Source organism: Photinus pyralis, unplaced genomic scaffold, assembly GCF_008802855.1.
Source record: "Photinus pyralis isolate 1611_PpyrPB1 unplaced genomic scaffold, Ppyr1.3 Ppyr1.4_LG1, whole genome shotgun sequence".
Lineage (NCBI taxonomy): Eukaryota > Metazoa > Arthropoda > Insecta > Coleoptera > Lampyridae > Photinus > Photinus pyralis.
Genome location: NW_022170249.1, coordinates 10,009,503 through 10,153,681, shown reverse-complemented (window position 1 = coordinate 10,153,681; position 144,179 = coordinate 10,009,503). Strand labels below are relative to the sequence as shown.

General features: G+C 37.3%; 4 protein-coding genes and 1 long non-coding RNA gene across 5 annotated transcripts in view; 2 read left to right on the top strand and 3 right to left on the bottom strand.

The window, feature by feature from the left end:
- LOC116160347 overlaps nucleotides 1–40,069 on the top strand; it is a 180,265-nt gene extending 140,196 nt beyond the window's left edge. Inside the window, exon 4 of the long non-coding RNA XR_004143189.1 lies at nucleotides 39,949–40,069. This is a non-coding gene — a long non-coding RNA (uncharacterized LOC116160347). The remainder of the gene's footprint in view (nucleotides 1–39,948) is intronic.
- Nucleotides 40,070–46,718: 6,649 nt separating this feature from the next.
- On the bottom strand, nucleotides 46,719–127,478 carry LOC116175634 (membralin). Its single transcript, XM_031493861.1, has 8 exons — nucleotides 126,290–127,478; nucleotides 125,998–126,241; nucleotides 125,858–125,948; nucleotides 116,183–116,240; nucleotides 110,773–110,856; nucleotides 85,574–85,706; nucleotides 55,643–55,742; nucleotides 46,719–47,339 (listed from the first exon to the last, which is right to left on the bottom strand). Exons 1-8 carry the CDS (start codon nucleotides 127,068–127,070, stop codon nucleotides 46,872–46,874), a joined length of 1,959 nt encoding a protein of 652 aa, XP_031349721.1. The 5' UTR covers nucleotides 127,071–127,478; the 3' UTR covers nucleotides 46,719–46,871.
- Nucleotides 127,479–128,675: 1,197 nt separating this feature from the next.
- LOC116158972 (peroxisomal membrane protein 11B) lies at nucleotides 128,676–129,653 on the bottom strand. The gene is made up of 2 exons (XM_031471852.1): nucleotides 129,356–129,653; nucleotides 128,676–129,310 (listed from the first exon to the last, which is right to left on the bottom strand). Exons 1-2 carry the CDS (start codon nucleotides 129,519–129,521, stop codon nucleotides 128,784–128,786), a joined length of 693 nt encoding a protein of 230 aa, XP_031327712.1. The 5' UTR covers nucleotides 129,522–129,653; the 3' UTR covers nucleotides 128,676–128,783.
- A 212-nt stretch (nucleotides 129,654–129,865) lies between these two features.
- On the bottom strand, nucleotides 129,866–130,965 carry LOC116158971 (ankyrin repeat family A protein 2-like). Its single transcript, XM_031471851.1, has 3 exons — nucleotides 130,375–130,965; nucleotides 130,181–130,328; nucleotides 129,866–130,130 (listed from the first exon to the last, which is right to left on the bottom strand). Exons 1-3 carry the CDS (start codon nucleotides 130,906–130,908, stop codon nucleotides 130,081–130,083), a joined length of 732 nt encoding a protein of 243 aa, XP_031327711.1. The 5' UTR covers nucleotides 130,909–130,965; the 3' UTR covers nucleotides 129,866–130,080.
- Nucleotides 130,966–134,966: 4,001 nt separating this feature from the next.
- On the top strand, nucleotides 134,967–136,867 carry LOC116159933. Its single transcript, XM_031473033.1, has 4 exons — nucleotides 134,967–135,244; nucleotides 135,567–135,780; nucleotides 135,838–136,191; nucleotides 136,242–136,867. Exons 1-3 carry the CDS (start codon nucleotides 135,083–135,085, stop codon nucleotides 136,158–136,160), a joined length of 699 nt encoding a protein of 232 aa, XP_031328893.1. The 5' UTR covers nucleotides 134,967–135,082; the 3' UTR covers nucleotides 136,161–136,191; nucleotides 136,242–136,867.
- Nucleotides 136,868–144,179: the final 7,312 nt, after the last annotated feature.

Genomic DNA, 144,179 nt, shown 5'->3' with positions numbered 1-144,179 from the left:
ACACAACGAAAAAAATTCAAATAAATCCCTAAGCAATTGAAAAGTATGTGAAAATTTGAGGGTTTAGTAATAAGCAGAAGTTTTGCATCAGTTAATTTTCCGGGAAATGTTGGAATTTGCAAGCGTATATTTCCCTTGAAGGAAATTATAGTCCTCCAACCAACAATGTCTAAGAGTTTTTGATAGTCTTCAGAAAGTCACAATCACAATCACAATTGTAATTTAAGTTATAGGTCAAAAATAGTTTCTCAGGTGTTCAGTTGTACGTATGTACCCCTTATATTCAAATGAATTTTTACCTATGTACATTCTTGTATAAAATCGGGCGTAAACAAATACAACTGTCGAAATACACTTAATTTGGAGGTATGCTTTTTTGCACTAATGTAATTATTAATTAGTGACTCCCACGAAGCAGTCGAAGATAGATGGCATTGTGTAAAATTGCTGCCAAAATTGCCAAAGACATGTGTGCGAGTGACAAAACCTTTTCAGACTGTAATAATTCATTCATTACTAATGCCAAAGCTCGCTCGTAACTCAATGACTGCTACGAGAGATGTAATCACATTAGCATTGTAAAGTCACCTTCTGTACGTGTTTTTGACTGTATTTTTTAAATATAACCATATTTGTCGTTATAAAGGATCAAATCGCTTTCGTTGAAATTCACCGGCATTTTTCGCATTTGCATGTAGAGCGAAGCAACGAGCTGCTTGCAGTGTTCACAGTTATTTCAAACCTTGTGCTCTTTTAAGAGAGAAAGACATATGAAATTAAGGGGACCATTGGCCCTGCAGCTTGCTTTTCATATAAACTCTACTGTGACATTTATTTGAAAAGCGCACTAATATTGAAAAGAAATCACAATCTTTAGAAGAAAATTAATTCATCAAGCACCAAACCATGGGCTGGACTGTGTTTGCGAATCACAAATCGAACTACTGACAGGCGGTAGATTTTCTCCTGGAATTCATATTGTCACTTGAGAGGAAAAACTCCAAATGGGGTTCCTTGTGGATACATATTTCGACAGTAAACTGACCAATCAAGAAATTTCTTCTTACGGAACTGGCCTTGTATTAGGTTTGCTAGCATACTTACCTTGATTGTGTTTTCCAAAGTTCTTCATTCAGTAGCGTAAAGACGTTGTCAAGCAAAACCAGTTGAAGTACTAATTTGCTGTATCTGACAGCTACTTTCCATGGAAAAAAATGAATTCACATATCAGATTATCTACCAGACAAGTTTAACTGACACATGAAAGACCACCCTAGTCACCCTTTTCGAGAAATGTCGGGCAACTCCATTAAGTATCGTAGTAATTAATCTTGTAGCGGGAGCCGGCTAGGCTGTTTAAATGCGGTGGGTCCTTTTCGGTTTTTCTACGGGGCTATAGATTAGATAAAAATAGTAGTTCGTGATTGGTTGAAAGACACTGCAGGCATCCCCATATGACTTAACGGATAGACTTAGTATAACAAACTTGTGTCTACAACTTTTACGTTTTTTCGGTGGAGATGTTAGCATTTTGCTATCCTTAACAGCTTTCGAAATTGTACTAACGGTAGAAATGTTTAGTCTTAAAACTAATGCAATGCGCTAAAATGAATAATCAAGGTTACAACTACATATTTCAGTTTCTGGTGACCAAAACATGACGGCTATACATTTTTTGGGCTAAAATGTATTAGAAATCGTCTTTTTTGGTAGATTTGCGACATTTTTGCCTTTGCTAAAAGTAATGGCTTTAGCGTTACATGTTTCTCGAATTGATGGCTCTATTTCTGTCTCAAGCCGCCTCAATTTTGCTGTATTTCTATCTCCGACCACCTCAATTTTGCTCTAACTTCTTCTTCTAAAAGAACAGAATTCGAAAATTAGCTTTCGTTCGCGAAACGTTAAATGTTAAAATGTGGAGGGGTGGACAATAGACGCATGTGAAACCGTCGCGCAGTTTTCACAGAATATACAGACTGAGTTTTTTTCGGATATTAAGTTTGAGGGTTTCTGAAACTTTGAATTAACTGGAGAAGGAATTGCAGTTTAACGAGCCGAATTTAATCCGCCTGTAGAGGGTTCGAAGTAAAGCGGGCAATATCGCTCACTTTCTCATTATTTTAGTTACGCAGTCGATTATTATTAACAGGGATGCGAACATATGATGTAAGTTAACGCATCCTCCATCAAAAATTCAAAACAAAGGGAAAATGCAAAGCGGACTTTCGACACGCTAGTTAGATGTGATTACATGTTAGCATCTTTTTTAGAATCCGTAAGAAAAAGCCATTGAACCTCATAATGATGATGGTCCTCCAAAAGACTGTAACCTCCTTTGGAGATAGATGCAGATGAATAAAGAATATGTGAAGGCTTTATCTGCAAATGCGACAGTAGCTTCGGATCTAGGGGAAAACAATTAAAGTAACCCCTTTGGTATACACTAAACACTCAAAATTCAAATTAATTCACACCAATTCAAAGTAGTTTCCGTAAATTCATGTCAATTCACCTTAATTCAAGTTAATTCGCGTAAAATTAATTCACGCCAATCCAAATTAATTTACTTTAATTCAAATTAATTCACGTTAATTCAAATTAATTCACGTAAATTCAAATTCATTCACTTTAATTCAAATTAATTCACTTTAACTCAAATTAATTCACTTTAATTCAAATTAATTAACGTTAATTCAAATTAATTCACGTTAACAGAAATTATTTGAGGTGAATTCAAATTATTTCACGTTAATTCAAATTAATTCAGCCTAATGCAAATGATTCCAAATGATAATTCAAATTATTTCACTTTAATTAAAATTAATTCACGTTAATTTACATTAATTCTCGTGAATTCTAATTAATTCACGTTAATTCAAGTTACAGGGGTGTACACCAAAAATTTAAAGTTGTTTTCCCCTAGTTTCGGATTCATTTATTCTTTGACACTTACGGAAAAAATTCCTTTCACGCCCCAAGAAGCATTGACTGTATCCGTGCAAAAAGGTTCTACGAAAACTCCTACCAAGATGGGCAAATCTGAATTGTTCGAGCAACTGCTCTCCTCTCACTCCTGCCAACTTCGACTGGAAATAATCGCTAGCGTAGCTTGCGAAACTTCAGGTTTTTTGGGCTGCGTCCCCTAGACCAATCAAAGAAACTCTGGTAGCGCGATGCCCAAATGGCAAGGGTAGAGAATACAGTGAATTAATGCTGAGATGTACTGCAATACTCTGGACTGGATAAGTGGATAATGCTTGCCCCCACGTAGCCCGTAAAACTGAGCCGAAATTGAGGAACTTCAAGAGAAGAAGCACTTGAAAGGCTGCCGTTTCACGGCCACGGTCATCCCGGCGATTCCCATCCCGGCACCGATTTCCCGGACCATTTACCTCCCGGCTTCGGTTATCCCGGCTATCTAAACCCGGCGATGGGCAATCCCGGCTTCGGTCGTCCCAGAAATTTGAACTCTGCGATCGGGGGGTTGGAAAACATTTAATACGAGAGGTAAAGATATATGAAGTAAATTCGATGTTTATTATATTGAAACAATTCGCCGGAATTAAGTTTTCTTATTTGTTAGTGTATAGAGTGTGATTTTTCCTTTCTAGTTATAATACAATCTGAATAAGGACTATAGTTTCAAATTGCAATTATGCCATTTATATGTTAGGTAAAGTTTTCTGGTATGTACCTGCGTAGGTAAACGGTAAAACAGAATTTAAAAAAAAATGCGTCCTTTGCACCGTTCGCAATTGTGCAAACAAGACGGCTTATTTGAGCTTCCTTGCATATTTCAACCATAACAACCACTAACAAAAATAATAGTCTCCGGGTATAAATCTCCGGGATGACCAATGCCGGAATGGGTTGTCGCCGCCAAAACGGTGCCGGGGTGTACGTCGCCGGGATTTACATCGCTCAAGATTCAATTCTTCTCGATTCCATCTGATGTATCGTAAGTTCTTCTTAAACCCCCTTCAAAATTTTTCTTATGCTTTCCTTATTTTGCTCATAAGCCGCTCCCAAAGAAGGGATCAAAGTTATGATTTTCCGGAGCATTTGAACGTCTTCCAAGCCTTTTTTCACCACTTTCGGCATTGTTTTAGATCTTATGCTATAGTATCTTTTTTAACACTTTCTAGACCTTTTCCACAGCGTTCCACTAGAAGTCTTTCCAAACTAGAAAGTCTAAGCATTTTCCACAGTATTCTAAAACATGCGACGGCAATTCCGTAGGAATAAACGTTACATCTAGTGCATTGTTTCCCTGATAAACTTGGTTTTTAACAACTCTATTAGGATCACAAGAACGTGAATGGAAATTGTAAATATAACATGGGTAATTGTTAAACGCCTTCTATTTTACTATTATTCTCGTGATACCAATTTTTCTTGTAAGGGACGTTGTTGTGACCAAATCAGTTTTACCGCATTCTGTCATCTTGATATAAATTTTCATAAAAAAATAGGCCGATTGCGATTGGAACCACAAGAATGCAAGGTTCTTAATCCAAACTGTATCCTAAGATAAATTTCGTTTCAAAATTGATTATATATATGAGACTAAGAACGCCAAAAAGGTGTAATAAGGAAAATCATCGAAATAGCCAGAAACCTTCTATGGTATTATGTTTTCTTTATGCAATTTTTTTTAGCAAAAATTTCTGTGTGAACAACAAAGATAAACAGGAAAAGTAAACTGAAAAATAGTATATTGAAAGACAAGTGTTACAATGCGACCTATTGTAATACGAGTATCTTATGGCACGAGTGGCGACGCGAAGCGTAGGCACGAGTGTCCGCAATATAGGAGTATTACAATAAAGCATTGTAACACGCGTTTTTCATATTATTCTTTCTATTTCGGTGCTTTAATTTAATTAAAAAAATCATTATCAGAAACTATAGGGAACATTAGAACTAACATGTTTTATGTTGGGAACACTTTTTATGCCGTTAAGTTTTAGGTTGGCAGCGTAGTAATACTGACATTTTGCAGTTCAAACATGGAAGTACCTACTTGTACTAACTCAATGTACTAACTAGTAACTGCCAACTTAAGAGATGAGTTACCAAAAAAAAACGACTCTAATCACTGTCTTTGTACAACTGTTTTCGGCCGAAAACAGTTGTACAAAATCATCATTGTGACACCGAAATAGAAAAAATTAATTTTAAACACTATCTGCAAATAAAAACTCGCAATGTTTCTCCTATAATGGCACTATGCCCAAAATTCCCTTCCAAAAATTACTGTATCAGGAGCGCAAACAGTGCCAGAAGATATAACATTAAAAAAATTCTCAGAGACCTCTTCCATCGCTCTATATTTTCTTAGCCCAACTATTTGACAGAACTGCCTGAGCTCCTTCCGCAGTTTTTTTTGGGTACTCTAATTTTCTTCTAATAATTTCTAATAATGGTTTTCCCAGAGCATTCGGTAAGCTTGTCGGTTTATTTAGGTGCTTTCATGAAATTTCCAGCACTTTCCATACCATTTTTAGAGTAATGTAGATCTGACGGCTCTGTAACGTGACTGACAAACTCTGGAAAGAGTTTATGAAGTTCGGATGCTCTTGAAAGTTTCCGCAGCGCTTTAGAAAGCGTTCCAGCTATTTCCTACGGTCAGAATGGGATATAAGTCTTCGTTCCTGGACTATTAGATTTGATTAAGTTTAATTTATTATCAATACTTTGAATATTCAAACGGAGTGTATTTCTCTAGCTTTGTAGTACATTGGCTGCGTCGCAGAGGGGGGATGGCGTATTACGAGACGCATAGTTCGGTTTAGTTGTTTTTTCTATTGCGGATATTTACGCTTTTGGTAACTACACTATTCCGTGTTTTCTCCATGTAATTAACTTAGCTGGTCTAAAAGTGTTCATTATTGTTATAAAATTTTAGGTCTGATTATATCATAATTTCATATGATTAGAGGTCACTCTACAAAAGGATGTTTCTTTTAGATCACGATCCGTGAAATACAGAGTTGGGATTATTAAAAGTTTGCAATACTTTAATAATTAATAAAGTGCTATCCTAGTACATTCCCTCGAAATTAAATAAAAATCACGCTACAAGAGTAGAGAATGGGAGGAAAAGTCCTAGTCATTATATCGGGATAGAGCTTGTGTTTAAACCAAATGCCCATAAACTACATTAAACCGAAATATTCGGTCCTAATGCAATTATGCAGTTTAAAGCATGGATTACAAATATCTGTCATTTGAAATGAGTTTTATGCCCTGAAATAAACATGGAATATAATAATTGGAAAGGAAACTCGCGCGGAATTCCGGATATGCGGCCGTTGCTACGCGACACTGCTCTCATTATAGCCGAGACTGTCCGGACGAACTCCGGAACCCAGAGCCCTTGTGGCATACTCAGACCAAATCGTCCGGCATTAATCAAAATTCGCATTAATTGTCAAGGTCGTCGGATTGGGCAACACAACAAAGGAAAGGGAGGAATTTTTCACAAAGTAAAAAATATTACGCGATTTACATTTTTGTATTTTAGTCAAAATCAAGTTGGAAAAAGGGCTTGATAATCGTATTTGATATTCAAGAAGGAAATCTACTGCGTTATTTCAGTTCATCCGTTAGAATGAATTATTAAGAAATCTTGCAGAGTACCGTTATTTATTATTCATAAGCTTAAAATGTTTTTGTTCTCCTTTGAAATGCACTCTGCAGTTATGCCGTTACGCAATATTTCCTTTAGGTATCAGGCCTTTTTTTATGGCGACGGAGGTAACAATCGATAATTAAGAGATGGCAATATATTTTAAAGTGTATTGCAGAATAATCCAATTGGAAATTGACCAAGTTTCTCTTTGTACAATAGGCACCCAGGCTGCTAATTGTATTTTGAATAGGTGACAAATGTTGGGCGACACTTGATGAATATGAAATTCGGACAATGCTAGTTTAATTTAGGCTTCCCCGTCGCGTGGCTGTGTATAATTATGCGAGTCTTTCTGTAAAACCAATTATGACATGCAAAATCGATACAGTTGGGAGATGAGCGTGCTCCACTGTCGATTTCTTCTTGTTTCTGTATACAACAGCAAATAAACTGTTGAATAACAAGTGACTCTGGACCATATTACGTACCGATATTAATTTAGTGCATTTGTTCCCGTAATTGCGGCTATATACACTTGGTGTTGACAAATTAGTCATGCTGTAAGATATATTCGCGAGTTACGTGAGCGTTCACCACAAACTGGCAAATGTATGAGGCGCTGCAAGATAAAAAAGCTCAAATTAGTGTTAGAGAAGTTTTAATTAATTGTAATTATTCTTATTTTTTTCCGTTTTAGACTTACTTTTTTACGAGGAGTATAAAAAGCGGGTAGGTAAATAGTCGTAAAGTCAAAATTTATTTCGTTCCCAAGTAGATTGTAATATTCATAACGCTTTGCGCAGCACTGGAGTAGAAAGGAAGGCTCTTGATCTCTTTGATGACTGCTAATTCATCCTGACTGGATCGGATTACTCGCTACGATCCTTCGCTATTCCCTGTTTACTAATAAACCAGCGTCGTTCATTTCAAGCAACATTCACCTAAACGTCATTAATTTTCATTGCGAGAACGAAAAAATATGGTGAGAAGTACAACCGTTACTGTAGCAATCGCATCACTGATTGTAACAAATTAGTTTAGCGCCGTTTTAACTTTAAAGATACGGTTAATTAATATCAAATTGGATTCTAGGTACACCCCTCGAATATTTAAGTAGCTATTTACGTATCCGGTTATGAAGAAGGGACGATTTTGTTTAATGAGAATTATCATCTACTCAGGTTAGGTGTGGGGTGGTTCTGTATCATTTTTGAGGTATTCAACCCGCATGTAAAGTGCAACATTGAAAACAATGAAAAGAATCTCATCTCTATTGTTTCAAATTAATTAATTTCCTACGAATTGGAATTTTTCGGAGTCAAGCGCTACTTGAAGGTTGACGTATTTAGGCTACCCCACTTTTTGCATTCTAAAACTCTAATTTATTATTAAAACCCTCATTTAGTAAATGGCTCCTAATTTAAAGTTACATACAATATACACTGTATCCAACTGATACTCCATGATTAATATTAACCTTCCTAATCCCGGGTGGGGGGTGCGCGCACTCCACGTTGCAAATTTTTGTTGATATATATTTCGTTCCTCTTAGTCAAGATTCAAAGCATTCCTTTACATTGTTCTTCGTTGTGTTTGGCACAAGATGTAAACAGAAAAAATGGCAATTCTTTTTGTAGCTAAGTTGGCACAACTGTTCTCTATCACGCGAAGTTTTTAGCGTCACTTTTCATTTAGTTTGTTTATAGTACCCGATTTGTTAATAAACCTCAAACTTGTTTCGCGATTTTTAAAATAGATAAAAATATCCACCAAAGAATCTGTCTGTAAAATTATTCATTGCAAATGGAATTTAGTGTGCCGAAGGACTGAAAATGTTGCAAAAGACCTTACGGTGAATCGACTGTATCAAAAATACGTGCGCGTGCATTCAAGAGTACGAGAATTAGGGGAAGATTTTAACATTTGCCTTTTATGCCTCTATGAGACGACGTCCAGGTGAAGTGAATAGTTTTCTCGGTCTGCTGAAGCTGCTGAAAACGAGCTTGTACACTAAGTGAGAGTAGGCAGCTGGTACGGCCTTAGTCCAAGACTGTAAATATCTGCCTTTAATGTAGAAAGTTAAATCGTCTGTATATTGCCGTGTGCACTGGTCCGTAGGCCAGAAAGGCTGTACACAAAACACCTAAACAAAACCCTAGCTAACCCTTCTTCCGAAAATCAAAATTATAACAACCAATCATACACAGTTAGCAACAGAAAATACTCCCTCAACTTACGTTAAAACACCAAAATAATAGAGGTAGAATAATGTTATTAAACAAATTCTTATCAAACATTAAGAGATTAATCCAAACTTAATTTCTAGGAAAATTAAAAAAAATCTCTTTAACTACACAGAAATGGCGATAAAGCACATCCATCTGTCAATTAAATTAAGGATTTACAATTGATAACAGATAAAAGCTAACAAAATTCTCAGAAATTTCTACGTTAAATAAGGCAGGCAGTATTGAATGGGGGTACTGCGGTCTCCGATTCTGGTAGTCGTTTGTTGGGTGATAATGGAAGTACTGGTGATCTCCCAGTGTAAAAAGATGTCTATCGACAGCGGTATGCAGTGGATTTTTACATTGGCTGGCTATATGCCCCTCTTAATGACATTGGAAACATTTAAGCTCATAAAAATTCAAAAAGATTCGATGGTTTATATCTTCGTGCTTAAGAATAACCGAGGGTGGTAAGTCAAATTCAGACTGATGTACATAAACTTGTCTTGTATTATACTGATTCGTTAAATTGTTCAAATCTTTATTTGACTATTAAAATTTCCTGTTTCTTTAAACTCATCTGATTTTTTACATACTTGTAATTATTCGAATTTTCGAAACCTTCGCTTTGTTCGAGTTTTTCTGATTTTATTTCTTCGAATTCTTTTAATTTTTCCCTTTGGATTCTTCAACACTGGTTTCTTCGGCGCCCTTAAAATTTTTCAAAAGCTTAATTTTTTGAATTTTTCAAAATCTCAAAATTGTAGAACCATTCGATGCTTTAGCTTCTTCTCATGCTCAGAATTCTTCTGATGCCTTAGTTTCTTTAAATTCCAACATACCAGGCATTTTTGAAATTCGCCCAACTGGATTCATAGTCTATAGATTCCATAGAACCTACAGAGTCTGAATAATATACAGAATTTATTGACTCTGTAGATCTGAGTCTACATGACCTACAAAAGCTGCTGTACTTACCAAACCCACATAACTACACAATGTACAAAATGTACTGAAATTAAGGTACGGTTGCGCTGGAGCCGTTGGCGGCCGCCGTTTCCGTGGTTTCCTTGCTGACCAATTTTTTGTAATAGCGTATTGTTTATTTGGATTTTGTTGGACACCCCTGCGCATATTTTAAGACAGATTTTCTATTTAATTGTAAAACGTGAAATTGTCTGATAAAATGCAGGCACATCTGGTCGTTTACGACAAGAGTTTTTGTTATCAGACGAGATTTAATTAAATAACATGTTGTTTTTATTGCCATTAGAAAAGATAAAGGGAGATGCAGGTGTTCAATGAAATGCACTTTAGTTCGGCGTAAGTGGGGCGTGTGGTATCGAGACTGGCGTTATCAAGGTTATTGGCGTTTTATCTGTGAAAACTGGAAGAAGGTGATTTATTTAATTATGAAACCGGTGTTTCGTTAAATACTGCAAGTAAGCTGGTTCGCGACGGTTGGAAAGCGTACGTTTCTTTACGCTATTTTTATTGGGGCGTTCCGGCCTTTATGATTGATTGAAGACGCAGTTCGTCATTTTCATAATACTTCTGTACAGAATAAAGTTAACTGAAGTAAAGGAAGCAGTTTTACTGCACCGTGAGGCCTTCTGTCAAGGTTCCCTTCATTTACTGTACCGTCTGAATTTCATTAATCGAGTTAATGCTGTTTCATCGCAGGCGGCGATTGGAATGCTAAAAATACAGCATGGGGTGCTAGACTTACCACCTCTAAAGGAAGAAACCTTTTACATGCCCTTACAAATCAGAACTGCAACTTCTTAACAACTGGCGAGCCGTCTTATTGGCCATCCGATCCCAACAAGGTACCTGATTTATTGGACTTCTTTATCTTAAAAAGTGTGTCGCTTAATCATATCCAAATTGAATCCAACTTTGATCTTTCTTCAGATCATACACCGGTCCTAGCAACCCTCTGCTCACATAATATGCAAAAAATTACTGCCCCAGTACTCGCATCAAAAAATACTCAGTGGGATAGCTTTCGCACATATATAGAAGAAAATGCTGTCCTAAGCATAAGCATTAAAAATTCGGACGAATTTGATGATGCAGTTCAGGACTTTACAACACTGATTCAACAAGCTGCATGGCGGGCCACGCCGGCACCAGCAGAAGAAACCAAACAAACGTATAACCTCCCATTATACATCAGAGAACTCATAACTGAAAAACGAAGAGCAAGAGGTAGATGGCATAGAACACGAAATAATGAGGATAGAACATCGTACAACAGATTGAAAAGAAAATTGCACAACACGCTCAAGAACGAAAAAAATTCGGCTTTCGAACAATATATAACTTCCCTATCTAGGGACGATCACTCAATCTGGCAAGCCACTAAAAAGTTTAAACGACCACAAACAACTATACCGCCTATCAGAAAACCGGACAGAACCTGGGGGCGTAGTGACAGTGAAAAATCTGAAGTGTTTGCAGCTTATCTTGAACAAGTGTTTACCCCGCCTCCTCCTAGATTCTGATAGTGACATAGAAAATTTTCTTGAAGTTCCTTGCCAAATGTCCTTACCTATTAAACCATTCTCACCAAAAGAAGTTAAACTAGAAATTAATAATCTAAATGTTCGCAAAGCTCCTGGATTTGATCTTATTACAGGCGATATACTAAAACAACTTCCCAGGAAAGGAGTGTTATTTCTAACGACTATATACAACAGTATGCTACGTTTATCGTATTTCCCCCTGTTGTGGAAACACGCTCAAATAATTATGGTGCCAAAACCAGAAAAGCCAATTCATGAAGTAAGCTCTTATCGTCCAATCAGCTTGCTTCCAACAACATCGAAACTATTTGAAAAGCTGCTCCTCAAGAGAATCAATTCTGACATAGACCTTACCACCATTATTCCCGATTACCAGTTTGGATTCAGGAAGCATCATTCCGTGATAGAGCAAACACACAGGATAGTGAACAACATATCAATAAGTATGGAAGAAAAATCTTTTTGCACGGCAGCATTTCTCGACTTGAAACAGGCCTTCGACAAGGTGTGGTACTCCGGTCTCCTATATAAGCTAAAGAGCGCTCTCCCCAGCACTTACTACTTATTGCTTAAATCATATATCACAGAGAGGCACTTCCAAATTAAACATAACAATGCGTACTCAGAACATTATCTAGTACGAGCCGGTGTCCCGCAAGGAAGTGTTCTGGGTCCCCTTCTTTATTTGATATACACCTCAGACATGCCCACTACACAAGGAACCAGCATTGCTATGTACGCTGATGATACAGCCCTGTTAGCAATAAACATTGACCCTGCTCAAGCATCACACAACTTACAACTCCATCTGAACCTTTACGAGGAATGGGCCACAACATGGAAAATTTCTATCAACCACACTAAATCAGTACAAGTAACGTTCACCAATAAGAAGTCTGAGTGCCCGCAAGTGTCAATAAACAACGTCCCAATTCCAGTGCACACCGAGGTGAGATATCTCGGATTACATTTAGACTCAAAGCTCACATGGCAACATCATATTAAAACTAAAAGAAAGCAAATAGATCTTAAACCCAAGAAAATGGCATGGCTCATGGGTCGTAATTCAAAATTAACAGTAAACAACAAACTGTTGTTATATAAGACTATTATAAAACCCATTTGGACATTTGGCATTCAATTGTGGGGTTGCGCCAAACCATCCAATACAAAAATTATACAAAGAATTCAATCAAAAGTTCTCCGTACAGTAGTCAATGCGCCCTGGTATGTGTCTAACCTAACTCTGCATAATGACCTAAATATTCCGTTTGTCGTCTGAGAAATACACAGGTTATCAACCCTCTACAACGTGAGGCTGCAAACTCATGGAAACAGCCTAATACAAGAAATAAGTCATCCACCGAACATAATCCGCAGACTGAAGAGACAATGGCCATCTGATCTTCAAAATCCATGAAAATACCGAAATCACTCTCCGCCGTCTATTGGTACTTTAAGAGCTTCAACGCTGGTTGACTCTCTCCACAAGCGATAATCATACATCTGTTTTACTTATTGCTCTTCATAGTATAGAGTAGATTGTAAATTTGCTGAATAATAAAAAAAAAAAAATGCTGTTTGTCACCAAGATTTGTGTCCCAAAGAAAAGTGAAGTTCAGAAGCTATCAGCGTTTGCGTGCGTGCGCTTTGGTTATCGCAAACCATCAAACGACCATATTATTAGGATTATTAAAAGAGAAAAAGTAACTTTAAGATTTTCTTATTTCTTTTGTCAACCGTCTGCGTGTGGGATAATTTGTCCAAACAAGTTTCTTTCAAGACTTTTGTTTAACCTTCTTTTCATGTGTTTCGGAATAAAATTTTGACGTGTACAAGAAGGAATTATAAAAATTCTACGTTTCAAGTTATTTGAGCTAACTAGACAGGTGTTTTGTGGGTGGTGTAGTTCACCACCTACCATTGCACACAGCAACATATTATGAACTCATTTCATAATGCATCGGGAAGCCTTCTTCTCCAAATGTCTAGCCACTGATATAAATATTGGTATAATGTGCTAAGATTATCACATTTTTTCAACGTGAACTGCTGCAGACACAATTTACTTCAAAACTTGTTTATAATTTTAAGGGGTTCATTTAGGAATCACATACGGCGACTGCTTAGCTTTATAAACTTCAGAAAAGTCTAAAAATGTTATTAGTTGCTTAAACCACGAGACCAAAAATATTACTTTAGGGCATTTGAACACCATAGAATAAAGTTAAGATAGTTCCGTGATGTACTGTAGATCTTCCAACAATTACGGTTCGTATTTTACGTCCAAATGTCTGTCGCACCGATTTTAGCCAACGAACAGTTACAGGCGTCTTTTAATTGGATAATGCCATTAGCGGGTCGTGTTACCTACCCTTGCAAATCAATTTCTGGGATCGCCATTCATGTGTTAATCACGAAAAGCAAACGCTGCTCCGGTATCTTGTAAAGCAAAAAAGAGACATTAATTAATAGCGTATCGCTCTGTTCTTGTGAATCCATAAGGGAAAACTCACTACGAAAAAATCGACTTATCGAATATCCAAATCGTTTCACCTAAATAATGGTCGAGACATGGCGCTTGTGGCACACTTGTAATTTGTTAAATTCCCCAGGGCTGTTACCGTAACTGTATTGTTTCAATAACGCACTTGCCACGCGACACCGTCACCCTTAATACAGTCTACCATATTACATTATCTCTCTCCTGCCACAACCGAATACAGCAACCCTACAACTATTCTAGTTCCTGGCATCGTTTGGCTTGTTATTTTAGATATCGAGTTCTACTCCATTTTTCGTAAAATGTATAACATTCTGCATTTCTCATGTTCGTTATTTCCTCCTAGAGATTTGCTTAATAAATCATTTTCGACAGTTGAAAATGTACTACTAAGGTCTCTTCTATTTAGGTTGATTGGCGGGTATTATTTTACCAAAATCAACGTGGTTCTAAGGGTTACGTTCACGAACCATAATTTTCAATTAAACGGTTAATTAACGTAGATGGCTTTATTGAGATTCCTACCTAATTCGATATTAATCGTACTTTGATGTAAACTGCAACAGTGTAAAGAGTGTGGCGTTTGTCAAACTCTGAAGTGAATTCTGCCCTTTTGACAAAATGTGCAGCCAGCTTGAGAACATCGTAAACGCCTCGGGTCATTCCTACACAACAAACCCTTCTGCCACCTGTCAGCAAATGTTCGCTAATTAATCTAACTGACATTTTGTGGAATTCTCAAAGCGAATTATCATACCGTGCTCGTTATTGTTGAACAGTTATACGCCGCTTTAACATTTGATATTTACATCTCTATAATTTAGATGGAACTGGTAAACAAGAGGAACTTTATGGAGATTCCCACCGCTGATGTAATCGAAATTATAGTAACTTGGTTGGTCACGTGTATTCTTGGGTAATTAACACATATTGAGGGATGTTATTGCTTGAGAATACACGTAGCTGACAAGTGACATCGACTGCGGCGCAAAGATTAGCAAGAAAGAAACAAATTTTATCAGTAAATATATGTGTTTTAACTGTAACGTATTGTAAAATTTAGGCTAAGTAATAAATTATGTACATATACATGTGTAAGCGTTTTGCGTGACCTATCAGCTCTAATAAACGCGACTGATAATAGCATTTCATTACCCATATTAATTACTTTATTTATTGCGGCGTTTGTAAGTGAATTTCGTAATTAAAATGTGTAACTTGCAGCCGTTTTGGTGAGATGTGTTTTAACTCTATACCGTGTTTCATGTTTGGCCGGATTTGTGACAAGACATTGGTTTGGAGAAAAGTAGTTAAGGCGAAGTGGCAGCAGGGAGGTCAGTTAGTGATAAGTAGGGTGAATAGCAATAGTAATTTGTTATTGTATCGATTGTGCCAGGTGGCCAAGTAATGGTGTACTGTTATATCTCAAAAAGAGACATGAGCTTTCGTTTGGTTAAAAAATTTTTACGAACATGGAAAGTTCGCCCCCCAAGAAAAGTAGCCCCCAGGTAAATTCGCCATCTAATAGTCACTCCTACATCCAGATGAAAACTCGTTTTTTAAATAACTTCTAGGCATAGCCGGTCTCAAATTGTTCATTTGACGTATTACGAAGAGTGGCTTGACAGTATACAGAATTTCCCTCCTGCATAATCCCCCCTCCCCCTCCCCCTCTCAACAATATCTTGATTCCAGATAATTTGTCCTTGATATATCCACTCTTGAAAAATTCGCACCGTAAAATAGACCTACAAGGTTTGGATTGTGGATTGCGATAGGAGGGTTGACAGAGGCCACGCGTATTTAGGCCTCAAATTCGGGACCATTGTACTACCTCCCCGATTAGAGTTGTCCGACCCCTTGACGTCACTCAAGCCATCCCACACGTGAGGTGAATCTAAGGATACTGGAAAGGGAAGCGACTCTAATCGTAGCCATGTCCGTATACAGGATACCCCCAACATGAATTGTCTCAGTTGGACTAGAGCGGGACATTCACAAGGTATATGGTGTGCCGTTTCGTCGTCTATGTAATATCTTCTACAAGATGGTGATTACACCAAATTGTGTTTCTTTAATTGTCAGTTTTAGTTTGGGTGTCTTGGGTTATTAATCTGTTTACAGTTGCAACTGTAAGTGAACCATAAAACACCTTCGGCTTTCTTCCATTGCAGTATGCCCTATCGCCCATGTGAGATCAAGGGTGCTGCCACTTGCTCTAGTGCGTAGTGCAATTCGGAAACCAACCTAGAGGTAACTTTACAGTGACCAAATGCCCTACTGTCACTGATGGAGATTCTAATAGTTTTGATCTTTATGTTATCCTCAAGAACTTTTTTTGCACTGAGCGTTAGTCCTGCCAACTCTGATTGGAACACAGTAGGAAGTTTGCTTAGTGGTTGGATGATACAAAAGTTCAGTTTTTTGGAGTAAATACCACTGCGGGTTCCTTCCATTGTTCTAGATCCATCCGTGAAGATGAATATGCCTGGTTGGGATGCCACATCATCAAAAAAGATTGGATAGTTTTTCCCTAATATAAGTTGAGGAGGGAGTGAGTCTGATCGCCCTTCTAAAAGAGGCAATCGCTTAGTCGCCTCGCCCAGCATTCGAGAGTGACCCACCTCAGTACGTCTGTGATTCAACAATCCCTGATTCTTTAGACGCAAGGATACCAGAGTAGCCTGTTGCCTCACGTGGAGATCTAGTGGATGCAGCTGATCCTTTAAATAGATCGGGATTGATATGATAAGGCTCTGCTGTCCTTTTATTGCTCCCTATATCACTCACGTTGTAAATGAATGTCTCGTAAAAAGTACATTCCCCTATTCCTGGAAAGCTGCTCAAGTAATTCCGATCCCTAAACATAGTAATCCTCAAACCTTCTGTGATCTGAGACCCATTAGCATTCTCCCAACTTTGTCCAAAATATTGGAAAAAATTATGAAAATCCAAATTTCGGGTCACGTCTACAAATTTAAACTGATTTCACAGTTCCAATCTGGGTTCCGGAAAAACTATAGTTACAACCTTTCACAGATGACATTATTCGAGCAACTGACGCAGGCCTGCTGACCGTTTTGGTAATGTTGGATTTCTCCAAAGCTTTCGACACCATTGATCATCAATTACTAAACTCCATTCTATTTCATTTTGGGTTTCATCAATCAGCAGTACAACTTGTTACGTCTTATCTCCAAGATAGAAAGCAATGTGTAGTAGTTAACAAAACTAGGTCCGATTGGGAAAATATTTATTACGGAGTTCCTCAAGGGTCCATCTTAGGCCCACTTTTATATGTAATTTACTCTAACAGCATTTGCAAGGTTTTGGAGAAGTGCAAGTACCTTTTATATGCAGATGACACTCAGATTTATTATTCTTTTCCACCTGAGTTAGTTGATTCCGCAGTAGAAATTATAAATAAAGAACTCCACATGATATCTGATGCTGCTGCTAGACACAACCTACATTTGAACTGTAATAAAACAACAATGATGTTGTTTGGTCGTAAGCTCGTCAGAAGTAGAGTTATGTCATCAGTGAGGATTTTTCTGTTCTCAAGCGATTGTACCCTAGTAGACATTTATTAACAGTCGAAACTAAAATTCGCCTTTTCGACAGCCTCATCTTATCTCACTTTAACTTTGGGGATGTAGTATACGGTGAGTGCATTGATTCAAGGACTTCATATCGAATACAAAAAATTCAAAATTCTTGTTTAAGGTTTATTTATGGAGTCAGTTGTAATCAGCATATATCACACAAAGTAAAAGAAGCAGGTTGGCTTAATATGTCGCAAAGGAGGTATTATACCATAAAATTATTACACCTCAAGTACCACCATATCTAGCTGAAAGGTTGCAATTTCGAACTAGTGTGCACAACTTAAATCCAAGGCATAGGGGTTTATTAACTACACCTATGCACACTACTGCCTTTTTCCAACGATCGTTCTCTTATAATGTTTGTAAAGTGTAAACTCCCTTCCACACCCCATCAAAATCTCCTCAATAGTTACCTTTAGAGCACATGTGAAAGCACTACTACAGCAGGGTTTTGTGTAAATACTATCTTCACTCTTTTATATAACTACATTCATAGACTCCCCATTTTGTTTGTTTAAGATTGCGCATCATCATCGTCTTAATAGTAAGTATTTAAAAATGTCAAGTTATACTTTGTATGGGGGCTACATGGAAGAACAGTGTTTTGTGCGCTGAATGTAGTCCCTTTCCCCGAGGTTAGTTTTTTTTTTTAATATATTTTTCTATTGTTATTTATACAAACTTAAGGGGAATAAAAGCATTATTATTATTAGATTGACGAAGGTTTGACATCGCTGTCTCTTTTCGTTCTGGAGTTAGACGAGAGGAACAGACGGACATAGCAACAAAACCTACACCATAATAAATAAAAGGGACCTAGGTGCCTGGAGCAAATTAAAGAGAAAATCACCGGCGCAAACATGTTAGGTTTTTCTTCTTATTTTGGAGGTTTTGAAAACAATGTAAAATTTCCTAAATTTTGATTCATCACTTATTAATGATATTTCCCAAAGGCGGTACGAAGTTCGCCGAGTATGCTAGTATTCCATAAAGCTCAGAGTTACGTAATTTCTAACTGAAAATAAGTTCCAACTCAGTGGATTTTCACCGGACATTTTGATTTTCACAAAATAAGATCACCCTCTACTAATTTCCAGATGGGTGCCTAACTATGATGTTGGATTAACACAAAATAAAATCCACCCAACGGTAATTTACAGGTGGTTGACTTCTCACTATTGTGGTAGACAGCTGTTCCGTGACGCAAACCTTTTTACGCATCTAATCAGATTGCTTGGCGCTCATAAATCAACTCAACGATACTCTGCGAATCCCACGCACGCAGCAGCCCCAATAAGCACGATTGAACACCAAGCAAAGTCTTTCCGGTAACCCGACATAATTCCGCCGACAACTCTTGGCGCCTTAGAGTATCAAACACATTAAAAAACGCCCTTTTTATATTATATACTGAGATGTCTGATTTCAAATTTCAAACGACCAGTACCGTTGGCTTATATACAGACACAGTTCAAACGACAAAGTACCGTTGGCATGTATAGGGACACCATTCGAAAGTATTTGCACGTGAAACAAAGGGGGTTACTGTAATTATTTTCGATGTTAACATTAGTCTGCACAGGAAGGAAATGGTGTGTTGAATTAGCTTTGCCAAGTTAGCTGTTCATGCAGGTTCATTTTGTGTTTGAAGTCACTTTGCTTATTGAGTTAACTTCAATTTGTGCCATTGTCCATTTGCAAAAAGGTAATGTACTTAATTGTAATTGGAATGACTTATATTGTAAATTATGTCGCCTTCAGCTATTTGTAATTCACAATAAAGTGATTCTTGAATTTGGTGATATTTGCTTTCAATGTAAATGTTAATCCTATTTTGATGTGTTTGAGATTGGCCAGTTATTAATTTCCATTTGTTTGTTTAAACTCATTTGGATTAATTAGTGACTCAATTGTTTGTGCCTTTTTTTTAGGTAGATGCCGAAGTGATAACAATACCTAACGGCATTCATCTGGAAATACAACTTTAGTCTGACGTTACCGTATCCAGGACCTTCAGATACATTCCGGATTGGAGGAGATCCGGATAATTAACCATGCATTTTATGTACTTTTTGTAGGAGACATAAGAACGAAAACCCCTAAATGTACTTTTCAAGCATACCCCCGGAAACCTACAGATTCGGGTCCGAAAAAGCATTGGTAGCGTGGACATGGGCCCCCAAAAAAGAAAGAAAAGAAATATATCTATTCTTGTTCGCTATCCCCCTTCAAAGTTGGTCATAGAACGCACTTTTTGCCTGTGCCTCGACGAGGGATCCCCTTAAAGGACGGCACAATTCCCACCCTAAATTGCTTCGTGGGTCTGGTCCCTATCGCGCACACCTGATGGGTACGGTGAATTTTTTCTCGCGCCCATTTCGAAAATTTTATCTCACCGGACAGTAAATAATTACAACTAAAAAATTGCCTGTATCTAGCACACCTACGCATGCGCGATTCTGCCCTTTTATGACTATGCATATGTGTACTTCATTTGGTTCCAATCGGTTCAGCCGTTTACCCGGAAATGAGAGTACAGGTGGGCCGATAGTGGAGGGAGGTCATTTTTTACCACAATGCAATACCTCCCTTACTAACGTCCGGGTGATAAAACACTTAAATGCACCGAGTATACATTTGGAAAGTGATGAAGAGGTGAACCATCAACTGTAGCAACGTCCCACATTCGAAGTCAGAACAATATTACCGTTCTTCTCTAGACAATAGTTCAAAAAATTGTCCTTCCTCCTAATTATTCACATTTACCGGTCATTACGAGTACGCAGTAGCAGTTAATAGTTAGTTACATAACAGTCAGGAAAATGACACATTACTGGCGAGAAAATATTAAACTTGCTTACTTGCCGAGTTTTGCTTCGTTTTCTAGATACAGAGTGTAAAAGATTTTTAAAAAAATCGGTTTTTTATCAATTATTCAAAAACCTTTTAGCCGATTTAAATAAAATTTTGTAGGCTTATTTGTCCTCATAAGGACCTTCCTTTCGTGGGAAAAGAATAAATAAAAACCGACTTAAAAAAAAACTTTCCCACCCTGTAAAACGAAGCAAGTTACGACATACGATTATATGAAAAAAAAATCATTTTTTGGCTGGTAAATAATCCCTTAAAATCTTTGCACGCAATCTTGAATCGCCCTGTATATTATTCGTGGATGTATGTCAGCATCTTTTAACGCCTTACATGCTGCGACCACGTTCCTACAAGACGTGCTCTTTCGATGACTTATGGCAACGTGAATGGATCCCACATGACCGAACCTCTTTCCACTTTAACCGTGTCTTGTAGATCACCGCGGCCGTACTTTCCCTAATAGATGAATTGGAAGAGGCGAGTGCCTAGATATCTTACACCGTTATCTTTTTTTGTGGGGGTACCTCAAAAATGCAGTCTACACTGGAGACGCAGTTACAGCACCCCTTACTGGAGAAATAAAAGCTAACTCCAACATACTCAAACGCAACAACTTCTACAAAATTCTTCCTCACCCCCGTTTAAAGGTGTGTCAACGTGGAATGTAGGAATTCTTTTTTACAACATTGAAAAGGCAGTACGGAATATTCTATTCAAAGATCCTTCTTTACCTTTGTGGTTCTCGAGAAAAAATTAAAAAAGAAATGCAATTTTGGGGACTTTTAAAGGTAAAACATTTGCGATTCTATAATTGACATGCGGAGCTATTCGACAGAGGGTGTTACAAACACTAGTTACACCACTCATTAACTGCCAATGAATTTGTAGCCAGCACTACTTCGGTATCAACGGTAACGTTTAATGAACTTAAAACGCCTTTAATGTTCACTGTAGCTTACACAATGTAATCGTTATTGAGCATTCTAATTAAATGATGCTGCGTAGCGAGCGTCGGCCCGGCTTTTGTTGTAAATAGTAATTAAATCTAGTATTAAAGACGTCGCAAAATAAAACTCAAATGTATGCATATTATGTTTCCGTGAACCTCAAATTTAATAAACGAAGCGAACCGAAAAAAGAGGCGAAAAATATACGAGAGAATTCAGCGACAAAGGTTATTAAAAAGGAATTTTTGTGATCCTACCAATTAGAGTTTCATATATGATAATATCGGCCGTTATGTCAAAGAAACAGTTCGCAATAGTCATTGCGCCTCTTTTATACGTCAGAATAAGTTACTTTGGTGGCATTTTCCGTATAATAATTGCGTTTGGTCGGAGATCCTTTGGCAACCTGCTAGGTACCATTCGAAGGAATTTATTTGAAGTCTTATTGACAACAAATTATATCTACCGCGGATATTAATGACGTATAGGAAGACATTATTCACGAAAGCTAATGATTGCTCACAAACGCGAAGATTTAACACATTCTATAAGTTATAAATTTCCTTTTTGTTTAAAGAAATGACCTTTGTGGTAATACAATAAGTCATTTTCGCTCCGGTGTATCCGTATGCTGACAAATCGGTAGCGGCGCGTTAAAATCCGGCCCGTTTAATTTTCCAAGCTATTGAGATTGTTAGCCAAACGCCTGTTGCAGAATTCTTTTTAGACAAAATCGTAAATACAACTGCGGCCTTCCCCGTCATTCCTAAATGAATTTATTTTGTTCAAAACGTTTTCCGGAAAATTTAATTTTCCAGTAATTAATAAACAAAAGCCATTTAAAAAGTAGGTAGGTATCGCGTATTTTTTTTGAGTTAAAAGGACGAAAGTGCTGGTCCCATTTAGATATTTCACCTCGATATAAATACATTCATTCATAACATAATATTCACCCGCATTGTGTTACATTCTGTTCTTCCTCTACGAAACCAGATTATTTACGTAACGAAAACTCGAATTTATTAAATTTATCATTGGTGTTAGTGACTCTAGAAACAATGTTATGAACACAAATGAAATGAACAAATGAACACAAATGAACTCGTGATCAAAATAATAATTAAATTTCAGGCAAAATATTCGACTGTTAGCGTGTTTTTTATTTATCTATTTATTATTTATTACCCCTCTCTTGTTCTGGGCCCTTAACAGGCTTGCACCCAATTACAGAGTGACTCGCATAATGCTTTTTTAGAGGTACCTCTGCAGAAGGGCTTAAGGTGTTTTATACTACTCCGGTATTTATCTTAAGAATTAGGAAAACTGCAGGAAAACCTAATTCGGAGTAGCCGGCAGAATGCTCGAAACTATTCCAAGGTAATTCCCATCTCTGCCACAGATGAAAAATTCACCTCAACCCCGGTTCGAACACCCGACCTCCGGATTTATAGCCCTCACAAAGTTTATGACACGTGCCACTAATTTCGCTCGTCCATAAATGAGTGCATAGGAAGTGGTATTTATTGAATTGGTGCCAAGGAGTAGAATGGGCAAAATGAAAAAGAAATTTGAAAAAGTTCTGTGACTGTGCTAGAACAATCGAATTTTCTTGTATATTTCATACAAAAAGTAAAAATGTCTCGTTTGCGTTTTCGTTCTCAATCAGTATTTATAGATAATTGTCGATAAATTTTAATAATGAAATTAAAAAAATCCTTCAATTTTTCCATGAGACCCTTTTCTGTAGATCTGCGTTTGAATTGACACGAGTAGCACACCGATACCTCGCCCCACCCTTTATGTGGCGTCACAAGGTCTTGACCTTGGGTTACACTACGGTCATGGCCTTGGAATATCCCCGGCTGCGCCACACGAGCATGATCCAAGGCCTTGCATTCTGAAGCAAGGACATGGCCTTGACTGTCCCAGGTCGTGGCTTTGGGCATTGATCCAAGGCCGTGACTTTGGGATTTCCCTGGTTTCGTAATAAAAGTCGTGGCCTTCGGATTTCCCCGACAAAAAAAGGCATGACCATGATAAAGGATATTTCCCGGTTGCGTAGCTAAGGAGTGGACTTTGCTTGTTGGTATTATTGTCATCTATGAGATGAGTGCGAACAAAGCAAAAGCGTTCAAAAAATCAAATAAGATGAGAGAAAGATGCAAGAGTTAAGCTACTCTTAAAAAAATATGTTTCTAATTTTACAAAGGGGAAAAGCAACAGCGTCTAAAGCAAAGCAATAAATAAAGAGGTTCTGTACTTACATTAATATAACGTTATCTTTGGTTATGGTATTGTACGTTGACCTCGGGTTTTTCCCAACGGAGTCACGAAGTCATGTCCTTGGGATTTCTCCAAGGTCATCGTCCAGGGTTTTCCAAGGCCATGGTCTTGGATTCTCCGTCGTACATAAATTACCGTAGAATGGGTCCTCATAACACATTAAAACTTATTCAAAACGAATGGAAATAGGAAATTGTATGGAGCGTATTATATCTAATGAAAATATACACATTTCGAAATATTAACCGTCTTTTACTCATTTGCAAAACTGCTTTAGGTTGATTTGCATATTGCAGGAGTAGCGTCTAGTCTAGTTTAATATCGTTTGTAGTACGTAAAATGGAAAATCAATTTCAGTACTGTTATCGGAGCGGGTCCTTCACGATGTCTTATTTCTTCGTTAATTTTTAAAAAATATACCTACAGGGTGCGATACTAGCCCGATTAAGGTAAATAGTTTATTGCAAGAAATGTACAGCAGTTTTTTAAGACACAACAAATACACTTCTACACGACCCACAATCCGAACGGTAAAGCCTCTGTGATCGAGAGATTTAATAGAACGCTGAAAACACGGATGTGGCGATACTTTACGTATTCTAATTCATATGGATACGTCAATGTATTTCAGGATTATTTATTAGCCTATAACTACTCGTATCAGTCGAGGATAAAAATGGCGACATTAAATGTGAATGAGAAAAATATTCTGCAGGTAATAAAGGTTTAGACATGGAACGCAATACCAAATGCGGTGTAGGGAAAGTATCACTTTGAAACAGGTTACAAGTCCAATTGGAGCCAAGAAGTCTTTCGTATAAGACGGTGACCGCCTGTTTATATTTTAGTTGATTTAAAAGTTTACGAAGTGGAGAGTACATTTCACGAGGAAGAAATTCAACCAGTCACTATTGACGAGGATACAGTACTCACGAATCGTTGACGAAAAGGGAGAATTAGTGGAGTGGCGTGGATACACTGAAAAGAAAAGTCGATCTATTGAATCAACGGCGTGGAGATTAAATTGAACGATCGAGAGATTCATTCAGCTTAATTGCTGACGCATGCTCCAAGATCATTGCCTTGGGGAAATCCCGGGGCCGTGGTCATGGAAAATTTCAGAGTCATGACCTTGGGAAATTCCAGGGACCATGATCTTGGAAATCCGGGAGCAATGATCTTTGGAAATACCGGGGTTATGACCTTGGGAAATCCCAAGACCATGCGACGGTAAATGACTTTGTGACGTAATCGGGAAAATCCTCAGTAGCATCGAAACAACGTGTTTAAAGCGTGACAAGCATACGGGTGCCACCTGTATGTGGTGGGCATGGTGTCATTATTTTTTTGTAATTTTTTTCTGCAATTTTCTCCGTTATATCTTCGAACAGCGATAAGACCAAGTACGCTAATTAAATTTCGTCCGATAACCAAACACCTTGTCGCAAACGACCAGATGTGCCTACATTTTAACACACAATTTCACGGTTTAGAATTAAATAAGCAAATCTAAATAAACAGTGTACAAAACTGATAGACTTTCAACAAACAAAAATAATACGCAATTAAATGGTAAACAACTCTAAAAAGAAAAATAACACTGAGACAAATTCAAATGACACGCAAGAACTCTTTTTTTCTGTTTTTTTTTGCTGTTTAGACCGAAATAACGTAGTACTACACTGCCGCCTCGGGTCATGTTATTTATGGCTCTGCGGTACCAATTTTAAATGTTTTTTTTACAAAATAAGTTATACATCAAATGAAAATGAGAATATCTCTTAACAAAATATTTAAAAAAATCGCGAACATTCAATAACTCCCTAAAAAACAATTATTGCTCGGTTTTTCACGAAGTTTAAACGGATATAACTAGGTTATTTTTTTTTATTTCCATTTTTGGTTCCATTTTAACCTAATATAAATAGCAAAACGCATAGCGAGCAACAGAGCTGTGTAGCGTCTATGACAGTGTATATCTCGTCCGCGCGTTTTTAATAGTTACAAATAGTTTAAAGTTAATAATTTGCGGTCGAGTGACTACAGTTTGGGGGCAAAAGTCGGATAAGCGAATTCATTGTGGAATGTGCAAGTTTTTTTCGATATTCAAAGTGTAATTAATACACCACGTGGAAATTAGTCAATTAGTACATAGTGTGTTAATGTAATCAAGCAGTTTATTAAAATTACAAATAATAAATAATATGCAACGTGGAAATTACTAATTATTAATGAGTCTTGGGGTCCTTTACTCTTTCTTTATTTTTTTATATTTAGAGCGTTGGCAGGCGGTTCCACCTGGTACACTCGAACGCTGCATGAGCCTCGTCGTCCACTCCGCAGCCGGCGCAAGAGTTTTTTTTATTTTATTTTATTGTATTTTCTTGTTTCTGTATTTTATAGTGGGTGTCCCTTTTGTTTTATCTTCTTGCGGTTTACGGAACGGTCTCGGAAACCACGGGTATTCAAACGGCGAATCGGAACGCTCCAGGTTCATGCTGGGAAATGGCGGCGGTACTGAATATCTAAAACAAAATTAGGGCACACGGAAACGGTAGCGATTTACCAAAGCGAGAACGGAAGCACACCTCAGCTAACGGTATATACTAGCTACGCGAAAAGGGAACATGGAAATCAAAACCCCTCTGTAGCTAACGGAATGAAAATATCAAGTGCTGACCTGGTAATTAAACGGTACGAGCGCTCGCGATATACCGCTCGAGCACTTTTAGGAGTGCAAGCGGTTTCGCTTTGTAAAACAACTCGATGCTCGCGAGCAATTTTGAAACAATTCGAGCGTTCGTGCTCGACCGGATTAGAACGCTCGACCCAGCTCTGTCCCTGACATTCTGAAGTTCTGGGACTAGTTTTGAGATCTAAGTTAACTAAGCACCCTTGTAATGACACAATATAATCAAACGAAGTTTGCTGCAACACAATTAATTAACTACGGTTAATTATTCTTACTTAATTGGGCGGATTAAAATTTCCAAATTCGATAGCCCAGTAATGCCCATTGTTACCTGGAATTTCGGGTCAATCGCAAATGGTCTGCGATAATAAAATAAACTGCACGGCCTTGCAGCTTTAATGCTCGCTTTCGTTTAACATTGGAAAACTGAAATCGGCTAATACCTAAATAACGGAGCTGAAATCCTAAAATATCAATTTTCCCCTACTTCCCTACGTCGAGGGCTGTCAAATGCTACAAAAGTAATTTACATATCTCCACAGGAACAATTAGAAACTTCACAATTATGTTCGGCAGTTGGTTTTCCTTATAAGCTGATTTAAACACAACGTTGTAAATCAAAGGGATTACTTTTACCTTCTCCTAGTAATAAACGATATAGGGCCAGAACTACAGTTTCTCGTAAGAAAGCGCTCGTTTGAGTTCGTCAAGTACCGGGTGTTCATAATCTGGTAGTTTCAATTAATGTATGGTGCGTTCTAATATAATTCCTGTACGAAAACGGGTGCTTCGTTACAAAGTAGTTGTCAATCAAGCGCGTAGACACTTCTTGATCTTGCGGCTGTCTTAGGATGACTTTCGTGGGGACGGATTTACAGTCGTTTCCCACGGCCAGTGAGGTCAAGACGGCTACCTTCCAGAGCCTCCACGTTCCGGCTTATGCGTTTTTTTTTACTAGGGAATGTCTTTCGTGCCTTATACGAAACCAAAGTGTCAGAGTCACATTCAATAGGGCGAAGTTCAGATTTATGACTAGGAAGTTTCATAATCTGCTCTTCCACTTAACCCTAATACTTAACAATAATTTTTATTGAAAGAAAAAATACGTCCCGAGTACAAAATTGAATTTATATTAATTAATTTAATATGAATAAGTTGGTTGTTTAACTGATTAGTGGCGTGCCATTTGTAATAAATGGCAATAATAATTTATAGATGAAGAAAAGAGGAAGTTAATTAATAAAAAAAAGAGAAAAATATCAAGATAGATAAAAAAAAATAAACGAAATTTTACTTTATTTTTTTTTTATTTTCATAAATAGTTTTAGTAAGGCGATGTCTGAAAGTCAGTTCTAAGTGTTTTTACACATTCAGGCAGTGAGTTATATAAATTACTAACGGTATATGAGAATGACTTTTTAAACAAATGCGATTTATGGATTGGAGGTGCGATAAAACTTTTCTTTCTAATATTTACATTGTGAATATCATATCTAAATTTAATTTTGTCAAAAAGGTAATTCGGTTTCTTAGTAGTTATAATTTTGTGAAATAGAACTGATGAATGTGTTTCTTAATACCAGATTTGTGGCAGTTTCTTTCACAAACAGAGCCGAGTCTGCCACCTTAACACCCACATCCTGTTTAATTAAGTTTCTGACTTTACGTTGCCCAAATACCATGACTATGGATTTCTCTGCATTAATTTTTAAACAGTGCTTTTCAGAAACATTTACAAGAGCATCGATGTCAGAATTAATTAATTTATTAGCTAAAACCACATTATCAGGTTGAAAATCTATTTGAAGTTGTGTATCATCGGCATATAAGTGATACATGCAATGCTTAACATATTTTCTGAAGTTGCACGTGTACAACGAATATAGTAATGGGCCTAGATTAGATCCTTGGGGCAAGGAAGTAGATCTCTCTCCATTTAAAATTTTCTTTTGAAAACGGTTAGTGAGGTAAGATTGCATAAGTTCCACTGCCGTGGACACTAAAACCAATAAATCGCAAGGTACTAAACAACATTTGGTGAGAAATTGTGTCGAATGCTTTAGAATAGTCTAACATAACCAAAATCGATGTTCTATTATTCTTTTTACAAATCAAAACAAAGGACCTCTTCTATTCTTGAGGGTTTTTGCCTGTGTAAAATTTCGTCCATTACTTGCTTGAGCACTTCGGGCCCTAGACCCTTTTTGCGTGATAGTCTTCTCGTGGCACTCTCTATCTCCGACTCTTCGATGATTGGATGGTCACTGCTGGGTTCTTCGTACCCATCCCCGCTACGTTGTGACTACGGGAACAGCTCCTACAACCACCGGCTTCCTTTTCCCTAGTTTTCTGGCGACTATTTTAAATGCCACACCTTGCTGCAGCTTCGAACGCAACTCTTTTTTTATCCTCAAATAAATTCTCCATATGTTTTTTATACTGTCGTGTAATCATCATAGAAATACCAGAATGCATGGTTTTTTGGTGGGGAATTTGATGTGGAGGCATTTGATTTCTGTTTTTTAGTGGTGTAATTATCTTAATTATCAGAAATATTTTGTACCTATTTTTATTCGATGTCCCAATAAAGGTGGGCTATATAAACTGTTCGTGACATTCTACATAGATTCTGCCATGTAACCCATAATGTAATGTAAGTAATGTTCAGGTTTACTATTAAACCAAAGACTGATAGAGTGAAAGGTAGGAACTGTTATAATCGTTAAGTCAATAACTCGAAAGTGGCAACACGACTACTTCAATCCGAAAGTGGAAACGAATACGCAGTAAAAAATATATTTAACTTAACTAGGATGAGGGTGGAAATATCGTAACAATTCTTTGGAGTGTTTATAAGCGAAAACGTAGGAGCGAAGTCAATTATTTGTTAAAGGCGTATAGAAAAGATGACGACATGAGGGGTGACGTTGCATGATCCATCATCAGTCGGTTATCGGTCTGCCGTAAACCAGAGATGAAGTGAAGCAACGCTAACGCTACTGCATCAATCACTTCACATTATAGAGTTTTACGAACAGTTTGTGCCCTTTGGCTGCATTAATTATCCCAACACGAAATTGTTGCTGAAGAATTACCTATACCTATACATGTGGTATCGGTATCAGGTGTTGATAGCGGCCTCTTGCAATTTATAAGTTACAGAGCGGTTCTACTGAATGGATCGGAGAAAGCGAATAAAAAGGGACGAGCGAGAGCAACTAGATCAAGCAGTGGTGTGTAAGTGGGCACGTAATGAAATGCGGACCGGATCAATATCCCGAAGCGGCTGATTAAATGACACTGTTAACCGGATATTGCCATCCGAATTGACACTGCTTCGTCAATCGGAGTCTCACACGCACCACGTCAACGTGACTCTGCACTCTATTCACGATTAAGCTCACTAATTTCCTTTGATTAGCGATTTGTTGGGAATATTAGCTTACTTACGATCTCTGTAATGAATATTTAGCACCCCGCCGAGAAAACCTCCCGCTCCTTTAAGACTTACATAATTCTACTTATCACATTCGTGCATCACCATTCTTCAACATAAGCCGAGGAGAGTAAATTTTGAAATATTCCCTTTTGTAATCCCAGCAACATTGCACTTTTACTATGAAAGGGGATAAGGTGCAGCATTAAACACGCCAGCCAACCTTTCAGGAAAACCTCTAAGTTATTACGGCGTGTCATTTGACTTCATTTTATATGAATGAAATTTACACTTTAACATCATACAAAATACATAAACCCCAAATAAGCAGCTAATAGTTGTCAGGTGCGCGTTTATTTTCAATCTAAAGTCTGTTAGAGAGATTTTCACGGCGCTTAAGTTGTATGATGTCGCTGTCGGGACTTCATTTGAGCAATTTCGAGTTTATACAGAAACGAAATCTCACACCAGAGCTACGTTAAAGAAAAACTTAATCTCAATCTTTACCAGGCAATGTAATTTTCGCCATCCTCCGATGAGCAAGTTTCATTATCCGGCTATCTATTACCTAGTTCGACTTCAAGGAGATAGATGCTCAAAGGATTCTACAAACTGTAAAACTAAAATGCTTCGTGACTACTCTCTATGTCTGTCATAATCATATATCATCACTAAATCTATCATAAATTTCGACTTAACTACGACTAGAGCTGCTGTAAATTATATTTAAACCATGCACTTGAAGTTCGTTTATGTACCTAATACATTTTTTCTGGTGGCCTTTTTGAGTAGGATCAACTTGACTCGTGGACCTAACCTGATCTGCGGACGCAAATCACGCTCTAAAGTAGAGCACGCAAGTTACCATCCAAAAAGCAAGAATTCGATACATTACGATTCTAGCAGTTTTGCTAACAGGGAGGGAATTTGGAATTTTATTATTCCGTGTTTGTGTTGGATTTCTGTAGTTGTCAAATTTGCCTGAAGAATACTTCTTTAAAATATTGTCACAAATTAATCTTGAAATTATAAACGAAAATAAAGAAGATATTTGTATTGTGCGTAGGTGCTGCAATTAGAGCCTAAAAGAGCTATTTATATTATTATCCCTGAAATTCGATCGAATGCTAAAGAGCAAAGTTAACTTTCATGTATAAAGGTAAACTAATTAAAGAAGTAAGCAGAGGCAGGCGAATATACAAAAGAAATATATTAATTACAATTTGGCCGTATCGGAAGCCATTGTTACAAACGTTAGCTTGCGGAGTATTGACGAAAATAAAATATCTTACCTTAGAACTCTAGCCAAATCCTTACTAAGCTCAGAAGGGTGCTGTGGGCATATCTGCAATCAAGCACAAAAACAAAAACAGAGGTCTTGACAGCACGACACAAGGTTAGTAAAAAGAGTTGGTTGCCTCGTAATGAAACACACGGAAATTAATGTGAAAATTACAAAAGTGCGGTTTATTCTTAACACAACAGGAAAATGGTACAAAATTAAGACTTAACTACTTACATTACTTATCCGGGAATTGTAATCCAAATAAAAGGTATCCTTACACAGTTCACAAAAACAATTTTCAATGAACACACTTTATATTAACGACCTCGAGTAATCGCAGCAGCTTCTCTTCGGATAGACAAGGATGTTAAAATAAAAAAAAAACTTCAAAGTTGACAACACACTTGGGGCGTCGACAAACACCTCTCCTTTTCTTGTTACCGTCCTATTTATGGCGAAACGCTTCTTTCGAAAATCAAAATTATAACAACCAATCATACACAGTTGACAACAAAGACTATTCCCTCAACGTACGTTAATAGACCAAAAAATAGAGGTCGAATAATTATTATAAATCAATTTGTTATCAGACATCAAGAGATAAATCTAAACTTAAATTCTAGGAAAAAATAAAATTTTATCTCTCTTAACTACACAGAAAAAACGATAAATCACATCCATCTGTCCATTAAATTAAGCATTTACAATTGGTAAAGACCCAACAATTCCCAGAAATTCCATGTTAAAGAAAATAAAAATGTAAACAAAAACAACCTTGACCGCTTTTTCGTATGACACAATAATACTCGTGCCGTTACATAAACACTCGGTAAGAAAACAATAATTCAAAAGACACTAAAGAGCAAAGCGAAATTTTATTATTTAGTATTATTGAAAGTATCGATACCTTTTGAATTATACCAGCTCTGGGTATATTCCAAATGTTTCTAGACAATAACGGGGATATTGATGTCCGGCGTATAAACAGGCAACAGTATACTATTTAGTAGTTTTATTTTATTTATTTTGCATTTATTTTTGAATGGGCGGAGTTTCAGCCAAGGCTGCTCTACCAACCCAACCCACTATACATTTACAAATATCCATGCCCGAACCCGGATTCGAATCAGGGACCCTTAGCACAGTCTTCCTAGGTATAAAATCAGTTGTGTCATAAGTTTAAGGATAAGCTTGGCTCCTACCTGCCAAATGCTGCTAGTTACACGAGGTGGTGACAACCGCGTTATAAATAACTGTAGTATTTAAGTGCTATTGAACGCATATACAGTGCTATCCAATAAGAAGTAGACATAGCATAGGGATTTATGTGTATGGCTTTTCTCTATGTCTACGTTTATATGACAAAATCTCTTCTGAAGGGCGCCTAATTTTATGCAATCAAAATAACTTTTTAAAACAAATAAAGATCTAACCATAATTTGAATATTGTTGATTTGGCTTCCGTATTTTTATTTTCGTTCGTGTACGATGTATTATTCAACTGAAGAAGAAGTTGATAGTGCCGGAAGCCGTTTAAGGAGCGTAAAAGATTTGTTGGCTATTAAGTATTCAAACTAATTAATATGATAGCCAGATGTTTACTTGTTTTAAAAAGATATTGTGGTTGCATAAAATTTGACGCCCTTCAGAAGAGATTTTGTCTTTTAAAAGCATAGGGAAAAACAATACATGCTATGTCTACTTCCTAATAAATGTCACTACTTTATAAGCAAATGGTTCAATTTCCGTTAGCTAGTCCTGGGATTTCAGATATCAAAAACCATTACCCTGTACTACAATCTAAGTTCTACGTAAATTCTGCATAGGGTCTTTTAGTGCATTTTTAAGATTTAAAAACGGGCTATTGCTGCGATTTGTCGATCCAGATCTATTTCAGCCGTAGAAATCTTCACTGGGGGTGCGTTGGTGTAGTATCGACCTATAAAAAATTCCGTCACTACGTGGGAAAGCTTAATAGAACAACTACGTTATACCTTTGACCTTAATGACTATAATTCGAACCTATGGGATAAAATACGAAACCTGACATAGCATCCTATGGACAAGGTCGTAATTTTTATCTGCGGAATCTAAAACTTGCTCAGTCGTTTATCAAAACTAGCCTGTGTATACTGCTATAGATGTGGGACTACTGCTGTGACGATGAATATTTGCCGAAAATGTCGGGGAAACGGAATACGCTTCTCGTCTCTTCCGAACAAGACGATCTCTTAATTAAAATCCCCACCTCTCAGACTCCCACTCGTTACATTTCAACTAGGCAAAAATTCGAAATTGCAATGAAAGTTCTTCCTGAAAATTTTTACACGGTATAGTGACGGAAAACGTCTTGTTTCACTGACTGCCCGTAATTTAGTGTGAACACGCTCTTTTACCGTCGTGGAAACTGACAGCAGCAGAAGCCTCGTTTACTCGTTGTTTCCAGTATTTTAACGAAACACCCCTTCCAATATCAAATAAACTCCTTGAACATTTTTTTAAATAACTCGTCAATCACAATTAAACGCGACCATATCTTGGTAAAACACCTCTCTCAACATCGATAAGATCACGTGCGTTAATTAAATTTCACCTTATAATAAAGTTCTTCAGCGCAACGGACCACATGTAACCTTACTTTTCACAATCAATAGCAATAAAATAATACTATTATGACACCTTATCTAAATTGAATAATTTACAAAAGCGATAAAATTAAACGAAAAATTAAGCATCTAACAAATTTCTAAGAGGAAAAACAAACACCGAAATACAAATTCAAATCAAACAAACAACTCTGAGCTTATTCATAAAAAATCCACCGTGTTTGCACTTAATAAAATTGAAGTCGTTTCATATACAGGATGCTCTCTGTCATCATTTTTGGTGTTTAGATGGAAATAGCGTCTACAAGACGCTGTTTATATAACAGTACATCTATATATTGTATCTAGGAAATATTAACTAATAATACTATTACCTATTTATGCATCGGGAATCAATGTTCATTACACTGGCTAGTCACTCATAAGGTACCTAGTGCGAGTATAAATGTTAAAGGCACCAGAGAACTAGTTATGTAATAAAGACAAGTACTTACTTTTTCTCCAAGATATTCTATCTTCAGTTAAGAGAGTACTATTTCATTAAATAAAATATTGTATTTGATTAAAAAAAACTCTTTATGATGCATGTGTCCTTTACTTGCTCCATTGCACTGAATGTTTTCATAAATCGGGTTCAGGTGTACACATGTGTGGACATCGTGTTTAAAACTGAACCATCGTTTGATCTTTATTTGATTTCATTATAGTTATGGTAAAATTTCCTGCAGGGATTGCATTTCTTCAAATTGTGTTTAAAAAAGCAAATATTATAAAGAACGTAAACATATTCAGGGTGAATTCCACGTCTTTTCCTACCGACATATCCTCCTTTGTATTGGCGACAATGTGAAATGCAAAACGACACTTATAATCCACATTCCCGAACTGTCCAAATGTCGCGAAAGTTGCGCACGTTCCGATTTACTTTCACATATCAAAGGCCGCTGAAGTATCGGAAACGCGGTTAAAATCATATCCACTATATAAACTGAAAGGTATTTTCATACTTCGCATTCGTTCCGTTCGAGTTATTCATAGCCGAAGCAATTACGGAAACTGAGCATTTGTTTTAATTTGCACTTTGAGATTTGCTCAGGGAGTTTACTGTAAAAACTTGAACGGCTAAGAAAACCCAGTCCAAATTGCACAGTAACCAGAGGCGCTCCTTTGTAATTCATGGGATTTCTTGCTTTATTTGTCATTCGCCCCGCTATCCTCCAACATCTGCCGTCTCTTACGCGCCTTCGCTGGGTCCCATCCCGAATCCTTATCTGGAAGCAGCAGCGCATTTAATCTCTCTCTGCTCCATTTGTCTCAATCCCAGGAACAATGTATTATTTAAAGATGTGCCGCGCCATTTGGAAATTCAGTTTACTTTGCTTGTGGAGTGTTAAACGACGTAAAGTTTTCCTCCGACTCTACTTTTAGTTTCGCTTCGCAACGAAAATATTAGTACAACGTGCGAAAGTTTCACTCACATGCAGCCCATATACCTACCTTATTATCGAATCATATCTTGTACCATTTCGGAAGATCGTAAGGTAGAGAAAAACCGGCGTTAAAAATGCACGGAAATCTGATTAATACGAAACAACAAATCAAATAATTTAAGGGCGAAAAGTCAAAGAAAAGCGTGTAATATTGAATTGGCCCGCTGTATGTAAGAAGCGAGGCCCTTTGACGATAACACGGGGACCGAGATTAAAGCAATATTGTACTGCAGTGTCTTTTCTGATCCGCAAGGTGACGCAGATTAGTAAAGGACGATCATTCCCTTTCTAATTTCTAATCTCAGTAGTTCGGAAAATCAAAAGCGAGAGTCTGCCACTGTGTTATACGTACACCTCACTTGTTAACACCATTAATTGCGAAATGTAATTGCTTTCGGGAAATTGGCGCTACTAATATTTTCCATAATAGACGCCAGGGACGAGGCTCTTATTCGACATTTCAAGGGGACGGTATTATTTGAACACAATGAAGAGGTGTTTCCGGGATCGGAGGCCGGCTTCCGGTTACCAAGATCAATTACAAGATTGATTTGTTTGCGTTGCCATTACAAAATGAGTTTCCTCGGCAATATATCAGGCCACGGGAAGTCATTCTTATTTGTTTTACGTATTTTCGTAAATTCGAGTACTTTCACTCTGTTTTTCGGGAGGGGTTCTTGCATTCGTATATCCACTCAGAAAAATTTCAATTTTTGGATCTTCCATAGAACAATACCATATTAAATAGTGGGATTAATTAGCAATTCTCACCAGAATGTATTCTGCTGAGGAGCGATCTTTAACTTACTTTATTAAATACTGTGCGATCAAAAATGAGTTGCTGTCGAGTCACCTTTGGAACTTTTGTTTACATGGGAAATCGTATTTAACTTGAACTTCCAAAGGCGACTCGATAGCAACTCATTTTTGATCGCCCGTTATCACTGCGCCATTCGGCTTTCTTTAAAAGCGGATTCCCTATACCTATACCCTCCGCCGTTTTGTTGTAAATGAATGTACAAAGGATACTCCCAAGAAATAAATATGGATAGGAGGTACCAATCAACGATCGGTAACCAACCAACTAACTTGAACCATTGACGGTTCGGCATCGAGGTTTCAATTGTTTTTCGATATTCATTTGTTTTCTAAAATAAAAACAATAGAATCTTGCTTAATTATGGGAAAAACAACTTCCATATAGATCAAATTTATTTGTATACTGAATATTTACCCAGATATATACAATCTTTCATGCATAATGGGCACCCTGTATAAGAAAAAGGTAGATCTCGGATAATCATTTTTTGAACGAAGTACTTTTGTTCTTTTGAAAATCATTTTCTTGATGTAGGTAAAACATATTTCAGTATTTTTATTGTTGCTTATTTATGGCGGTTGTATGCTACAGATCAAAAGTTATTTGAAAAATCTGATCGGTTCATCTGCGACAGTCTTACTTCAATCTATTGTCGAGGCAGTACATTTAGTATTTTCTAAAATCAACACAGTACAACCGTTTTTCGATCTATTTTCGAAGCAATACACTTTTTTTCTTTGAAAATTGCTTACAAAGCGCTGTATGGGTCGATCTAGGACAACCTTTTTCAAAGAGTTTGCTCTTCTGAAAATGGACTTTCTTCCTGTAAAACTTATTGCAGTATTTTAATGGTTGATTATTAGTAGGTATACAAGGTTGGACCAGTTGAAGGTCGCTCGCCGCCTGGTGGTGCCATTGGAAAGTACGTCTAGGTAACATACCACGCGGCGGTGACCAGAGTTGGACTGGGTCACTGGGTCACTGGGTCAACTGGGTCACCTGGGTCACTAAATTAAACTGGGTCACTGGGTCACGTCATACTCTTTTCAGTTAGACCCAGTGACCCAGTTTGACCCAGTGACCCAACTTGACCCAGTTTGACCCAGTGACCCAGTGACCCAGTTTGACCCAGCGACGCAATTTCACCCGGGGACCCAATTCGACCCAGTCACCTAGTTTGATTGAATAACGCAGTTAAGTCAGTGCCCTCGGTTCAAGTGTACAGATTATGCAATAAATGAAATGCTGGTTTGTTGAAAATAATACTCGATTGCTTGACAACTGCCATTTCTGTGATGTTTGCTTTAATACTGCCGTAAAAAACCTTCCATGTCCCGAATTGTATTAGAATAAGTTATTTCTTTGCTTCAGGGCTTTCCAGTTTGCTTACAGGTGTTCATTCTCATTTAATTTTTTTCTACTAGTTAGCTTAATCCAAATAAATCTTTTCTCTAAATACTTTCATTGACTACTTGACTACAAACTATAAACAAATGCATTTGATTTTTTTAGGTATTAGTTCTCTTGAATGAAATTGGGCTACGTGCTTGTTGCCGAATATTATTGAGGAAGTTTTTTTTAAATTAAAAGTTACTTGAAATTGTTTTGGATGATAAACTAACAATAATTTAATTACTGGGCTACCGGGTCAGGACGGGTCACTGAGTAAAGCTGGGTCAGGATGGGTCACTGGGTCAAGCTGGGTCACCGGGTCAAGCTGGGTCACCGGGTCAAACTGGGTCAAGCTGGGTCACCGGGTCAAGCTGGGTCACTGGGTCAAGCTGGGTCACCGGGTCAAACTAGGTCAAGCTGGGTCACCGGGTCAAGCTGGGTCACCGGGTCAAACTGGGTCACCGGGTCAACTGGGTCACCGGGTCACTGGGTCACCGGGTCAGTAAACTAACTGGGTCACCGGGTCACTCTATGCTTGACCCAGTCCAACTCTGGCGGTGACCTTGGGAAGTAGGTCAAGATATAGCTAAAAGGGCATTTGTTGGGCTATCAAATTAAATTTGCAGTCATTAATTAACCCCATTGTGTCAAGTTATATTTTATAGGTATCCAAAGTCAATGACCCTATGTTGTGGCGTAAATTACATTTTCAAGGTCATACAAGTTCATGACTACTTTTTTTGCGGTGTCAAATTACATTATCGAGGTCATACAAGGTCAATGACCTCGTTTTTGTGCTGTCTGTTTCGTGCAGATCAAAATCTATTAGAACAAAACTGGTTGAACTAATGCAGCCATTTTTTGAAGACAGTACGCTTTGCTACTTTGAAAATCGTTGGTTTTGCTGTATTAATTATGTATAATTAATAACGTATAATTTATTAATGTATTTTGACCGTTTATTATTTTTCATCTAATACAGGGTGGTGCAGAGAAACGGGAGATTACCATAATAAATCAATAATCAATTAACCACCTTTGAATATTGTAAAATCTGCTTGTTTTGAATTCTACATGCCAAAATTTCTGTTTCTCAACTCAAGCCCCTTTTAACATTAGTTTTTTGCCATAACTTAGTCACTTTTTGTCTTTCTGTTCTACAGATAACTAGGGAACATAATCTTTTGAAAAAGTCTATTCCCAGTCTACCTGAAACAATTTTTCCTTCTATCTATTTTCGAAACCCTTTTAGAAATCGGTTTCCTTGCCACAGCTTTTGCTGCTGCTTTAAATTCCCTTGAATAAAAGTCAAAGCGTCCTAGAAAAAATGGATTCAATCTACTTGCGAGGAAATGCTATACACTTGATTTTTTCATAATCACTTTCCTTGTTATAGGTTTTGATGCACCACTTTGTAATGTTCGCTGTTATTTAAATTCTTACGCCATCCAGGTATTTTCTTTGTACTCCATTAGTTTAAAGACGTAAGGTAGTTTTGTGGTAGAGTTCTTTTTCCCAGTTCATTATTTTCGCCGTTAGGTTTCTTTTACAATAGCTCTTTGTTTCGCCGTCGGAGGTCGTGCAGATGTTTTCCGTGGTACTTCTAATTCTATCCCTTTTTTTTCTTTCTGCTTACGCATTCGCCATACTTCTTCCTCTTCGGAAATGATCCTGCCTTCATGTTGATTACATGCAAATTTTTCTCTTGGTACTTTTACTGACTTCCTGTCTTACCTATAAAGAGATTATTGTTTTGGCTATCGCCATGTGTCTTTGGAGTGGCTTCTCTGTCTTTTAAAGTCTGTGGCCGTGCTTGTTTGGGGCGTTTTGCGGATTTGTGTTTGCATATAAGCAGTACGAGGTATGTTAGATGATTGCTCGGCATTTTTCTTAACATGTCTTTTAAGGTCTAACTAAGCGAAGCAACTATACGAGCACCTGACCAGTGTCAGCCGATAGAATTGCTTAATTTATGTGCCGCGCTATTCACTACCCCTCTTGTTTGTTTGTTTGTTTGTGTTGTTGTCTATTATAGAGCTCAACAAGGTCGTTGCGACCTGTAGTGCGAAGGGTAACATATTTTCGACGACTTTTTGATGTGGTTGATTGCATACTGGTTTTTGATGCGGTCCGGTTGTTATTATTCATTCGTTTTAGATTCACTTAACGATTATAGTTCCGTTGTTTTCTGGGGAAGTCTGTTTGGATATTAATACTTTCTCTACGTATTGAACCCCTTTTTACAAAAAAATTAATTTAAATTTTAATGTTGACATTGCAGATCTATATATTACAGTGTTCCTATTTGTAATATTTTTGAAATCATTTATTAAATCACCCTCGATTGTGACGTCAATTATTGTTTATGTTCTATCCCTATCAATTATTTTATTTCTTTAGCTTAGACCAAAACAAGGATCTCTTAGTCGGACTTGTTTCCCCTTTTTGGTAAGTATTCTCTCATCCCTTTTGAAAGTGACTAAAGACTTCAAAAGGTACTAATGAAAAATGTTTGCGAAGAAATACATTTACCAATAAATTCCTGTTTCCAATTATGCACAACTAAATATCTGCCCATGATTTGTATTTTCAACTATTGCAACTAACAATATTTTCTTTTTCTAGGAAGGCGTCATCTTCATGGTTTTTCGATCACTGCGTCCATTGTTACCACGTTTCAACACACTGTCTTCTAATTCAAATGTAATGGAATAGAAAATGTCGCTTAGTTTGTAATATTATAGATTGACAAATAAATAGTGTAACGCTTATTTATTTATAATACAATAGAACTAATAAATTACAGCGAAGCTTGTGAAAGCAAGTCGAATCCAAACGTTAACAGGAATTAACACGTAAATTAGCGAATTTTCCAATTTCTTCACTTTCTAAAAGCAACACCTCCATTTAACCGACTTCCTATCTTTTACGGTTTACGAGATCCTAACGGCCATCCCCAAATTTGGGACACTGTACAGGTGTGTATAGAAATAAATTAACATTATATTTAGCGTATCTCATTAATTTATTATAAGACGCCACCCTTCTACCAAGTGCCAACGGTTTTTTGTATGGCGGATCAGCGGGTAGGAGGCCAGGGTCTTTAGGGGGAGAAAGACGGATCAGGTTTAAGGAAGGAACCAACGGTATATAGGATACCGAAAGATGGGCAACCCCAGAAGAGTGTACCATTTTAAAGGTCATTATGGACGTCCTCGGCCATGCTGGAAAAGCACTCCTAAAATGAAATGCTCCCGAGTAAAATGCCCACATTCGGACTTCCGAGTAAGCATAATCCCAGGAGTTTCATGTGAGAGGAGAGTTCACGGAAAGAAGGTAAGGAACACTTCACATCTAACGCTATAGGTACACCGAACAGAAAAAGGAAACTAGAAAATAGAGTGAGCGAAATAAAGAGATTCAAAACGACTTACTATTATAGCTCGTTCGCAGAAAATGGAAAATTAGTAATTCTGAGGGAGGAAGGAAGGAATAAGTTAAGCAATTTAATTTGGAAAAGAAATAGTGAAGGGCTTGGAAAAGCACTTACCAAGTTCAAGCGTGAAGGAAGCATGGTGCAACATCACGGAAGTAATAAATCCCTAAAGAGCATCTAAAAAATCGGCAGAGCATCTCGGTGTGACCCTACGGGGTCACTGGATTTGACCCATTTTCAATTGGCTTGTTACATGTGGCATATAAGTCTACTGTGCAAAGTTTCAACCGAAAGGTTTAAGCGTTTGGCAGGGACAGAGAAGCGTGACCTCACGGAGTCATTGGATTTGACCCATTTTCAATAGGCTTATTACATGTGGCATATAGGTCAACTGTGCAAAGTTTGAACCAAATCGGTGCAAGTGTTTGACAGTTATCGTGTTCACGGACAGGCGGACAGAGGGACACCATCGAGTCCCCTATAAAGCTTGCATGGCTTTGCTCTGCCGCTTAATAAATGCTTTGAAAGAAGTGGTGGAAAGAGAACGAAAGCGAGAGGGTAAGAAAGAAAGGATGCCGGCATAAATTGTGGATAAGATTGATGAAAGAAGAAGATGGAGAATTAGTAATTCTGAGGGAGGAAGGAATAAGTATAAGCAATTTAATAATCAAATAAGAAGGGAATCTGATAAGGCCAACAGTGCTTAGAGAAGGAAGATGGAAGGAAATGGATAATGATACCCAAGGTAGTATTGAACAAATTAATGTACAATACGGCAAAGGCTTACAAGAAAAAATCAAAACCCATTACAATTAGTAAAAAAGGAATAAACAACACGGTGAAATATCAAGTATAGGAGGAGAATATAATGAGTCGAATAAGGGGCAGCAAGATGTGTTAGGGGTGGAGAATGAGTCGACGTGCATGGAGGACAATAAAGAACCAGAGACTATGATGTGTGAAGTGGAAAGAGCAATTAATGATCTCAAAGATAAGAAAGCGATTGGCCGTGATGGCATTCCTGCAGAGGCACTGAGGGCATTACACCAATGTGCTATAGCCATGTAGAAAGGGACGAGGGACAAACGACGCCATTTGTTGTCTACAATGATACAGGAAAGGATGATGAACGTCAATAGAAATGTTTATGTATGCTTCATAGATTGGTAGAAAGCGTTTTGCAGTCAACTAGGTAGTATTGTAGGAAGCACTGAGAAACATGGAAGACTGGAGAGATAGAAAACTGTTGAGACAGCTGTATAAAAACAAGAAAGTGGCCGTCAGAGTTAATTGGGAAAAAAAGGTACTTAGAAAAGTAAAGTGGACAGATAGACTGAAGGATGAGGATGTTTAGAGAAGAGGGGCCGAGGAAAGAAGTTTTTTTAAGATCAACGCGAAGACGGAAAGGAGTCTGGATAAGCCATATTTTAAGCCGCGACTGTTTGATGAGAGGAAAGATCATTAACAATCAAGGCACATTTTATAATAAATAATGTTACCACTTTTACACTGCTTTAAAAAAAGGAGAATCGAACTTAGTCAACTCGAAGTAGCTACCGTGGCCCCAAATGATGGATGGAAATCCACACTTGCTCGATTTGGCGGTATCTTAACACAGCAAGCTACTGGTTTGTCCAATACTCAAGTGTTAACGATACTGTTTTGGTACAAATAAGATATCCTAGAAAGGAACTAAAATGGGGAAATCAAACATAATTATGTTGATACGATTAACCTCGCTTACCCCAATGACTGACTTCCCATATTAAATACAATAGAGTATAGATGATATATTAAGCAACTTCGAATTTGCCGAGAACATGTGATATAAACCAACCTGGAAATAATGAAAAATATTCTAAACAACGGAAATATGAAAAATATGCTTACCTAGATTAAGGTTGGCACAACCCATTCACGTTAAGACGTTTAGATAAATAATTGCGGCAATTTTAACTTGATGCCTCATGAATTTCATAAGATTTCAATGTCTTTCGTAAAATAAGCCTACGCAAATGTGGATTGCTAATGGCTGGACCATTGTTTCGACTCTACTAAGCTGCATGGTTGCGAAAACACGTGTATATTTCGAGTTGACCACTGGGGCACAGGTAAGCCCATATAAGTAGGGTTGCCTACCCATACAGGCAACCATTATCTACCAAGAAAGTAAAGATCGATAAATATAGCATGCTACTACCTTATGATCCAACCATTTATACTAAAAGAAGTTATTTCGGTTTGAAAAATGCGCTTTATCTGCACAAGAGTTGTGAACAATTCATACTTGTTTTGGTTTCTTCCAATAAACGCTCCCTCCATGTCTATTTCTTAAGACTGTCTAGAATGTTTTCTATTTCGGAAGTGAATGTGAATGAAATGTAGAAAACATGTTGCCTTGGTTTATCTAACCAAATTTACTTTGATTTCCTTCGCTTAGTTCAATAATTATACCATTCAAATTTAATTTAATTTAAATTGATTGATGTTGATTACCAGAATATTAAAAAAGACATACGATCCAATTAAAAAACTTGATTTATTTGATTTTTTCTATCAACACCAAGCTGCTCTCAAGTTCAAGTTCATTCTCAATTTTGTTATTTCCTCATTTTCACGGGAAAACTTATTATGGAATAGGTATACTGAAAAATGTTGTAAAGGGAAACGTTCCACACCGATTTTTCCCGCAACTGGCAGAAACTTTTTTTTACCCAGATGGTCAAATAAATTCTTGTAGATTTTGACCTGCAGGATCCAACACGACTTTGTTTCTACCTGTAGTTTTCTGCCATTCTGAGATTCACTGGATAAATCCAGTCGAATTTGATCATTGTTTGTCTTTTCAGATGTCTTTTTTTCTTATTTAATTAAAGTGTGTACTCTTAAATTGCTTGCTTAAAAGTTGCTTAAAAATTGCTTAAATCAACTATCACATTGCCCCTAGCTTTTTATATTCTTGGCACATTGCGATATACACAAAAATATGACAATATTCATTAAAATTAATCAAGTGCTCAACATAAAACCAATTTAATGGACTTAACTGGGGAAACAAGTAAATGTCATCTTCTCGATATGATCAATTTTCCCATCCAGTAAAAAATACATGACAACGAAAGTATTGACGCAAACATGACAAACGTATAGTTAGCAGAGATTTGTCAGTAAAAGGTACGGAATTTCTTTGTACACATAAATAAGCGGTCTGTTTTATTAGGCAGAAGAGGAGGGTAAAAAGCAAGCAACTGTTCACTCTCCTACAAAACAGAAAACAAAGCAGCACCGAAAATTAAATATATACAAGTATAAACTTTGAAGATGACGCAAGGCATCGTAGTTGTTGGCCGCAGGAAATCGTTGCTATGGATACTTAACAGGGTGCTGCTGCTTTCTCTGGTATATCTATATAGATACTATCCAGGTGAGTCTGGTATCTATATCTGCAGCCGAGCCCGTAAGGCCTATCCGGTGGATTGTTGATGAAATTCTGCTCTTGATAACGATACTCTTTAAGCTTCTCTGAAGTTAATTAGCGAATTTTATTTCTTTTTTTTTTGCCCGAACTGAATGAACACCGCGCCGAATGGCGAAAGCTCACCGTTATATGAGACGACTTTTACGTTTAATTGGTTGGACAATGCATTTAATTTAATATATTTTTAAAAGCTAAATATTCGAAAACAATTTAATGAACGTTTTCAAGGCATAATGAAGACACGAGAATGTATTCGGTTTAGCTTGCTCTTACGGTAATTAATTTATTGTTTGCGAGCTTTCTTTAAATTTAACTCGACATTTCTCCAAATGTTTGTCAGGCCCACGTTGAAATATAAATTGTTGCTTGCTACGATGTGATCAAATTGCAAAGCTGCACCAATTCAACATATAACTGCACAATTTATGCAATGTCGATACGCCTCGTTCGATTTCATTCGATTGACGTACCACTTTTACACTTCTCAGTAGTTTCCCTATTTCTCTTATAATAGCGAAGCTTTTTGTATGCGTTCATCTTTCCTGTACGCTCACTATCATTTGAAATTTGCCAGCTAGCAATCGTAGCAACAAAAAGGAAAAGCTCCTAACAAATCCTACTCGCGTGGGTAAATTAAATGACATTCGGATTTAGAAATTTAAAGCTGTGCGCAATACTAGAACTTTGAAATATTGTTACACGCTTTTAATTTGCACTAGGGACTTACAATAATTCTCATGACACTTACGAAGAAACATTCAAACATTCATAACACATAGATATTGCTATGTTTATTACGTCTGGCGGGATGAAATGTTCGGACATCATAAATAAGATGGGCAAGGGCGGTCTCCTTTTTGTGTAATTAACATTCATAATTAAATTTTGTATTTGTCGTTGGTGTATGTAACAGCATGGAAATTATTGTCATACGAGAAAGCGGTCAAGGTTGTTTTTGTTTATCTTTTTATTTTATTTAACGTAGAAATTTCCGAGAATTTTGTATTGGTTTTTATCTGTTATCAATTGTAAATGCTTAAGGTAGATGTGATTTATCGCCTTTTATGTGTAGTTAAAAGAGATGAATTTTTATTTTTCCTAGTATTTAAAGTAATTAATGTCTGATTTGTTTAGTAAAATTATTCGACCTTTATTATTTTTGATCTATTAACGTAAGTTTAGGGATTTGTTGTTATAATTTTGATTTTCGGAAGAAGGGTTTCGCTTTAAATAACACGTGAAGAGGAAGAACATGGCTTTTTGCCTTAGTCAACGCAGAACCACGTCTCTGAAAAATCAGTTTTTAGCCAATCAGGGCAGTATTACGTGTAGTTGAAGTTCTAAGTCAGTTTTTTGCTACGTGCAGCATCGAACTACGTTTCGTTGAAGTCATGGCCGGCTAGTTTTCATCTGAAGTCACGGCCAGTATTGAAAGTTTGGTCTAATGTGACCTGGAAGAAGTTTCGTGTGTGAAACCGGAAACCGAATTCGCGGCTAATTATTTGTCTACTGTCTGACTCTAATAAGGTGCTGCAAGGAGAGGTGTTTGTCGGCGCCCCATAAGTTGTCAACGTGACTCAGAGTTTTTTTTTATTGGAACGTCCTTGTCTACCCGAAAAGAAGATGCTGCGATTACCCGGTCGTTATAGTGTAATTATTTAATGGAGTGTTTAATTGAAAATTGTTTTTGTGTTTTGTGTAAGGATACCGTTCATTTGGTACAATTCCCGGACATAGTAATAGTAATTAAGTCTTAATTTTAGTTTTTTTTTTGTAATGTTTGTTTGTGTGTGTGTACCATTTTCCTTGTGTGTGTTATGATTAAATCGCACTTTTGTAATTTTCACATTAATTTTTGTGTGAATGAATGAATCTAACGACTTCAGTTCTAATTTACCTGTGTTTTCATTGGATGTTTGCCCAAGGTCCATTTTAATTATTAAAAATTTTGAAGTTCAGTTTGGAGTTCACGGTATTTGGTCTAACCCACTATCTGTTAGAACTTAACAGGTTAACTGAGAGCAGAGTTGAATCTCTTCTCTGTGCTGGGGAGAAGTTTTGTACCGTCAGAATAAATGAAGGTAAAGAGCTAGCTAGGTTTTTGTTTTGGTGTTTTGTGTACGGGCTTTCTGGTCTACGGACCAGTGCACACAGCAGTATTTATTAAAATTACCAATAGTGTGATACAGTCTGCATATATGAAGTTAATTCTTAACCCGAGAAAACTGAAACAAAACTACATTCCCTGTAGTCCTTTTCTCTAATTCTTTATCCGTTAGTGAATACTGTTGGTGGTATAAAACCGCCATTTTGTTTATCATCAATCAAGAATAGTTTAAAACGTGACATTTTATCACGTAATTTCAAGAACTTAATAAGACTTATGACTTACCCTAGCTAGATAATTAACGTTTCCGACTCCAACCATCGCCTGTGGATGAACACTGCAAAAATTAATACACATCTATCAAAGAACTGGAGTAATGTTATTTCTCTTTATTTTTTTCTAGCACTGTTTTCAATCATTACCTACACCCACCTATTAAAAATTAATTTACATCAATGTAATAAATGTCAAAACAAAAATCTAAGCATAATATTCTACACGGGGTTGTAATGTTGGGGTATTGTCGGTTATTGTTGATTGGTGGGCTCATCCGAGCCGCTTGGTGGACGAGGATGAGGTGTTTCAGATGTTTGACTTGCGGCTGCTGCTGTTGGTACACCAGGAGGAGTTTGGGCGGCAGCCGAAAGAACTGCTGCTGGTATTGTCTGGCTCGTTTGACTTGACGTAGTTGGTTGAGCTGTAGTGCCCACAGTTGATGTTGGGGTGGTAGATGTGGACGTGGCGACGTTCGTCACTTCAGTTGTAGCGGTCGTAGGGTTGGTAGTGGTCGTGGTTTGGGTGGTCGCTGTTGATCGTAAAGTGGACAAAAATTGAGTGATCCGTGTTGTTAAAGGATTTATTGCCGCGATTCCCTGAGGAATAGACCTTATAGTGGTAACCTCGCGTTGTGTATTTCTTAAAATGAACTCTTGAAAGTGGGCTTGCTGGAGTATTACCGGCAATTCGTAGTGGTGAAAGAAGTATAACATGGAGTGCTGAAACAAATTCAGAATTGTATATTCTGTTGGGCTTAGGGTAGAAAAAAAAACATAATGGGCCACATTTGTGTCCTTTCTTATTGTTTAGGTCCAGCATCGAATGCGCTAATGCTTTTCCAACGCTCGTGTACTTTTGAATAGCCTCTAACACAATTAAGAATTTCTCGAAAATCTTCCGAGAGCGAATTTATCAAGAAGAAGTGGTATAGTTTCGGAGCCTTTGTGATTCAGACAGACAGACAGACATCAAGAGCGCAAAAATGCACTTTTTATTTATTGAAAGTGAACGTGCGCTAAAGAATAAATCATCCAAATTTCACCTTTGCTTACACGAATTACCTTATTTGAATTTTACTGTAATAATAGTTTGTAATTCCTGCCCAGACTATCCCAAATGACAAAAATAAACCTAATTTCTTTCCGTACTAACAGTACTTCGACTTGAGATGTATTACACCGCTAATTACCCCATGGTTACTTCGACTTGAGCTCTACCACGGCTCAAAGCGAGATGAGATTTGCGCTATTTTCGAACCAACTAACTCAGTGAAAATTGGCAATTTTCAAGCTACGTAGCTCCCTTTGCCACGGAAAATCCGGAACAAATGTTACCTACCCGGTAGCTCACTGCTGGTGGACGATGGTCGAGGGCTGCTACAACCGCTGCTGTAGGGCGCCACAAGTTTGAAAGGGAAATTCCTCTCAAACTTGAAAGAGGATACACAAAACAAGATAGGAAAATTATAAGATTTATTAAGCACACAAGACGAAGGAATAAAATTAAATAATTAAAGGTATGATTTTGTTTTCAAATAATAATTGGGTGTTATGGGAATTATGCTTATTACGAATAATAACCGACGGCAACAAGATCAGAACTACTGGCTTTGCATACGTATAAACCAGCGGGTTGAATGACCTGTGAAAATAAAGGGAGGTTTAAGCAGGCTGCCGTTGGAAGATCTTCCTTACTTGGACCTTGCCAGGTAAGACACAATATAGTAATTAAGGTGAAAGCATAGATCTTGTTTTTGTCTCACAAATATTGTAAATAAGGTAGTTGCAATACACCGCCACAAATTAATTTGAACTAACAAGTTCTGTTAAATATTGACTACTGTCAAATCTCAAAACAAATTACATTGTACATGCCTCATGGCTTTTTCTTTATTAATACCAAACTAATTGATGAATGATATAAATGAAAAAAAACCGTATGAGTGCTTAAGGAAGAGGACTAAGTGGGTAAGACAAGATGGAGGATTATGGGAAGGACTAGGATGGGTGAGTAAACTTCGGGTTATAGGGAAGGTCTAACCTTGGTTTTTCAGCAGCCGGTGGAAGTAATGGTCCTCAGGTGGTATCGGCCCAGAATGGAACAGTCGACTTAATATCACTCGGCCTCGATGGACGTTGGAATGCCCTGAAGTTCACGGTGGAGGGAACGATTGACGAACACGGGAAATCAAGATGACGAGACACAAAGAGCTTCGGTGAGTCCGATACACAATCCAAGTTGTATTTGAATTTCAATCCACTAGGTAGATATGTAGAAACGTAGAAAATTAGAAATGTCGAAACGTAGAAATGGCTGCAAAGATTAATTCCTAAGATCGAGCAAGAATATAATAAACTGGTTTACCTCTAAAGATCTTGAACGAGTCGAAGTGTAAAATCCATGTGGTCGAATAATCCGCCCAAGTGCGAAAATGAACGCTGGTCCAATAATAGCAGAACCCAAATTGCCAACTAATAATTCCAGCTTCAAAAGGAGCCTTTATTCTTAAATAATCCTCATGATGAGTTGGATAAATTTTAGTTAAGAATACAGCTAACCACACTTCAATCTTGCACGAGAGTTGCAACAGGAAGAGAAGAAGACTTTCACTTTTCCTGGGGAAATGTATAAAAGCGGGGATTCCCTTAATCAATCTCAGGTGACCAAATATTTAAACTTTAAAGATTCCCAACTTTGAATTGCAGGACAAGGAGAAAACATACATAGAAGGGGATAAGCAGTGATAACAATTTTAATGTGACAATGCAATGAAATATGCTGTTACGGAGTGAAAATTAAGCGCAAGGAAAATTAGAACGTTAAAGCCTGAAATACAATCTCAAAAAAACTACTGAATTCTTAACCAAATAAGCAATTTATACGGTTTCGAAAAAAACCGTCACACCTTATCAACGACCGGATATGATTCAGCTAGGCCGTACCTTATTTCTCATTCATTTTACCTTACCTCGCGGCTCCTCAAACTTTCACACACAAATCATTCGACAGGCTGTATCCAGGAACGTTAGCCCACAAATAATCGAAAAATTTAAAAAAAATCAAATTAAATAATACCTCCTATTACAGTGCTTCCCAAACATCCTAAAATTAAATTCAAGTTTCCCCCCGCATTTCTGTGGCGGCTCATGGAAGACCTTAACGACCTCGAACAATCCTGGACTCCACTCCTTACATTCCTAAATGACCTCCATATTGATGATGAAAACCTTTCCATTTTCAGGTATAAAATCCATTCAGAATTCACAGGAAACAAGAGCCTTCGCAACTCATCCACACAACCACAAAATGCGACAGTAATGCAAATAATATCGCACGCTGCTCCTATTGGTCGAAATGAGATCGAACTTGGAGTAGGTGAGGGGGAGATGCTAAAGTTTGCTTCGAAACCGGTTTCAGTGCTCTCCAAGCTATGCAAGCAGCAGGACGTCAGTTATTGTAAACCTCTGCGATCGCGCCAGAAAAAAAATGGAATCGACAATCGAGCTGTGCTAAAACTGAAAAATCTCTTGAGGAGACTAACAAAATGATTCGTGATCGCTGTTCGGTTCTACTCTCAAATTTCGATGTCATTGAAGGCCTTTAAGAAGGGCGGGAGAAAGGTTCACAACGAATATCGATATGGGCGACCGTAAACCAACAAAAACGACAACAATGTGGCTCATGTTCAACAAATGTTGGACACTGACCGTGGATTGTGTATCACGATGGTTGCCAATGAATTAAATTTGTTGTTTATTGTTGTGTTTCGCGTTCCTGAGGATTTAGCGATCATGAAATTGCAAGTGAACTGTTGTAACGTATTGAAATTATTATTTGGAAAACGTAATTACTGATGGTGAAACCTGGGTTTGTGAATACAACCCAGAAACAAAACGCCAAAGCTCTGAGTGGAACACCACCCAAGCACCCAATCCTAAATAAGGCAAGAATGAGCAAATTAAAAGTGAAAACAATGCTCATTGTATTTTTCGACAGTAAAGGAGTGGTCCATAAAGGGTTTGTTCCTCAAGGACAGACAGTTATAGCCGCCTACTAGGTGGATGTACTGGAAAGACTCCGCAAAGGGGTCTTGAGGACGAGAAAAGACATCTCTGCTACCTAGTAACTTCATCACGACAACACGCCTTGCCACAGCGCGTGTGATGTCGCCCCAGAATTATTCTTTTTGTTCCCTCGGATTAAGGCAGCCCTAAAAATAGTTTGTCCATAGAAGAGATCCAATCCACCGTGACGAAGTCCTTGCGAGACGTCCCCCGAAGACGCCTGCTAGAGCGCGTACCGAAGAATTTTTAGTGTCTGTTCAAATCTGTTCATAAATGACTTTTAAAATAATTGCATTACTTTCCAAACGCATCCGGTAGTTAAAAACATTTACTGAACCACCCTGACTGAAGAATACAAAAGACATCTTTGGAATTGCCAGCTTGGTAACGCCATGAAATGCTGTAACGCATTTCAAAAATGTTCGTAACCAGGTTTATCACAAGACCGGTCTTTTGTTACCAGATAATAAAGAAATCGCTGCTCCTATAGGAAACACATTCTACCCACCTCGGGACGTTGCAAGTAGATTTCTCTTAAACTTCCAAATCGGAACTTGATTTCTACGACAATACCTCGAAACATCAAAGCATGCCCTTTGCGTTCCAGAGGGCTATAAATTCCGCGAAAGTGCATTGTCGTGGTCTCACTTGCATCAGATTCTCCGCATCTGGATGTTACTCGGGCTAGTTCTGTCCCGTGTATGGAGCCAAGCGATTTATGTGCACTACCACTGGTTTTCCTCGTGGTAGTTGTCCGTATCCGATATATTAAGTCGTTCATTCACGACTGTATACGGTCCTTCTCAATCTCTTTGTAATTTTGGGGATAGCTCGCGATTCATCTGGGGATGATACAACCTAAAGTCACTAGATATAGAAAGTACCGCAATCATCCGCCATTTTTGGGCAAATTTGCTGCTAACTTAAAAAAATTGACAAATAAAATCTGAATAGCTGTAATTTTTTATAACCTAACTTCATAGTACTGTCATGTTTTATAAAAATATATACAGATATCTCCAAACAGGTGGAACAATCCCTAATATTAAAGTTACTAGAATCTGGTAACTTCCGCCATTTTTGGGCAAAAATCATGCGTTCTCTCTCTAACACACGAGCCCAATGGATTGTGGTACTTTCTATATTTAGTGACTTTAATACAACCATTCCAAATATTCAGCTTGATAACCACCAGTTTGGGCGTCGTACTGCACTTTCATTATATCGCTTGCCAACTGCATATTATGGCGTACTTTATAATGGATAGCACTCAATTTCTGGTGCAGGTTTTCCACGTACTCGTTCCCCACAGTTTCTTCCTCGCCGAGTATTGTACTAAATTTCAAATCACAACACGGAAGCTGGGCTCTCTCCTGTAGTTTCCTGCACTGCAGATCGGTTCGCCAGCAGAAACAAATGCAGATATTCCCAATCACGCTGGTGGTCGAACACAACTTTTGACAAGTACTTCTCTATTGTCCTATTCATGCGTTCTGCCATTCCGTTTCACTGTGAATGTAGAACAGTGGTTCTGGTCTTGCGAATACCCAATAGTTGAGACAGGTTTTGGAACAGCACCGACTCAAAATTTCGTCCCCGATTAGAGTGTAGTTCCAGGAGTACTGCAAATCTGCAAAAAAGTTCTTTTACCAAAACGTCCGTCACGGTTGTCGCTTTTTGATTTGGTAGCGCATATGTTTCTGTCCATTTGCTGAAATAGTCCATGGCCACCAGGATGTAGTTATTTCCAGAATCTGTCTCCGGGAAAGAGACTGCGATAACAATGGCTATTCATTCAAATAGACTACCCACTTTGTATTGCCTCATCGGTACCTTCTTCTTTCCTACTGCTCCGTTGCTTGGGGCACAAACTGCGTGTTTTCTGCACTATTCCTTCACATGTTTGCAATTCATCCAGTAGAATCGTTCTCCGTAACCAGGGTTTTCGTTACCCCTAGATCTACCGTCAGGCATATGTCGTAATACTTCACAGATCTGCAAAAATCCCCATCATCCCATGTAAAATCTATTGTTCCTCTATTCTATTGGTCAACGGCTTGGTAATATCGGCAAATCCACGAACAAATCGCCGGTAGTACCTGCACAGGCCCAAGAAACTCTGTATTTCGTGTGTATCTTTTGCCATTTTTGTACTGCACGAACTGTGTCGAGATTCACTGTTACTCCATTCTCCGAAATCAGGTGACCAAGATATTTCACTTCTTTGTATTGAAGGTTAGCATCGCGCAACCTTATAAACACGTCTTCGAGGTTGTTATGGTGTTCTTCGAACGTTCGACCAATCACGATTCCGTCGCCCAAATACATAAGGCACGTTTTCCAGGATAAACCTCTCAAGACCTGTTCCATTAATCGTTCAAACGACGCTGGGGCGTTACACAAACCAAAGGGCATGACCGTAAATCGCCATAAAAACCCGACCCTATGCTAAAGGCTGTCTTCTGGTGATGATCAGGATCCAGACCAAATTGTCAGTAGTAGCTTTTGACTAGCCATATCTGTTCTTACCACAGTCCGAGCACCAAAGTCCTCGTTGTTTTGTTCGATGCTGCTCTATTAATCTTTTCACTATTTCTTCTAGATTCTCGTTCTTTTCTTCTGTAGCAATGGTGTGCACACGAGCATTACTCCGAGACGTTTTCTTTGCAACATCAAACTCCAGGGTATGCGACAAAGCCTTGCCCAAGTTCTTCTTCGCCCAAGTTTCAAAGCTTGTTGGCTTGTCGTGTTTCGAACACCATCGATGAACGTCTGCACCCCCAGCTGCTGTATAATGCTTTCTGGAGCCATAGGATACGCCAATCGTATTAACCAGGCTATATCGGCTTGGATTTCTTCCAAAGTTTTACCTGATTTTTGCGTCCGGTTCTTTAATTCGGCGGAATACACCGGAACCCTCTCAAGTACGAGGATCACGGCGATTTTTCATCGAATGTCGGTGGCTCAACTCGAACTTTCCTAGTATTAGTATTTTCACACGGTTCGGAGGCTTCTTTGTGAGAGGATTGTGGGACAGCAACTAGATATCTTGTATTATCATTGGGGACCCAACACCTTTTTCGCGTTCTTCGGTCAATAACGTAAAATCTTTTTATAGTTAATCGTATTTAGCTTTCATTTCATTTTCTACCGTATCATTTTGGACACTGTATCTCATCTTGAATCAAACCCCTTATTTCTTGTTGACCAGATTCGATTTTAGGTTGATCGGATTTCATTTCTTGCATTAATTGCATCAATTGTTCCATTTTTCTGGTCACTACTCGCATAAACTTTCACTAATTGTTCACTTAAGAATGACCCCACACCTGATACCAGTGTAGCGTAAATTTAATTATGTGAAGTATTTGTTTACAATGAATTAATAATAAATTTACTACAGCCTTAAAATCGATTAATCTATAATCACAATTTATAACAAGAACGCATCGATGTTAAAACCCCGAGTGTCTAGAACAAAATACGTCATATGTCCCGGAAAGATTATGTCACATCCAGCTTCTTTATCGCCAATAACTAATCTTTCATGGTGCCTCGATATCTATAGAGATTTCTTGAAAATTCGCTACAACAACGTTTAACTGTTTTTAGACACTTGATAGATCGACACCCTCGTCGACACCTTAATGTGGTTCCAAAATGTGCATTAATTTACTCAAATCAGATCAGATCAGATCAAAGCAAGCTAAAAATACCTTCTCGGATACGTTGTTACGACCGACGGTCTTAAAAATTGGATGCAGAGTTGTATTGCATTGCGACTTGTGCCTCCATAGTAGAGCTAGTGACAGTAATTAAATAAGGAAATGTGTTACCATATTTTACATACGGAAATTAGTTACCGAAAGAGGAAACTGTAATCCGTAGAAATGGCCATTACTGTTGACCACGGAAATATCGTACGATGGAATATTCATACGTGTGGCGGTGTCAGAATATCATTTCGAGAAAATGTCAAGTGTCTCAACACTATTGTATATATAAAGAAATATAGTCAAGATGGCTGTCGTCGTCGTTCTCAGTGCGTCTACTCTATTTTTTGTTCATTTATACAGAAAATTGCAAATCTCGACATTTCCATTTCTAAGAACATAGAGCCCGTTGTATATCGGCCCAGCTTAGTATTAGTAAACTCGCGAAACTTAGTGCCGCTTAAAAAATTCGCCAATATTGATAAAGGGCGATTGTGCCACCCGCAGTGCGTTTATTATTTACAAAACCTGAGTCTGACAACTGCTTGGCATTGTCACGTTTTAAATAGCTACATAATCGAACACGCTGAAATGCCGCTATATTAAAATGACACAATATTATAGAGGAATGGCAATGCTCACCTTATCGAATTATTAGGTCTTTGCGCCCTTTTTAATATAGCGTTAGGTTTCCGAGCGAATGCTCAAAAATAAAACTTTCTATTCAAATCTGAACTATTTGTGATGAAGAGGCCGAAATAAATATGAAAGTGCAACGAATCGCATGACATGCGGAAGAAATTAAACTGGCAAATAAATAAGAGGTTGTCGCGGTCCGCTGACCGGAAATAGTCCCACGAGAGCTTCTGAAAGCTCCAACTCTAATATCACTACGATCCCTACTTTTCAAGAGACGCGCCCGCAACAATGCATTTTATGTAAGAAAAGGAAAAAAAAATCTCTTATAATTTAAGCTGAAAGCTCTCCCACTTTTCCGAATGAGCCGGACGCAAACAATACGAAGTGTAAATTTTAACATATCCAATTATTTTGGAAGACGCTAAATCCCAGACGTTTGAAATTAAGGAACGGCGAAGGGGGTTGCGAAAAGCGCAGCCCTTATGTCCCGAGAGCCCCGCACAACGCTAACCCAATCTCTTCGACGTGTGGAAACTATTAAAAAAATCATGTTTTCTAAGTAGCGTGCCCCAGATATTGGGGGTGATAATAAGGTTAATCACTTACCTGTATAAAAAGCCACGAAGTCACAAGCGCCAAACTACTGTACTGTCCATTGAAGCGGTAATGGTAGGCGTAAAAAGTGAAGTGGTATAGAAAGAAGAATCTGAAACCAAAACAAATTGTCAGCCAATCAAAATTAACAATGCATTTAATTTCATCGATTCGCAAAACTTTAATGCGCACGTTTAAACGTGAGGCTTTGTGTTACATGCATTTAACTTAGCTACCGTATTAGCACACCACATCTCCAAAAGTAATACACGATCTCGATTACCTACAGGGTCATCCGGTATGTGTTTGAAATACTTGTAAGGTTAAATATGGTTGTTAATTTACAATGAATACAATTTCGGTCATGTTTTTCGAATTTGAGTCCAATGTGTTTTGTATCAGATTTATTGATGCTCAATTTTTTTTAAATATTCGCCTTGTATCTTGATTTTATTTCATTGTTCATTTAGAAAGATTAGGGACATTTTAAAATAATTTGTTGTTAAAGTTATCTCATTTAAATCCGGTTGTTGCGATAAGAAATTTGTTATCATTGCGTTGTCGCTTCTTGTTTTGGTGTTCGGCAGTTTTTTCGTATTTAAGTGTAAACAGTCCGCCTTGTCAGTTGTAAAGGTTTGTAGAAGGAAGTTAGTTGAATGCTCTAAGACATTTTTATTACGAGATTTAAATTAAAGAAGTAAAGTTGACGAAGAAGTTAGTCGGAGTGTTGTATTTATCGAGCAGTTATCGCATAAGGAAGCCTTTCTTCGCGTACCAATGAAACGGAATTTTTTCCACCATCAAATAGCCAATTGTACATCTGTAATTACAACGAACCCAATGTTCATCTAAGTCAAGATTCAAGTGCAGTTCCGAAGTATCATCTTTTATCCACATCATCGTGGGCTTTACCAATAGTTTTGGTTTAAAAAGCAGATAATTCCTACGGATTCTGCCTAGACTTCTAGGGCCCTAATTCCTATGAACTCAAGAAAAAGGGCCCAGTAGGGTAAATGCAATAACTGAGCGGCGAGATGCCTATCCTCTACCTTACGTGACGGACATACTAGATAAATTGCGAGACACCCAATTTTTTCATCTTTAGATATTAAATCTGCTGAATCCCAGTGCGCGACTAACCAGGTGGGAAGAAAAACTTTGTGCCGGATACACTATCGAGGTCAGATCGACCCCATTTCCCCTAGTGCTTCCATTGCGCTTCGTTACTTTTCCTGCAGTTATAAGATTTCTTGAAGAGAACGTATTTTTATTATTTAGGGTGCCGCGAGGGAATTTCGTGCTCTGCGCAGTAAATATGGAGTCAAAATATCTTACACAGCGCTTATCATCTTCTTAAATTTCAGAAAATTAACGTATTTGGGACAATTACCTTCAAAAAGCAGCTTGTGCAATCCACACTCCCAAACATGAAGCCATCACCCTTATTTCATAAATGTTGGTAGGGAAATTAGTATAGATGGGGGTTGGGAGCCTCAGAAAACCGACCGTGATGAGAACATAGAAATAATTAGGGATATAAAAAATATAAAGATTAGATCTGATGCTTTTCAATCTTTATATTAAAACGTTCAAGATAAATTAAAAACTTCTTATGATAATGGAGAAAGGATATAATCTACGTCGCAGAGAAGTCCCATACTTTGTAGGTTTGGAGAATAAATCATGTGTTATCGGATGCGGATAAGTATGTCAGCCAATCTAGCTCCAAAATATGTAGGGCCGTTAAAAATGAATATTTTGTTTTAATGAAATAACTTTGTAGAGCCCTTTTTAGTTTTAATAATATTCACAGTAGAGGTCAGCATTAAGCAATAGTTTTGGTTATTTTTCCTAAAACGAAAGAATTTAATCTGAGAGTCGAGTTCATGACCAGCTGAAGAGAAGGTTACACATGTTTTGGTTGAAAATATTTTGGTCAGTAAAAATTCACATAGATCACTCCTAGGCCATCGAGCGTGGTATTTTTCTCAACAAAATTAGTGCATAAATATTGATAATGACATCTTTTCGGTGCCTAGGTTTGAAGTACGAATTCTTGCGACTTTAAACTGACAGATAAAATCCTAAATTTTTTACTAACATTTTTAGTTGCCCTATACACCGTGTGACCAAAGAAGCAGGTAGATCAGTCCACAAAATGTCTAATGAAAATAGAGTTTTTGGTCAAATCCTTTTTATTTAAATGTGACGAAGAAAATACGCAAGATATGATTGTGAGTTCATTATTCGGAATGATCTACCACAACAAACTAAAATGAAAAAATTAGTTTGGTGTTTTATAGCGATTCACCCGCTAGAGTAAGTGTTCTTCGTCCTAAAGAGGTTATGAAATCTTTGTAATTATGCAGATGGACGATAACCAAGGGAGAGTATAATTACATATACATATAACCATTTTTTTAATAATTATAATTCATGCCGATTTAGTAGATGAGAGTCAAAACTTCGACATGTGTAATAAATGCCGAACATAGTAAATACAGAAGCGTGGATTATTGCACAATAAATTTTAGGGAAATATTTTTATGTGTTTTAAAACGCGAAAGAATGCAAATGATAAGTTTTCATCCAAATGGGAGTAAAATGTACCGATCCTGACCGGGTACATACAGAAGCGAATGGAAGGAATTTTTTAATAATTCGGCTGAAAATATTTGCCATCATTTACTTTTTATCACTTCTCGTCTATTTAAAATCTACACGGGAACACATTCAGTAAAAATAATTTATTCACCCAATAATTGACAGACATGGTAAAAGAGGATGTTCGTTTACTTTCAGGATTCACACTGTACATCAATATCAATCACAAAACTAACGATTATTTTATAATACATAGCAAAGGATGAACAGGTACAAATTGAGAAATTTCATTCATGTATGTCGAAACAACCTAACGATCTTTACGACAACTGCTTAAAATTGCCTCGAGGGACCGATATTCATTGACAGTAAATCTCTTCAAATATTGAAATAATACGAGAAAGGTTTGGAAAGAGAAGTGACATACAAAAATTTATCGGCCCACTTATGTTATTTATTTAAATTCTCAGCGTAACTTTAGAGAACATATAAAGAACATTAGAAGGAAAGGATCCTTATCAACGTAAGTAGGAAATAGACGGGGGTCGCCTCCCGCCGATAGGTAAACTGCACCCCACTTGTCTTTACGCTGTGTTACACGGTATTTCAATTACCAGTCGCAGAGTGCCATAATAAACATTTTAACGGCGATGATCAATACAACATTAACCGCGATCGAGCTCAAACTGGAACACGGAGCACAATTTGATTGTGTTTTTTTAAATTGCGCGATGCACCGGATTTCGTCGATTGTATGAGAACGAAACGCTAAATTCGGCTTATGTAGGGAGCAACGGCGCGTTTGTGATTTTTATTTATTCCATAGATGTAGCAAAAATGTAAAGAATAAGATGTGCCAGGATTACGGACGGTGCTTTGAGTGTAGCTCGGACAATAGCTGGCGAGTCTGCCGTTGAGGAAAGCAGGAGATATTTAAATCGTGAAGAGCTCGTGACAATGGAATACATATTTTTCTACTTTTCCGAAACGAACTCGGATCTTATGAAATTGAGACGCGGCATTTCCGACTTTGAAGTTCAACTAGTCGTGTACATATACATTATTTCCTTTAAAGAAGACACGTTTTGCATCCTTATTTGAGTCAACAATGGGAATTATTGAGGATTTTCTGCAATGTAGAGCTTTTGATTTTTATGCAAATTTAAAAGTAGATTTATGAATGTAATAATAAGAAAAGCGGTGGCGTTTGTAGGCAATAGTTACGTGTAGTGACTGAAATATAGCAATTAAAAATTACAAACTTGTCAATGGGATTGTGGAAGGAAATTAGGGCGCGGTTAAACCATCAGAACAGGATCCATGTCGCAGCATTGCACCCTATTTTATTTACGTCCGTTTAAGCGTGTATGAGAGCATAGAAGAGTTGCTCAGTTTATGTAAAAGATTAGAAATTACAGTGTTGGAACTGCTCCTAAGAAGGCCATAATTTTAATAGATGTACGGACCCATGGCGGAAATTTTGTTACCGTTGCGGGGAAGGAAACGTAACAAAGTACGTCTGCCGAAAATGTTCGGGAAAGGAAAGGGCAGGACAAGATCTTTGCACAAATTTAACTTTAGGGATAGATTTTTGCAAAGAAATGGACTTAGACGGTGAGCGTTAGAGGGGATTGTAAACCAATATTTTCCGGACATGCAATAAAAATTAGGACGCGCGAAAGGGGTGTTCCACAAGACTCATACCGGAGATCATTCGCATATAAAGCAAAGATATCATCCACTGTCACCATACATGCAAGAAGTGATGAATGGCGAATTCAATTAGGAGTCGTTGAGCCGTCAAAATCACCCTGGTCATCACATGTAGTTTCGGTCAAAAAATTAAACGTCGAAACGCGTTTTTTTCTGGATTTTCGACAAGTATCTGAAATTACAAAAAAAGATGCCTATCCCATACCACACATCTCGAGATGTTTGATATTAGATAGACTACGCGACATTGTCCTCTCTAGACCTTAACAACGCGTATTGGCAAGTCCCTTTGGAGGAGACTAGTAAAGAAAAACAGCATTTATAGTGCCCGGTAGAGGTCTCTACTATTTTACAATAATGCCTTTCGGGTTGCACAATTCTCCCGCAACATGGGAACGGTTAATAGATGTCTTAATGTGTCTGTCTTAATTTTGGAGTAAGTAATGTCCTTATATTACGCAACCCGCAGAATATGTATTCACTGTCAAATTTTGTGTAATAGTCACATATAAATGATGAATTTTCTTCTATTATTAACACAAACTAAACCACTACGACCATTCTATGACAATGGCAATCCAGCACTGTTCATTCACTTTTTTTACGAATGTTTTAATTGTAAACACTACACTGTAAGAATGGAAAATTCTTCCGTTAGATGTCGCCTCCTGTCGCCCCATCCTTTGGAATTACATTCCCTTTCAATTTCCCACTTGTTTGTGCTTCTCCTTGTCCATGTAAAAATTTGATTTTGATTGTGACCCGGAACCGCGGATTTTCCTGAGACTTCTTACCAAAACCTAGATATTAATCCAGATCCGATCATTAATTCACCCCTTATTCCAAACCCGACCTTTGATTCAATATTCTTCAGAAACTCGTTTACTATTATTATTTTTATTCGCCAGATAGATTTCCGTTGTATTTCACCAGACCTGTTAATTTTTACCTTACTTGCCGAAATATTCAACTACCTCCGGGTTATTTGAACTAATTGGAAGATTCCTTTTAACGGTTGATAGCCCCCTTGCCGACCTTAATGGGAAACCAGAAGGGCATCCATTTTAAGTAAAAATCTCCGAAATGTATCTACCTATTCACCGTTGTAAATAATTGACTGAATTACAGCTAATTAATCGATACAGGCCCTAAGGCAATCACTCGCTGCCCATTCACATCACCAGGGGGAAATAAAACACGTGATGGGTTTCTTTTATTGTTTTGACACCAATTTTCGATTTGTTAAATTTACAACCGTGTTGGTGGGGGCCGTTCCGTTTCAGAACTTTCATTCGGCGCATACTTAAGTATAAATCAGGTGGGAGAGCGGCATTCTCACTAAAATTTTCGAAGAGATTCTATGCCGGTCGAGCGCTACTTTTTTCGATGGGTATTGATTTTTTAACCGAACCACCGCTGGTGCGAATTTATATATTTTAAACTCAAAAGAGGTAATAGAAACCTCTATACTGGAAGTTTGTGGGGAATCGTTTCCTCACAACCGTGTCGTAATTTTTTAATTTTTTAATTAAAGTTAAAACAAACGTGAGTGACTTCAAAATTTGCTACCAGCTGCCAGCAGACGCAACTTAATAATACGTGGCTGGTTTATGCAGAAATAGAACTTAATTGCTTGAAAGAGACGATCAGACGGTTGTTATAATTTGCAAACGTTTTGGTGCATATTGGGATTAAGGAGTTCGCGTTTAAATAAATTGTTACTACGAAAACGTTTGGGCCCAAGGTGCAAAACATTTCGTTGCGCTAGATCTGCCGTGGAAAGCTACGTAAACAAAAGAAGAAATTAATCTGGCAATTGGAACATATTCCAACGCATCGATAAAAGTAAGGTCCTTTGAAGTTTTATATTGCATAAAAATAGAAATGGACCGTTTTTGAAGCATGTGATGGGAGCGTGGGTGACGTTTAAGCTGGAAGGCGAATTCGAGATGACCTTAAGAGAAAACATAAAGAGGAGCTCAAGCAAAACAGAGGAACTGGAAATGAACTTTAGGGAGGAGGAATTTGAGGCAAACCTGACACGAACTTGAAATGAACTCGACACACTCGCGAAGTTGGCAGAAACCACATAACCCGACAACTGCGCACATGCTAGTTCGTTAGTGGGTTAGTTCCCGTGTTCGGGCATGAATGTAAATGTATAGGGGGTTGGGTTAGCTTGACTGAAACAACGCCCACTTAAAAATAACGACCCAAAAATAAATCAATTTTGGTTTTATGAATGGGATATGAAATCATTCTCCGAGATCCAATGTACTAGGACATTTGGAATACAACTACTTGCCAAGAAAGCAATTAAAAATATAATATCCTGAAAGCAAATGTTTTCGATTTAAAAGTATCGTTTGATACTATCTAAAAGGTATTGTAACATATGCATATTTAATAATTAATATCTTTGAGATATATTTATATATTATGTTAAATTATTTTTCTAAATCTTTACCGTCGCCATTTAAACATAAAATGGCATTCCAACATCCATTTAAACCAAAACGCTTTAGACATGTATTAAATTTGTACGTCACTTTTCGAACGTAAACAATATGTTTGTGGTTCACTTCCTTAGTATTATTGTTTTCTTTCAGTCTTTTTTGTTTTGAATGAGAAGAGTAAATAAATATCGGGTATATCTGGAGGAAGCACGCACAAATAAAATGTGTATTAAATCAACATTCTGTTCTGTTGTGTTGCCGTGATATATGTATGTACATAATGAGGCAATTGTTATAATGTGTACATTTGCTGTTAATTGAACACAAATTATGAGAGACTATAATTGATAGGAAATTTTAATTAACTTTGAAGCATTTTTTTGCGCATTCGTTATAATATCTAATACTTGAAAATGTGAAACCAGGGCAATGACCAAATAGGGATCAATGCTGCTAATTACGGTGGGCAAACCCCCATACCCCTTTGTCAATGTTATATAAAAGCCCTCCGACTAGCAGGCCGAAACACATATTTACAAAACAAACAAATTATAATAACCGTGCGCAAACAAGCAGTAGCGACGGATCAGAGATCCGAATTAAGCCCCATTGAGCCCTCATTAGCTAATGATAGATGACGCACTGTTCGCGCAAATTACACACTTGGCGGTATATAAGAGAAGCACGTCGACGGCGCCATGATGCCGCCATCACACGGCGACGCCGGCATATGATCATTTGCAATTTACTACATAGCAATCAAGATTCTACATTTATGATGATGTACATTTGATAATATAAATACGTGACCAATCCTACGGACGTTCCTCCGAAAGAAAAACGATTCAGGGGAAATAAACAAGAACCCTTCCAAAGTATACTCAAAATCTGTTGCTATATGTATACATGAGTTTGTTATAATTAACATATTTTTTAAATTCAATTTTGCTTTAAAATTTGAATAATTTACGTAACCCTTTTTTAAAGGGAGTTCGTTGTTACTCGTACATAACCACACTTCATTAATGATTGAGTTTAACATCCTTTTATCCTGTTAAAATTCCCATAGGTATAACAGAATAACAGAAATTGGTTTGATTAACTCTATCGTACAGTCTTAGACGCGGAACGCATTCGCACAACTACTCTGTAGGATCGATAGAAAATGTATGGTCATCCGACTAGGAGAGAAAGAATTTGAAGGAGGATAACTTGTATTAGAGTACGGCATAGGCTATATGCATAGTCAGTGGTGGTAGGTTTTCTATAGAGATATTTATTTATTATCCCTCTCTTGTTCTGGGCCCTCAACAGATCTCTGTACAGATGAAAAATTTATCTCAACCCAGATTCGAACACCCGACCTCCGGATTTATAGCCCAACGCTCTACCATTGAACCACAAAGTGGGAGACCTTAGCGTAACCGTAACTCATAGCTGGATGGAAATAAGGGCATTACTTAGATTTTTGGGACTTTGTTTCTTTCTTTTTACAGCTAGTATTCTGTATAGAATGTTGTTTGATGACCGACATTTATTTTTTCTAGCGCTTTTTTATAAATCGGTCAAGCTATGGGTAGTGAATTCACAAAACCAGATGTCAGTTGGTACATGCTCTTCAAAAGACACAAACCACCTAACCCGAGCTACCCACCTTCAGCGGCGCACAACTGGGTGATCCCGCCGGATTCTTCACGGTGCTAGAAGAACTGGCCCTAAACTCGGACCCGAAGGAGCAACTCATCACTGTAACGGGACAACTTAAAGGCGAGGCGGCAGAATGGTAGACTATCCACTAAACCTACTCCCCCGACTATGCGACCCTGAAACAAACCTTCGTGAAAAAGTACGACAACGCGCGACCCTAAACGTGAAATTCTTAGCCAAAGAGCACAACGAGCTACTTATTTCCACCGTGACTGTCCAGTACGTCTGGCCGGCCAGGGAAACGGGCCAGCGGGCGCAACCTCCAGCCGACAATCCAATTAATCCGTTCTGGACCCAACGTCTTTTTGATTGACTTCAAGTTGTAACGTCCCGTTGTTTTGTTGAATGTACTCTTGGTATGGGTGATTTACTGAATGCACTCTTAACGTGTTAGGAGTAGTTGGCATCATTGGTATTGAGAAAAAGATCACTTTCACTTTTGTCGTTAAATTAACGAAAGATATTGATCTGAATTGAAAAATTTCAATTATCACGCTGCAATTGTATAAATGTAATTATGCAAGCGTCTTTACGCGAATGAGGAAGGCCTGTATCCTCTTGAGGTAGTTATTTTCATAGAATTCCTCTTTGTTAACACGTTTCTTTTTAGGTTATGCCATGTTTTAATTTAATTACCTATCTTTGTTTTAGCTATATCGCAATCCGAAACCCATTTATGAATGGGGTACGTAAATTTGAATTAATTGAAATTGAGTCTGATTGATTGATTGAGCATTGTAGTTTTTAGATGTATCTGCCCAGAGTTACTAATTTATGTACTGTCTTGGCAATTAAATATCTTTTGTATAGATGTAGATTCTTTGCCAAGACAAAGGTGTTTTATACCCACTAGTGCCCCAGGAATCACAAAGCTTGTATTTTTATTTTATTTTTAGTTTATTAATCAAACCTCGTTGGTTGATTCACACATTTCCGCTGGCTAGCCGTAGCAAATTCCCTTTCCCTTCTCGAGGTTTTCTGCAAAGTCCGGCTACAGGCCCTAGTGGGATTCGTAAGGAAGTTCGCGTTTCCACATCCACCACCTGCGCCTAACAATGGAAAGATTGCAGCAAAAAAGGATATCCCTGGAAAAATTCGTTTCGGGGTACGGACCATCCAATACCTCGAGCACGTCATTTCATCCGACCTCGGGCCGACGCAGGAAGCCACCGTCCGCCCTCGACATCCGAGAAAACCTTGGGAAGTAATATCCCGCGATATTATCCTATGCATCCTAGTAGTAACTAATCCATTGAATATGGATGATTAGTAAGTGTTTAAAATGCAAAATTCACAATTCCTCCCCCTCCTCACCCGCCACCATATTGGAACAACCGAAAAAAACCAACCGACACATTCTTCAGATTTTCGCTTCTGTCTTCGTTTAGGTGCATTTTAGTACAGAAAAGTTCTATTCAATGTTGTAAAGAATTAAATACTCTATAATTTACGTTTGTAAATTTTGTACCTGTACCCTGCAACAAAAAAAATAAGAAAAATCGCATTTTGCGGAAATGTATCAAACTTCTAAAACTTTAGAACGAAGTGGGGGGTAAACAACAGTTAAAAACAACGACACAATAATAGTGTACGTGAGCATTAATAAGAAACAGAAATGTTGGGATATAATAATTATGTTTCATCTGTAATAAGGGTCTAGAAGGTGCCGACAATGGGACTTTCCGTAAAGCAGCTAAAAAAAATGACAAAAAGACACCATCTACAAATCTTAGCGGGGAAAGACGGTATACGAGTTTATAGCGCATGTCAAAAAATTTTGCAACCACAGCCAGCTCTGAAAAGACCTCTGTCCATATGGTCCAGATGCACGCAGTAAGGGACGCGTTTTTGAATGCTGCCCAGAAATGTGGAGACTGAACATTTTGGAACGGATTTCTTCTGACTTGGGCCTCGTTGCAGATGCACAATAGCATCTTTTTTATCAGAGGAAGTTATATTTCCATGCCTTCAAAGTATAAGAAAGGTGTATGCCGTGCATCCCACAATGGAGACGGCGGCGGCGATGGAAGATATTTATTCATTCCTTACGAATACTGCAGAATGTCAATTTTCACTCGATAAATTGAAGAGTGGCATCAAAGATGAGCATCAGATCGATTCAAGAACATTAAATCCCGTCTACAGGATAAGGTTGGGGAAGATATCCTTATTATCGACACTCCCAAAGAAACGATTTGTTTCAAAAATACAGGATATAAAATACTCACTGACAACTTGTACAGTACAATGAAATCCTCTGATCGCGAAGGAGAGAAATGGAGAGTACAAACAGACATTTAGAAGACATTAGATCTCAGATGTACAATATCACCGAATACCCGCCAACTGACGAATTTTTGAATGATGTTAAACAGTAATTCCATAAACTTTGCTCACTCTCTATACAACAGTTATAACAAAGAACAAGAAGGTTTGAAAAATTTCCGCAAATTTTCTATATTTTTTTAAAAATGCACATCGCCGTACTATCAGTCCTAGATACAACATTTAAAAGCGTAAATTATAGGAAATTTAATTCTCCATAACATTTAGTAGAACTATTTTCTACGTAAAAGAACCGACAAGAAAATGTAATCGAAAATCTGAAGAAAGTTGAAATGTTGTACGGTTTTTTCAATATGAAAGTGGGCGCGGAGGGAGAGGAATTGTGCATTTTGCATTTTAAGCACTTACTAATCATCCTAGACAACATAAAAATTGAAACCCACCGGACAAATTGTAAGGCAATCCCCCTTTTTTTGTCTCTATTTACTGGACTAAACGGATCTGTACAGTATGAGGGTGGAAGCGTTCGTTCGACGTCGTAAATGTACTGAAACGAGAAGTTTTCGGACGATACGGGTTCCTCTGTTATTTAGGATCACGCATTAAGGTCCTGGAGGTGTTATCACTGGACAGTCCACATATTTCACTTTCAGCCCAACCCGGTGGAGAGAAGAAACCAGAAAATCAAGAAAATTAGATTAGAAGAAACTGTGATTACTGAAGGTACATATCCACGATCTCCGTCCGGCGCCTAACCTCCACCGCAACCAGCATCCGGCGCCACAAGCTCAACCACCGGAACCGGAACCACGTCACCGCTATCTATCCAGGACACTGGAGCGGGGCAAGTAATCCTACCCGGCTGAAACGGGTCGTCTGGCTCTAGTCCATCATTTCCCGTGTTCACGGTCCCCCTCGACCAGCGTATCACGGTGCCAACGCATCCTTGCGTATTTTTGTATACAAGGTCATCCCTGACGAGCGTCGGTTAGAAAGATAAATCTTTGAAAATGAAACTAGATAAGTCCCTTAAGAGTTTTGGCACATGATCAATTGAACTGAAATATTTTCAAGATGGCGCCACTTCCGCAAATACCGAAAGTAGCCATCAACTTTGTAATTTTAAATAGGGACCCCCTATTTTTTCTACATTTTTTTGAGACAACGATACCCCATAGTTGACCCTTTATTTTAATTTCATAATATGAAAAGTCACATGAGAAGACAAAACCACACAATGAAGAAGCGTTAAAAAAAATCACGATATATTTAATAAAGTTTTAATTTACGAATGTAATGAAGAAACTCAACAATTGAAAAGATATCAAGTAAAAGTAACAAAAGTATCGAAAATCTACATTTGACGTTTAAAATGTGTTTAAATTTGGATCTGGATCATTAAACGACCATGTTATTTGATGGCGCACTTCACGTGTTACTTCCGGATTTCTATCAGACCAAAAAAGAGAATTATGGCGATTGTATAAACCATTTTCAGTGAATTTGACCTCGTCAGAGCAAATCCATCACTTAAAAATGTAATTTGTTCTTGAATTATTACTAACATCATCCACTCACAAAATTGAATTCTGAGTTCGTGATCGCCATTGTAAAGGTAATGCACTTTTTTAAACAAATATGGGTGCCATTTATGCTTTTTGAGTATCCTTTGTGCACTCGTGTCTGATATGTCAATTTCTCTTTGAAAATCAGCGACGCAGTTGGATTTGCAGCAAAAAAACAGCCAGTAGGTACAGTTGTTTCTTGTTCTTCAGAGTCTACCACAGGCTTTCTTTTTTGTATTTTTGTTTGAAACATATAGCGTTATTCCTGCAATTTTGTGGTAATTTGCGAATTATAGCCTCTGTGAGTCGCACGTTATCAGGTTATCTTTCGGAAAAAAGAGGGCAAGTCCTGGCCGCTATTCGACTACATTCACCGTGTATTAATGTTAAATTCAAAAAATCTTCATTAGTGTAACCCAAACGAGCCATTATTGACGAGAAAAAAAAGCGAAGCGAAAATTTGACGTTTAAACGTTATCATAATAAAACCAAAAGAATAACATCAAGTTAACAAAAATTGCGACAAAAAGTATTATATATCTCCGAACCGTTTGAAGCAGCCTTTGACATTTGTGTGTCGGAGCAAGGAAAACAACAGTAAAGAAAAAAGTGGGTGGCGCCATTTAAAGAATGGAGTTATGGAAATTTAAAAATTTAGAGCTTTTAAAAAGTGACGTAGTCTAACTTCTTTAGACAGTTACGGATACAATAAGAAAATTCGATCTTTACTAAATAAAGCCGTGAAAATTGTTTTGCAATATCTCTTAGCGTTTTCAAATAATAAATTTCTAAAATAACCCCTACAAATTTTTGACATAAAAACTTGAATATCGACGAAGTCCTTGGAGCAAAAGGTCAACTATCGTTGTACTCCAATTTCGACGTGTAGAAAAAATAGGGGGTCCCTATTTAAAATAACTAAGTTGATAGCCACTTCCGCTGCGCCATCTTGAAAATATTTTAGTTCAATTCATCATGTATCATGTATTAAGGGACTTATCAGTTTAGTTTCATTTTCAAAGGTTCTCCATATCTTTCTAACTTACGCTCTTTGTTATTATTATTATTATGGTCGGTGTTTCTTGTGAGAGCTCAGGTCTAGCCTGGTTAACTAATCGCACGGATTAAAATCAAGTAACGATTAGTGTCTGTGTCTGGTGAAGTTATGTAGGGTCCTTAAAAAAAAAAAAAAAATCACACGTACATTGGACATCTAGGGATAATGTAATTCGTACTTACCAACATACCTATTGATGGGCACAATAGCCAACGCTATCAGGATTATTATTATTATTATTATGGTCGGTGTATCTTGTGAGAACTCAGGTCTAGCCTGGTTAACTAATCGCACGGATTAAAATCAAGTAACGATTAGTGTCTGTGTCTGTGTCTGGTGAAGTTATGTAGGGTTATTGGAAATCTACGGATAGTATGTAATTCATACTTACCAACATAGCTATTAATGGCCACAATAGTCAACGCTATCAGGAAAGAAGAAAACAAAACAAAAATATCATTATAATAATTCCTGTAATTTTATTAAATAGAGTTTATTGTGTAAGTGTTTCTTTGGCTTTGCGTTGGGGTTGAATACGAGTGGGTTGTGATAACGTGGTGTGTTTATGTGAAGAAGGAGTTTTGTGTTTTTTAATTGTATTTATGGTGTTTCTTTGTTCCTGAGGTCGTATTTGTGAGGTTGTTTGGGTTTTTGGTGGAGATATTGTAGTATTTTGTGAGCCTGTGGTGCTGTTAAGGTTTTTGCGCTTCGGTTGTATACGAGTGGGTTGTGACAATGTGGTGTGTTTCTGTGAAGAAGGAGTTATGTGTTTTTTAAGTGTGCTAGGACGTGTAACTTTATTGGGTAGACCTGTCTTTTGTAGTGCAAGTTGCGTTACTTGTATTTGTGGTGTTTCTTTGTTCTTGAGGTTGTATTTGTGTGGTTGCTTGGGTTTTTGGTGGAGATATTACAGTATGTTGTGAGCGTGTAGTTCTGTTAAGGTTTTCGCGTTTCGGTTGAATACGAGTAGGTTGTGATAACGTGGTGTGTTTATGTGAAGAAGGAGTTTTGTGTTTTTTAACTGTGCTAGGACGTGTAACTTTATTGGGTGGACCTGTCTTTGTAGTGCGTGTTGCGTTACTTGTATTTATGGTATTTCTTTGTTCTTGAGGCTGTATTTGTGTGGTTGCTTGGGTTTTTGGTGGAGATATTGCAGTATTTTGTGAGCTAGTAGTGCTGTCAAGGTTTTTGCGTTTGGGTTGTTTCTGAGAAGAAGGAGTATTGCGTTTTTTAACTGTGCTAGGACGTGTAACTTTATTGGGTGGACCTGTCTTTGTAGTGCAAATTGCGTTACTTGTATTTATGGTGTTTCTTTGTTCTAGAGGTTGTATTTGTGTTGTTGCTTGGATTATTGGTGGAGACATTACGGTATTTTGTGAGCCTCTAGTGCTGTTAAGGTTGCTGCGTTCGGGTTGTGATAACGTGGTGTGTTTCTGAGAAGAAAGAGTATTGTGTTTTTTAGCTGTGCTAGGCCGTGTAACTTTATTGGGTGAGGGCGTCTTTGTAGTGCATGTTGCGTTACTTGTATTTATTTCGTTTGTTTGTTCAGGAAGTTGTGTTNCAAATAGTTATTTATGCAATGAGTGTATAAATGAGGCGTTTTATTGGTGAGTGAGATGTTTAGTCCACGAGCGCAGCGAGTGGACTAAATTCGAACGAACCAATAATCGCCGATATATACATGAATTGCATACAACGTTTTTTCGTCGACTTCACTGGGGTAGGTAATTTTAAATTCAACTACAAGAAATTACAAACGAAATTATGAGCTCCGACGATTTTTCACTAAATTACAGCTATTGTTGCTATAGTAATGTGTTGTTTTATGCTGTACCGTCAGTCCTCGTAATCGCAGTGGAAGATTATGTTGCTTGCTCTGCTGCGGAGGCGATTTTAACATTATATCCACTCAAATCAAAAGAAACTTATTGGAACGGTTTCGATCAGTTCGGCAATTGATGGAATACAATGAATTTGAAAGGAGATATTTCCGAAAATGTCACGTTGACATTTTACCTTGAAAAGGTATGTGAAATTAGAATGTAATTAATTTTTTTGCAACTGTACTAAAGTACGTGTATTAACAGTGAAAGATATGGAAATGTTCATCCCTGTGGTCGACGTACTCAATGTTGAAGGTAAAGTAACTGAATACCTTAACAATACCTTATTCGAGGAGCTACACATACATACATCAGGATATGCTTTGCTGATATCGTTTGGCGACCATACTGGCTGCTGATCTCACTACATTAAAACCGAGATTAAAATGGTTAGGTGGATGGAAGTTCTCAGCTGTTGCCGAAAGTGAATTGTTTATATAATTGTCATTTCCCTTTTAAAGTAGTTAGAGCGCGTTCGGCTGAAGTCAAGTGATGTACTCGGCCTACCTATTACTTACGGTAAACGTCCCCAAAAAAATGATGTTATGAAGGAAACATAATTAGAAATACGGTATGAGTGGTATTTTGTACCTCAGCACAATGCAAACGTCTTACATGATTTTTAAAAAGGTATATACAGTAGTCAACTTGACTAGTCTCCCTACTTTTCGACCCTGTTTCAAACCTTTGCACACTAAATGTTGACGACACACCGCGACTAAATATTCACAGTGTAAGCGGTAAATCCTAAACGAATATATTTATTTTTAATCAAAACGTATGCGAGACGTATGTAAAAGCCGGGAAACTAAATAATTTGGCGTTTTACGTGAAGTCGGTGTAGTGGATTTGGTTTTTCGATGTTGGCGCCAGAGATCCCCAGCCGCTATCTTGATCTCGATCCGATCAGTGTGTCAACAAGACGTGTGCAGGCCTTTATAAATATCGCTGGTTTTGATGTTCTTTCTGAAAGACACCATGCCTTTTGTGAAGAAAAGTGCTCAGCAGAAGAAGGAAAAGATGGTCCTAGCTCAGTTATTTACTAGACCTAGTGGAAAAGTCATCAGATTTAAACGCGTGCTGCATAGCGTGCCGCCGCGTCAGAGCAGACGCCGCTCCGGCGGTAAATATCTTCCTTATTTCATCATGAACATGTACTTTTCCGTGCATATTTAGATTCGTCACAAAATTTCGCTTCTAATGAGACCCATCTCATTTAAGTCTTGATACAAAAACCTTCGCTAGCTCAGAAAAACTTAATGTTTCATTTATTAAAAATCATTTTAGCGATTTATTTTAGACGTCTGCTGTTGATGTACTGTCGAAACCTGTACCAACCCACAGGACCATTTTAATTAATAAACGAGTATGGGAGTATTTATCAGCATGGATGTAAACTTTAATTGTCTAGATTGAAAAAATTAGTTCTTTCTAAAATCTTTTCAGTATGGAAATCCGATTGGTGGCGCAAAAATTAATTAACGTTTAGCTAACGCAATACCGTGAAATTAATTCCATATTCAACAATGCGTTGTAATTATGGCATGTATAGGTGCGTCGTATACTATTGGCAATATCGTTTGATCTCGTCTATATAGAGATGCTATTTGATTTATTTGCAATATTCACATATTCACCAAAATTAAATTTAACAACCAATTTATCTTCTGGCGTCATGTAAACACTAATGCATAAGGTAATCCGATCGCCATTTTTACCATAGTTTTGTATAGCTTTGTATCAGTTACACAAAGCAAAATGAGTAAACAAAAGAACTGCGTTGTTCATATAAACACATTAGAGAATTAGTATCATCAATAGATCAATACTCGACCACATTAAAAGGTGCTTTCTTTTCCTGTCAATGATCCACTACCTTTACCTCTAAAGAATAAATGTCAGGAAAAATGATGCGGCGGCGGCAGCGTAGGTTTCCCCGGGCAAGTATGTTACAATAATTAGCTTGGGACTTATTTTCGGTTAGCAACCCCACAGACATAATTATCTTTGTTTGGAAGACCATAAAGAAACTACACTAACTAATTTTCTTTTCGGTTCAACATTAAATTATGCTTTGATTTGAGTTTGTTATGTCGCACTCACTTTAAGATGATGCTCAAAATATTGGGAAAAGCTTAAAACCACACGTCCATTCCATTCTCAGGAAACAAGAAATAAAAGTTCTGTGAAAGCAATAATCCGTTCCAAATATAGAATTATTTATTTATTTTTTAAACGCAACATCCAGATTTCACAGGCGTCCAAAAATGATATTATTCAAAACGAATTGTAATTCGAGTGACAAAGCACTTATCAGTACCTATACTGTTTGAGTACTTTCTGTTCATATACAGTGTGTACCATGATACCAATGGATACCTTAAAATGGGTGGTTTGCATTACAATAAACATTGACGATTGATGCACAACTTTTCTGTTAATGCTAATTCCATTTAATTTTATGTCAATCAAACTGGATTGTGACAAATTGCAACGACCGAATGGCACACGGTGTAATTAAAGTGTGCAATTCGATCTTTAAAAGTGCCTTCTACCTCCGAAATCAAGTAACGAAATTTGTTAACAAATTCCCGTCAACAGCAACGTTGTAAATGATGATACGCGAGAGAACGTAATCAAAATTCTATTAAAAGTTTGAGTGGCGCCGTTAAGTTGGTACGACGACGGGTGCATCTGAATGTAGGTCCTACGGGAAATGTTCGGTAATTTTCATTTCCCGCCGCTCTTTGTTTTTAAATCTCCTCGATAATTGGTTTAGAACGTTTGTTCTTTAAACTTTACTTTGATTAAAACGCGCAGCTTTAAGAAATTTGACGGCACGGTAGATTTGCATTTTGAAATCCTTGCGTGACGTCGACGTTTTTTTTTACCAGGAAGTCTTATCTCGAGTGTACATTATTCTGAATTTACTGGTCATCTTAGTAACAATCGAGTGAGCTTGAGGCTCATTGTTTGTGTCTCAGATCGCTGCTCTTCAATCAGTAAGGGAATTCATCCTGGAAGTGAACAAACCGCCCTTATCGTATTTTACCCACTCTTAGCCTTACGTTTCATTTATAGAATTCAGCCATGAGAGAAATTTTCGGTCAATAATAGAATAATGAATGATGATGTCGAATGCAAATAGTATATTGGGCTATTTGCATAATAAACGATTGATGTTACATAATCGTTCCGCCAGAGCAAGAGTTGTAAATAGTTGTACCACGTGATCACCTCACGTGGCGTAAAACGTGAAAGTCCCTATCGATCGAAAGTACAGACGGTGGATTTACATACGCGATTGTTTCAGTTTCGCCCAAATTGCGCTCGAAATGAATACATTTCTGTTAGTTCAATTAAGGGTCGTTCACACAATGCGTCTATGACAAAATATTACAAGAAGGAATTAAAATTAAATCTGTTGTGCGTGAGTTCGTTGAAGACAACATTGGGGGTTTAAATAAACACGCTCCGGAGTAACCCCATCGCTACGCAAACAGTTTGTTTCATTAGGTGGAGATGATCTGTAGGTTATAGTGTTTATGAGCAAACACGGACTGGCGATGTCACGTCTTCTCCGGCGAGACCTGGTTGGCTGTCGTGCAATATAATAATTGCAGCTTTGTTAACACATAAATTAGTACAACCTCCAATCCGTCCGTTCGTTAGGGCTTACTACATACGTTATTTCCTATCCATCGCGCAATCGTTGTCCGAAAGGAGGTAAACAAGCGCTCGTATTTCTAATTCCATTTTAGACAGCTTCGTGTAATCCTAAACCGAAATATAAGAATAAAATCACGTATTGGGTCAGAGAGATAATCATATAAGATCGACAATACCGTAGCCAAGGAACATCTCAGTTTCCATATGATTTTTAATTAAAATGTTATTGTACACCATTCCCAAAACAAGTGGAGCCTGTTTTACTACCAACATGATCGACAACAGGCTGTAAACAATAGTCGCAAGGAAATAGTGTGCGGGACTTTGGACGACTAGTTCGGTAAGAATTGATCAAACAATTATAAATTGTGCACAACTCTTGTGCAGATAAAGTGCATTTTTTAAACCGAAATAGCTTAGTAAATGGTTGGGTTATAAGGCGAAGAGGCCCTTTACACACAAACATTTAAAGACCGCCTGGCACACATCAAAATCCTCCGACAAACCGTTTTCGGGATATTCTGACATCATCAATGCATATATTTCTTCCAGACGTCCCAATCGCGAGTACGCTCATCCGACAATCCGTTCTGCAGATATAAGGGTCGAGGATGAGGGCTATGGTTGGTAGAAATTAGTTCCTTCCGTCGAGACCTTTCATTAGAGTACCATGAAAGATTTATCCAGTTCCACTCCCTCCCCTCTCTCCCTCCATCGCTTCTTTTCATAAGAGGACAGAAAGAAGGACAGTTGTTGGTAGTAAACGGTTCCTTTCGTTGAGACCGTTAATTAGAATACCATGAAAGATATAATGAATTTCTACCCACAACCCCCCCCCCCCCTCACCTCAGGCGCCGTCTCCCACTGATCTCGAAAGAGTCGCGCGATAGTTTGTACAAATCAGAAGGGTAGAACGTGTGTTTACCCTCCCTCCCCCCCAATTTTCAAAAGTTTAACTTAGTACCACTAAAGGCATGCGTACACAAAATCTGAGGCCAATTGGTTGTTGCATGTAAAAGACATGCACGATTTACATTAAAAAACAGCATCTCAGGAAATAATTCATGGGGTGCTACGGGGGTTCCTTCTCTTCTCAGGCTGCTCAATCGATAAAAATAAATGCTCCGGCTAACTCAAATCGGTGGGCTTTTAACTCTTTTGAAACTGCGTAACAAACCTTAACCTGCCGCCTACCAGTCTCCTGCCTCAACTCCTACTCCTCTCTTTCCTTCCCCTCGTTCTTCGTTAAAGACATAGGCACATTGGAACCAAATAGATAATATATTGAAATGATATTAGAGATACAAACAAATTACAGGGATCTAGCAGTTCTTCTCTCCTCCTTGTAAAAACACTAGCTTAACAATGACAACTAAACTAAATAAAAAATCCTACCAGGTGAGACTAATTTACTCAAGGGGTGGCCATCCTTTACAGTTTGAAAATTTCAACAACAGGTCATCGGTTTTTACTCCAGCGTGGGCTGGGACTTATTTAAATAAACACAAAAATTTATCCTACTCTTTGGTAATCGTTGGACTTTAATAAACAATCAAATCAAAATTTTTTTGCTATAGCTTCATTACCAAAATGTGGGATTTTACAGAACGTTACAAATTTAATTAGACTAACCTTTACAACATTTGTACAGCCGATCTTGTGAACTGCTCTTTCCTCTGGTACAGGGTGGATGTGATGAAAGCTGACACTTAGGTCTCTGTGACTTCCTAGGGGGTGGCTTGAAATTAACGCACGGAAACAAAATCCACGGTGCCTATCCTTCCTCGGAACGAAAGCAAAGTTTAGTGTTTAAACTGAAGCTTAGTCCAGGAAATCCTTCGCGTGGCGAGTGGGAGACGGCTAGTTGCCAAAGTTTCTACACAGCAGGTGTATTTAATTTAAACAGTGACCCCTACTATTTCCTTCCACCGGCTCTTAGAGTTTATTAACTTTGATCGCCTGCGGGAGACGGATTTTTGAGTTAGCGGCACGGCAGAACACAAATTTTTATGATCACTATCCGACGGTAAACCGCGATTTGTTCTTGGGTGGTTCGACGTATTATTTCACCAGCTCTTCTTGGGGCAAATATCTCTCCAAAACGCAGCGCTCCTTCGACAAATGACCGTACGGCACTAGTAGGAAATTCCACCTGGGGCGGATCCCGAATATCGGCGCCTTGAGGACTAGGGCAGCACTTTGAATTATATATCCTCGAGAAATCACAACGTATCCTAACGCGATTCACTGCATCCAAAGTAAACTGGGGTAAAGCTCAAGGGTTCACCAAAATATCACCTGATCGGAACCTGGGTCTTCGTTGCCAAAAAATCAACGCGAAAAGAAAATAACACTTCGAAACGGGTGCAAAAAGCACGCAACTGCGAACAACCGAAATAAACCGGTGGCTCAAAACGCTAAGTGTACCAAAACGATCGCTCAAGGTACGTGTTGACCGCTTGACGTACTAACCGCGAGTCTTCAAAACGCGATCACTCAAGGTACGTGTTGACCCCTTGACGTACTAACCGCGAGTCTTTCCAAAAAACGATCACTCAAGGTACGTGTTCACCGCTTGACGTGCTACCCGCGAGTCTCTCCAAAACGCGATCACTCAAAGTACGTGTTGACCGCTTGACGTGCTAACCGCGAGTCTCTTCAAAAACGCGATCACTCAAAGTACGTGTTTACCGCTTGACGTACTAACCGCGAGTCTTTTCAAAACGATCCCCTTCTTCAGAATTGAAATGAAAAAAACCACACCCAAATTACCATAAAACAAAAATGGCTCCCGCTAGAAATTCTCCCATTGGTTTAGATAAATAAATCGTCGTCAACCTCCAGGAACTGCTGAATAAACTGATCTCACGGTTTTCTGCTGACGAATTTAAAACCCCTTATCTCTTGATGGCTCGGTGCTATATCCGCTCCTATTCTCGGTCTAGACGGCGCCTTGGGTGATAAACGAACGACAAAAAACTCGCATTACTCATGATGACGTCAATCAACTTTGCACTCTTCCCACGACGAAATTAAATCTGAGCGAAATTAAATCTATCGGACCATAGTCTTGAGCGAACCGAAATGCCCAAACACAAAATTTCTAACCGAAACAAATAATGAAATATACAGGGTGACCTTCACTATCATGACAAGAAATTTCGAATTTTTTAATGAAATTTGGCGCGAAATAAAACCACTCGTTACAGGGGGGCCCCCCCTTTAAGACAGCGAAATTTGATGGCCGTCTGGCACACCTTCAAGGTATAGGATACCTACTGGTTGTTTCCATTGTTACGGTACTAGGACTTCAAATATTTATATTCCTAAGGCTCAGACAAGCATTGGAGCATCGTCCTTTTATATACAAGCGGCCAAATTGTGGAACAAGCTGCCAGAAGATGTTAGACACACCAGGTCCTGTAATGGTTTCGATCGCAAGTGTTTTTGTTTGTTGCAGGACTCGGAACTTGTTTTTTTGATGTTTAATGTGTAAATGTATACGTAGAGAGCTATTATGTTTTCGTTTTTCTTGTTATACTGTTTTACTTACTTTTTACTTTTGTTTTGTTATATTTACTTTGTATTTCATAATATTGTTAACTTGTTTTGTTATATCTGATGCGACCAAGTTTGTAGAGCGGGGATACTAATGGCCTTATGGCTTCTCATATCCCTTAATAAATTTATATTATTATTATTTTTATTACTGCAAAAAATTCCAGGACTCTAGAACCATTCCCCTAGAAGTAGTTCAAAACGGAAGAAGTGGTCCGGACGGACGGACGGCCAAAACGCAAACAACTGCACTTTTTTATTAATGTTTAAAAAATGCGCTAAAAAAGGGGAAATAGGGAAACTTTATAAACGTTGTCATACATTTAGAAAATGATATTTGCGGAATAATTAATTCAATTGGTCTTCAAATGGTAGCGAAAGCTTGCAAATCAGTGTTAAAAGGTCTCAAAAATGTACTAAAAAATGAAAATCATTGAAACAGCTTGGTTATTTGCACTATTTTGGCTACGGTGCATTAAGAACTTTTGTAGAGAATTTAATAAGCAAACAGTCTCATTTTTGTTATTATCCGAAAAATGCGATGTTGTTTTGTTTTTCGTGCTCCGCGTCCCATATATTTTTTGTCTCTATTTGACTAAAATGCCACTACTTTTGTTTTCAACGTGCGTGGGGAGCCACCGTTGCTTCACCCACACTTTATCCAACTGTACCGTGGATAGTTTGTGAACTAGCCAAATAGTCTGGTTAATTTACATAATATTCTTGTGGTTTGTACTTTGGCGATAAATCTTGTATACTTTATAGACTACAAAGTAACCAAGATTCGTAGCTATTTTAGTGTAACGATGATTTCCCATTAAAATAACCATAAATTTGGATAGTTTACAGACTATCCACCTAGTCTATAAACTAGCCAAGTAAACACTGCCGTAACCTATACAAAAAATATAGATTGTGATACATTAATTAGGATAAAAGAATGCACAAAATTGACGTTAACATATACAGGGTGTGCATTTAAGAAATACAAACTTTGGGTCAAATCTCAGAAACAATAACCCATATTTTATATTACTACGCCACTAGATTCTACGTAAAAATTTTGAAAAATATACATTCCTGTAGGTCCTGATACATTAATCAGGAAAAATAATGCAAAAAATTGACGTTAACATGTACAGGGTGTTGCATTTAAGAAATACAAAGTTTGGGTCAAATTTCAGAAAAAATGACCCATATTTTTTATTACTACGCCACTGGATTCTACGTAAAAATTTTGAAAAATATACATACCTATAGATCGTGATACATTAATCACGAAAAATAATGCAAAAAATTGACGTTAACATGTACAGGGTGTTGCATTTAAGAAATACAAAGTTTGGGTCAAATTTCAGAAAAAATGACCCATATTTTTTATTACTACGCCACTGGATTCTACGTAAAAATTTTGAAAAATATACATACCTATAGATCGTGATACATTAATCACGAAAAATAATGCAAAAAATTGACGTTAACATGTACAGGGTGTTGCATTTAAGAAATACAAAGTTTGGGTCAAATTTCAGAAAAAATGACCCATATTTTTTATTACTACGCCACTGGATTCTACGTAAAAATTTTGAAAAATATACATACCTATAGATCGTGATACATTAATCACGAAAAATAATGCAAAAAATTGACGTTAACATGTACAGGGTGTTGCATTTAAGAAATACAAAGTTTGGGTCAAATTTCGGAAACGATGACCCAACTTTTTTTTACTAGGCCACTGGATTTTTTTGCTGAGCATTGATGCATACAATACTTCTGCAGTGACTTCCGAGGTTAATATTTAAAATATTCACACTCGCTTGGCAATAAACTTTAAAAATTATTAGAAAATCCAACTAACACTCTGTTAAAGAAACCTACCGGAGCGAGGGAAGCGAATTGTCCGAATATTATACTATGCAAATAAAGTGAAGTTTTGTATGCATGTTAAAAAAAATTCATTTAATAAGACATTAAAGCTGTACGCGGTTAGAGTAAATAGACCAGCAAGAAGCGTGCTACGTGACGCGAACTGAAGAACGTGGGTGTTGGCCTGCATCAAGTGGGACCCGGAACGACTCCCATATGCATCATTCTTTTCAAAACTGAGGTGTGGGATTAGATCAACAAGTTCATTTCAAATTGCAGTGAAATCAAATGAACTCGAAGCGAGAGCGATACGGAGATAAATAAGTCAGAAAGCCAAAAAAGCCAAGACTAAAAGGGGGATGAGTATGGTGGGTAGGAAACGTGTATAAATCAACTTTTTCGACAGCACAAATTTTAGTATTCACGATATTCGACCAACTCAATTAATTACAATCCATCACGCCGTATATGGGCCATCTATGTTTAAATTCCCAAAAATATGCAGAAATGGGAGAGTGAAAATAGCATTCTCCCCGGTTCCTTCAATTGAGTAGAACACTGACACATTTCCAGCTACACGTATAATTCAAAAAGAATTGTTGAGGTCACAAAGAAAAGCCGAAGCGTTTCATTTTGACAAATACTGAACATTCGTTGTTCCGGTGATTCTCACCCCACTAAATGATTGCAGTACTAATTCGAGGTTAGAGGTGCATTAAATCCATTACGTAGATTATCATGATTAAGCGGTAGCGAACAAATGTGAATATTAAAACGGTAGTCCTCCATTAAAATAAACTTCATTTTTCTAATGCATACAACATAAATATCTGTCTTGTCGCTTTATTACGAAAGTTTTATCGTGTAAGTGGTTGTATTCGTCATATTATTAGGATTGTGTGTATTAAGAAATAAATAATGGAGGGTATTTGGGGAATGAGGGGGCCGTCTTGAAATGAACGAAATACAATAAGTCAGGGATGTTTACGTACTAAGTTAACATGGGATATATATGTTGACGGGTTCTTAAGAAAGCAATCAACTTCAGCGCCGTGGGCAACGATCAATCTGCGACGTACCCACACAGAATATTTTGACCATACCTTATGAACAAAAATCTATAAATGTTACTAATCAATACAACAAAAGTCGGCGCTGGTAGCTTTATTAATATTTGTGGATAGGCAATCAGGTAAATAACTCTTTTTCTAGACCCATTTACTCAACGCTAAAATTATCTCATGTTAATTTATAGGCATTCTCGTAGAATTTATTATTTCTATACAGGGTGTTTTTTTGGAAGTTTTAGTTAAACGTTTCTGGGAAAGTGAAATAGGTAAGTTTTTGAAAATGTGTACTTAGGAATTACTCTGAAGGCCGAATCGATATAAAATATTTTCAAAATGGTCACACTTCCGGAAATACCGGAAGTAGCTAGTACCTTTGTTATTTTAAATTGCACCCCCATTTTTTGATTATACGTGAAATCTCAGTTCTTTTGGTACCCACATGTCGATATCTGCCATTTATGGTTTTTAAGTTATTTTGACTTTAAGAAAAAAAATGGCGGATGCAGACGATACCTTGATAATTGCTTACTCGAAAACGGTTCTAGTTATGGTAACCCATTTTTACCAGTGAGAGAAAGAATACGACTTTTTTTAGGGTACTTAAAAAAAGTTAAGTTGCGTACGACCGCACCTATGGAGATTCAAATTTAAAAAAAACTTTAAAGACTAAAAACTCAGTTTTTTTTAATGAAATGACCATTTTCTTACTATTGCATTAGATTAGATAGAGTATCGAAATTGTCATATTTATTTCAGAGGGTTTTAAAACAATTTGATCCTATTTTCATTTCATATAAGTTTGTGTTTCCTTTTTTATTAATTAATTATTTAGATTAGAATCAATGATATTAAATGATTTGTTTAAAATCTGATTCGCATATAATCATGGCCAACTACTCAACAGAAAATGCGAAAAAAATGGTATCAATTCAATGAAATGGGAATAACTCAGAAACTGTTAAGGTGGCATTTACATTGAAAAATTGAAAATTTGTTTCCACAATAACTGCCTTCTGGGTACAAATTTTTGGTTGAAATAACATTCATTCAAATGTATAATGTTTCGACATTTGCATGAAACAAACATTATTTAGCTAATTCCCGCACTTTCGCCGTTATTTAGGAAATAAGTTGTTAAAAAACTCCCATATAATGCATATAGATGTTTCATTTTTATCACACACTGATAATAATATGTTATCATCGGTCGTTAACAGAAGTTTATTTTTTTACCTCGAAACAAAGTTATTGAGGAAATCGCAAGGCAACTTTTGCACTTTTTGTAAACGCCACCTTTAAGATATCTATAGGAACATGTAATATCAAAATATGCCTATTTCGATTCTCTATCTAATGAAATAGTAAGAAAATTGTCATTTCATTTAAAAAAACTGAGTTTGTAGTCTTTGAAGTTTTTTAAATTTCAATCTACATAGGTGCGGTCGTACGCAACTTAACTTTTTTTAAGTACACTAAAAGAAATCCTACTATTCTTTCTCTATGCACTGGTAAAAATGGGCTACCATAACTAGAACCGTTTTCGAATAATCAATAACCAAGATATCGTCCGCAACCGCTATTTTCTTCGTTAAAGTCAAAATAACTTAAAAACCATCCATGGTTTCAAAAGATCTGACATTTCACGTAGAATAAAAAAATGCAATTAAAAATAGGGGTTGCCATTTAAAATAACGAAGTCAGAGTAACTCCTAAGTACAAATTTTCAAAAACCTGCCTATTTCACTTTCCCAGAAACGTTTATCTAAAGCTCGCAAAACATTCTAATATATTGGTGGGCGAAATGGAGTAAGAGGCGTAGTGGTAGGTCAAAACTTAAAAATCACAAAACTTATATCCTATATACGAGGGCGTTTTTTTCTAAATTATCTACCTGTGGTAATTAGGTCACGCTAACCAAGTTCTTGGCTAACAAATAACTGCTAGTGTTCGAAGCTTCGGTATGTTTGCTTAGCTGTTAGAGGGTGTAATTAAGCAACCATGTAGTGAGTACTTCTGTACCGCTTCACATCATTGGGCGGTTTTAGCAGTATTTTTTGTTTCAAAGAATGACTCCTTACGACAGAGCAGAAACTGACGAGCAAAGAAATTTGTTAGGGGCATTGGAACGCTTTAGCGAACGATATATTTCGTGTATTTTACGTAAGTGTTTTACTAGAGCCCCTCCAACAAAACAGAAATCAGAAATCACAAAAAAAAATCAAACACCCAGTCTTCGTCTGGAACATTGAGGGACCACGATTCATGGTGAGGTTTATGGAAACACGACCAAACAGTGAGCTGTTTCGCGAAAATAGCCGAGGCCACAAAACTCGCCATGTTCAAGTGATATCGTAAACTACATAGAATTACCGCCATCCACCAGACTGGCCAGATTTAGCACCATGCGATTCCATCTTGTTCAAACATCTAAAAAAATTCCTCGGAGGCCGCACATTTGCCTCCGAATAATCTGAAAAGCGCAGGGGTGTCGTTTTTGACGTTGACATTGATTTAAACACTAAGGGAATGATTCAGAAACAAATGCTATTGTTTCATAAATCTAACGACAAATAAATTTGACGCTGAATACTTTTTTAATATTTTTAGATCTGTAAACTAAAAAAAATAACTCGTAGCAGGCCAGTAAGCGAAGTAAAAAAACCTAGACATTTTTTCAAAACGCAAAATCTACATTATGTCCCTTTTTGACAAAACCTATAAAGAATATATTGTTTAAATTAGGTTTCAGATAGGTTGAGTAATCATTGATAGGTGCTTTCGAATATTAATTCAGAATTTCAACCCTTAGAAATCAACCCCTGGTTTAATTAAAGAGTATACCCTCACAAAATTAATAATCTATCACAGCGTTTTGACTAAAAATGTCATTGCTTAAAATATTAATGATTTATTTATTTATTTATTTATTTATTGTCCCTCTCTTGTTCTGGACCCTCAACAGATTACAGGATGACCCGCATAATGTTTTTTTCGGAAAAAATGATTGGTTTTTTCATCATAACTCCTATGTAGTTTTTATGACAGAAAGAGATCACATACGCTCATTACGTTTGGCATCTTGATTTTAATGTCGGTCAGGAAAGCTTAATACAGTTTGTTGTTGTTATTTTGTGTTATTTAGTGCAGGTAGTAATCTTTGCATTAGTTTATGATTTATTTGTGTTTTCTATGCAACATTTGACATGTTTTTATAATTTTCCATCTTTGTTTTTTACAATGACTTGATTCAACCTAGATGCAGAATCACGTATTTGACACCGTTAACATTTTGTTTGAAATTGTTTTTGGTGTAATGTTTGCTTATGTTTATGTTTTGGTTGCATGGTCTTGACCAGAAGTAATATTCATATACAATTTAATCATGTGGAAGTTATCGAATTGTTTGATATGTGTATCGACGCCGAGGTGTTATTTGTAAACTAAAATTCCGTGAATAAGGCAGTCACTAGGGTGGCAAAAACTGTAACCAAATGACTTACGACACCTAATGCTATGATTGACCTCCTCTCTCAACTATAGGATCGGATACAGCGGACGAGGGGCGAGTTACCTACCTCGGGGGGCGAGGTTCAGCTACTAAAAACTCTTCGGTTTAGAATCTATGTGTGAGAAATGAGTTACAATTCACCGATTTCCACATATTTTGATGTAACATTGAATTTTCCCTAGAAGGCCATGTAATTTTCCATCTTCCTCTTAACAGAAGGATTTTCTTGCACTAAAGATGAATCACATCCTGTGTCATCCATTTCTTAGAATTTTTGCTACCTACTTAGGTATCCTAAACTTGTTTTTCACTTTGACTGTAATCAACTGGATATCAAAGATCAAGATTGTTGAATATTTGCACTTCACATTGTATAAATAATAAATAATTAAACGCCCAAATTTATTCCTTAATCCTGCCTTAATCCTTACAACAACGTCCCAGACTGACATTGTTTACACAACAGTATAATTAACTGTAATTAGTTGAAGGGGTTACAGATAATAACCGCCGATTAAGTCCAGATTACATCTGTTACATGCGCTCTTAAAAAATTGAAGTTTGACACCTTCCGATGTCGGGGAAAGGCGTAACTAATTAAAAACAGTTTAATTTGTTTGAACGTATCGAAGATATAAGCGTACGAAACGGAAATACCTACTCGAAATGAACGCGGTATAAAATAGGTCTTTTTTCGCTTTGGATTTTCGTAAGGCATGAACATGAATTTTGAAATAGGCGTTTTCACTTTTTCCCTGAAACTATTTCGACACCAAAAATCTGTTGTTGCGCACGTTCATAAAATGTGTTGCGAATACTCGTAATTGCAGGCCGAGGCAAAGTCGAGGCCTGCAAACTTACTTACACTGACTTTATAAACTTGTGATGCAAATAGCTTATCACTACCTTCATAAACACAGAACAACGTTAAAAGATGAACGAACGAAAACCCAAAGTACAGCAAATGTCTCATTTAAGTGATACCAAAAAAAACTCACCTGAGCCAGTAACGTTTGGTGATTGAAGTATGGCAGCAAATGGCGTCGTACTGATCGGCAATCCATACAATTAAAATTATATAGAAGGCGGTGGTGGTATCGTTGAAAAACTCCGACATGATGGCCTCCATTCCTGCAACGAAGAGCACACATGGATATTAATTGCCGTTTTAATTTACACAAAGCGCGAATAATAAAAAGGACCGTTTTCGGAATTGTTAGAATAATTAGCAAACAAAAATTATGTGGGAGATAAATTACTCGTCTCGAGTTGAAAGACGAAGGAGCGGTTGTGTAAACGCAATAACGAGGAAAACCGCGCGCGTTCGCTAAGTATTCAGTCGAATATTAATGATACTGACTCAAACTTACTGTAGAGAATCAGATCGAATTGAAAAGACGCAATTAATTTAAACTGAGGAAAAATTAATAAAATCAATCAACGTAAATGTGGAACTGTTGTGGGAAAGTCAAAGGGTATATTTTTCAACAAACAGGAAACCATACAAACAATGGCCCAGTTACCCGCACACGCCCTTTTGACAACACGCTGCCATTTCACGAAGCACCAAAGTTCTTTCATACCCAGCTTTGCATAAACGAACCAATTACAAACTGTATTCCTGAAAAATATGCAAAATACCGAAGAGAAGACCTATACGTTTGATATTCCAATAAAAAGCCGATATAAATGAATAGCTCACAACAAACGCGAACACACGGGACCTTTTTTCTTGTGTTACAATTGCTGCCATTAAAGGAACTCAAAAACCTTACTCAATATCTAAAATAAATTTTTTCGTGCTTTTGATATTCTTTTCATGTATACAAATGGAAACCTAACATCACTTCCTAACAAAGCTTTCGCTAAAATGGAAATAAAGCGTGTTTATCAAGGATAATAGAGCAAATTTATTTTCCCGTTCCACTTATAATAGTATTTCTGTTAAAGAAGTTAAGACCAAGTACTTATATACTTCATAAACGAACGTACCTACTTTATAAGCGACTACTTTACATTTTAAAGTTGGAAGCGCGCATAAAAAATTAATAAATTTGTGCACACGTCCGCAAAATGTAAAATAAAAGTAATCCCTTTTCAGACATTAAGAAACGAATAAGTGAGCCTCCAGCGTACCTTCTTGAATTGGAATACAAAGCATGAGGAGAATTAAAGCTGACTGCACCAACTGTTAGATGGAAAATTGAAACCGCTTCTATTAAATATCGACATTTCATACAGTACTAAAATAATTGCAATGCAAGAGAATAACTAACTTTGAAACGCTTTGTATAAACCACATCGAAAAAAGTCGAGATGGACGGTCCAATGCGAAAAATTACTATTACCGAAAGTGCAATCATTTTTTCGTTTGGGGTAATAATCATTTTCAGCAATCGGCCTCATGATGGATGCGACCATCCGTCATCGAGTTCGACATCTCTAGCTTTTACAATGATCGCTATTAGAGTTACGCTGTTGGTTAATTAATCAGTAATATCATTCTCGCTTATGTTGATTTTAACGTATCCTATTAATTAACTATTGTGCTCTGTTTTGTAGGATTACAATTGCAATTTAATATCTGTCATTACTTCGATTTTTCACTGCCATACATGCACGGCAATAATAAGCTCTTGTTTCACATCGTGACTATTAATATTGTGCTATTGGCCTTTGTAGGCTTAATCTAAAATATAAATGTATCGGCACTGTATGGGGTTTAATTTAAAAAGCATTTTCTCCTCTCACTACGAACTCCATTGCAAAAGTTACTCTGTCTCCATCTGTTTATACAGTGTTGTAAAAAAGTGGATGGTACAAGCCAAAACAAGTACATTCCTAATAAGGGTAAGTGTTTCCTTCTATCCCTAAACATTGCTCTTCTAAACTCGCCTTTTTCACTGAAAATTATACGCGAAATCGGAATAAAAACTGAACGTTTCAAAAAGAGGATACTGTATAAAAAACACACAAATTGCATTACAAGCTGAAGGGTAGATACCTACATTTTTAAATCATGACAATGTTACCAATTAATCAAACATCAAATATCTACTTAGGGGAGCACTGAAGGAACCCATCGGGCGGCTGGCGAATAGGGGAGCGCCCACATAAACACCTGAATGATCGTAAACTGACCCGTGTTTCGGTGTGGGTAGTAAAGATTATAATGCGCTCGTCGGAGCTGAAACCCGCACTGGTAGCGACGACCTCCCAAGTCAAGGTTAGCAACTCTGCAGATGCCTGTGTGGCACTGGAATGCAATGTCGATAACGGTGCTCCTCGGATACCTCCGCGTGATAGCTCCATTCGTTTGAATGGGGTGGCAGCCAAGTCCAGGACAAGCGGCACTGCCCAGGTCTTGGATACCTTTCCGCACTACTAGTGGGAATTGTATAGACGATTTCAAACTCGGTTCCAGCGCAGGGTCTTATTCAAAGACCTGGTGATGGACCAGCTCCTATTCGCAAGAATAGGACTGGCGCAGAGAAGGTGATGGCCAAGGACCAAGCGTCTCAGATCGGAGAGAAGTTCTCCAGGGTCTGACTCAAAGCAATCTGAACAAATCCGTATGGACAAGCCGCTACGGCGGGGCTCAGGGCAACCGGGGTGCAGGGTGCCGAATGCGAAAACCGCTAGACCTTCGACGGGTTGGAGCGAGGCCTAGGATACTTAAGTATCGTAGGGTTGGAGAGAACCATCTATGTATCTGACCCTGGGATGACGCGTCTCGGAAAGTGCAGAGGCACGTCCCAAAAGTAACCAAAGTGATGGATGACACGACCGCTATCTTGAAGCGCCTCCAGAGGCAAAACCCTGCTTTCAAGACGAGTCTATCGAGGACATTCTTCCGAACGGAGGGGCCTGGTAGTCCTCTTCGTATTTGGTGCCCATGAGGCATCCTATCGGGCAATAGCGCGTTTGATTCGTGTGGTGGTTCTTGGCTCCGATCAGGGTTGGAACCGCCGGCATGACTGAGGAGGGGAAACAGTACACAATTGATGGACGAAGTAACCAGAGCAATTGGTAGCACAGTACAGCTGCTTAATACGTCGGAAACTTTCTGTAAAGCAGACAGTGGCGCACGCCTCTTACAAGAACCTTGGGTTTGCAGAGGACGCGTAAGAAGTCAGGCGAAGGAGTCTTTTTACTATAAGAGGGACCACCAACCCTAGGACTTTGTATTTATATCGATAAACGAATCGAGTCTTATTTAATGACCGATTTCTGTTTCAGGGAACACGTAGTTCTGCAGCTCAAAGATGGCAAAGAACGGTGCAGGCGCTTCGTGATTTGTTCAGGCTATGTCCCGTACGACTCAGAAGAGCCTCCCCCTACCAAGGATCTGGCCGAGTTGATAGAGTACTGTCGAAATGGTGGGCTCTCTCTTGTAGTTGGCTGTGATGCAAGGCATACCATGTTGCGTGGCGCAGCAAGGACACGAACTCGAGGTATGGCCATCTACTGGAGTCCTTGCAAACAACTAATTTGAATTTTTTTAATCCGGGAGCAGCCCTCACCTTCTACACAGCGCAAAGGCAGGAGGTTATCGATCTGACGTTGGGCCTTTTCAATAGCGCACATGATCAAGAATTGGAGAGTGCCTGTAGGTTTCGAAATCCCGATCCAGTGACAGGGACTGCTATGTATGTGGTGAAACTGTCAGAACGGTGAGATGGGCGACCTTTGCTCTGTCGAAAAGCATGGCAGGTGAAAGAGGCTGCTGCCATAACACCGTCATATGAAAAAGTTCGTAAGGAGGTTCGCAGGTTCTTTAATAGGGCCATGCGAACTAAGCTGCGGGTGGACTGGCACGATCTCAAGTTCGCTCAGCGCAGGTATAAGAACCATATTCGAAGATCTAAACGAGGATCTTGGAGTACCCTCTGTGCCAACATAGAGGCTCTTCCTGAAGTACAAAGTTTCGAAACCGGTGTCGTCCAAACACTTCTCGTTCGTGGTGGTGAAACGTCGAGCGAACGCTTCCACCTACATGTAGATATCCGTTACTACCAGGATGAATTTGTTCCTCATTGTGGATTCGACATACCGGGCCATAATGTCGACGGATTTTATTTCCCAAGGTTCTGCTTGGCTCGGCGGACAGTGGCTTTTTGTATAGGCCCGCCATTTGTGGTTGTGCACCCCTTAACACCTGACACGTAATCCCAGACGTGGTTGCCTATCTCTGTCCAGTGATGGCGCAGGTCGTTCTTTAGGCGTCTGGATGACCGACAGTGACTGTGTCGTCGGGAAATTGCATGACGTCCTCGTACATTTCCCGCGGCACTACCAGAAGTGGGCCTTGGGGGCTTCGTTGATAAAGGTGGTTGTTGCGTATGATGTAGGTACTGTTCTTGTGATCGTGTCTGTGTGGGTGTTGCAGGACCCTCCTGACTAATTCGCTTCCATGCGTTCAGCAGCTGTTGGACCGATGGGTTCTTTTCCCAGAGTTGCCCGAAGTCTGCTGCTACAGTCGCTCTGTTTTAGTTCAATAGCGACAATTCCAAATTGTTAGGCGCAAGTGGCGGGTGTGGTGCTCCCAATCGTCGGATTAGAGAACGATATCGTTTAGGTAGAGTAATACGAAATCCTGTCAGGAGCTGTGTCATTAATTTTTGGAAAATCGGCGGGGCATTTCTTTCGGAGCCAGTGTTTGGTTTAGCGTTGCAGAAACGGAATTTAGGGCCGTTACGAGAAGGAGGATGTCCGTAGGGTGGAGTGTTGTCTCCACCGTTGTGGTGCATGGTGTTAGATGGGCTTATCCGCATCGTGAACGAAGACGGAGCCTCCACCCCATTTACTAAAATGTGTTCTCTGATAGAAAAGGCGATATTTTAAGAAAAATAAGAACCATCTCAAATTTTAAAGAGTATTGACTCTTATTTACCCTTTATCCCTTGTCCTTGAGGCAAGAAGAGGATTATTAGCCGACGAGCAGCCGAAGTATATTAATATAATTACACAATAAGAATCACCCCCAGTTTAATTAACCAGAAGAAGTAAGTGAAGGAGTAAATTTGTAACATTCCGTTACAAACGCGAGATGGGATGCCAAGTGATTTTACTTACGAGTCTAGAAGAGTTTTTGTAACATGGAGAATAGAGGTAGTTAAAGGAACATATAGATTAAGTTGAAAAAGGAAGTGGCCATGGAGAGGTCAAGTTCTTCCGTTCAACGTAACATCAGTAGGTTCTCAAAGTTCGATGCTCGAGGGCAATGGGTTTGATGATGAGATATGGGAACAGACACGGGATGAAAGGAATCCATAGTTTGAACCTCAGGAACGTTGTTTGGTGTTCAAATGGAGTCATTCCCTACTGAGTATTAACTTTGGAAGACGAAAAGGAGATTCCAGTCAAAAGTCATCAAGGCGCCATGAAAGATTAGCCATCGGTGATAAACAACGAAGATGGAAGTGACGTACGCGACCGCTCGGGATCACTCGACCCTTACAATAGCGTTGAAGAGACAAACTTCAAGAAAACTCTTCTTGAGTTGGATAAGGACAAAATCTCTCGTACTGGGACTATGGAAAGATCTAATAGTCATTTATTGCTCCAGTCAGTCCCCACAAGGCTGACAGCTGGGAACGGCTTGTTGAAACCGTGAAAAGAGCACTTTGGTTCTTCATAAAGTGGCTCCAAAGGAGGAAGGACTGAAAACCGTAATGGTGGAAGTGGAGCACTCTGTTAACAGTCGCCCTCTTACGCATCGGATGATCATGGAGATTTGTAGTGCATCACATCAAATCACTTGCAATGAACTCATAGTTTGTTGTGTGATCGACGTAACAAATCTTTAGGGAGGGTAGTGTAAGTGTTCCCTGGAAAAGATAGGTAAGGGTAGTGAACGTTCAAGGTTCTAGTGGACTATACCGTCGCCTAGTTGGGAAACTTTGTAAGCTTGAGCTTCCAGGAAATGTGGAAGCAGGGTAGTATCGACATGAACTATTTTGGGTTTTGAAATATGGTTTCAAAACCAAAGGGGAGGGGTTATCTAGTGGAAAAGCTATTATTTATGAAATAGTTGGTTGTCATTAGAAAAAAGAGTTGCTACGTAATTTTATATTAGAGAAAATTAATTAATTGGCGTTTTAAAGAATTGTATCTATTGTCCTGAGCATCTCTCAGCTGCCCCTGACATATTCACTGATTAATACAAACACATTACAAAAAGGACTAGTTAACCTATATTTAAACTATAAAGAAAGTAAATATAGGTAGATGATATACCCTCGTATACCATCAATTTTTCATAATTATAGAACACCTTTGTTGAATCATTTCACGGAGTAATGAAACGTCCCTTTTAGCTCTTTGTAAATTTTATCTCGTACAATTTTTTAATTGTCACAGCGTCTGTCAACAAAGAAAAGAGGGGGGAACAAAAGCGGAATTGTTCTTTTTAAATAATCCACTATTTAAATTGTAACTGAGCGTGTCTCGCAATAGCATCGCTGCTCTTTGGGCATTGATTTGTGAGAGAGCGAGAGGAGGCACAGTGCGACTATTTATTAGCATGTAATTACATTATAGAGAGAATAATGTGACACATGTTTTGGATTGAAAGAAGTTGAAGATGTCAGCATAGCAGGGCCGCAAACTGCATTACCTCCTCTAAAAAGGATTTTATTCCCCATGAGACTTCAACAATTTCTTCTGCCTCTAGTTTCATGATCAGACTGCCACTGTGTGAATGTATTTTTAATTTTATCTCATTTTGCCACTTTATATCATGAATATCAAATAGCTTTCGTATTTTCATTTTGGGGCACAAAGAAACAATATCGTTCACTAACCGCATTTTCTAGTTCAAATGACTTCTGTTAAAATCGAAAAGTCGGCTGCTTTATCAATCAGATATCCTGAGGATACAAATAACTGGATTTCGAGTTCCCTCCGAGTTGGATGAAGTTGATGAAAAATAACACCGAAATCGATTTCAGCTTATTTACACACAGTTAATTAGGTATTAAGGTCTTGTTTTTTTTTTATTCAAAGCCTCGCCCAGATCTAAAAAGTTCACGACACGTCTGTAATCCCAAATTTAAGATTTAATTAAATGAAACACAATAATCCCAAATAACGATTGGGAAAAAATAAGAAGGCGAACGAACAGACCGTTGGAGTAAACTCGAATAATCCGCAAGGCTAGAATTTCAAATTAAAAACTGCACTCAGCGTCAAACCGAAGTGCAAAGTAATTTTTATTTTCATGAAAAAATGAGGAAACATTTACAACTCGCCCGATGTTAATTTGTGGATTACTGCAATAATTGTCTGACACACAGTGAAAGGATATGGATACCTAGTCACCTAAAAACGCTAATTTTATTTGCATGTCCTCCTCCTAATTTCGAAATGGGAAAAAGTGTAATAAATGCAAATTTAATTACGACGAAAAAGACATAACGAATTATATCAAATGAAAAATACTCTATAATTCCTACTCTTGTGTTATATTTTAATACAGTTAACTAATTTTGTAGTATCAGTTACATAAAAAGAGGCGACAATCCCACTAAAAAGCATTTCATGATGGAATAACGAACTCGAGGAACGAATGAAGGAAAGGCTCAAGTGCATGACAAGAGATAATTAGTTTTCTCATTGGACAGCAACCGGTGAAAAGTCAAACAAGCTTGCGAGCAAACGACTGTGAGCATTCTGCCACGGGTATTAAATGTCTCGCTCTATCTTCATCCCTTAAACAAGGCAGTTCTCTTAAATTTTGCTTTTATTAGCTCTTTATAAATAAAAGTAACGTTAGAGAGAGGGGGAAATTAGGTTCTGGAAGAATTGGACAATTAGATTATATGATTGCCGTAATTTTATGCAAAAGCGGAGCAGGTACATCGTATTTATGGCCCAAAGTGAATTTGTATCTCGTGATAAAGTATGAATATGTATCAGTCTCGAACGAAAATCTTAAAATGTTGGCAAATTATATATCAGATGTCTAACTTTTTGACGTTTTACTTTATTTTCATGTACGTAGAGAATTTACTTATGTATTAGTGATGAAAGTAAACTCGAACAAATTATTTTATGTATTTGACTTGACATGCATTAGGAATGCATGGAATGAATCAGATCAAATTGTTTTCGCATTTCATATTTTCATAGGTTTTGTTTGCTTCACCCCTGATTTAAAGAATTTCGTAACTTGCTTTCAGTTATTTCTCCAGTTATCTAATCCGAATTTAAACGAATACCTCTTCGAATTGACTACTTCGCATTTCCGGTTCCAAAGCTAAGTGTGATGGGTAGGCTTAACGTTTATCTTGAGATTTTGCATTCTATGTACTACAACATATAATTATTTGAGGTAAAAGGCCACTGAAAGATGCCTAATTAATAATTATAAATAGTCTCATTATGAGATTTTAATATATTTTCCTGAGGATTTACCCAACTAAAGTTTTTAATTGGTAGTCCAGTTACTTGTATAGATAGATTATACATATCTACATCGTAGTTTTCCCGATATATACAGGGTGTTACATGACCGCATGTAAAAAAAATTGGGTGGTAGAGGGGATCAAGACAAGCACTTTTCCGAATAAATCGAGGGTCCAACGTGTGTCGTTTGGGAACCACCCCCAAAGAAGTAGTGAAATTTGGATTTCTTCTTTAATTTTTTTCCCAGCAACCGTAAGAGTTACAAAGATGGGTGGTACGCCTTTAAATAGGTTTTCGTTTTTTCAAAATTCCTACCACGAAAGGGCGCACCCCTACTTGGGGGTGCGAAAAAAATTCTGATTTCGACGAAAGTTGGTATCTGGGGGGTTTTTGAACATGAAAATGACGAATTTGGAATTAGTTTTTGAAAATTCGAAAAAAAGTTCCATTGCTATTCTTGGCCGGACAACGAAAATGGAGAGAATTCCACGCAATTTGTTGTGTACATAATTGATGAGTTAACGAACAAACAGTTTTTTAAAATCACTTTTCAAACAAACGTTATACTCATTTGAAGATTGAAGATGTTAATAAGTGGTAATATTAAAATTTTAAATTCAAGTCCGAAACAATCAAAAATGACTCACTTCAATAGTTTTCTAGATTTCCGTACAGCCTCCCCCACCATGCACACCGGCAGATTAACATAGCTCCAATATCAGAAACACATGGGGGATATAGACTATCAATATCTGACGCGCTCGAGTATTTTCTTGTGTAGGCGTCTCCCACCGGTGCGATAGGATGAAGATCATATCACTCGTCAAACTTCTTTAAGGGCAGAATCCGTATTGTATATAAATACAGGGTGACACTTTTAAAACTTTCAATGGGCGATATCGTTTTTTATATTAGAGGTATCACAAAATGCCCAAAAGAAGGAACCAACTTCAACCTCGTACCCCCCGCCACCCCCATGCCTAAATTTTGAATTGTGACGTATCACTTGTGAGGCATCATTGGAAAGCTCTTAAAAAATGCTTTTCAGAAATACCATACACTGGTACATTTAAACTGCCCATTCACAATTTATGTAATAAAAATGAGTAATTTGAGTATTTGATGAATTTGTCAGTGTTTGAAATAAAAAAAAATTTCTTAGATCTAGTGATGCTTTGGAAAAACAATGACAGCAATTTTTAATAAATAATAATTTTCTATTGCTCTATTTGTTGATCGGTTATTATTATTTTAGTCTCGTTTTTAGTATTTCTTGGCAAGAAAATTACAAATTTTGAATTTAACTAAAGATTTCATAATGGTGTACACGTTAGCCGAAAGAGTTGAAATTATTTTCATCTATGGTTCTGAAGCGCGATCTGCATTTAGAACACCAGCTTTTTGCCCGACACCCAGAACGACGTGTCAGTCACACTTATGTTGCAATGTTAGTGACTAAATTTGAAGAAACTGGGTCAGTGGAAAATAAGAAAAGAGACGGACCAAGAATAATGGATGAAGCTACTCAGATTGAAGTTTTAGGTCATTTTGGTGCAAACCCAACATCATCTATTCGAAAAGCAGCGACTATGACCGGACTTTCGCGAGAAACTGTACGACGAACTCTTAAGGTGCACAAATTCTACCCTTATAAGATGCAGATTGTACAGGAACTAACCGAAGACGACTCCGATCGAAGAATCCAATTTTGTGAAATAATGACCGAGAATATTCAAAATAATCCGGAACTGGTGAAAAACATTTGTTTTAGTGATGAATGTACATTCTTTGTAAATGGAAATGTGAACAAACATAACTGCCGGTATTGGGACGATAAAAATTCTCATCTTTTTCGCGAGGGGCATACTCAACGGCCCCAAAAAATTAACCTGGGCAGGTATCTTAGGTGATAGCATTATTGGTCCTCTGTTTATCGAAGGAAATTTAACTGGAGATACTTACCTAAACATGCTACAAAATACCGTCGAGCCTCTCATCACTCATGAAATAGAGAATCAAATAAATCCAATTGACGGAAACATGAATTTGATTGAAGATTTCATACATTTTCAACAAGATGGGGCTCCTCCTCATTACTCTATGGCTGTTCGTGAATTTTTAGATGAGAAATTTCCGGGACAGTGGATAGGACGAAGAGGTCCTATAGAATGGCCAGCACGATCTCCAGATCTGACACCATTGGATTTCTTTCTTTGGGGTCATTTAAAATCGGTTGTGTACAAAACTGAACCAGCTTCCATAAATGATCTTCGCTACCGGATAGTCAGGGAGTGCCGTTCACTTTCCAGGGAAGTGTTTAAAAATGTTAGAAATGAATTTGAAAACCGTTTGTGGTATTGTTTAGAACAAAACGGTGAACATTTTGAACATTTTATTAAATAAAAGTTGTTTATTTGCGGAGTTCAAATTTTAGTGTAATAAATTGTGAATGGGCAGTTTAAATGTACCAGTGTATGGTATTTCTGAAAAGCATTTTTTAAGAGCTTTCCAATGATGTATCACAAGTGATACGTCACAATTCAAAATTTAGGCATGGGGGTGGCGGGGGGTACGAGGTTGAAGTTGGTTCCTTCTTTATATGACCATTTTGGTTCCCCCTCGATTCTACCGAAACGGTTTTGGCCATTTTGTGATACCTCTAATATAAAAAACGATATCGCCCATTGAAAGTTTTAAAAGTGTCACCCTGTATAAAAATACACATTACTTTATTTACACGGCGTTTAAAACTACTCCCGAGTCGTCCAACCTTGGAAAAAACTGAATCACCCTATATCTCTGATTCAAGGAAATGGAAATTCGTTTAAACTAAAACTTTATTGTCAGAATAGCTGCCCGCTCGAACGCTAATCACAAAATATCCCTACTTTTTCCAATATGATAAAACTACCCACAAAATGTTGCTAATTAGTTCATTCGGCCATCTTTAATCGTTAGTTAATCTGATTTTATTTAGAACCTAATGATTTAAAATATTGAAACCGGTTTCGTAATGGGAACATCAATTTGAAAACAAAATTACGTACAAAGAAACTCGTTTAACGCCCACGAAAAAAAGTTTCAAAATGCCACGTAAGATTCATCTTCAGTACTACCCAAAAAATTGACATTCATTTATTGACCGTCTGATAGATAAAACTTAAAAAAAATTAATTTAACATTCAACAAAAGAAGGGTCAAAATTCCCACGTTTAAGATTGATCTTTAGTACCCATTCATTTAGCGACGGTCCGAGGGGGTGAAATCCGCTCCTTACTTACTCTTAAAATAATTAGATGATTATAACGAATCCCGCAATCTTCCTCAATTTTTTGTATTTTAACTGTTGTTACCAAATTATTTTTCAATTTCGCATTTCATTTCAATATAACGAAATTTACAACTGTACCGCTTTATACGGAAAGTGAACTAAAGTAAGCCTAGTGATAAGCAAGCGATAAGCGATTGGGGAAAACGTGCGCTGTTGTCGCGATGTCTTTGGTCTTTAGAATTGAGTTCCGTTCATACCCAGCCGCAATGCCGGAATGCAGGTTTACTATTGGTGATTAGGGCACGTTGGTCGAGGTAGTTGGGTTCCGTTTTGATTGCAGTGCAGCCGAGCTTACGTAAATACGACCGAGATGAGAATTGCCGCTCAACTTCGACCGCAAGAACGCCAATCATAATCACATTTTGAGCTTAATCTTAACCGTAATAGTGTGAGGATATTCATTATGTTTCGTTTTTCGCAAAAAGTTAGTGGATTCGTGGCGGATTTAAAATCAATATAATCACGATCGTTTTCAACGTAATCGTTTGCGCAAACACCGTAAATCGCGGGACAATTATCCAGCGTCCAGAGGTCGGAATAAAGTAGGGCCATAGTTAATTAAGTTTGTGGATCACTGTGCGGAAATATACGTGACGCATCCTTTGTGGATATTAAAATCGCGATAAAGACAATTCCTTTTTGTTAACGCGCCGAACTGCAATTGTTGTATTATCTTCAACTAAAATAATAATAACGAAAAAACGAAAAAAGGAGAATGGATTTGAATTGAAAAGGTAAATTTTGACGAACGATCAGTGACCTCATTTCGAAACGATTGAAGCGGCAAATAAAACCGCGTTATACACGGCTCGCGTTAAAGGCAAATAGATCGCGGTTAATAAAATTGGCCATCTGTGTTTTTGAGTCACTGGTTTCCGTGTGCGTCATGACCGGTTAATGGCGTGGGAAAATTACAGGCGACAGTCTGACAAGCGATAATACAATCTTAGTGCCCAAAACAGATAAATCAGGATGATGCAGAATGATTTCATGCGGATTTCGTGTAAGGCGCTGAATTGGAAATATTAAACGACCGTGGGTTTTTGTTGGACGCCCTATATACGCATTTAAAATTGAGGTATAGAAACGATTCCGATTCGTTCATAATTAAAGATTGCCGCCTTAACTAATTAGCACCATTTTCTGCGTGCTACAGAATTAAAAAAAGAGAGGTAGGGATTAGTCCAGGAACAACTATTAGGGCATTCGGTTTTTAACTACGGAAACGTCATGTAAGCGATCCGGAGTAAAAATGTTATCAGGCATTTTTAAGTGTTACTTTTACGCGAGTGGACACTGTGAAGTACCTGAAACAAATCAATTTCGGTCCGATTTAACTTAAACCAAAAAGATATCTAGTTAACCGAGTTGCTAAGTGTCATAAAACCGTGTTAAACGTGTACGGAAATTCATTAGTGGTGAAGGAATAACTTAATCATACGTGTTGATGGAAGTAATGACGAAAGGATTATCATGAACGTTAAACGGCAATAAACTTGTTCGGGAAAACCAGCGGCTGTTACACGTCGTATTTAGAACTCGAAAAATTACGAGCGGACGATTCCGATAAACCAATAAAAAATTAGGGTCACAGTTTTGAATCCTTCAAAATTATTCCCTCTCCCTCTCTCCTTCTCTCCCCCCTCTATGTACACAGTAATTCAAAAATTCATATTCAGATACCATGTCAATACGCTTTTATTGGTACAGCATCGACGTACCCCAACCCGTAGGCGGTATATTTACCACGTACGCGGATGACACCCCCATCCGATACACGGCTCCAAGCATGGATAGGCGACAAGGAAGTTTCAGCGTGCCTTAGGAAAAGTCACAAGTCGCGCGAATGTACACGTAAACGAAAAAGTCTCCCTTTAAAAAGGACTAAACTGGAGGACCTGTCCGCGTGAAAAGCAGAGTGCGTGGACTGTTCCATGGAGCAGATCCCCTCCAACGTGATATGCAAGTGAAAAAAGATCTACTTGTTAAGTTTCCAAAATTGGCATAATCGGCATGGGACGTTTCACATTATTCACTTGGCGTCCAACGTGGAGCAAATACTAACACTATAATGTTTATTTCGGTGCCCAACGTGGGGTGTATCAGTATTTCGCGGAAGGAAAGCTTTAAAGTCACCTTACCAATGAAGGATTAATTCTCGCTTTATAAGTAATTAAGTGTACATTCACACTGTGTTGCAACAAGCACCCTGTATTGTGATCAATTAGAAATTACCTATACGGAAGCCTCTACAGTCGTTGCTCACGTCTATATCCGGAAGGAGTATTTCGAAAATTTATAATAAAAGCGTTTCAAATTCAGTACTTAGTCTTATCGTATTCTACGCGACGTGCGTACTTATATAACTGTGAAGGAAATCGTTGATGGCTAAAAAGTATCGTAAAAAGACGTGGGCAAATAATAAAAAGCCCACTTTAAAGTGAAGTAAAGAATATAGTTAACAAAGAAATGCTTTAAAAATATTTAACTATCTAAATTTATTGTTAGGTAAATAATAATTCTGCAACACTTATTACATATTTAATTAGCCGTTCTTCAAATATTTATAGAAACTAAATTAAATCTCTGGATATATTCCCTTTATAAAGAGCATGAGGTCGTATTCGTTTCGCCGTTAAAATTTTATTCAAGTTTGTAATTAAATAAGTTTTGTTTATGTTCGGAATTGTTTATGTATCATTTGCGTTAGATATCATAAAACCACATCTTTCTTATTATAACGATTCATGTCGCGTCGACTTTGATTTTTATTGCAACGAGTACAACCTAGCGCTAGCGGCTGTTTTTATTTTTTCAAAATACACCACAGAATGATGACCATTGTTATACCGGGTGAATCATTAGAACTGATGTCAGTTTGAATTTCGCGCGTACAATTCTAGTGTTTTTTACGGGATAGAATTGGCGATGATATATTTTTAGTTATTTTACTAATTCTTATTAGTCACCAGTGCCGTCGTTATTTCGTTAATTTGTTGTTGTTTTTAATTTACTTTTCCAATCTGTATTATCAAACAGTTCTTTCCAAAACTACGTTGTAAATTCAAGAATTTGTTAAAGTAAGTAATTAAATAACGGTTAAATTAGACTAATGTGCATTTGTAGGTTAAAAATCCCCTTCTTGAGGATCCTCCAGTCCTGTCGAGAGCAGTTTATGGAAGGAAGAGTGTCCCGATCTTATTATTTCTTATAAAGCATTTGCCAATCATAAGAAACGAATCGTTGATCGATTTGAAAACAAGAATTGCATTTGCAAAGAAGAAAAAACAGGTTATCCATTACTACGAAACGATGAAGTGGTCGAAGACAAAGAATGGAAGCGAGTTCCAGAAAATCAATCCGTCAGTTAAGTGCCCAAGCTGGTAAGTGGTACACGTAGAATGAATATTATACCTACTAATTTTATTTTCGAATTACAGGAGTGTCTTATGCAACATGCCAACGAATTTTGCATAAAGATCTACGAATACATACACCCGTACCGGGTTTCTGTTCTACTGCAACTGCCACGCTCTTGATTATGAGAATCGACGTAATTATTGTGATTGATTTAATAACAACGATTATAAAAATAAATTATTACTCCTTGGAGAGTGATTGTACATACACCACTGGAATTAGGCAAATGATAATCTATTATTACCAACCTTTAAAAATTTTTGTTTTGCGGGAAATTCAAACTGTCATCAGTTCTAATGAATCACCCGGTACAAGACGCCTTACGTTAAAAATTAAAATCGATTTACAAAAAGCGCATTTCCACTTGCATTCATTTCCCATTTGTAAGATGCAACTTCTGTTAAAATCGTAAAAATCCGGCCACAGATATGAAAGATAAGCGTTGCATATGTGCAATCCATTTTTAACGTGCTACTTTAATTTCAGTTTTCCTAAATAAGAAAGTTGGCACTGCGCATGCCCAAACCTAAATTTTGAAACTAACGTTAGATTTTCCTTTATTCCAAGCGCATATGTATCAATTTGCGTTTAAATGCTTTCATAAATAAAAAAGTTGGCACTGCGCATGCGCAAAACCAAATTTTGAAACTGGCGTTAGATTTTCATTTATTCAAAGTGCCTATGTATCAAATTTCATTTAAATACTTTTATAAATAAAAAAGTTTGCAATTCGGTTTCTAAATGGTCGGGGCACTGTGAATTTTGAATCGATTCGACACAACTTTTGGCATTGCGTATTATATGGCTGAAGCTATGCCCATACTGAATTTTATGCAATTCAGTTCATAACTAACGGAGATGTAAAAGCGATCGGACATCTCCTTAAGCAAAGTTATATCATTCACACGGACAGATAGAGGGACAGGCACACAAAGGAACAGACGGACAGAGCAACAGACAGACAGACCAACAGACAGACGACAGACAGCAATACAAAATTATAAACGATCTCTAGGATGGTTAATAAACGGCAAAAGTGTAAAATTATGGAACATGTAAAAAACGGTTTTATGTTTTTTTTACCAATAACTTTTTTAGCAATAAACGCAAGAAAAATTCCTTCCTTGATGCAAGCCTCAACACCATAACGAACCAAATAGCGAAAAAAGTAGAACTATATCTCTTAAGATAAACAACTAGTAGCGTCTCAACGAACGAGCGGACAGACAAAGTGGCCATTTTTAGCGCATTTTTATTTTTATTTTTGTAGAAATGCGCTAAAAAATAAACTGCTATCCATGATAATAGATTTTCCTCTACTGGACCTTTCAAAAAATGCCAATAATACGCCTCATTTATTACACATTTACACAACCCTATTATACTTGATTATACAATTTAATTTGAATCATAAGCTTCTTTAATAGTTGAATTAAAAAGTTATGACACAATCACTCGTCCAACACGAACTAAACTGAAATTAATTTTAATTAATTACTTAGGGATGTTGAAGGCTATGCCAGTGGAATGCGAGTAGGCAGTTAAGTACTCCTAACTCGCAGGTGGTACGTCGGGCTTAGGGCCAGTACTCATGCCTGTAGTAAGTGGTTCTGGTACGGTGTTGTGTAAAGTCTTCCTTATCTTTTTAATGCATGGGAGAATACTATTCTCGGTGGAAGAGATTGCACAGGGTGGTATATGGGGACCTGGACCTGAGAAGATCCTCTGATGCCCTCGTTAATCCAGCTACTACGTGTAGCACGTTTGACTGTTGCTGAGTAACATGATTGTTTTAACAATCGTTGCCATAGATTTTAAGTTCGACTTAACTTTAAGCAAGGCAATTTTGTTGGTGCAACTGGGCATTAGACCCTAATTATATACAATCTCGAGATTCACATTTAATCTATACATAGCAACCCCTCAACACTGAAAATAATGACAAAACATCCTATATATGAAAACCATTTCAATCTATTAAAGTAAATCGGGGGGATTATTTTCGAATAAGCACAGAGTTGGTTTATTTCATTTGAGTTTGTATTTCTGTAGTTTTATTTTTCCATTTAGAATTTTTGTAATTGCGCATTCTTTATTTAGATTTGTGCGATTTGTGTAAAACGTGAAATTGCGTGTTAAAATGTAGGCACATCTAGTCATTTGCCAGGAATGTAAAAACGTTATTTGATGGTGATTCTTAATAATGAAAAAGTAAAATGTCAACGCAACCCCTATTTGATAAATGTGGCAAGTTGACTGGTCAAGTATGCGCGATTGTGCACAGATGGGTACGAGGGCCTTAAGTGTCAATATCTAAAAACTGGACTGTCGGAGATAGGTACTTACAAAGGGGTAAATATAGAATGCTGCTACTTTTTTACCCAATTACTTACTAAGCTATTTCAGTTTTTAAAAAATACACTTTATCTGCACAAGAGTTGTGCACATATGCCAGAGTAGAGTTTTTAAGTTTATAAATGCCACTTTTGTTGACAAAGTAAACTATGGAATACTACATGTACTTTTATTTCATAAACATTACTATTTACAATGTCTGGATCATAAAACCATAAAAACCTGGCGTATACAAGATCATATCTGGATCGTGCGGTGTTTTAGGTGCCAAAAATTCGGCCATAACCCTTCGTACTGCCGTAGTGAACTTCAATGTGGTTACTGCGCAGGTAGTCATCACAGCAAGGCCTGCCCGAAACTCCAACAGGTACCCTCCTGCGCAAATTGCATGAGGCTACGACATAAGGGAGATGTTACCCTGATTCCGCTCAGACCATCCTAGATCCGATTCCCGATGTTAACGTCCTATGTGTGTTTGGCTCTTAAATGTTATTATTGGCGCCGAAGCAGAAGCCAAAGTCAAACCGTGTCATTTCGGTTAGAGGGTTTTTAAGTTTCTTTGCTTTATTTATTTTGCCTCCTCCGTAGTAGCGAAGTAATTTATGTTGAGTTTAGTAACAAATTACGTTTCGTGTCTTCAATTATCTAGAGATATTTTTTTCTTATTAATAACAATTTAGTTTTACTTTCTAACCTTTTCTACACCAAACGAAAATCGCGATCCTATTCCTACTTTCTTGGATCTTTGGCTCCGATATAAACCGATAAACCGTAAGTTTACTCTATTTGCCATTGTCCGCACAGCCTCGAAGTTTACAATGTATTTCTTATGGCAATAATTCCATGGCCGTGTCGATGGTGACTATACGAGACAATAAACGAACGAATTTGGTTTCAATCATAATCAGCCATGTAATTATTGCCATAAGAAATACATTGTAAACTTCAAGGCAGAAATGCAAGGTTTATTCCCAAATGAAATACAAAGTTGGTTTTGTGACTTTTTTTTCTCTATCGAGTGACTTAAAAATCCAATATGGCGTCCATTTGAAATAAGGAAGTAGATGTCAATATCTCGAAAACCACCATTTAAAAATTTTTTGTCTGCGTCCATTGAATTTATCCCATCGAATGTTGCAACTTTTAATGGAAACGATAGCTCTCTTTTTTTAAAATATCGCATCGAAATATCCAACATCATCATAAAAAACTACACAACTTTGCTAATTTAACCGAATCTGTAAGTATAAAAATAACAGCTAGAACATCTGCCAATCCTACAAACCCTGTAAACGATATCTTTAACATCACTCGCACAACCCATCCTGCTAATCTTAGACGCCCCTACTCAATCTCAAAAATTGTGCAGGATCTTCAAGAAGACATTGACCTATCAAAAACAATAGTTCAAGAAACAGTTACACCCCCATGGACCAGAAATCTTCCCTTCATCAATACCGATCTATGCAAATATAAAAAGGCAGAAATTCCTAATTCAGTACTTAAACTTCCTCAATCTGATAAGTCACTTAAACTCGGACCGTATCCTATATACTGATGGGTCCAAAGTAGATGAAGATGTTAGCTGCTCAGTCACCACAGAAAAGACGACTATCGCGAGGTATAGACTTCCAAGTTTTTGCAGTATACATACTGGGGAACTCTATGGAATTCTCATGGCCATCAAAACACTCAAGGATAAAAGCCAGAAGGTCATCATATGCACAGACTCCCTAGCATCAATCCAGTCTGTAGAGAATGTATATACAGAAAATCCGCTAGCTGAGCGTATTCAAGATGAATGCAGTATCCTTCATGCCAGAAATATAAATATAACCATTGTATGGACACCATCCCATGTTGGAATCAGAGGCAACGAAAAAGCGGATCAAGCTGCGAAAGAGACCTTTACACTCAATCTACCAAGAGAAAAGATACAGCTTAAGAATGACCTCAAAAATCTTTTCAAGGAAAAAGTAGTTACAAACTGGCAGAATATTTGGAGTCAAGCAAAGACGAAACTTTCAAGTATAAGACCCGACGTGCCCAGTTATGACCTACCTAATATGAGCAGAAGGGACACCATGATAATTCGCAGGTTACGGATGGGGCACACCAGATTAACACATGGCCATCTAATGGAAGCTAAAGATCCACCCGCATGTGAGCATTGCAACACAGTCCTGACAGTAAAGCACATCCTTATAGACTGCCCAGAATACGTGGACATTAGAAAACGGCACGACCTAAAACCAGAGCTTAGAGAAGTTCTAACAAATAGTTTCCAGAACGTTATCAATTTCCTTAAAGATGCTAATCTGTATAATTACATATTGTAACGTGATTTATAAAATTCGGGTTCGATTTATATCAATATTTATTAAACAAAACTAAAACACTATAAAAACCGTACAATTTATATCGATTATTTATATCACACACACTTCGCAATTTATATTTCCGCGCTCGATCTCGTTCGGTAGTAAAACTGCTGCGATGTTCGGTCCGCAACCATTTATACACGCAAGCAATGTAAGTCCCGAACATCCGCGTACATTCTCGAATATTCCTACACAAATCCCACTATCGCGCGCGTAGAAAATTCCAGAGCGCCAAAGGCGACGTCATGTCTGGAGCATTTCCGTTACAATATAGTCTAATGTAAAATGTAAATTTTTCCTCAATTTTCCTTTTCTGTTAATTTTTGTGTTTTGTATATATCACTTACTGTTCTAAATTAATTACTTATAACATGTGCCAATGGCCTATGGTTGTCGAGGCACTCAAACCAAACTAAAAAAAAAAAATGATACTCATGCTATCCTACTCAATTTAAGAGACCCTGTATATTCAAAACTGTATAGTAATTTTGTGTTAAATTGGTCCCTTCCTTGATGCATTTATTGTTAAATGTTTAGAGTGGATTGTAATTGAAAAGGGGTTAATCTCCAAAATGCTAATTAAGGAATAAACCTAATTATTTCCTATCATGTCTTTAATTTGCCTCTGTGCTACTTGAAAATACCTAATAAACGAATAATATTTTAACTCAAAATCGTACAATACACAACGTAAGAAGTGAGTCTATGAAAAGGTGGGTGTTATATTAGGCAGTACATTACCACACTATGTTTTCCGTCAAAAATTAACTACCTACGTGCGTGTCCTCAGAATTATTTCTGAATCTCAATCCCAATCTGGGATTTTTCCTTGTTACGGTTTTAGTCCAGAGAAAATCCAATTTCGCTAGTCTCCATATTATAATCGAAAGATGGCCTGTACATAAATAAAAATCAAAGATCGAATTGACTGTAAGCGTTTCAAACGAATGTTATTACGAGAAATAGTTTCTCTTTACTTCCGTCCCTAATGGCTTCATAAAATGTAAAAATTTAATTACAGTTACATAACCGTTTGCAGTTGTTTCAGAAATGTGTTTATTAAACTAGTCGTAAAATTAGGAAACCACTTTTATTACCAATAATCTGGAAATGAACTGTATTTTCAACAGCAACAAGTTAATACAGGAAAAGCAACTGGTAGACGTAGAGCAACAGGCGTCGAGCGATCCGGTCGATCAACAAGTAGAAACTTTTGGCGTCGACGGCGCCGCCTTGGCCTTATGCCAACTACTAGTTGCTAATTCTCTGGTCGCTTTTGAATCAGAACACTTTACGGCATATTTATTTCGCTTATATATTTCTTTTTATTTCGCGCAATAGTAAAGTGATATTTAATCTATCTCAATTTCTACAGTAATGTACTTCTAGAGGCGATTAAAGCATTCTCGGCGAAGCAATTTAAACTAGAGGATTTGATTATTAACAGTCAATGAAGCGAACATCACAGTTCAAATGAACTTCGAAACTCATTAGATTAGTAACTTAATTGAGTTAACCGCAATCTGTTGCTGCGATTACTAAATGACTAATCACCTGGCAGAAATTTTTTAAAAAGTAGCAGTGTTTCTGTACCAGAAGGTGCTAACGTTCTTCAGAATTTTACGAAAATTGTGGAAGGCCTGAACACAAAGCTTTCGCGAGCATGCGTTCTTAATCCATTCTACCATCTCCAAATATATATTTGAATCCGAGTGTCAAAAAATCTCTTATTTTACGGTCAAAGTAGAAGTTTTGTACTGGATGTTTAAATGGCGCAGATACTGCAACGTTGTCAACTAGCACAACTTTCCACATCATGGGATCAAAAAAACAAAACAACTGTTTTTTACGACTAAATATAATTACGGGACACCCTGTATATAACAATGTTTTAATTTATATAAATGAATCTGGTAGATTATTTACGAAATAAGCGTTGAATTATTGTATTTGGATTTGTCTCAATGTAACTGCGTATTATTTTCTTGTTTAAATTTGGTCGCTTTTGTAAAATGTTTATTTAGATTTGTGTATTTAATTGTAAAACGTGTTAAAATGTAGAGATCTGGTCGTTTGCGATAAAGAATCTTATCAGACGAAATTTATTTAACGTACGTGTTCTTATCGCTGTTAAGAGATACGGTATTTGGAAGAACTGCGCCTTTTTCCGGCGTAAGTGGGGACGTGCAACGCGTTCTTTCAAAGCTGGCGTTATCAAGTCCGTTGTAAGGAGTATATTTGATGGTGAAAGATGCGTTTATTTAAAGCCGGCCCGTGTGGCGCAGTTCAGTTAAAGCTGAACTGTGGTGCTAAGGGTCCCTGGTTCGAATCCGGGTTCGGGCATAGATATTTGTAAATGTATAGTGGGTTGGGTTGGTAGAGCAACCTTGGCTGAAACCCCGCCCACCCAAAAATAAAGGCAAACTAAAATAAAAAATTATATATCCATGCCCGAACCCGGATTCGAACCAGGGACCCTTCCAAAACGTTTATATATTTTTTATGTTCTTAGTTGCCTTTATTTTTGAGTGGGCGAGGTTTCAGCCAAGGCTGCTCTACCAACCCAACCCCGTATTTTTTTTAATGGGGTCATCCCGCCTTCATTTTTTATTTCTGATCCACAAAGTACATTAAAAATAAAAAGACCCGTGTGTCCTCAATTTGAAACGCTTCAGACTAAATACGTCACAAACCTACAACCAATCACGTAGAACAGAGCTGGCAACCTTACGCGAGGGTCTGACGTTTGTCACATTTGACGTTTTGAGAGGGATGTTTAACTGCATCTATCACGAAAGTGACAAGTGCCTGTGACAGATGACGCAAGTTATAAATGCCATTCTCCTGCAATATTGCCAAGTCGTTATGTCGTCTGAATGGTTCTAGGAGCTGATTGGTCGGGCTTATTACGTCACAGAGCCCGCCACAATCATATCGTTTTGAATAAACCTTTAAAACCCCACATGTTCATTATTTTTTTTGCTAATCAGCCTCTATTTTTAAATAAACTTTTACTGTCCAAAAAAATGATTTAGGTTTCAGGTACACGCTTATTAAATTAGAACTGCGGAATTCAACTATACTGTAAACCCCCATTGTTTCATGTGTTTCGGTCATTGCCAATCAAATTGTGTGCTTATTCGAATCCATTGCGCGATCCAGATAGTCTTGTTCGTGTCAATTCGCGCCCAAGATTTATTTCAGATGTGAATCAAAATTTGTGTGATAAATTTTTGGAATTTTCAGAAGTTGATCGAGGTCAACCAGTCTCTCACATTGAGAAGTGTTAAGACAGTATTACGATGAAAAGCTCTGTAAATCCCTTTATTTAAATGTAAATTAGTTTTGTTGGTAGAATTATTTCATAGTTCGTTATTATGCCGTTAGAGGTCACCCGAATGTAATTTTCTTTATTTTGTCCTCTCCTCTTGATCTTCTTTTCGTTCTGCGTGCGCACTACTACAAAATTGATTCTTGCTTCGATCGTTACTGTAAAGAGTTAACGCGCCATTTGATTTTTACTCAACCTTTTTGCATACCCGTTTAAGGATTTTATCTGACCGGAGGATTTCTTGTGTTTAACACTATTGCTTAATTGAAATGCTTTTAGTGGATATACTTTACCAGCCTTACGATCTGCGCCATCCGTGATTGTCCCAGTGGCCTACCTACAAATTATTTACATTTGGAGACGTATTTGTTCCTGAATTTTAACTGGAAGTATTGCAAACCTTTTGGAGATTATTGCTGTTGTAAATTGCTACGTACCCTTTTGCCGTTACGAAAGATACATCTTCCGAGATTTCGATTTTGTCTACGTTAATTTGTTGTTGCGAAGATTCATTCGTTTCATATTAGTCTGTTTACCGATATTTAGTTAATTGCTTTTGAATAGTAAGTTTAATTATTTAAATGAAATTTTTATTTTATCTTTACCCGCTTGTAAACGACAGCTCGTTGTCGAGTAAGAATTTTGCTATTGTTTAGTTAACGTAAATTGAGTTATGGTTTCCTCATTAAGTGTTAATTGCAGTTTGTAGTATTCGAGCACCCGAGTGTCAAACGTCAGACATTGCTATCGCTATATTTAAGTACCGCGCTCCTTATTATAAAGACCAGAACTAAGGATCTCTTAGTCTTCCTTATTTTTCCTTCAGGTAAATATTATCTCTTCTCTTTTGAAATTTACTAAAGACTAAGTGGGGCCTATCCGGTTTTGCTACATTTCTTTTTTCTTCGTTTTGGCTGGTGTAGGAGAACCCCTTAATCACCCCGACCCATCTCTACTTTGCCTGAGGTTACCATGTGCTTATCTAAAGGTAATTTTGTTGTGTTTACTCAAAGTGAACGTAATAGGTAGAGAATGGTCAAGTGACTAACTGATTAAATTTTGGTTCAGAATAGCTCGACCCTCCGTTAACAAAACCCGCCATTGGAATAATTGCTATCTAGCAGCTTCCACTTCTGAAGTTTAATGGTTTAGAATGCTTAGTCTTAAAAAAAATGAGTTTAACGTGAAAATGACATTTTCAAAATATCTCAAGAGATGTCCTTTTTTGTTTTTGACCGAAAATTATGTTTCTGCAGACCAAAAATTAAGTGAGATATGGCCGTTCAAGTTATGCATTTGCATGCGAAAAATGCCTTCACCTATCCCTTTTAGCTCAAATCGAGGCTCAAATATTAAAATATCACCTTAAAATGTCATCAATTATCTTTTTTGTCGTTATACATTTCCCATTATCTAAACTAACAGACTGCTGGATCAATAGTTCGATCATTTGTGTATTTCGAGACCGCCAGAATTGTATAAAATTAAACACGAACATTTTCACACATTTTGAAAAATGGTTCACAGCAAATGTATTTGATCGCCTTCAAAATCCAGACTAGCAACAAACTTTTTGAGCTCCCTTAGAAACATATTACCTAATATAGAATTTGTATAATAGTTTTTTTTTCGGGGATATCACTCTCAATATGTTTATTTTCTGTATGGAATTCTTAATGACAGTTCATACATAAACGTATGATCATTTCTCTTATATATTGGATCTATCACTCACGCAGATACATTTTTATTCATATAATATGGTTATTATATAATATTTTTTGTATTTAGAATTTGTATATATTCTTTCAACAAGTATAATATATTTCAAATACCCAAAATACTTACTTAGCTCTTGTCTATGGTGCGATTTTACGAAACACCTTCACATGATGACAAGTTTCGCTACTAATTGCAAAATCGGATTGAACCAACTAGATAATTGTAAATTATTCATAAACTAGTACTTACCGACTAATGCCAAAATGACTGTAAGCAGAGGCGCAGCGGGAAACGTGACGGTGACGTTAAATTCAAGCATTTGAAGTAAATCAACTGAAAAAGAAAAGAAAGAAATTATTAAACAAATAATAGGACCAAGTAATCCGGCATTGCGAGTATTGATCTGATAGTCGATAACGACAAATACGTTTGAACTTATACTAAAGTGGTTGTCCGACAGGGAGCATGACGTTGCCAAAAGCTGCTGGTCACATTTTATGTAAAATACTTCCACAAAGAGGATCAACTGAGCAGTTTGTTTGCTGGACTGTGGTCTTCCGGCCCGAGGGGATAGGTCCCTAGGGAATTCGTAGTCACAGACACCGCTACAGCGACCGATTTAAGCTTTCGACATAAAGACATAAATACACGACTACGGCGGGATATGAAATATAAAACCGACAAAGTACAAAAACGAAATAGTAAATGTCGCAAACTCTTGTCGCCTTGCAATCAGTTTTAATGAAATGTCGCCGTCTTAGCGGCCATATTGATTAGCCGGTAATTTTTCGTCTCTTTTAGAATCGCGCACTACAGCGACTCTTCTCGCTCCCTTCATCAATCTTGCTCTAATAATTTATGCATACCCAGCACGGACGCTTGTAAACTTTTATCATTACCGAAGTACACTCAAAACACGAACTCTTTTCTAATTACGAAAAAATTCATTTTGCACGGTGATTAGTTTCGTCTAAAATTTGACGGACGCTGCCAGTAAACTTGCAACAAGCTGTATTCTTAATTGAATAAAAAAGTTGCGAAACAATTTTTTTTCTTGCGAAAGGATCGCCCAAAAATTAATTTTAATTTAAAACTATATTCCTTGCTGCTTGACAAATTTGCTAGGTACCTACTTTAAATAAACCCCTGTTAACAGTACTTTCTTTTTTAATTTCTGACATTTAATTCTATATGCTACTTTTAACTAGAAGTTTGTCCTAGTTTTTTTACTTCTAACTGAAAGTTTGCAGTAGTTGCTACTTTTAATGGGCACTTTATCTGCTTTTACTTTTAAACAACGATAAGGCTACTTTTAATTAGATTTATCCTACTTGTTACTATTTACCAGCAATCAAGCTTTTTTGCTGCATTTAACTACAAGTTGGTGTTAAATGCAATTTGTCAATTTGTAAGACTTGCAAATGTAGCAAAAAAGCTCAATTCGGTGCTAACTAGCATTCACTATTTTTAATTTCAAATTTGCCCTAATCGCCATTTTTAAGTAGCCATTTACGCTTATTTCCCACATTTCACTGCAAGTGGGTGCCAATTGACAGTTGCTACCAGTACTAACTTGCAGTCAAAGGTAGAAAACAGGGCCCGTTAAAAACAGCGAAATTGAACCTTGGTTTTCAAATGCATTTTATCGTGGAAACTCGTGGAAAAAATTATCACAAACCTTCTATAGTACGTAAACGGAGCATTTCCAATTCGGATAAAGCTACATATTAACAAAACAAGTGATATAAAAACAAAATAATTTTTCTAAATAGAAACGTTACTTTTTTCTGCAATATTCTTAAAGGGCTTGGAATTCTCTTTAAAATGATATCAAATACCACACAATCGCGTAGGTGTGGAAATTTAAACAAAAACAAAAGAGCGTTTTTCACTTTTTTTATTTAATGAACAATATAATTTATAAGAACCACAATGCAACAAACAATAATGACACAGATGATGAAAGATCTTCAGGGTTTTAGTTAGATGTAATGATAATACATAGGAAGCAAGTGCAATGTATTTAAATTTGTAATTTAATTTATAATAGTTATTTCTGTAACTGCTTTTCATTTGTTTTCTTCGTTTCCTGTTGTAGATTTTATGTTTTTGCTTAAATTCCACAGCTACTGCGATACGTTCTAAATACATTACGGTAGCTTTAATTTGGAAGGTAATTATCATCAAGAAAATTTCAAGCACTTTAAGCATATTACAGAAAAAAGTTACCGCCTATTTAAAAAAATTAAGTTGTTTTCTGACGCTCTTTTGTTTTTTATCACTTGTTTTTTTGAATATGTAGCTTTACCAGAACATGAAAGTAGAGTACCTATTTTTGTTTCTTACAGTTTTTTCTCCAATAGTAATAGAAATATACGCTTGGACACGCAAAATCAATCACACTGTATAGGCTGCTTCACGCAAATCGTTACCTAAAAGTGTTCAGGCTCTCATTAATAATTTAAATTTGAAAATTTGCAACTGGCCTAGTTTATCATGATCTTTATAAAGAAAATGCTATGATCGTTTCACTTCCGGCTGTACTGGATGTAGCTAGCAACTTTCTTATTTTAAATAGACCACCTTGTATTTTATTGCATTTTCAAAAGCTACATAAAAATCTACGTCGTTTGATCCAACATTTCCCTATACTCAGCATCAACAGTTTTCAAATTATTCAAGATTCTTCCAAATTTTTACGTTTGACTGCTTTTCTCTTGGGCCCTGTACCTATGACTCTGTTGACTTAAAAAAATCAACAATACTGACTTGATGCTCCATGAGAATGACTTAAATTTTGATCGGCCTTCTACAGGGTGTTTTTAAACTAATGGTCAAACCGCAAAAAGTTGATTTTTCCAATTCTTAGCTTTTTGCACTTTCAAATGTCGAAAAAATTCTACATCGATCGTTTCTCATGGGTAGAATGAGCTTCAAATTGAAACCAATAGTTTTCAACAGGTAATGTAATATTTAGATACTGTTTTTACTTATTATGAGTAGCATCATTTAATAAAATACATTCTTACCATTAAAATTGTCAATAAAAAGCTATTGTAAAGCACTGTAACAGTTTTAAAATAATATTAACATTTCTGTCCATATTTCAATTTCCACCTGTATATTTTCTAAATTTTCTCGTCATTGAATGCGACCAATTTCTAGCTACTTTTCCATTTCTGTGTTTGCCTCTCCAATTTAACTTGTCTTCTTGTCGTTAGAGGGCATTTAGCTTGTTTTGCTTTTTTTATGTTAACAATTAAATTACCTTATATGGTCATGTATCAATATCAAATACTATCCGTAGCTTTGGCTTGGGTAAAAATTTCGAAACCTGTGGCGTCTTCCAGCAACCTGCAATAGAATCGGTCGTGCTAAATTCCCGAATTTGACTACTTGATATATTTTCCAATGGTCGAATTGATTTAATACTTAGCGGAAGCATCTTTAACCAATCGATTACCCGTTGTGCCGACAATTTGTTTTTGGACGTTCGGTTACAATTTTTTCCGAAATGGACTTTTATTACGGAACACTCAAGCATTCCAAATCGGGAACAAATACCGACCATATAGTAAATTTTGAAGACATTTGGGACGTATCCAGTTCTTTTCATTTGTGTACTCTCTGAATAAGAGGTTAGCATTATTGGGGGTTATAACGTAGTCGTAACTAGGTTACTTTTTAGAGTCTTTGCAAGGGGGTTTATATTCAGCTGAATCCGGGGAAATAATCGGCCTACTGCAGATGAGTGTGCTGTAAAACATCCCGCTGAATCATTAAGATCTTAAAGGGCAGCCGAACGTAGATCGTGAGAGAAATATACCTGGAGCACAAGCTTTGTTACCTCCTTAGGAGTTATTTTTGGTTACACCAGGAACCTTTGGAATTGCCGACACCATTTATCGTTAGCAGTAACGTACCTTTCACTTTTTTTCTTTTGTTAAGACCTAAATATCTATGAACAGTTTATTTGACCCACATATGTAAGTGGAAATTTTTACGTATAATTAGTATGCTTGATCTTTAGGACTGTTTAACTATCAATAAGAATTACTCTAGAGAAGTAATCACTTGTAAGGTAAAGAGCTCGTTACTACGATTAACTTCAACACTTCAAGCTACCGATTATAGTACATCATTTCAATTTTAATTTCTATTAATTATACTTGTCGTTGCTTAGCGGTACGAGATGTCACATAACTTCAGGGGTTGTTGGTGGGTTAATTTTTGTGTTAATAGTTCATGGGAAGATTTCATTTTTTTTTGTATCTTGCATACTCTTTGCTTAATAAACAATAATTTTTCTTGTGGATCAATTGTTGATTCTTTTTACTCTGAAGCTACCTTTCCTAATTCCGGTGGCTGCAGATAAAATTGGTAGCGGAATTAGGTGGCGCCCGAAAGACTTGAATCGAAGCACCAGTAAGTATTAGTGGTGGAGATTTACTTGGAACCTTTTATGATGTTGTCAAAGTTTTTAATTCACTTACCTACTACCCTGAGTAAGAGTATATCTCTCTACGCTGTTAACTATTTGGCTAACAGAGCTAGCTGGCCGATCAGCGGCGTGTGTTGATTTTAAATTGCACATGGTATTTTATAGTGCCCTGCATTCTAAGCTTGCGCGTTATAGCACCTTCCGTTGTGTTACGATGTTATAACAAATATTTCTCCCAATAATTGATGTTTGATCAGGGTCACAGATTTAAGAAAATGTTTAGATGGCAAAAAAATATTTTGTTTGGCACATTCTTCTATATTCTATTCGTCTAAATTGTAGGACAAAAGTCCCATAAGTCTCGTAAGGTGTCAAATGAAAAATTATTGTCAAACGGTCCTCTAAAAGTTATATAAGGATCTTACGTATACGCAACGGAGTGAAAAAATTAATTATCAAACTTAACTTGAGCTTATTTTTCAAAAGTTCTTCAGATTTGATGATCAATTGAAAACGATTGTTTTTATAGTCATAGTATTTGCGTGTCCTATCAAAGGTGCACATTTTTGTGATCCGGTAACCGATGTGAAGGGCGACTATAATAAAGCCAATTTAAAATATTTTTTTTGCATGCACCTATGGAACCTTGAGTCAAAATAGCGTCCTGTGATCACCAGCCCCTACGGTTAAGCAACACAGCTTACAGTAGGACCGAGATCGAGTAATAAGACGTGCACTGTATACAGCGAGAGCTAGCTAAAAAAAATAAACCCCTGGCTTCCAAATAATGATGGTCTAGGTAAATTCAACTGAAACTGAAAAACCCTTCTTTTAACCGTCCATTTAAAACTATCTGATTTAAACGTACAGCGCGTCTAAAATACGGATGACTAGTTAAAATATTTGTATAATTATTCGCGTGCAAACTAAACTACCCCTTTACTTATCAGCGCGAACTATTTGTAAACCAAATTAACCACTAAACTAATGATGATTAATGCAAAGGGAGAAAGTAGTGTATAAAAAAGAGATTTCGATTCGATTCCGGAATAATTCGCGCTGATAGAAAATAGAAAAATCGAAAGATAGGGGTAGTAGATTCGGGCCATAAGGGGCAGTGGGAAAGAACTTCCCACAAGCGTGGGCGGCGGGCGGATTGACGGATACTGCGGTGATCTCCGGGGGAACGCGTGTGCCGATATAAATCAAAGGACTCACCGATGAACACGAATATCTGGTGATGCGAGTAGCGTAGCAGCATGGACACGGACACCGTCTGAAAAAAAAAAACAAATCATACAGATCAAAAACAAATCCAGCAGAAGCATTGCGGAAACGAAAATACGATTCAACCGCCAAGTTGCATTTGTTTGCTTAGCGAATAGACGTGAGAGAGCAACAGTTTTATTATAAAATGTAATTCTGTCAGACGGTTGTACACGCAACAATTTATATGTCGTTGCACGTTAAAACACAAGTCGACATTTTTTCCAGATTATCCCCAAAGATTTTTCGTCAAGCACAAAGCTGTTGAAAACACGTCCGTCTTTTTTTGCATAAAATTAAACATTACAAAAAGAATGCATGTCGTGTTTTTCGCCTGAAATTATATTACCAGAGCTTCGTATTTATGCCTGCACACAATTTCAGAATGGCGAACATGAATTTCTCATCATTCAGCTCGTTAAAAGTTTTTATTAATAATATTGATTTACCTTTGGTCCTATCAAAAGCTCACATTACCAATTTACTTGTTTAAACACAAGTGAATTGAACAATAAAACGCTATACTCCTTTGTCCGAAAACTTTTCAGAAATAAATGGAACAAAACGAAATTATATCACTTTACATCTATAACGTACCTATTACCTACACTATAGCATATTTATACAAAAAAACATCTACAAGAAAAGCTTGTATTATTAGCACGAAATTAATCAAAAAATGTGCTCTTCCCATGCTAAGAGAAAAAAGAACGTCAACTGTTAATCTTTTATGGCTAATGTCCTGTAATTTAACTTCAATACTTAGGGTTTCTAATTTGCTTTCTGGAAAAAGATTACCATAAAATGTTGGACATTTTTGTGGCCCCACGTTGCGCGCCAAATAAATAATGCTATGTGCAATGGTATGATTAAAAAATCTGACACAGAAAAATAAAATTCTACCATGATCTCGAATTGCCACATAATAAATTGATAAAAAGAACATCGTTGTTCTCCGGCAACAATCGAAATTCCGCACCGTCACCCGAACTTATCGACACCTGCGTTACTTATCTCGCACGTAGCATTATTTATTCCAAAACCAATTAAACTTTTTACGATTAAATGTTCCCTTATTTATGCGTTTTAAATTTATCATAAAAACTAAATGCAAAAAATAGATTTAAATGAATTAAACAATTAACGACTAACTTTACAATAAGAAACTAACATTAAAAATGGCACATCAACATATTTTCCCATTCTCTTGGAATCTGAACAAACTTGAACTAAAAAGTTGACTTTATATCTATTCAATTTTCTTCAATCAAATGTAATTTATGATGATTTTACAGGAATGGAATAACTGTACCTCATATAAGAGGTCTCTTTTGAAGGTGACGATGTTGACACAAAATTAGATTGAATAGGACCCTGACGCAGGAAAAATATACAACAGAACTTTTTCGGTTAAGCAATGACGCAAATGTTAACTAGGGGTAGTTCTTTAACGGTGAACCCTGGCGTTTAAGAGTTACCGGCATGCCACAAATTTATTAACACAACACGGTTTGGTGTAGGTAAACCAGTTTTACGAAACTTTTTTATATAATTTTTTTTACATTTTTATTTATCCCTCCCTCGTTCTGGAACCTCAACAGGCTTGCGCCCAATTACAGTGACCCCGCATAATGCTTTTTTAGACTATGTAACAATTTTACACTTTAAATTTTCTTACTATTTTTCTCTACACTGCGACGACTATAATTACAATTACGAAGACGAACTTCGATCTCCTCTTTTGTTTCACGGGCAGGAAGTATCTACTTTGAATTTTTAACAGTAGCTCTTTGCGGTGATAAAAATATACTGGCGCGCTGAATTAGTTCGGCCTTGATTGTAACTACGGCTCTTTATACGACAGAAACATGATTACACAACAATCACGTTTTTTTCATTCTTTCTAAGTGCACGATAATCTCCTTTTTTGGGGTGTAAGTTCGAAAACAAATACGTTTAAATAATTCACTTAGAGTTGACGTTTTTAACCATAAAACTTTATCGCAGTAACCGAATTTCATCTAAAGCAACGATTTCATTCGCTGCTTGACGTTTATTTTGCCACCAGGTTCTTCTTTGACACTACCAACGAACATTAAACTCACTTTGACACAATAACCCCTTACTTTTCACCTTTACTTGAAAGGGGGGGTCCCTCCCCCCCAGTAAACGAAGATCTATGACAGTTTAAAGAAATACACATTGAATCTTTCCTTTCTTCTTGGGGGCCAGCGGTTCACGGCGACTAACATGTCCATTATCAGCGCACCAAGTATGTTAACTTAAAACTTAATCAAAGGCAAACCGCGTGTAAAGAACTCCGTACATAGATGACCGCTACAAGTTAGCATATTTTAGGATTTCAGCTCCGTTAATTAAGTATTAACAAGTTTCCCAATGTTAAACGAAAGCATTAGAGCTGCAGTGTACATCATTCAATTTTACGATTGACCCGAAATTCCAGATAACAATGGGCATTACTGGACTATCGAATTGGGCAATTTTAATCCGGTCATTTAGTTAAATATAATTAACAGTAACTAACTAAATGAGTTGCAGTAAATCTCATCCGATTAAGTTGTGGGGGGTCTTACTAAAAGCGCGCTTAATTGAGCTAAATTTTATGACCATTTACAAACCTCCGAGACCGTTCCGAAACGGCCTACCTTGGCCAGAAGTAAGGCTTTAAACTTCTGGTGGCGCTCGCGTCCGTCCGTCCGTGGTTCGAATCCGGGTTCGAGCATGGATATTTGTATAGTGGGTCAGGTTGGTAGAGCAGCCCACTCACAAATAAAGCCAAAGATAAATAAATTAATTAATTGGTTCATTGTTTCATGAATTTAATGATGTTTTTACCATTATATCAAAGCTGTTTGCGTCCGTACAGTAGAAGGTGGTCTAAATTCACCATTAGGATCTCCGCAACAATGAGAGATACAGTGTAGGTTAAATGGGGGCAAATTTGCCCCTTTTTGTGGCTAAAAAAAGCGCTTTCAAGATTTTTGAAAATTCTTCGAAAATAACAGATATCGCCGAAAGACTGAAAATGTCAAATTTTGTTTTCATTTTCCCAAGCTTAAAGGGTCGGAAATAGACGGTTTTTGAAAAAAGAGAACTTAATATCCTACCTTTTTCGATTAAAATACGAGTATAAAGGGTGCTCCATTTAAAAAAATGGAGTCAGATTCGGTAACTTTGTTACCCGACCCCGTATACTTATTTTGAAAACAACAATAATCACCACGTTTGTAATAAACATTTTTATGAATCTTATTTAACTAAGAAAATATAGGGTCATTCTGAAGTTGACAATTTTAATTTTGACCCAAAAGCAGTACTATTATACCAATTACGGGGATACCCTAGAAAAGTGTCGAAGATGGGGCACCCTGTACATTCCCGATGCTACGTATTACAAGTACCTACGACAGTAGTTAATTAGGTTTCCATCTGCTTATTCGCGTAAACTATTGATTACATCCTTGTTGCTGTTATTAATCATGATAAATGTCGCCAAATAATTATTGAAGCACGTTGTTGGTGTGCTCGTACCACGTGCTTTTTTGCTTTCATAATGCAGTCGTTGTAGGCGTTAATGTCTAGTTACGGTCGCTAATTGCAACTAGAACTGTCACTTTATCTCGTTATCCGGAAGCGTTACCGTGATGTAACTAACGTGTACGGTCTATTGATGAACTTACCAACGTTCGCCCTAAGATGCTTATGCAATAGACGGGCAACTTAATAAAAAAAAATATGGATTGAACACTCAAATTATGGTTAGTTACCCCCTCTAGCGAATTGCATATTCCCCTTTAGCTAAGTGAATGTAACTAGTAGTTAGTGTGGCAGTGTTACTTGATAGTTGACATAATTATGTGGTAGCTTAGTGGGCCACCGGGAGTCAGTTAACTCGGTACAGGATAGGGTGGCGTAGGGCTCAGGTTTAGATTTATGTCGCCCGAAACCGGATCTCGTGATTAGCGTCAACTCGAAACGAGAAAGGTCGTTCCTTCATCAAATATCTTTGATACTTTAATAGCCGAAATTTTGAATTATTTATGTACGACCATTAACACAAATTGTAACCCATAACTAAATTTACGATAATTACGTCGGATCTGTTCGTGCCGTTCTGGCACTATTTACCTCCGGAACTTAATACGTACTTAATTAATTCGTACGTCTTATTAAGTTTTATCAGTGTAAGGGGATTGTGTGTGAAAATAGGCATTTTGTCACAAATTACATTATAACCGTTACTTCATACGCGGATTGCGCGCAGTAGGTGGTGCAATAATAATGAGATTTTACGTTGATGCGGAAGTTTTGCAGACTTCCGGTTGTACGCGAAAACTCCATGAATCGGAAACAGACTTGATCCTCTAATCCTTAAGTTCAAACGTACAGGTGTAATTAATTTTATTTTCATTGGGCATTGATCCATTTACAAACGGCATAGAAGCTAATTTATACCAATAGCGTATCGTGCCGTAATATGTTCCTGCTGACTTGGTAATTAGAATGCGCCGTATGATTTTAGTTTAGAGTTAGAAAATAGCAGTTACTTTCAAAAAGGTTTTTAATATCGTTTAATCTGAAAGCGAGAAACACTTGTATTTGATATAAACTGAAATGATTGTGCTATAGAGCCGCGATCTCTCTCTCGACTACTTGGAAGCGAAATAAAGAAATCATATTCTATTCAAACAACTCAAAAACAGAATATTTAAAATGGGAAATGAAAAATGCACAAGGAATAAGCTCCGATTTTAACACCTTTCATTTTCTTTTATACTTCGTAAGCTGCACTGTATAATGTGTAGTTTAAACGATTCTCATTTAGTCGTGCATTTTATGACTTCAAAATCAATTAAATTTCTCATCACCAAAACCAAAGTTGGACGCGCCAAAGGTGGCAAATAAGGGCTCTTAGGCTGTAAGTTATGTGAGACGTGATTGAGATATCGAAGCCATTAGGGAGCCTGAAAAGTGAAGGTCTTGATATACTATTTTCAATCCATAAACGCAAACTTTGCGTCTTATCATGAGCTGACGCTCCATTCATTTCTTTGTAAATAAATTGACACAATCTGAAACCAGAAATCGCAAAAAAGGAACAGGTGTCGGCAGCAAAGCTGTCATTATCAACAAATAGCAGTTTTAGTTAGTTGTAGACGTTGTTTTTGTAGATTTTTGGTGTTTTGTGTGTACTTCAACAGCCACAAATGTCCCTAGTCCCATGTGGTGAGAAAATTTTGTCCACTTTAACAATAAAAAATGTTCAGCTATTCAGGTGATCGACGCGACGATCAAGGTACGGAAAAACAAGTGTTTTGAGTTAACTGCTTTAAGCAAAAATCGTTCTCTCATTTCCCCATCCTCCTTGCTTTTCTCATGCAACATGCCTCGCTCAAACTCTCTTTAGGCCTCTTTTCTCTAAGTATGCGTCCACAATTCAAGTTTTACTTCGCGCCTCCTCCATTACTTTGCGCCTCATTCATCTGCTTTGTTTGGCATTTCTGACGCACTTTTACGTCATTTAAGCCGAAAAGCTGACCAAAAGTAAAAAAATTAAACTTCTTTATGAGGACTTTTAAATTAATAGTTTGTTAGATTTGGTAATTATGATTTCTTTAATTAATTGTTCTATCGATCGCTTATTGCGTGGTATGTGTTATTCTGGCCCTGAGTGCCTGTTTTTCTTTCAGCTTATTTGATTGTTCTGTCGAGATTTGTAAATTGTTGGTTTTGTAATTAGTCTCAAGTTTCGTATCCAGAATTACATCAAGTGTTAATTAAAAATTTGTCAATTAACTATTAGGTCTTTTGGAGGAGATTAAGGCTGCTGATTTTCTCAAATGAATAAAATTTTCATCAATATCGAGATTTTCGTTGTGGGGGAGCGTGCTCTAGAAAAATTATAATTATTTCGTTTAGATTTTGTTAGTGTACCTGAGATTAATTAGTTAGCTGAACAGGTGCTAGCGGGTGGTTTAATGACCGTTTGTAATTGCACATAGCAATATCTAAGTTTCTAAGGCTTTCGAAGCAACATCTGGTGTGTGTAACCGGAATATCTCCGCTTACGCCCCTCATACATGCCACCTATTACAGGGTGGTGCCTAGCGCAACGCAGCATAGGGATTTCAATGGTAATTTCTTTATAGTCAATTACTAGCTCCCCTAATTATTTTAGAGCAAAAGTCTAAATACGTTTTTTTTTAGAAAAAAAATACTGCATCTGTTCATACTTTTAGTTATAATTTTCCATTTTTCAAAACCGTATTTAGACTTTTGCTCTAAAATAATTAGGGGAGCTAGTAATTAACTATAAAGAAATTACCATTAAAATCCCTATGCTGCTTCGCGCTAGGCACCACCCGGTATACGGAGAAGCATCGTTCTGGCAAAGGAAAATTACCGCTTACATATCATTGAAATTAAAAAAACTTTTCTTACGAAAATTGTGAAATTCCGAAGTACTTAACCTTATTTTTGATTTTACAGGGTGTTCCAATATCCTGCAATCTTGAAAAATGTAATTTTTACTACCCACAAGTTAGTCAAAATTGGGGTCAAAAATACCCCCCCTCCATTTTGACGAAAATATGCATCCTTAGACACAAAAGGAAGGGCTGAAAAGCGTTTGGACCGAATCGCGGATGCGCAGGTGTACGGGTAGTCTCAGGTAGTACCCACAGCACATTTTTTTAATGTAGTACCATTGGATAGTACAAAAAAAGAAGACTTTGTGTACACAACATGAGGTCTGTCATACACGGCTACCGAAATACGAGGAGAGTACCATAAGTACTTAGCCTCCTCACACTATGGCAAGAGAAATTTACTATCGTGTGTAGTCTGCGAATTTCAGAAAATTGGAAAAAGGGCAATTTCGATCCGATAGGTGACTCGATTCCTGTTTTTGGAAGGAAAATCGCGCAACGAAACCAAATAGCGCTTGAATGCTGTGTACGGTTTAACGTGGTTCAACGTGGTCGCACGTCGGTTTTTGAGGAGTCACGCTACCACGGAGGGGATAACGTCACAAAAAACCACGATCTCCTATTGAAAGTGTGTGAGATAGCTGAGACAGTAGGCATCTCAAAAGATAATATCCTGCATGAAATTTTGGGCATCAGAAAACTGTTGGTGCGATGGGTGCTGCGTTTGCTCACTCCAATCACTGCACTGCAATCTTGACTTACCCTATACTTACAACTCTGAGGAAAAACTACTCTCATGTCAAAATGACAGACCTTTCGCGCCACTTTCGAATCTCAATAACAGTCGGTTCGAACTGGGTGGTACGAATAGTATCGATTCTTTTATGTGTTGACCGTTGGGACGTGAGACACACGAATGAAACTTAGTTTTGTGCGTAAAAAACAGAAAAAAATAAAATATATTATGAATCAAAAAGAGCCTGGAAAAAACCATCGTGAGGAAAAAAAACATGGCATAAACACACACACAGAAACACAAGAAATAAATCTATTACTATAACAAAATCCACAAATCAAACATCTCAAATTGTACAATAAAAATCAGGTATCAAGTCAAATATGCACCTAAACAAATTAACAAAAACGAGATATAACAGACATCATAAATATAAATGAAAAACAAAATAAACAATTTAGTACAAAAACACATTAAGCACATCTACGATCAATTTACAGTAAAAAAACATCGAAATGAAAACGGCTACCATTAATTTAACACGAGAATGCAACCAGTGAGTATTCAAGGTAAAATCGGTTCATACAAGCAAACCCACATATTAAACAGAAGAAATGTTAATTAGAGGGCCCCCTTCTCGTATTGCTAAGACACAACAGCTGCAATTCGGAGTACATATACTTATTTGGTGTTATCGTCACTATTTATTTATTCCATAACAAAACAAAATAAAATAAATTTATAAGGAATATGACCCGGTGCTGTTTACGCACGGCGAATCGCCGGGGCTCGTTGAGGGAAATCGATGGCCTTAATCGCTGACGGCGGCAAAAGGCTCAGTCACGCTGGTACGGGCGATCGTTTCAGAAAGTTCCAGAGGACGTTCCTTCGGTGTTGTCCTTACTTTTTCCGAGTTTCGGGTAGCAGTAATTACATAATTTCCTGGTTAAACGATGCGCGTAGGCTAGTGAACTATTAACTTCAATCTAGGAAGCGCGAAGCGCTGAAACGACAATACAGGCTAGGGAGCGCTGGTAGTGTAGGCTAGTGGGCTCTACTGGAGCTTTTCAGACTGTTTTCTTCGTCGGCTAATATAACCGCCGCGCCTGTGCATGGGAGGCGCGCGATTTAATTGGTTGCACGACGGCTGGCGAACGCACGCGATGTTTCGCGACCACCCTTTTGCCAGCGCGCGATTTGATTTTATGGCGAACGCATAATCTGATTGGGGTACGGCGGGTGGCGAGCGCTTGTAAAATTGCGCGACGCCACACTTACAAGAAAAGAAAATAATTACGACGTGTAATGACACCTTTTAAAACAAAAAATACAAAATCAACGTTGAGAAATCCGGTACACCAGCACGCTACTCAAGGGTTCGGAACCTAGCAACCCACGCAGACTTATTTCTGCCAAACTCCATCGCAAAAAAATCCCTGTTTACTGTATCTGTGCAGTCTTTTCACGATTGCTCTATACAGAGCGTTTCCTTATTTTTCATAGTGCTTTTCCTTCTGATGTGAGATGTGTTGCCTAACAGTAGGCGTACCACAACAAATATATCATTTAAAAAAAAGGTTTTTCTATCATTGATAGATTTGTAGTAATTTTGCTTTGCCAGACATCAATTCTCCTCCCTGTAGGCGGTGTGATTTTTTTTGGAATATAAAATATTTCAAAAGCGGATAATTTTTTAGCACATACCATTTAAAACAACACAGTTGGGTCTCGTGCTATCAAAAATTGAACCTCCAATGACCCCAAGGTCCAAATATAGTAAAAAGAGAGCACCATGTTGCTACAATTAACGAATATTACACATTTGATTGCAGATGTCTAATTTGTTGATGACACCTGCAATGGCCCATCACGTATACAAGCGAGATGAGGCGGCGCAGTACCTAAACAAGAAGAATTTAGTCACATCATTTCTAAGGCTTTCAAAGCGGCATGTGGTTTGTGTAATCGAAATAGGAATTTGAGTTTAGGCCCCTCATAATTGCCGTGTATGTATATAGCAGTAACAGTAGCAAAGGAACACAACTTAAACAGCAATCCTAATACTTTGGTGGTTCTCACATTTTGAGAACCGCTGAGGTTTGCTTTGCCAATCACTTTTCCTAATAACATTTTTTTTTATTTACACAACTCTGTCTACAGATAATAGAAACAGCACAACAGACTGTACGCTATAGTTATCTCTCACTAAATAACCATATATGCTTAGGCATATAAGTATTACTGATCTGCCAGCTGGTCTAACCTTAATGGGCCAATAAGCGCTCTCCTTTTGTACAGATTCATCTCTCCTCTCAGTGAGTGTCTATTGAACATACATCAAAGCTCATTTACAAATGAAATTTTCAGGCTTTACATACTTCAGTATCAAATGCAAGTAAATGCAACTTGGGAATATACTCTTATATTGTACTTTTTACTTACAAAAACGATCATAATAAAAAAGGCAGCAAAATAAGTACTTCTGGCCATCCACATACTGACAAACCGGTAATGTTCACCTGTGACAACATTCCTGAAAGAGACACGACGATTAAGAGACCGTGCAGCTTCACTGTGCATACCTCAAGTAGCCTTTATTATCTTCTTTTTCAGCAAGGGCTTTAATAGACGCCATTAACAAATCGTCAAACCCTAAGAACTCCTCCAACACAAAGCGACTAAACGCATCCCCGAAACATGCATCACTCCCCGGATCCAAAGTAACAATCTGCACAGGAATTCCTAGCCTTGCTCTCGTGGAAGGGCTCAAGCGGAGAAAGCCATACTCCAAAGAATACTCCACTATATATTCATCTTCGGGCCAAGCTGAAATAAATTCACTTAATCATCTGTGCGAAATGAACCCTTTGTTACCTTTTGTAGATTTCTCAACCAAGACTTTCCTCTTAGTTTGACTGTCCTCACTGACAAAATGTGACACAACACTTTGGTTAGGGTACTTCACTGCACTTTCAGCATCATTAACGCCGACTTGCAAACCACTCCAAGCTGTGGTGGTAACCTGCACACTGTCCGATAAATTTTCAATAGCACTAGGTAAAAAATTAATAATATTAATTTGCTCGTTGGTTAAATCAGTCTGATTCCTGTAGTATGTATCGAGAGGTTCAGTCTCCTTACCACTGTCTTGGACCGACGACGGTTCGATGTTAATAATACCGTCTCTAACGACAAATCCCAGCATGGTTGTGAAGTCCTCGTCCTTTTCGTGTTTTAATTTCTGCTCCTTTGCGTAACTTTTCTCTATGCTGTAATCTTGGCCTGGGTTACGTACTATTTCCACCCTCAGTATGCCGTCCTTCGGCCACGTGTGCTTTATATGATCTAAACACGTCACAGGTGTTTTGGTGAAGGCTACGTGTATGTAAACTAAGACGAAGAAAGCCCCAATCGCTTTCAACAGTACCATGAATTCGATTATACGTCGTATCGGTTTAGGAACAGTTCGGGCGTATGCCAGAGCAGTACGAAAGAAAAGTGTGTGGAACAGGCGGTCCCTGACGTGAAACAGTGGGTTTTGATTATTGTTATTTCTTAAACGATTGGTGTTTATAAGTGGTCCGATGTTTACATAGTTGTTCTCTGGATTTACACCTTCTGTGGCGGTGACTGCTGGTGGATTGTTTCCTGACATTGTTGATGTTGTGTGTGTCTCACTGTATTCTTAAAATTAGTTTCCTTATAAGCATTTTTAAATAGGGCAACAGGTTTGAGCAACTTGATCGCCGAAACACTCTACCTATGCTATTTATATTTGCATACGTGATTAATTCTTGTACACATTTTACTATTTACGTAAGAAGCAGCGTTAAAATTCGCTATTCACTTAACGTAATTGTAGATAATTATAATTAAGGAATAAAAACATCATTTGACAGCTGTCACAGACTTGTGAGGTTATAGCAGACAAGAGTTTTTCGATTCTTACGCTATGACTCGCACAACACTATACGTATAATAATAACTGAATTATTATTAATTGCGACATGTGTGATATATGTTATCAACTTTGTTTAAAACAAATTAAACAAAATAACCTTATTATTACATAATACAGATAACTGTAACATCAACTGATCAACTTCGGTTGTCTTGTCAGTGCCTCTCAAAATTTTATACACAATGCAGTTCAAATTACATCCCGCCTTCATTTTTTATTTCCGATCCACAAAGTACATTAAAAATAAAAAGACCCGTGTGTCCTCAATTTTTATTTGCGAGTAAAATAAACCCAAAATAAATTATTGAAAAGCTGTGTTTTTAGTCCGAATTTGAAACGCTTCAGACTAAATACGTCACAAACCTACAACCAATCACGTAGAAATGAGCTGGCAACCTTACGCGAGGGTCTGACGTTTGTCACATTTGACGTTTTGAGAGGGATGTTTAACTGCATCTAGCACGAAAGTGACAAGTGCCTGTGACAGATGACGCAAGTTATAAATGCCATTCTCCTGCAATATTGCCAAGTCGTTATGTCATCTGAATGGTTCTAGGAGCTGATTGGTCGGGCTTATTACGTCACAGAGCCCGCCACAATCATATCGTTTTGCATAAACCTTTAAAACCGCACATGTTCATTATTATTGGTATACCTATGTCCCTGGCATTACTTATATCATTTTTTTAATATCTTCTAATTGAACCATCATTTTATAAATTTTTTTTTTCCTTTATTTTTGAGTGGGCGGAGTTTCAGCCAACCCACTATACATTTACAAATATCCATGCCCGAACCCAGATTCGAACCAGGGACCCTTAGCACCACAGTCCAGCTTTAACTGAACTACGCCACACGGGCCGACCAAAACAAAATAATAACAAGCTCAGCACACAAAACAATGACCACTTAACAAAATCTTAGAGCAATAGTTACACATAACAGTCGATCTGGGTACATCTTGTACAGTACGTATAGTTTTATGGTACCAATATAAAGATCTTAGATGTTGCCATTTTTACTACATACAATATGCGGGAAATTTGATTGGTATAAAAAGCAGAGGAAAATTCCCAGTTAAAATCGTTATCTTTCATTTAAGGACTCCAAACCGCCTGGTGTTCAAAAGGCTTGAAATTCAGTCAGTTATTGTGATAATTGTGAATGTTAACTAGGTAAATTTAGCAGAACCTCGTATTATTGTAGGCGACTTTTGAGCAAATTATTTTGAGAAAAGCACTTTTGTACAGCCCATACTATTTAAAAACTTCTTTTTAAATTTACATATTAAAAACAAAGAAAACAGGTACAATATATTGAACAGTAATGGAATAGAATATTAAAACAATGTTACATTATTCGTCATATAAAAATAGTTTCAACAGCTACCACTTCGTTATTGCACATCTAAACTAACTTAGCGGCCGGCTGGACTAGCGAAATGATGCCGGCAATAGAAGAAATCACGCCCAGCAAACCGATTGTACCAGGAGACAGCTTGGTATGTCCCAATGCCGTTAGTGGAATAAATACATCACAACAGTTTTTAACTGTGTCAACAACAACATTTTGATACCCTTGAACGCAAATGGCAGCATTGGCACTGCATGAAAATATGTCATTGAAATCTTTAAGGCCGTACTTAGGCAAAATCCTACTTCTGTTAGTCTTTAGTATTACTAATATCTCATAAAAATCGCGAACTAAATTCATAATAATCGAAAACAGCCAATATCGATTGGAAATGCTGCTCCATTTGTCAGTATTGATGGTGTACAAATCTGAACGACCTAGCCAGAGGATATGGTCCGCAAATAAGAATATGGCATGGCATATTTTACTAAGCGTTACTGATAATCGTATGCTAAGATTGGGATTTTGCCAGCTTTGTGCTACTGTGTACAAACTTTCGACACATCTTCCAAATCTGAGCACTGAAAGAATAAACACTAGATATGCTCACAATAAATCATACTTACACTTTCGAAAGGTGCTTAATTGATATTCTAACGCTTTTAGATTATGAACTCCACCTTTCTGATGGTATTGAAAGCGATGCCACAGATATCGACTGAGGTATTGTAATAACCTCGCAATTTTATCTCTGCCAGCAGTTTGATTATTCAATTTTATTAAACTCTCCATTTTGTCGTGGAGAAATACTAGTCATATCGTTACTGTTGGGGCAGGTCAAAGTTCAAACATTAAACAAACGTTATTGTACTTTGCAATATAAATATTTATCTCCAGTGATAAGTGAGGTTAAAATTTGAAATATTTTCGTAATGTACATGTTGGCAACACTGTTCATTTTTGTAATTGAAAACCAGGATGCGTATTTAGGGAACGGCGTTAGTTACCATACAAAACTTTTTGGACCTTTTTGCCAAATTTATTCGCCATACCCTGCATAAAATTAGAGATAGGGTATTTACAAAATTATATGCAAAGGTACTTTTCTGTACACAGTACGAAGTATTACAGCTAAACGAGCTAAACCTTCCTATATTTTATATTCAAAGATTTCTAATAATAGCCTACAATGCTAATTCTTTGAAATACTGCATACTATTACTTATTTAAGTGGCTCCTATCCTATAATGAGTCAATAGGTCTGTTTAGCACAAAAATGGCTGCCTAGTAGCCTTAAACTAGGAAGAATTCTACACCAATCCTTCCAGGTGTCAATTGTGATTAGCATTCACTATGTCGATCCCAGTAGAGACAAAAGGTAATTTTCAATCACAGCCAATGCTAAAAACAAACAAACAATAAGTCCACTGAATTACCTTATCTGCGTATACCTAAATTGCTATTAAAATCTATTGCCAGATTATAAGCATTATCATTAGAATGGTTTTCCACGCTTACATCAGCACCTCGAAACAATAATTCGTTACAACAATGTGGATGGTTACCTCTAGCCGCATACATTAGAGCTGTATTTCCTACCTAAAATAATGTACATGAAAATATGTAAATGGTTTACTGTACTAACATCGTCCACATGATTTGCATTTGCCCCTTCATTGAGCAATAATCGTACAACCTCATGATGACCGCCGCTCGACGCGAGTAATAAAGGTGTTTCTCCTTCGGGACCTAATTTATCAATCTCTGCACCGCACCTTATTAATAATTGAGCCGTGGTAATCTGCCCATATGCACATGCCCAATGTAGGGCTGTTAAACCATCAGTATCAACTGTATCAACGCTACTTTCACTTTTAATATCCGCCTCAGTTATTTCCCCTTGGCCGGCTCGCGTGTGGAAGTTTATGTCAGCTTCTTGTGGTATTGGAGTTTCAGCTTGTGTGTTTCCTCTTTGTAAATTAGTCAAAACAGTTCCTAGACTTTGTTTATATGGTTGGAATGCACTTTTACGGTTTGCATCTTGCCATGAACCGGGTGACCACTTTGAAGGAACGGAATTGTACTCAGATGTGGATGGGATTACGGGAACTTGAATGCTGTTAGACACTGGAATTGTGTTTATAATCGGTTTAATGTCTTGTTCCTCTGGAATTTCCATTTTGTTATTGGTAAATATAACCTAAGATTAGACAGACGTCATTTTAATTGAGTGTAGTAAAGTTAGCAACAGTTGAATTGAGTGAGTGGTTCTCAACATTTTTAAAGCTGTCCTCTATGAAAACAGAATGGAATTAAAGCGACGTGATTTCAGCAATTGAAGGCTTTGACAAAATCATTTGCTGCTTTCCTACAGCATTTTAAGGCCCTTTCCGAGCTGTATATTCTTGTCCCACTGCTTTCTTTCTAGGGCTTTTCCATTACAATTTAGGATCATCTAGGTATATATGTATCTATGAAGAGTTGTTGGGTATCGATTCTCTCTCTCAAGATGCTCGAAATGCGGTAAAATTACAAATCAAGTGGCAAAAAATCCCCAACTTGTTTATACATATAAGGGTCAAGCAGAAAATTGGTCCCTCATGCTCCGTAAGCCGATCTTTAAAATCGGCAACCTGTGGCGTTTTGAGTCTTATCTGCTTGCACACTCGCTTCTTATTTGAAAGCGCTTCATTTCATTGCATGCCGGACATACTACTATGCATTAAAACAATAAATGTAAAAATAAGAATCATTTCCTGTCTGGTTGAACCATTGAATAACGAAGTAATTTTTCACTCAACGGTTGAACGTATAAGCTAAAAGTTCAAATTACATTTGTGAAAGGAATCCACGAATTAAGAATGGGATAAAATGTTTTCGAGGATATTCTCAGTTTGGGTATTCGCTGTATATGCACCAGTTAATTATGCTGAAATACCTTTATAGCACCATAGATTAAGAAATTTTAATCTATGATGGCAGGAAATCCATTCAATTAAAGCACTTCAAATTAATTAATAAATTAGTCGGACGCGTAGATCGAAAATCGATCTTACGTTTAGATCTAAAGAATAATGTTTAATAAACCTGTGCAAAAAACTAATTTATTTTAATAAATTGGCATTAAAAAGGACAAGGGTCATCAAGGATTTGATCTTGATTTATAAACCAGCTTGTAGCGTTTCGTAGTGATTTTAAATTGTTCCCGCGTAATTTGTTTTAAAAATTTGTGAAATCAAGGCAAGTGGTTGCCCTTGCATGTACATGTACGATAAGCAAAGCGGTTTTCCACGTGAAGTTCGGCATTAGATTGAATGTGGTTTAACCGAACGCTGTAAGCTGATTCTTTACCCACATTTGTTAAAAAAATTGCCTTTGGTAGTTTGTTTCTTCAGGGTGATTTTGGGGTGTTCGTGTCGATATTCGGTAAGTGGGGTTCGTTCAATAAACTTAGGGTAATTGTGTGTTTAATCTTTTAGGCCGTTGGGTACAGATGGGCGATAACTGTTTTCACCTATCGATAAGTATCGGGTACTTACCTATCGATATATTTTACTTATCGATATGCCGATAATTATCGAAATATCGATATATATATCGATAACTATCGAAATATCGGTAACTATCGATATGTCGATAGTTATCGATATATCGCTAGTTATCGATATGTCGATAGTTATCGATATATCGATAGTTATCGATATATCGATAGTTATCGATATGTCGATAGTTATCGATATGTCGATAGTTATCGATATAACGATAGTTATCGATATTTCGATAGTTATCGATATTTCGATAGTTATCGATATTTCGATAGTTATCGATATATCGATAGTTATCGATATATCGATAGTTATCGATATATGATTACTATCGATAGGTATCGATATATCGATATGTCGATAGTTATCGATATATCGATAGTTATCGATATGTCGATAGTTATCGCTAGGGATGGGCGATAACTGTTTTCACCTATCGATATAAGTATCGGGTACTTACCTATCGATATGTTTTACTTATCGATATGCCGATAATTATCGAAATATCGATGGTTATCGATACACCGATAACTATCGAAAGATCGATAACTGCCGCTATATCGATAAGTTTCGGTATATCGATAGTTCTCGTTATGGCGATAGTTTTTAATATATAGGTATCGATATAATATTACCGATAATTTTTTTGAAAGCGTGTCTAAAACTGCATGAGTTTACTTTTATATTTTGGCGAAAGAGCCCGACAAGACAAGAGGGCTCTTTTAACAAAATATGAAAATAACCCAATGCAGTTCTTGCAACTTTAATGGAGTTACCATATTAAATGTGCAATTATCGCAGGGCTCTTTAGCTTTCTACAATGCAATTACCGCTGTAATTAAGCGGTAATTGCACGCCTCATTTGAGAGAAATATTCGACGTATCGATAGTTATCGACAGGGATAGTTATCTTATCGAGTTTTATTAATAAAATCCATTTTCCGGTTTATTCTCGTGTAAAGTGACTATTAATAGTTACTCGACGTTTCTTTGCTACCTTTATCAAGAGTTTTTTGTTAGATTTCGTAAATGTCAATCAATTGAAACTGTATATCTAAATTTGAAGTGTTCTTAGCTTTTTCTGTTTTTTTGTGACTGGTCCTCTGTAACCATCAATCAGGTACCGATACATAGGCCATGATTACACCCTTTGATTGTCTTCTTTATTTTATCTAAAGAGTAGCCATTTTGATGCAACATTTTGTTCAAGTTTTTGAAGTGCTCTTTTTTTGAGCAATCGTCAGTAAGACGAAAAGATCTATTTTCTAAAGATTTTATTACTGCGTTTATTTGGCATGGATGATGATGTGACGTAGCGCTTCTCTTGAGAAAGGGAGCAAAGTTAAGTTTCCGAAACGTCGAGCAACTAAAAATAGTAAATTTACACGAGATGAGTAAACCCGAAAATGGATTTTATTAATAAAAATAGTAGCGCTCGTTGAAATCTCAACAATAACATAATTTTATCGTACCAATAGTTATCGACATATCGATATATCAATAGTTATCGACATATCGATATATCGATAGTTATCGACATAACGATATATCAATAGTTATCGACATATCGATATATCGATAGATATCGACATATCGATATATCGATAGATATCGACATATCGATATATCAATAGTTATCGACATATCGATATATCGATAGTTATCGACATATCGATAGTTATCGACATAGCGATAGGTATCGATATATCGATACTTATCGATAAGTATCGATATATCGATAGTTATCGATATATCGATATATCGATTTTTTTAGCTCTACCTATTGTTATTCGATATATCGATAACTATCGATACCTATCGATATATCGAAAAAAATTCCCATGCCTAGTTATAATTATTGCCTTTAGTTTGAAAATTGGTAAATACCCACCTAATCTTATCCAGGGTGGATTGAAAAAGGAAGTTCCATTTCCCATTACTCGGGTTACGAATAAAAAAGAAGAACAAGTAGCTAAAGCATAATCGCCCAGTCAGGGTCGGTCCAGTCACGGGATTTACCGCAGGTTGGCCCACCGAGTCCCGTTTTTTATTGTGAAACAACGAGAGAGCAAATCAACTCTCCGTCCAGCTGTCTTATCACCTGCCGGCCACCCAAGGACAATCAAAGTTTCGGAAAGCAAATTGTTTCTTATCATCATTATCGGCTAGGAGACGGTCGAACTGCAGGTAACCTTTGCGAAAACACCCAGCGGTCATGCGAGATATTAAGTATACCCAGAAAAGTTATTAAAAGTTGTGTTTTATAGGCGTCTTGCCATTTTATATTTGTTTATGTAATACCCACCGATAGTCCCACATTTTGGGCTACTTTGTGTACCTAGGTATTGTTTTTTTTTGTAATTTAAATGTGTGCATGTGTTAGTGAACGGGAAGTAATTCTCATTATACATTATGGGTATCTATGTTTGTAAAGAACCACTATTCTTTTGTTTATTGTATTTTCAATAAATTATTTGCGAGTTTGAGAAACTCAGTTTTACTTAATCTAAACATCAATTTTTGCAAGGACACCATCTCAATAATCGGTACCTGAAATAGATACGCATAAATATTTTGTGAAAACTATGAACTGTTTAAACAATATTTGTTCAGCGTTAATGACATCTATTATCTTTTCACACCTAAGTACTTGTTAAGACTGATAAAATGAGATTAGTATACTTATTAGGATTTGGAACAGTAAGTTATACCCATTCAGCACGACGGGACTTTTATATGGGGGAATCCCATCAACACAAAATGAATTATAAATCATAGTTAATTATTTGCAACGTTGATTGTGTAACCATGAACGGGACTTCTATCGACACTGTATTGCAAATTTTAAAATGGATCGTAAACACTCTTTTCCATCAATGCGTGGCTGTTGTGGCAGTGTACACTATATGGATCCCAATTGAAAACTACTCTGCGCCATTTTCATGGCATGTAATTTTGTGCACGCTTGGTGTAAGTAACATTTATTTTTGTATTTGCATATTACGATGACGTAGCTGTAAGTATACAATACGTACCTACAGTAAACAATATTAACTTACCTTTTTTAATGGAAAGTTACTGAGCACACTCTGTCAGGCGTTACAATTTATCGAAATTTGCATGCATCTGTAACAATTAACAGTGCCAGAAACAAAACATTGTAGCAAAGATAATATTTTGTTCTCGAAAGAGTTTCGCTGGTAATTTATATAATGTTCCCTTTTTTCTCGACCTTCACTAAAGTTCCTTCTACTTTTGAAAACTACAACATAGTGCACCATTTAATTTACAGCTCTTTCCAATAGTAGCGGAATGCCTGATCCTTTTCTCAAAACAGAACGTGTGGAGTCAAGAGATTGATCGGAAACAAAAATACTGGATACATGCGATATTAATATCGATTGGAGCGTTCTTGATCATTTTTGGAACCGCTTTGGAAACCTACCGAAAGGCAGTGCATACGGATCCGAATGTGAAAAATTTTGAGTCGGCCCATGCCATTACTGGTAAGTGCTCTTTTACCTAATAAAAATAAGTTATACATATTAGGTACTTATTTTTAGGTTTAATCGGGATTATTTTCATTGTATTTGCGATGGTATGTGGCCTCTTAGCGTTTAACACTCAAAGGATTTACAGATGGAAAGAGAAGTTCCGACCTATATACTTCAAATTCGCACATAATGTTATTGGGCAGACGGCGTATTTATTTTGTTTAATTTCCTTCTGCTTGGGATATTTCACACCGTGGTTTGTTTATTACACATCGGAGGCATCGCGAATATCTGCAACAGTAGTGTCGGTGATTGTCGCCTTTTGGTCGACGATTTGTGCGTGGAGATCACTTGTTAATCAAATTAGATCTTTACGGAATGTTGATAATTGATAAGGCTTTTTCTATGAAAAAGATAAGAAACGTAATGTGACCTTTGAATAAAACTAATTGGTAAATAATTGTACTTTGCAGCCGAAACCCGAAGTCTGAAGGTAATCTGGAGGCAAAGAAGGAGTATCGAAGCACTTATTATGGCAAGCTAATTCACTAAAGGATCAGTAACTTTCCGTGAAACTTTCATAGCAAAAAAACTGCTCCTTAACTATTTCTTCAATTAATCCATAAGCAACACTTTAACCTTTAACCCTCACGATTTTAAAATTTAACTCTATGCAATTCTATTCGGGAGGGTGTAACTTTAGTGAGTAGTACTATAGAGGAAATTCCTATATATTCCAGCAATACTAAGATTTTATCAGTTCAGCCCTTAGACAAGAAAGAGAGGGGACCCGTAATACCGCATCCACGGCATGCGTGAATTTGACGCGAATTTCGAGACGACCGCCATATTTTCGGTGGCAGACAAAGCTCGGTGGCAGTGTGAATTTATTGACATTTCTTCATTATTGATAAAGTTTGTGTGTGCAAAACTGTGTGATATAAACGTGGTGAATTGTTCTGCGTACAACTGTAAAAGTTGCAGTGGTCGTTGTCCAGCAGGAATATCATTTCACAGGCAAGATAAAAAACGGCACGTTGTCTGGTTTGGCTAAATTTAATTAAATCTTCATGGTAGTTAATAAAACACTTCTAAGGTCTTCATTTTCACAATCTTATAATTGTCCTATATGCATGAATAAAATACTGCTTTATACTTCTTTTCATTGATAATTTCTCGATTACAGTATAATATAACCTGCAAGCGATATTCCAGTGGCGGCGTGACATCTAGTTACATCACGTAACAAATATGTACATGGTTGGATGCCTAACCCTTAAGCGACTGATTACTTTGTATGGAGTAGTTTAACTATAGTGTATGTTGCCTTTGTACTTACATGTAGTCTGCGCAGGGTGCACGACAGATAGGATTTGGTCTTAAAAAGAGAGAGGTCATCGATGGATGTTCGAAACAATACACATCGATCGCCGCCACATTCGATAAAGACAAGATATCCTGAAGGAAGATCGTTATGATTAAACCCGTTAGGGGAGAAGACATCTCAATTCAATATTCACCGTCGTCATCGTCAACGGTTTGCTATAGTATCAACAGCTTATTACTGAAGTACAAGAAACTGCTTAGGGCTTTATTACCAGAGCCTGTTGTCGTATAATTGTGAGTATTCCAATTCATTTATTCTATTTTATGGTTGCTATTTTGTTTAGAAATAATTTCCCATTCTGAAACCATCAGCTGCGTTTGCCCTCAAGATTCACTCGGAAAAGAATATAGGTACATTTATTTTATTTGTACAGTTTTCAATATAAGAATTATTTACTAAGGTTGTACTTTATTTTCCTTCATGATAACAACCAAACTGATAAGAAGTGTATCAATCAAGATAGATTACAGTTCATTAATTACTTTGTTGGTGCATGATCACCTGTTTCTCCGCACTTAGCCGCAAACAGTATATAAGCTAATGATCTGTCTCCAAAAGGGGAAAATTATGTCAGAACAGTGTATGATACTGGTGTGCACCATCGGCAAATTGTACCTATAAATCAAGCAATTGTTCCCCAGGATTCACATCAGAAGCGCTAACTGCCATTCACAATTAAGCAAGCAGATATATCGGGAAGAAAAAGATTCAATGTGTCCCAGGTAGTATGCACCATAGGGAAACGACAATGTATTTTTTGCGAAGGATCCTAAAATAAGCCAGGACCATCTGGAATTATTTTCTTCTTCCAAAAGATCAAGGGATGGATAGAATAACAACCCCACCTCAAGGCAGTTTGAAAGTGCATATACCTACAAACGCTTGCTGATTACAACAGAGTTGTGAGATAGTGGGGAGTTGTATTCCTCGGGATACAATCCTCATTCTATATAACTTGTCCGTCGCAAGGAAGCAACGAACAAATTATTAATGCTTCAATTAATTGGAACAATGAAATAGAAGTGGAAGATATGCAATAAATGTTTGTTCAAAAAGCATGAAGTCTGCAATATTGAACAAATTGTTAAATACGTTGCAGGGTTCCTCACCAGAAAGATGTGTGCATTAATTAAAAGCGAAATGTGTTGCAAAGTGCTATTGGAGCATAACGAACATATACCGTACCTACATTATACTCTTTTATAATTTACCCTTTTTCAGTTTTGGTCGCTTCAAAAACGGGGTGTGCAGAATTTTACTAAAGGTATATGTGGTAATATCTACATACTTATGTAAGTATACTTTCAATAATATTGCGTTTATATCGCGCACCCAGTTTCCGAAACGATCAAAGTCGAGTCGTATGTTTACGTTTATCGCGTTTTTTGTCTCTATTCAAATAAGAACCCAATATTATGTCCGACAACTGTACACAGGTTAATCGTACCATGATGGCAGTATAAATAAATTGTAATTTCCTAATGTAATACCCGAGCGGGCGCCACTGGTGGTGGCAGTATGATCGCAATTTGCTTCACGCGCGCGCTCTCTATTACGGGTCCCCTCTCTTTCATAGTTTAAGGGAAATCGTACTTAACTTGAACTTCCAAAGGTGACTCGACAGATCGCTCGTTATAAAGTTACGATTATTCTGATATTCATGCCATCCAGTGAGTTCCAGTTGAGTGCAATCTTTATCTGGAATTAAATAAAACTAATCGATTCTATTTCGCGCGTGTAAAAACAAACAATTATTTGACGAAGACAATCCTGTATACATTGACTTTTATTATTTTTGAATTTGATTGCTAAGATTCACTTATTTAGGGTTATTGTTTTAGTATTTTAAGATAGGTTTAGGTAGTGGCATTGTTTAAATACTTGAACAATGTTAGTGGCCGAGGTAGTGGCCGTGGGGAACGAATTTAAATTTTGACTGATTACAGTGTTGTATTTGATTTAATAACGTGTAATAAATGTGTTTAAAGTTTTAAACGATATCTGGTAATCTTCACAACAATTACTGATTTTCTAATAATGGACAAGTAAATTCTTATATATTCTATTAATTAATTTGAGTTATAGTATATTCGCTGTAGCTTTGCGGGTTTGTAATTAGGAATTCCCACAGTATGGTTCAAATCTCATCTTCAATGGTTAATATAGCCTTGTTTACTTGTGAATTGCTCGGGGCGTTCAAAAATGCCCAAGATATACATAAGTTAGGAAAGGCAAGAACGTGTCTTCAAAAATTAAGCGCTAACGACATACCGGCAAAGCTACAGCGAATATACTATATTAACTTTCCAAATTGTGGTCATAAATATGTAATGATAATAGTAAGATTAGCAGTAAAGGAAAAATGATTGAATTCTGTCCTAACCTTACACCACTATATTTACCTGAGTTAGCTGGAAGTGAAAAAGTATAATTAAGGTAAGTTCTGAAATACTTAACCAACGACACCAATCGCCAAGAAAAGAAACGGATAATAATAATATAATAATAATAATATTTTATTATCCAAACAAGTAAATATACTCAATAACAGGACAATATTCCAAAAAATTACAAAATCAAAAGTTCATGCGAGTATTGTTGATGAATGGCTCCATATTAAATTAGTGTGTGGTCTAAATGGTTGTCGAAAATATTACACTAGTGTTGTTTATTGACGTCACTTTACCATATCCTATCATCCTATCATTCGTCACATAAATTGTACAGATTTCAAAATAATTTTCAAAATAATATTCAGATAAAACATTCTTCACTACATTTTCCATGATTCGTTAGCCATCCCGACGTATCGCCTGATGATGGACGAGAAAAAAGTCCGAAATCGATAGCGACTAACATTTTTCAATAAACAAAATTAGTGTAATATTTTCGACAACCATTCATGCGAGTAGTTAAGTAATTCAGATAAAAAAACACTTCAAGATATTAATAAAGAAAATAAATTATAACTCTAATGATTGTAACAACCGATCCAAACCTTTATGAAAAGCGCGGATAAGTCATTAATAATGAGCAGATTAAATGTACTGGAGAACTCTGAAGCACATTGGTCTTACATCTTGGGAGGCAAAATGGTGCTGGGCATCTTGAGGACAAACGTGGGACGCGGACGCAGAATCCAATTTTCCCGAGCACAGGCAATCAATTTTATTATTTAAGAGATTATACATAAATGATAGGCAGAGATGTTTTTTCTAGTTTTAAGGGACATCAGCTCAAACCGTTCACACATTATCTGCTAAGAAAACCGATTGGGTGGATAGACTCCATCTTTCCTATAGCCGCCGCTGGATGTATTCAATTGCTTCATCGTATTTTACATACAGGGGGAACCAAATCAACGCCCCATACTCTAATTTGCTCCTAACCAAGGATGTATACGTATCGGTAAAAGCGGAGCTCGATCGAATAATAAATCCCAATGTCTGAGTTGGGCGTTTTACTATGGCGTTTATGTGATAGGAAAATGTTAGGGCACCGTCAAAGTTCACCCCTAAGTCCTTGATTATTTTCACCTTTTCCAATACAGTGCCAGCTAGAGTGTAGTCGTAGTGCAGTTGATTACGTTTACGAGAAAAGGTCATAGTCCTGCATTTCGAAACATTCAAATTTAGTTTGTTAGATCGGCACCAATTCTGTTATAGGGAGTTCAAATCATGTTGAAGTTTAATGCAATCGGCTATGCAGGTGTTCTGAGAAAAAAATTTGAGATCGTCGGCGAACAACAGCTTATGCGACGATATACGACGGGGCAAGTCATTAATAAATATTAAAAATAGTAGAGGACCAAAATTGAATCCTTGGGGCACACCTGAGTTTGCAGTAAATACAGATCTATAAGATAAGAAGAATATACACAGTGAACCGTCGGTACTTGTAACCATCCGTTACAAAATGTCACCAAAGAGTGCGGCTGTAGCGTGAGGACCGTTACAGTACACTCCCTTCGAAAAATAAATTGTTTTTCTAAAAGTGTTGTCTATACTGTCACGCAGAGTGCATAAAGTCAATATCTCAGACATACGCAACAAGTTAAAACGTCCAAACGTGAAACGCACATGTGCGGACGATAGCGTATTTTTCATAGCATGCCTACCAGGAAAGAATGCCAATCACAGAACACCTGATGTCTGTCTACAATCGTATGGTTTACTATGAAAAACATACGATTGTAGATGTAGACCGGCATCAAGCGGTCTGTGACCGGCATTCTCTCTTCTGTTGGCGAGTAGGTATGTAAGAGTATCTACTCGTATCTTTCGCTTTAATCCCAACCAAAACGAGAGTATGACAAGAGGAACACAAAAGTCTATCTCTATTCGTGAATGAAACGATCTTTCCAAGAGCCCTCTGCATGAATTCTTTCACCGTATCCGTTATGTTGGTTGCATCAAGATCGTCTACATATCCCTCTTCTGGTCGTGCAAACCACTCGTAGCCAGGGGGTGACCATGGTATGACCGCGTCTCTAGGATAATTTTATTTTTTTTGTCTTGGCAACGATAAATAAAGCTCAAAAGATAGCAATGACACATCGAAAGCTGTCAATTTTTTTTCATTTTTAGCCTTTGAAAAAAAGAACACAAAAAGTTAATCTACGGAGGGTACTCAGTAGTCAATGCTTTTTTCTTCAGCCCCACCTGTTTTGCACCTCTTATTATACTTTATTTTGGCACGGGCCTGGCACCAATTACCTTTTCCGTCCTTTGCCATGTTTTCGCTAAAGTCTTAGAGGTACCAAGTCCCTGAAACAGAAATCAGTCATTACATAAGTTCGTCGATCTATACAAATGCAAGTCCTCGGGTTCAAAGGCTGCCCGTATTATAATTAAAACAAAAACCTTCCACTTGACCTAGACCTCTTACGCGTCCCCTGTAAGCTCGCCGCCTTAATGTGCTGTAAGTTGTTCTGTGAGAAGGTTACCTCATCCATCATTGTTTTGATATACTAGGTTCCTCTCTCTCCTAGTGATGACAACGGTTCCGACTCCTCATCGGGGCCAAGACCAGTCGCACATCTTTAGGATTTGGTTCAAGACCCGCTTGGCACGGGGTTTTACCCTCGAGCCGGCGCTTCCTGGCCATCGCCTTCTGTCTGCCAATCATATTCTTCCTCTTCCGAGGAGCCTTCTCCGTTAACAGATTCCTTTTGAGAGCTGGGCTTGTTGATCCCCCCTAACGAGGAGCCCAGAAAGGTTGTGTTTGGTTTGAATTCGTTCAGCCCCCCAGCTGGACTAACAACCCCTTCCCGAAGGAAAGGAGCCACCGCTCGGTGGTCGTTCGCTATCCGAGGAGAACCGTCATCGACACTGTACCCAGTGCCACGCAGCCCTAGGTCCTAGGCCTGTTACTGACGTAATTATAAAGGAATAACGATTAGAGATAAGGGGTAGTTTGATAATTTTTGTTATTTAGTAAACTTTTTGCATGCTCATCGCTCGGAAATCGGCCCTACCTGCAGTGTTACCATATCTCAGCACGGCTTGTAAATATAGATGGTTGTGGGGTAGATAGTGAAACAAGTGATTGTGCATTCTAATGACATCTGTCATTCTTATTTCAACTGTAAGATATAAAATGACGTCCCCAACACATGACAATTCTGTTTCTATACCAACGATCGCGACGGCAGAACCTAAGCTTGCTATTTTTGACGTCTCTAAAGTAAATTCAGAATTGCCAGAAGCTTTACAATGGTTTATATGGCTTCTGCTATAAAATAAAGTTTTGTATTATACTCGACGATAAATGGAAACTACCCATTTCGTGAAAGTTAATTCACTCAATGGTTAAAATATCCCTTTATCGTCTTGTATAATATAACTATTAATGTTTAAAATAAGTTAGAAGAAACGCTATACTGATTGTGGTGTGTTGATTTGGTTTGTATAATGCAGAGCTGTATGCAACAGCTTTAGTAATTCTTTCATGTTCCTCGAGCAATTCGGCTTAAACTGTTATCTGTTCAGTAGCATGGTTCTTTCATTTCTGTCTTAGACAATAAAAGGTTATGCCAATAAAGATATGACAGATAAAGTTTCATTTGTAGGATATTGTAAGGCGGTCAATGGCGTTACCCACGTAATGATTAAAAAATTTATATCGCATCCGTTCTCGTTAGTCTACAAAGGTACATAAATTATAATCCCGTTTCTACTCAAAATGACTTTCTTTTGTGTAGCCCAGATTATTTAAATATAAATATAACATAGGTGCCTGTCTTTCCAATCAGTACCATTTATTTGAACGCAGTTTCTCATTGGCATAGATTCCGCTGTTATTTGGTTTATTTACGCCAGCGACATCGAACGAATAACACATGCGACACCTTACCTCAGTGATGATAACTACTGCACTTCTCTATTAATAAAATTCACGCTCTCTGTTCCGTGGTAGGTGTAGGTAGTTGTAGAATCTCGAAAAGTTATCTATAATGTCCAAGCCAATAAATTCCTCATGGGTTTATACATTGAATAAATATATTTTATAGTGGTTGCGATATATTTATTGTGGTATTTACTCGCTTCGAACAACGACCGGTGGTTTCTGAAAATCCTAGGTCTTTTATCTCACATTACAACTTTTGTAGACATCATCAATATCGCTCAACTTAGTTAGAATATACTGCAGATGTCGCAACAATTTACACCGCACAAGGAAAAGTACGGAAACGCCATAATAACAGATTTGGGCCATCTATATACCGTACCAACTACCAATACCAATAACTACAAAACCTACTTCATTTTATCCTTGAAATTTGGTATGTACTAGCACAGATTTAAACACTCACTAGGCCTCTCTGTTGGTTTTCAGTTACGTAGACTATCGGACCAAAAAGTTACAGCCTAAAAACGAACTCGAGGATCGTTCGGTTTTCAGTTGTTTCGGATTTTTGTATTATAAACTGCATGCGGTAAATCATATAATTTAAAAACTGTTTATTTTTTTCGATACTGTAGTCATGTAGTGTACTTAATCATGTGCGTACGCAGTGAGGGTG

Excerpts from the sequence above, each read along its gene's own strand:
- LOC116175634 (XM_031493861.1), bottom strand. The coding sequence starts at position 127,070 with ATGTCAGGAAACAATCCACCAGCAGTCACCGCCACAGAAGGTGTAAAT. Across the intron at positions 116,241-125,857 it reads TTTTTATTATGATCGTTTTT|ACGGTGTCCGTGTCCATGCT; the intron begins GTAAGTAAAAAG and ends TTTTTTTTTCAG. Across the intron at positions 85,707-110,772 it reads AGTCATTTTGGCATTAGTCG|GAATGGAGGCCATCATGTCG; the intron begins GTAAGTACTAGT and ends TCTTCGTTGCAG.
- LOC116158972 (XM_031471852.1), bottom strand. The coding sequence starts at position 129,521 with ATGGAGAGTTTAATAAAATTGAATAATCAAACTGCTGGCAGAGATAAA. Across the intron at positions 129,311-129,355 it reads ATTAAGCACCTTTCGAAAGT|TGCTCAGATTTGGAAGATGT; the intron begins GTAAGTATGATT and ends TTATTCTTTCAG.
- LOC116158971 (XM_031471851.1), bottom strand. The coding sequence starts at position 130,908 with ATGGAAATTCCAGAGGAACAAGACATTAAACCGATTATAAACACAATT. Across the intron at positions 130,329-130,374 it reads ATGCAAATCATGTGGACGAT|GTAGGAAATACAGCTCTAAT; the intron begins GTTAGTACAGTA and ends ACATTATTTTAG. Across the intron at positions 130,131-130,180 it reads AGATTTTAATAGCAATTTAG|CATTGGCTGTGATTGAAAAT; the intron begins GTATACGCAGAT and ends GTTTGTTTTTAG.
- LOC116159933 (XM_031473033.1), top strand. The coding sequence starts at position 135,083 with ATGAACGGGACTTCTATCGACACTGTATTGCAAATTTTAAAATGGATC. Across the intron at positions 135,245-135,566 it reads TAATTTTGTGCACGCTTGGT|CTCTTTCCAATAGTAGCGGA; the intron begins GTAAGTAACATT and ends TTTAATTTACAG. Across the intron at positions 135,781-135,837 it reads GTCGGCCCATGCCATTACTG|GTTTAATCGGGATTATTTTC; the intron begins GTAAGTGCTCTT and ends ACTTATTTTTAG.